The 144,179-nt window shown below is 36.7% G+C and overlaps 4 protein-coding genes across 23 annotated transcripts; all 4 read left to right on the forward strand.

Annotated features, from left to right (window-relative positions):
- The first annotated feature begins 11,128 nt into the window (after positions 1-11,128).
- Positions 11,129-39,877, forward strand: Paip1 (poly(A) binding protein interacting protein 1). 5 transcript variants are annotated; one of them, XM_005319660.4, is made up of 11 exons: positions 11,129-11,285; positions 12,637-12,806; positions 19,937-20,122; positions 23,646-23,758; positions 27,570-27,681; positions 30,448-30,573; positions 31,520-31,626; positions 32,130-32,247; positions 33,110-33,164; positions 36,920-37,013; positions 38,704-39,877. In XM_005319660.4, the coding sequence occupies exons 2-11, from the start codon at positions 12,708-12,710 to the stop codon at positions 38,795-38,797; spliced, it is 1,104 nt and encodes a 367-aa protein (XP_005319717.1). In that variant the 5' UTR covers positions 11,129-11,285; positions 12,637-12,707; the 3' UTR covers positions 38,798-39,877. The 5 variants fall into 5 exon arrangements, with proteins under 5 accessions (XP_005319717.1, XP_005319716.2, XP_005319715.2 ...); XM_005319659.4 differs by lacking the exon at positions 11,129-11,285 and adding an exon at positions 11,674-11,816; XM_005319658.4 differs by lacking the exon at positions 11,129-11,285 and adding an exon at positions 11,789-12,056.
- Positions 39,878-39,976: 99 nt separating this feature from the next.
- On the forward strand, positions 39,977-69,142 carry C1H5orf34 (chromosome 1 C5orf34 homolog). Of its 9 annotated transcripts, none has more exons than XM_021722523.3 (13): positions 39,980-47,391; positions 47,971-48,198; positions 48,357-48,446; positions 51,120-51,760; positions 53,642-53,740; positions 54,907-55,030; positions 58,780-58,871; positions 59,902-59,971; positions 60,705-60,875; positions 61,770-61,864; positions 62,955-63,053; positions 66,509-66,549; positions 67,554-67,931. In XM_021722523.3, exons 1-13 carry the CDS (start codon positions 47,359-47,361, stop codon positions 67,745-67,747), a joined length of 1,977 nt encoding a protein of 658 aa, XP_021578198.2. In that variant the 5' UTR covers positions 39,980-47,358; the 3' UTR covers positions 67,748-67,931. The 9 variants fall into 9 exon arrangements, with proteins under 9 accessions (XP_077872775.1, XP_077872751.1, XP_021578198.2 ...); XM_021722524.3 differs by having other exon boundaries at positions 39,980-45,323; XM_013356078.4 differs by having other exon boundaries at positions 39,980-44,532.
- Positions 69,143-69,259: 117 nt separating this feature from the next.
- Tmem267 (transmembrane protein 267) lies at positions 69,260-100,223 on the forward strand. Of its 8 annotated transcripts, XM_078016695.1 has the most exons (5): positions 69,260-70,044; positions 80,823-80,970; positions 86,852-86,920; positions 89,597-89,982; positions 96,579-100,223. In XM_078016695.1, exons 4-5 carry the CDS (start codon positions 89,668-89,670, stop codon positions 96,912-96,914), a joined length of 651 nt encoding a protein of 216 aa, XP_077872821.1. In that variant the 5' UTR covers positions 69,260-70,044; positions 80,823-80,970; positions 86,852-86,920; positions 89,597-89,667; the 3' UTR covers positions 96,915-100,223. The 8 variants fall into 8 exon arrangements, with proteins under 8 accessions (XP_077872821.1, XP_077872831.1, XP_077872817.1 ...); XM_078016705.1 differs by lacking the exon at positions 86,852-86,920; XM_078016691.1 differs by lacking the exon at positions 86,852-86,920 and having other exon boundaries at positions 89,828-89,982.
- Positions 100,224-114,396: 14,173 nt separating this feature from the next.
- Ccl28 (C-C motif chemokine ligand 28) lies at positions 114,397-133,091 on the forward strand. The gene is made up of 3 exons (XM_021722462.3): positions 114,397-114,475; positions 123,123-123,249; positions 128,804-133,091. Exons 1-3 carry the CDS (start codon positions 114,412-114,414, stop codon positions 128,976-128,978), a joined length of 366 nt encoding a protein of 121 aa, XP_021578137.3. The 5' UTR covers positions 114,397-114,411; the 3' UTR covers positions 128,979-133,091.
- Positions 133,092-144,179: the final 11,088 nt, after the last annotated feature.

Below are 144,179 nucleotides of genomic sequence, written 5' to 3' on the forward strand. Positions count from 1 at the left end.
TATGATTATATTACATAAGAACAAATTCAAAGATAATACACTGCTTATCAGTTTTGAAAATAGTGAAGAGTATGCATCTAACTTTAATAGTAAGCATGATTATTTGATTCTCTTCATTTGTATAACATAAGTTGGACTCCATTGCTTCAGGTGAAAATATTGTCATTTGGAAAGCTACGTTTTAGGTCATAAGCTCTTACATATAATTATGCAAATTAATCCATAAAGGGGGGACTCCCAAAATTGGTTTAAGTTCCAGAAGTTTGCTTGGAAGTTGCTTCTGAATCTTATACGCTAATTTTAAAAATTTGTAAAGATTTCATATTCCCCATAAAGTAGTAATGACCCTACCTGTTTTGCTATCTGCTCTTTCCTCTTTGGCTATTTGGACCTCTGAATGTTCATCTTAGACTAGAACCAGTCACATATATGCAAGTTTTTATTACAGACTTTTGTTATTTGATATTTCAATTTTAACTATATTTTGAAATTCAGATAATTCTCGAAATTTAAACCTTGAAAATTTAGGAGACTTTGTAGCCATACAAGCTTAAAAAGAATATTCAATAGAGTTCTAATGTATCAGAAGTAAAAAGGATGAAATCTTTAGACAAGTGTAATTTTCCATTAGGATCTACTTTGAAGCCTGAAAATCAGAAGTAAGCTCAATAGACAAAAATAAAAATGTAGACTGTGCCTGAGAAGATATGCTATCAAACACTGAACTCAAAGATGACTTGCTACAAAAACCCAGCATCTAGTTAAAACCAGGTCAGAGAATTGGTAGACTCGTATTATGTTTATTATGTTAAACAGTTGTCAGCAGTTTATTATTTCAAGCTTCACTTTTAACAGGACAGCAATTATTAGCTCCAATGAGATAGGATTCTTATAATACAATAATGTCTACCACAGCATACACTTGACAGGTATTAAAGGAACCATTATCAGGGATGAGGGATAGATCAGTGACATAGCCCTTGTCTAGTATGTGCTAGGTCCTGGGTTTATCTCCCTCACTACCAAAAGGGAGAGAGAGACAGAGAGAGGGTGGGGAAATAGAGAGGGAGATAAACATCTTTAATTCAATCTTAGCCCTTAGCTGTTTCTTAGGCAGGCCAACCAAGTATTTGATCTTAGAAAATAAATATTAACTGACTAAATGAACTAATGCTAATCAACATTAATTGGAAGAGGGTGAAGGAGAACTGACATTACACAGACAGAACAAGGTTAAATAATTGGCAATTTGTTTAAGCTATTTAAGTGAAACTAGAATGTATTTGAATTTATCATGATCATCTGAAAAACTAACTCTTGCCAGTTGTGATGGTGTGGGTCTGTAGTCCCCTTTGGGGACCTGGGAAAATGGTAAGGGATAAGAACTATGTTAGTATCCTAGGGCTTCTGTAATTACTATGAGGGAGATCAAAAGAGACCCCTTCCTAAAATATACTTCTTTAGCATATTTCAAGATGGTTAATTAGAGGGGCTGCAGGCAGAGGAATGGCTCTGAAAAGCTGTCCCTTGGTGGGGGGGTGGGCGATAGAGCAGATTTGAATCTGTAGAAGCATACAAAGGATGCAAACAGACTTTCTCTGAGAGCCCTCTCCCCGATTTGCCAAGAAAGATTTTTCACAAGAGAAAGGGGGGGTGGGGGCTGACACTAGCCCAAACAGTGATTACCCACAGGGAATCTTCTGATGACTGTTTATGAGATCTGCCTACCAAGACTTTTGGTCAGTGCATTTTCCTCCCAACCTTCTCTGACTTGCATCAATACCAGTTCAAAATGTTACTTAAGCTTCAACTGTCTGATCTTTAAGAAATCTCATACCTTGGGTGTGGCTCTCACATTAATAAATTATATGCTTTTTCCTATTAATCTGTCTATATCGCCAATTTATTTCATAGACTAAAATCATCAAAACTTTGGAAGAAAGAAAGAAAATTGAAAGTTTTCCTACAACCACAATTTGTGGGACTTAAAATAACAGAAATGTTGCTCTCACAGTTATAGAAGCCAGAATTCAAAATCAAGGTTTCAATACAGTGTATTCCTTCTGAAAATGCTCAGGGAGAAACCTTCCTGTGCCTCTCTCCTGGCTTGCAGCAGTTTTCAGCAATCTTTTGAATTCTTTGACATAAAGACACCTCTACTATCTGGTTGCCTTTTCACATTACCGCCTTCTGTGTACCTTCTCCAAATTTCGCTCTCCTTTCTCTAAAACAGTACCAGTCAGTGGACTTAAAGACCATCCTAATGCCAGGATGGTTTAATATCATGATCCTTAACTAATTACAACTGCAAAGATTATATTTCCAAACAGGAGTGGATATGAATTTGGGTTGGGAAACAGTATTCAAACCACTACAGGGGTACTGTGCGTTTAAAGGTATCACAATGTGCATTGTTGTTTGTTTGTTTTTGAAAATGGATGGATTTACCAATTCTTGAGTTCAAACAAAAAATTCAAATTATTTTGGGAAAATAAAAGGGAAAGTTATTGTGCATTAATAATTGAAAATATGTTCCTTAGTTACATACTATTTGCATTTTTTCTGGAGGGGTACCGGGATTGAATTTAGGGGTACTCAACCACTGAGCCACATCCCCAGACCTATTATGTATTTTTTTATTTAGAGACAGGGTCTCATTGAGTTGCTTAGTGCCTCGCTATTTGCTGAGGCTGAGTTTGAACTCGTGATCCTCCTGTCTCAGCCTCCCTAGCTGCTGGAATTACAGGCGTGTGCCACCATACCCAGCTCTATTTGCAGTCTTTAAAAACAATCTAATTGAAAATTTCCGTCAATTTTTATATATTTTATTCTTTTTGGGGGGAGGGGGTACAAGGGATTGAACTCAGGGACATTTAACACTGAGCCACATCCCCAGCCCTATTTTGTATTTTATTTAGAGACAGGGTCTCACCAAGTTGCTTAGCACCTTGCTTTTTCTGAGGTTGGTTTTGAACTTATGACACTGCTGCCTTAGCCTCCCCAAGCTTCTGGGATTACAGGCATGCTCCACCTCACCCAGAAATTTTTATATATTTTATTCTTATCATTATTATCATACTACCTGATTAAATATTATAAAATAGTTAACATTTTATAATATTTAACTTTTTAAAATGCATTTGATAATAACTCTAGATCAAATATTTTAACTGGTTTTGAAACATCATCACTTTGAAGGGCTTTTTTTAAGCTAGATTTTACCCATTTTACCCAAAGAAACAAATAAGAATCTCTCACTTACATTGGTTTCTGATGTACCATTCTGCTATACCCTCCTTCTTCTTGAACCAGCGTTCAGTTCTTTTACCACTTAAGTGTGCAAATGTTTCAAATGTTCCTTAACTCCGTCCTTTTAATTCTAATACTTTCTCCCTGATAGCCCAATGTTGCCTGTGCTATAACAACTGCCAAAGCTCAATGTTCAGCCCAGACCTCACTCCTGAGCTGCAGACGATTTTGAGCAACTGCCGACTGTTTTGGTCAACTATTTTGACCAACTGGTCATTGCCGATTGAGATTTCCACGTACATTTAAAGCCCAAAGAGAGAAAATTCCCTTCTGCTTTCTTCCTTCTAGCTCTAACAAAATGATTGCTGTTTCCTTGAAGATATGACACTTTTCTGTACTTCCCAGGCTTTTCTCATGCTTTTCCTCTCTGGAATATTTTTCCTGCCCTTTTTTTTTTTCGGTGTCAGCTCATTCTTCAAGTCTAGCTTCTATCTCATCTGCATTCCAGAAAACCTTGTTCAACCCTTAATTCTCAAGCTTAGCACAGTTCTTAGCACATAGCAAATGCTAAATGAAAGTTAGCTAGATAAATAAGAAGCAGCTTCTATGAAAGAAAAAATAGAATACTGGCTCTGGGTAAGTATCTTTGGGAAAGTTATTTAACTATAAAAATATGGAGACAATTTCACAGGTTATTATGAAAGAGAGAATAAAATTGTAGAAGGAATATAGCTCAGAGTCCACTAAGTCCTAGATATGTACAATTATTAGGATATTGCATGTTGTGATTATTTATTTAGACCCTGTGAAAGATGCAAAAGCAATTCAATGAAGGAAAGAAAAACTTTTCAATAAATGGCATTAAAGCAACCAGATATCTGTAGGCAAAAACAAAAGTGAACCTCAAGCCAGGTGTGGAGGCTCATGCCTATAATCACAGTGGCTTGGGAAGCTGAAGTATGAGGATTGCAAGTTCAAAACCAGGCACTTAGCAACTCAGTGAGACCGTGTCTAAATAAAATAAAATATTTAAAAAGGGCTGGTTATCTGTCGCAGTGGTTAAACCCCTCTTGGGTTCAATCCCCAGTACTACAAAAAAAAAAGAACCTCAACCTAAGTCTCACAGCTTCTGTAATCATTAACACATAATGGAGTGCAGAATTAAGTATGAAACCATAAAACTTTCTGAAAAATATAGGAGAAAATCTCCAGAACCTAAGATTAGTCTTAATACCAAAAGCATTATTTATAAAAGGAATAATTAATAAACTGAACTTTGTCAAAAAAAAAAAAACAAGGGATAGGGGAGTTGGGATGTAGCTCAGTGACGGAAGAAGTAAAGGATCTCTTCAGGGTCTCTTATAAAGGGGTACTAATCCCATTCATAAATTTCTGTGACCTAGTCATCCCTCAAAGGCTACATTTCCTAATACTATTGCCTTGGGGTTAGGATTTCATTGCATGTATTAAGGGGGAACAAACATTTAATCCATTGTACTCTGGATTATTATTGTCTATTTTTCTAATTCCTACTCTTAAGTGTAAGCTCCTTGAGGACTGGTATTTTGTTTTACTCATTGACAGGTCATCAACACCTAACAGAATGTCTGGCTTTTATCAAGCAGTCAACAAATACTTGGTAAGAGAAAGAAAAAAAAAATGTGAGCACTCTGTATGAGTTAAAGGAATTAGAAAGGAAGATCTAAGCCAATGACTGTGTGCCAACAAAAAGATCAGTGAATAGGCTGAGCCAAGGAGATAGAGAAACAGAACATGCCAGGGCAAAAGAAGTCTTGCTTGATATATTAAACATTGACATTCCTGTCTCTTCAGTGCCAAACTTGGACTTGGCACATCATCTGATTAATGAATATTTCCAGCTGTGACATTACCTCACTGCCGGACAGCAAACACTCAGTCCAATTAGTTGAATTGTGCAATTACTAGGATATTCCATTATTTGCTTAGAACTTCCTCTAAAATTTGCAACTCCTTTCCAATTTTTTAAATTTCTGACTCTTTTTATTTTAGTTGTTGATGGACCTTTATTTATTTATTAATTTATATGTGGTGCTGAGAATGGAACCCAGTGCTTCAAACATGCTAGGCAAGTGCTCTACCACTGAGCCACAACCTCAGCCCCTTATTTCTGACTCTTGATCCCCTTTTTCCTTCATCACCTGTCTTCCCCTTTCAACCTTCTCTATGTAGCCTCAACCATGAACAATTTCTCGGCCTCTTATGTTTTTATCCTTCTATCTCAACATAATGAAATCACATTTCCACTAATAGGCTTCTCAGTTCCTACATCAGGTTGTCATGAAATTGTTGTTCTATGAATGGCTAGTATCCACCCTCACCTGGGCCTCTGTACCACCCTGCAGATCTCCTATGACTAATCCGCTTTCTACTCAGCTTTCTCTCCCAGAGCAGCTTTTACAACCCTTGTCAATTTCCTCAAGCTGATATTTCCTTATTTTTTACTGAGGATGTGGAGACCATCTTTCTAAAATTTCCAGTGTTCTCCCGTCCTGCATCTGTTTCCATTTCTAGTGAAAAAACTTTTTCTCCAGCCAGTTATTCCTGATGTGTGTTCTTTGAATTTGTGATCTGCCACCACCCTCTAATACTTTATTCCCTCAATGTTTATCCTTTTCCCAGGTGCATTCCTTTGCCTCATTGTCTTTAGCTGACATACTGATGTTTATGCCATCCTTTAAAATTTTTTTTTCTAATAGCAAAGAAAAAAATTCTTCCGTAAACTTGTTTTGAAAACTCATGCTATAACTATTCCTCCCATTGTTTCAGTCAAGCTTATAGAAAGCTATCTACACTTATTATCTTCATTTCTTAATACTGACAATTGCTTGCAACTGAATCACTCACAAATCTGTTATTCCCATTGCTAATATCATTGGAATGCCTATTTATTAATTTATAGTGAGAAATATAACTCAAAGAGAATGGAATGTTTGCTTCAGTGTGATCTGTTATTCTAGAGGCAAAAAGAGCTTGTGAACTCTGGGCTGAGAACTGGGCTGCTCACTAACTATGTGATCTTAAGCAAGTTAATTAACCTGTTTGAACCTCAGTGTTTTTATATATAAAGTGGGATAAGTAATACTATCTACATTATAGAATTGTTTTGAAGTTTAGATAATTAAATGAGAATTCATGTGAAGTGTGTACTTGGAATCTAAATGCTAAATATAGCTATTACTTTTGTTATGTTCCTCTAAACATGCAAATTTGGACAGATAGTAAAATTATAATGAGAAGATTGCTTAGTGCATGTGCACTAGATTTCAGAGGTGGTGGTTTATCTAGTTGTTTAGTTACCTCAGATAGGAAACACCTGATGCAGGGACTGCAGCGCTCAATCTCAGGGAAGAGTGCACTTTCATGGACTCTTTAGAATCCTATTATTTGATACCTCTGCAACATTTGACACTCTTGTCTCTCTCTTTTCAGCTTTTTTTTTTTTTTTGTGTGTGTGTGTGTGTTTTTACTGGCTTTTCTCAGTTTTAGTTGTATGTAAACAAAGAAAACAGATTTCTGTCCTTCAAGCCTGTCATTAGATTTGGTGTTATCTCTTTCCTTCTGCCACTATATAATTTTTCTAAGACACCCATTTCTTCCGTTGGCGTTAGCCATCAAATTCCTAACGCAGGCAACACTCAGTTCTGAGTTCTAATACCATAACCTTAACTGTCCACTGAACAATTCTGCTTGGATGCTCCAGGTGTCAAATGAAATGTCCAAAATGGAATTAGAGTTCCTGTTTTCTTGAACCTGCTCTTTTCTGGTTCCTACTTCTGCTGAAGCACCAAGCCAGAATTCTGGGAGTCAGCCTTATCTCTAGCCTCTCGTTAATCTTTCACATACATTCTGTTAAGTTCATCCTAAATATTTACTGAATTTGGGGGAGTTCCACTACCACTTTAGTAGCATCTTCTACCCAGCACTTCTGCAACAGCCACCAAATGAGCCTTCCCACTTCCAGTATCTTATCTCACCTAATCTCATACTCCTGCATATCCTCAGCATAAAAGTAGACATGCAATCATTATTTGCCGAATGGAGAACATCTGAATGAATGGACTCCTATCTTCACAGAGTTTAAAATTCAGCTGAGAGATCAACGTTAAACAAGTGTCACTAGGTATTAGGGACATCTCAAGCAGCATTCCTGGCTATCTGAGACTCTGTGATAGCTTGGAGCCCTGCTCCAGATGGGAGTCTCAAGTGCCAACCAGCTGGGATTACATTTCATGAGAGGCTCAAGAAATTAAAAGAGCAAGATAATTTACACAGATGAGAACCATAAGAACAAACACATCAGCTAATTTTTCTCTCTTAATGATGCCTCCACTCACTCATAATGGTATATAAGTTACCATGATGATTTGAGTGGGAGGAGTGAACTGAATTAGCTAGGGAGATTTTAGGAGTGATAGAATAAGATGATATAAGTTTTATTTATATGCAGTAGATTTATCAACCTTTTATTTAAAGATAATTGTAGATTTACATGTATTTGGAAGAGATGATAGAGAAATCTTGTTCACCCCTCACCTAGTTTCTCCCAGTGGTAACATTTTGCATGACTATCACATCCAGGAAATCGACAATAACAAAATCCACCTACCTTAGTCTTAAATGCACTCCTATGCATGTATATTTAGGATCTATGTAATTTTGTCACATGTGCATATTTATGTGACCACTATCACATTAAAAAGAACAGAATAGTTTAATCATAAGGATTCCTATTATTTTAATGACCATATCTATTCCCCTCCAAAACCTATCTCCTCTCTGATCATGGCAACCTGTTCTGCATCTTTATCATTTTGTCATTTTAAGGCTATATAGTTGGTATTGTACAACAATATTTCTTTGATATTGGCTTTTTTCATTCTGCATAATTCCTTTGAGATCAAAGTTGTTGTACTGATAGTTGTTCCTTTTTCTTGCTGAGTAGTATTTTGGAGGTGAAAATGAAAGTACCACAGCATATTAATTCACTGAAGAACAACTGGGTTGTTTCCAGTTTTGGGCTATTATTAATAAAGGTGCTATAAACATTTGAATGAACGTTTTTGTGTGAACATAAATCTTCATTTCTCTGGGATAAATGCCTAGGAGTGCACTTGCTGAGTTGTATGGTAGTTATGTTATTTTTAGAAACCCTCAAACGGTTTCCTAGTGTGACTACACCATTATATATTTCTACCAGCAATATATAAATGCCTTACTTTCTTAACTATTTTTTATCTCTACAAGCATTCTTACATTCTTACATTATTTTTTGGTTTAGCCATTCTGGTAAGCAGGTAACGAAATGTCTTTGGGTTTTAATTTTATGTAATGGTTAATTATATTGAACATTTTTTTCATGAGTTTAAATGTCTTTGTATATTCTCTTTATTGAAATACCCATGAATATATTTTCCCCATTTTCTAACTGGATTGTACTTTACAGGTGAGTTTTCAGAGTTCTTTATGTACTCTAGATAACATGTCTTTTGTTGGATATGTGGTTTGCAAATATTCCTTCCATCGTGTTTGTGAAAAATTTCTTTTAGCTGGACTTGAAGGCTGCATTGTCTACTCCCATAAGGTCCAATAATGAAACTGAAGTCAAAGAATTTTGAAAACCAGTCTTTTTTATTGTCACTATATGGTGAACCAAGGAGAAGTGAGTTCTGTTATTACAGATAGACCAATTACTGGGCTAGGACCTAAAGGTATAGAGATGAAAAAGGTATCCTCTGCCCTCAGAAAGCTGATTTATTACAGAAGACAGTTAAACCAAATACTAACAATCTGGCATGGTAGGTGGCCCAAACAGAGTTTTCCAAGGGTACAACTAGCACAAGGGAAGGAATCTAAGATTAGGCAGCATGAGGAAGTCTTCCTGGAGAATGTTTTTCAAGCCTAGTTTAGGGAAATACATTTTTGTCGTGTTTCACACAGGTTCCTTTCCTGTATTACAACACATTTTCCAACCTCTCTGAAGTTAGTCCTCCTACACTCCTTTCACCATAAATTAATAAAAAAAGGTATGAATGTGGAGCTGTTTTTGATGATTCTCTTTAGGGAGTCCCATATGGCACCCATATTTTCATGTGTCTGCGTATGTGTGGCCTCTTGCCATTCTGCAATACCTAGTATCTGCCAGTTGCACAACAGTTCCCAGATGGATGTGAGCCCTTGTGATATCTTGATACCTTTTCTGTTAAAAAAAAGATATTAGAACATCTGCTTCACAGGGTATGAGGATTACATAAAATGATAAAGGTAAAACTCTTGAAACAGTGGCTGACACATAATGAAGTACTCAGTAAATACTAGTTGTTATCATCACAATGCTAAATCCATTTGTGTTATCCCCAAGTCCCAGTTTCACACATTATAATAGGGCTAAAAGTTACATATAACAAATAAGGAGGAGAAGGATATCTCTGAATTATCCGATTTATTTAACAAAAGGAGGATATAAAGATGCACTGACACCCCCATAAATGCAAAATATTCTTATGCTCACATAGGGAAGTCCTGGATGTTAGAAATGGTGCTATCCACCATCAATGTTTTGAGGGGAAACAAAAAGGTGTGAGTACAAACAAAAACCTAGGACAGAATTGGGACATCTACTTCAGTGGAACATCCAGGATAACTAATTTTCAGTTTTTGAGTATAGTTTCTGGGTCCTCTCTGTGTAATAATACAGAAATCCAGACAAGAAAGGACTGATGGCCATATACAAACATGTTTTTAAGATGTTAAGAGCATCACCTAACCTAATTTTTAAATTATAATCTTGGGCTGGGAATGTGGCTCAAGCGGTAGCAAGCTCGCCTGGCATATGTGCGGCCTGGGGTTCAATCCTCAGCACCACATACAAAGACGTTAAGTCCGCCAAAAACTAAAAAATAAATATTAAAAAAATTCTTTCTTTCCTCTATCTTTAAAAAAAATTGTAATCTTGTCTAACATGCAACATGAATCATTGATTCATGGTTTGCCTTGAATCAAAGCCATTCTTCTCATTTAGGTGAAGACATTAATGTTTTACAAGTGAGAAGAGAACATGGTTAAAAAGTTTCTGACCCTAATTGAAATGATTCTGATCATGAAAAACATTTTAAAAATTAAGTTCTGCTTAAATCACAGGACTAAAGTCAGAATTTGTGGAGATGGTTCAATCCAACAGTGAATGTTTTTCCTCCTTTTCTTTTCTTGCATTTATTCTTCATCTGGCAATAGTGCCATCAGACCTGACAAATATAACTCACACATAATTACTAGAACTGTGTTGTGCAAAGTGCTGTAGTCACTAGCCACATGAGGCTCTTGAACACTCTGAATGTGTCTAATCCAAAATAAGATATGCCTTATGTGTAAAATGCAAACTGAATTTTGAATAACATGCAAAATATCTCATTCATATTTTTACATTAATTACAGGCTGAAATAATACCATTCTGGACTATTGGGCTAAATAAACTACATTAAAACTAATTTCACTGGTTTCTTTTTACTTGTTTAATGTGGCTTCTACAATATTGATAATTACATAAGTGGCTTAGCATTTGTGACTTGCATATTTTTATTGGACAGCACTAGTAGAAGATGAAAAAGAGTGCTCTTACAGTGAAGATAGTGCATTCTTAAAATTTCTCAAGGGTAAGGGAAAAGGGAATAGATCGAAGCTTGGTCACAGTAGGTGTCACCTACTTGGATACATACCTACAGTTAATCCAAGGGGGAGGGCGTGTTTGATTGTGTTTGCTCCCCTCCCCGCAGCTAACGGAGCAGGTGGCAGAGCTTCTTCTAGGACCCCTTTCCCCACCAGTTCTCGGGCTCGGCTGGAGCCGGCCATCGAGCACACCTGCGCGCCCACCGAGGCGCGCATCCGCGAACCCTGCCGCCGGGTCCACGCCCCCTCCCCCCGTATTTTTATTTTCCTGGTATCAACCGTCAGTCTCGCACTGCTCTCCTGAGAACTACCGAGTTGTCGGCCCGCCTGGGTGAGCGTTCCCCACTTTCCCCCAGGCTGGCCCCGGGAGCCGACGCCCGAGCCCGAGCCCGAGCCCGAGCCCGAGCCCGAGCCCGGTCACGGGCACGCCAGCCCGTGGTCGAGACGCCGCCCGCCGGGCGGCCTGCTGGGCCGTGGATGCCCGCCATCCGCCGACAGGAGGAGCCGCGGCAGGCGGGCGGGTGTGCCCAGGGCCTCCGGGCCGCGGGGGGCCGCTGTGACCTGTCTTGGCCCCCGCCGCGTTGGGGGCGGGGTGCTGGGGTTTTGGGGAGAATCGTAGAGCGGAGGGTAGCCGAGGGGGGCGGGTGCTGTGGAGCGGCGGGTTCGGCCGGGGCTCAGCCTGCGGTCCGCTCCGCCCGAAGCGCGGAGGAGCCGGGCCCGCCGCCCAGTTCTTCCATGAGGCCTGAGTGAGGCGCAGCGGCGAGAGCCGGCCCGCGGCGCCTCCCCCCCGCATCCTATCCGGAGCGCAGCGGCCCCCGGAGGAGGAGGAGGAGCATGTCGGACGGTTTCGATCGGGCTCCAGGTGCTGGTCGGGGCCGGAGCCGGGGCCTGGGCCGCGGAGGGGGCGGGCCTGAGGGCGGCGGGTTCCCGAACGGAGCGGGGCCTGCGGAGCGGTCGCGGCACCAGCCGCCGCCGCAGCCCAAAGCCCCGGGCTTCCTGCAGCCGCCGCCGCTGCGCCAGCCCAGGACGGCCCCGCCGCCAGGGGCCCAGAGCGAGGCCCCCGCAGGCTCCCAGCGGCCTCCTCGGCCCGGGGTGCTCCCAGGTACGGAGCAGCTCTAGGCACCCTGTCTTCCGGGCCAACGCTTCCCCACGGCTCCCCGTGTGTGCCGAGGCCCGGCGCGTCACGTCCTCCGTTCCCCGGTTCCCCGAAAGCATTTCCGGAGGGGCCCGCTGGTTACGGGGTAGGAAGGGGCCCAGAACCGGGTTTGGAAGGTGGCTGCTGGAATCCTTTGTGCGCCCTGGCTGGGGGGAGGGGCCGGGTGCGCGGTCTCCGAGTTCTGGCGTCCCGGGAGGAAGTAAAAAATCGCCTCCCCCTCCCCAGCCCTAGAAGCGGGGCTGGGGCAAGCAACCACCCCCATTTTTAACCAACTCCTTGAAAAAGAGGGAGGGGAAAAGAAAAGCTCTCAAGCGTTCATTTGGGAGGCAGGTATGTTTATAAATGAGCTAAAGCAAGTCTATTGTTCCTTTTTGCAGGCTCTCTGTACATATCTTGGTGATCATCTTCAATTTTGTATTTAACTCTTAAAACTTGGTGCTTTCTTAGATGGTTTTTGTAGTACCAAGTTTTTATACAAAGGAGTGAATGCTTCTAACACCGTTTCCCCCCCCCTTTTCTTTCTCAGAACAAACAAGGCCCCTGAGAGCTCCACCTAGTTCACAGGATAAAATCCCACAGCAGAATTCAGAGTCAGCAATGGCTAAACCCCAGGTGGTAGTGGCTCCCGTATTAATGTCTAAACTGTCTGCGAACGCCCCTGAATTTTACCCATCAGGTTATTCGTCTAATTATACAGTGAGTACACCCGTTCCTACAACTCTGGGTTAATACTACTGGGATAATGTGATTATTACTTCATTATCAGAATATGCTGGTGCTTTCTAAACTCTACATAAAAACATTTTGTTATGAATTCATTGAATTCATGAATCGTTTCATGAGGGAATAACTAGTTGAAGAATATATTTTGTAGTTACCTTCAAGGCATTAGAGTGTAAGCTTGAGTAGGAATTTTTGTCTGTCTGGTTCACTGCTCTCCGGCATCTATGGAGTATCCATAAACTAATGATCATTATATCAAGGACATTTTCAATTTGAAAACTAAAACCTATTTCTAGACTTTAGAAACAGCCTTAGGTAGTGGCCAAGTAAGCCTGATTTTTAGTTTGATTTATAGCAAGGTAAGTAAATATTCATTGGGAGCTTTCGGGTAAATTAAACTGGTTTTGCTGTAAACTAATCATGAGGTAGTTTTGTTGAATGTTGAGAAATATTTATCTGGGCTCTTATTTCTAATTGTTAGGCCATAAGGTAAAATAGTATTTCTGGTGCTAGTTACTTATCATATGTAGAGATGTTATAAGGGGTGTGGATAAAGTGTTTACATAGGTATGGAGAACTTTTAAACTTTCAGTTTTATATTGTCAACAATATAACAATTCTTTTTTTTAGTTATAGATGGACACAATACCTTTATTTTTTTTACATGATGCTGAGAATCAAACCCAGTAAACATTTGAGGCAAGCACTATATCACTGAGCCCCAACCCCAGCCCCAACAATATAACAATTCTTAAAGTGGCTCATATTTTTCTTAGCAGCACAAAGCACAGTTGGGATATATAGAAAGGAATTTGTTGTGCTAGGTAAGCCCAGATGAGTAAATGCACAGGGGTTGATTGTAGGAAAGTGGGGGAGGGAATCATGGAAAATATGATTGATAATACTTTAGCTTTATTGAAGTATGACATAAGGGATACAGGGATCATCTCAAAGCTTCACAACCTTAACTAGTTTCCTAGTCAAGAAATGGAATGTTATCAACATCCTAAAAACTTTATTATTTTGATTTTAAATAGTTTTGCCTGTTTTCAAAGTTTATATAAATAAGGATGTACAGAATATATTGCTTTTTACTTTCCATCTACACCAGAATTAAATCATGCTATAATTTTTTTATTTTATTTTTTAGTGGTAGTTGGACCCAATACCTTTATTTTATTTATTTTTATGTGGTGCTGAGGATCAAACCTAGGACCTCGCATGTGCGAGGCGAGCGCTGTACCGCTGAGCCACAACCTCAACCTCAAATCATGTTATAATTTGACGTGGATTCTCAGAATTCTATTGCATGATCATATGGAGGTTCCATTTGTCTGTTGATGGACATTCTTCTACTTTGGGGCTAATCCTATTCATAAATAGGATTGCTATTACTGTCCGTATTCTGATGGTTGTATGCCTTTATTTTGCTTAGTATATACCAAGGAATAGAACTGCTAGGACTTAGAGTAGCCAGCTTTAGTAGAGACTGATAAATGGTTTTCCAAAGAGATCATTTCACTGTACAATGAGCAGCATGATTTCTAGTTGCTCCACTTCTGGTCAGCACTTGGTATTTTCTGTTGAGCCATTCTGATAGGTATGTAGTATCTAGTTGTAGTTTCAGTGTGTATTTTTCTTATAACTAATGATGGCACATCTTTTTTGTAACCTTTTTTCTTTTGTTATTAATGGGAACAGGTGTACTTCATAGAAACTCTTACACTGTATAGGAATACCTTTGGAGTTAGGAGAAATTGTAGACGTAAAATAAAAAACAATTGATTTGGGGTGAAAAAAGCCATCTGTTATGTAAAATAGAAATGAGAACAGCTAGGGTTCTTGCAAGAAAGTGGTATTTAGCTCAGAGAATAAAAGAATGATGGGGGAATTGTTGAGTAGTTGAATAGACTCTTAAGGGTATTTTTCTTCTAGTAGCCACTCAAACAGTTCCCCATTTGTTTTCTTCCATATTGACTTGGACTGTTTTATGATATGGAAGGGAAAGGTTTTGTTTTGTTTTTAATACCTTTATTTTATTTATTTATTATGTCGTTCTGAGGATTGAACCGGGCCTCACACTTGTTAGGCGAGTGCTCTACAGCTGAGCCACAACTCTAGCCCCAGGAACGATTTTTTTCACAATACTTAGTTCAAATGACTCCTGGGCTGTAGAGCAGAGTATTATGTTAGTCCACTTACCTTGAGTCACTGTCATCTTTTAGGTATTCTTTGCTATTTCTTTAGTAGATAAGCACCTTCTATGCTCAGTTTACCAGAACATGTTGTGAACTGAAGACTGTTAGTCTACAGGTGTATCTTCTTTGGCCCTTGGTGTGTGGTTTTAAGAAAAAAAAAAAAATTGAAAGTTGTTTTAATTAGTTCTTCACATTTAAATTAGCTGTTGCAAATTTGAATTTTTCTGATATCTTTTGAAATCATAAGATCTGGCCAAAGACAACTAGCATTCTGATAGAGCAAAAATTAGCTGTACCAGAATAGAGTCATAATTTGCTTCCTGGCTTACTTCATTTGTTTCTTTTTCTATTTTTTTTTTGGGGGGGGTGGGGTTATTGGGGATTGAACACAAGTGTACTTGACCACTGAGCCACATCCCCACCCCTATTTTGTATTTTATTTAGAGACAGGCCTCACTGAGTTTGTGCTTAGTGCCTCGCTTTTGCTGAGGCTGGTTTTGAACTCTTGAGCCTCCTGCCTCAGCCTCCCAAGCAGCTGGGATTACAGGCGGGTTCCATGGCTCCGGGCTTGCTTCATTCATTTTTAACCCATGCAGATTCCATAGACTTTGGGCTTGCTACCTTGCTCTGGTATATTCTCTAGCCTTACAGATTTACTCTAATGACTCCCTTTGGTTAAAGCTAAAAGTATTTCTCAATTTATTTGTCACACCAGAATCCTTGTTTTCCCCCGTTACTGTTAAGATCTTTTTGTGAGGGAAGGTTTTCCTTATATAATTCAAATGTAGCTACATTGGCTCACTCATTCAAGTAGTTAAGTACTAATGAGTCAAGCACTGCCTATACAGCAGCAAACAAAACGGATAAAAAATCCAGTCTTCCCAGAGCCTCTTTTCTAGTGGTCTGCCTCAGTTTCTAGAAAGTTCTTGAGTCTGTTTTTGTCGTATTCATGAAAATGTATTGTCTAGTATTCCTAGCCAGGTCTCTCTTAAGAGTACATTCTTTTTCTAACAGACTTTATGGTATTTGTTTGCTGTGTTTTTTAAGTTTTCCTAAACTGTTTTCTTTAGTCCTCCTTCTGATCCTCCTACTAGAATTTCCTGCCTTCTATTACATTGAGTTGCTGTATCCATCTATTCCTGGTTGTTGCTTCTTCTCAAACCAATATGCCTTGAATATTTGATCATGGTTTACTAAACAGTGCCAGAAATTCCCCATGGGAATTCATAAAGCATTTACGTTTCCCTCTTTTTTTTTTATTAAGGGTAGGCTTCTTCAAGCTACTGTCCACCTTTTTCCTTTCTTCTAGTAACATTTTCTAGAAATACTCACTCTAGACACTACTGTACTTCTCACTGACTGTGCAAACATCTGCAATTTGATCCTCCTAGGTATATTGCTACTATTTTTTGCAACAGTTAATGATGCTCTTCTGATTTTTTTTTTTGTCAATTGTCATTTTAATCCTCATCTTAGACCTTGAATACAATAAGACCCATGAACACAGTATGATCTGTTCAGTTTAAAATTCCTAGTGTGCCAGGTCCTATGCTAGGTGTCAGTGTTTGTTTTTTTTTCTTTTTAAACTAGTCTTTCAAAAGTTCCTTTTATAATGTTATAAAAACTAAATATTTAAGGTACTATTTTCTGGGTGGGTTTTTTTATTTGTTTGTTTGTTTGTATGACTTTTCATTCCCAAGATATTTCAACTATTATTCTCTCACAGATTTCAAACTACGAATTTATTCAGTAGCATTTAATGTTACGAGCATCACCATTCCTCACTTATCTCCTCCTTTGATTTCTGTGGCAGTTCCCCCCAACTTCTCCCTCAGATAGCAGTCTTGGAGGTCCTGTCATTTTCCCATTTTATTATCTCTTACAAATCCTGCCTGTTCCTAGAGTCTGACCATCACCTTTCTGTATGCTAATAATCTTAAAATCGAATTCTTCATCTGAACTCTGGACTTGTTTCCAATTGTTTGACTTCATAAGGATTTCACATTCAAACTCAAGTATAATTAACAGTTAATCTTTTGCAGATCTTTCCAACTAGCTGAGGCCAAGAAACTTGATGGTATATTAACTCACCTCTTTCCCTCACTCTTGCCCCAGTTCAGTCCAGCTAACCTAAGTAGTCTTGACTAGTTCACCATCTCATTCTCTTGGATTATAGTCTCTTCTCTTGACAGTGCATACCAAAGGCATACCATGAAAGGTGCATTTTCTAATTGATGTCCCTCCCAATATCCTCCATAGAATTCTAAGAAAAATAGAGCTTGAAAATATTCCTGAGCTTAAAAGTCATTTGGCTCAATATTGAAGACTGAAGTGTGTGCTTTGAAAAATCTGGTACTAAACAACTAATGCAGTATTTGAACATGTTGGAATGCCTATCTGTTCAGAATAATGTCTCTCTCTCTCTTTCTTTTTTTTTTTTTGCTTACAGTGGCAGGTTTTGGATCCAATCCTCTGTTCTGTTATATTCAGAGCAATTCTACTTTTCTTTTACTTATTGGACATCAAATTTTCTTAAAGGAGTTTGTTGACTTTATAAAAGTCAATGTTAAACTGCATTAACCCCAATGAGTGTCATTTTATAGAAACAGAAAATTAGTAGCTTTAGCTAGGATCTGCAGACTTGTTTTTTTTCCCTTCATTATCATTAATAATTATAAGATACTATAAGTCTGTAAAACTACTGTATATGGAAACTTAAACTAGTTTTTACTTACAAAGTTCACACATTGTACATAATTACCATTAACTATATTAGTGCATTCTTGTGCTTAACTGCTTTAATTACTTTATAATAAAAGTTCAGTATTTATAATGGGAACATTTCTTCACTCCAGAGTTAAGTATTAGTTTTTTTTTTTCCTTTTCAGAAATTCTCTGCCTATACAAATAAATCTTAAAAGAAAGTTATACTGAAATATGATTGGATTCTTGCTTTTCATTTAACATTCTATCTTGAAGATATTCCTAAGTTGATACATTTAAGTATATGTTTTCTTAAATGGTTATATAATAGTCCATTATATGGATATATTTAAGTAGTTGACCAATTTCTTGTTCATAGATTGTTAGATGGATTTCTTAGCAATGAACATCCTTCCAAATAATGTGAAAGTGGGTTTTAAGACTTTATTATTTAAAAAAAAAATTTTTTTGTAGTTGTAGATGGACAGCATGTCTTCATTTTATATTTTTATGTGGTGCTGATGATTGAACCCAGTGCCTTACATATGCGAGCAAGTGCTCTGCCACTGAACTACAGCCCCAGCCCAAGACTTTGTTATTTTTTAGTGTGGTATAGAGAATAAAAGTATAGATTTTGTACTTCTAACTAGCACTGTGACCATGCACAAATTTTTGTTGGTATGTGGCTCTACCTCACTCAAACCCTCCCAACTTTCCTTGTTTTTAGCATGGTCTTTAGATTCAGTCTCCTTAGTGGTGTCTGTGTTTTAGCCATTCTCTATTTCTCAAAGATATCATGCCAAGTACCACCTCTTTGGTGCCCGTATGCTTACTGTGGCCACTTTAGGGTGTCTTTCCTGATATTTGGTGTCATTGATTCTCCTCCCCCCCCCCCCGCCCCAAGTTTAAATGCCTGGCCATATTTTTCAGCTTCTGAATGTGTTTTCCATCATGAGAGGAGGGATTTGTGTGCTTTTATTGATGGGAGACATTATGTCATGGCCATATTCCTTGGCACTTAGTAGGTGCTCAGCCTCATACAATTTTGAATGAATGAATAACCAAAGAGACTTAACTGACACCTGTTTTTTCTTTAGGAATAGTAATGCTTATTGATTTTCTAGGGTTAAATCAGATACTGCATGCAAATCCCTTACTTATCTTTGTAAAAGCATTGAAAAGCTGTTAGTCTCTTTACTAAGTCTCTTTCCACCGTAGAGCTTCTTAGGGCATTTTTGACCATGTGTGGGTGTTTTTTTTAATGTATGCACTAATTTTAAAACTTAATCCCCTTTATAAAGTTACTGTATTTTGTATCTTTTTTTCATATAGTTTCTAATTTGTTTCTAGAGAAGAATTTCTTCAAGGAATATTATTATTTGACTATAACTGTTAAGTAAACTTTAAAATGCTTTGGAGGATATTCCAGGCATTGAGAGTGGGAATATTCTGGCCTGATAACTTTTATGGAACTCACCTGCTCAGCCCTACGGCCATTAATTATGATGTTGGCAACTTCCAAAGTGGTATTCCCAGTGATGGAAATTTTAGCTGGAAACTGTTGCTATTATCAAAATCAGTTAGAAACCTAGCTGTAGCAGCCAAAAAGTTTCTTGCCATTTATACCATGATGAAACTTATACTTACTTAAGCTAGTATGTGCACTTTCCTGTCTTTGGGGATTAATAGATAGGTGCAAACCTTACTAGGTTTTTTCTTTTCAATATAGATACGATCAAACATCTCATCTACAAGAATATAGAAAATAGTATAATGAATCTCCATGGCCTTAATAGTAAGCTACATATGTTTCTATATCCCTGGTCCATCCTTTTCCTCTTATTTTCAAGCAAATTCTAAACTTTATTTCATTGGTAAATAGACACTATTTTTATATTGCTGTTATAGTGAAATTGGTTCAAACTTTGTCAACCATCTTGTAAACCTACCAAGATAGAAAAGATGGTTCCCTGTCCAGCTAAATGGAGCCCTTCTATTGTTAAAATACTTAAGTTAGGCAAAGAAGAAGGATAGCCCAGTGGACTTAAGAATACAACAGTTTTTTTTTTTTTTTTTTAAATCGGGTGAGGGATGTTTACCAAAAATCCATGCTAGAGATACCCCAACTCAAAGCCATTGCATACTTGTTGTAGTTACAGGGATTAAAATGTTGGTTTTGTGTTTTTTAATTTTGGTTTGTAGGAATCCTACGAGGATGGTTGTGAGGATTATCCCACTCTATCAGAATATGTTCAGGATTTTTTGAATCATCTTACAGAACAGCCTGGCAGTTTTGAAACTGAAATTGAACAGTTTGCAGAGACCCTGAATGGCTGGGTTACAACAGATGATGCTTTGCAAGAACTTGTGGAACTCATCTACCAACAGGTAGGTTTGCTGATGGCCACAGGGTGACCTCCAGGTAGTTTCCTTCAAGCCCAAGGATAATGGCTACTCCTTGAGAGAAACTAGGTTCAAGTGTACTTGCCTCCACATTTGCTGGTTCTTGGAAACTTTTGAAGTCTAACTTGATAGAATTCCTATAATTAGAGATCCAAGACTAGAGCCAGGCTGGATTGCTAACTCACCTGGGTAGCCACAGCTCTGTACAGGCAACATTCATAGCTGTAACAAAGGGTCTATACATACAAGTAGTATGTAGAACAAGATTTGGGCACTTAGGAGGAAAACAACATAAGTATCACCTTCCCAACACCACTCTGTTTTGTAGGATCTGAAACTTAATACAAAAAGATGTATTTTTTTCCTAAGTGTCAAATTATGTAGCATTATTGTAGAAGGGGGGAAATGTTAGAACTTTTCTTGCCTCATAAGCATCTCTTGCAAATAGCCAGACTGAAAATGGTCTTCTCTTCAGTTTTAATGTTTCTACTTTTAAATTTAAGAATTTACATCTCAGTTCCTTAATTTGTAGAAAGTCCTGTCAGTTGGCTTTTTTTTGTTTTGTTTTGTTACACAGTGTTCAATTTTCATGTTAGCATCTTGATCATTGTCACATAACATTTTTTTAAGGGTGAAAGATGCAGTAGAGAACATTGCCTTTTTAAGACAACAGTGTCTTATGATTGGTGTGAGACTGACCCCAAACAGTAGGGCTTGAAAAGAAATATAAATTGTATTTTGTCTTTAAAATTATTGCCAAAAGAGCAACTAAATTTTGGAATGTATGGGAGAGTGGTCATAAAAGCAAGCTGATGATTATATCCTACCTAATAATGTTCTAAGTTATAGACTGTTATTGGACCATAAGATTATTTAGTAGCCAACTGTTAGCTTTTAAGAAGTGTCTGAGGGCTGGGGATGTGGCTCAAGCAGTAGTGCGCTCGCCTGGCATGCGTGCGGCCCGGGTTCGATCCTCAGCACCACGTACCAACAAAGATGTTGTGTCCACCGAGAACTAAAAAAAAATAAATATTAAAAATTGTTAAAAAAAAAAAAAAAGTGTCTGAGATTTAGGGAATCCGATTCATTATTTCTGCTTCTAAATGGATTGAAAAGAATTAAGAGATAAGAATATGAAATATGAGAACAAAAATACTACTTTTTGCTTTTCTTATTTCCCTATTGAATTTCAGCTATTCGTAGACTGCATAATTATAGTTCCTTAGGCCTGAATAGAGCGTCTGACAAGCTTCAACTGTTTGTCTCAAAACCAAATCTTCAAATAGTATAATTTGAAGTTTTAACATTTTGTGGTCAGTGGTATATTGACCTGATACACAGATTTTTCCAGTACCTTTTACGTTTAATTGAGGAAATTTATGAAAATTCATTCATCACAACTAACAGTAGATGACCTCATCAAAAATGGTATATTAAACATAGACATTCAACTTTTATTCCTCTGCAAACACCTCTAAAATGACAGTTTTACAAAAAAACAGAGGCCCATTAGGATAAAAAAGGAAAGTAGATAAAAGCCCAGTGGATGGGTGAGTGTTAATCGACTTGGTAGATCTAACATTGATTTCCAAACCAGTTGAGGATCACCCCAGTTTACTGTGCAGGATCTCTAAAAGACTAAGAAAATGTTGGAATGAGGCTAAAAAAGTATGAGTATCTTGAAAAATTAGACTTCCTAATCTTTTTCTACCTGATAGCCATTTTGAAGTTTCATTCTAACACTTCTTTAGAAGTTAACAGAGGGAGGCATTCTACCAAAAAAGGAATTAAGCAAAAGGTGACATGACATGACAATTGGGGATTGGGGAATTCTATGGGTAGGCTAAGTGAATTATCCAGATGATGTTGAAAGGAGAGTCCAAGACAGTAGCCACATGTACATCAGGTTTCATGCAGCCAAGCTTCACCAAGTAGTTTGGAAGACTATAGGAAAGATTTCCCTAGCAAGATGAGCCCACCTGTTGTGTTCAATGATATTGAGAATAAAATTATAACCTGGTGAATTTAGAGTTAATGAAAAATATAAAAAACAAAAAAGCGAATCTAGGGAAAACAAAATTCTGCAAAAAAGGAAATACTAATGTGATACATGGTTAAGCTATAAGTGCAAATACAACAAAAATCATGATAATGCCATACTGCTAAGTGAAAGGATTAAGAAATAATAGAATGGGGTGTTTTGAGCAGGGTGAAAGCTAAAAGCTCATCTTAAATGGTGGGAAACTAGTAAGAAATAAAACCTAAACTAAAAAACCAAATAACATGGAAATACAGAAGTTAAAACTTTTTCAGTTGAAAGAATTGAAAGCAGTTGTCTATAGGAGTTAATGGGGTACAGATGAGGAAGTAGCCTTTTAGAATTTAAAGTCTTTAAATCATATGTGATGACTTTTAAGAAGACACTAAAGAAAACACAAATAGGAAAAGTTTAAATTTCAAGTCTTCTGTTATACATATATCAGGAGAAATCATTTTTCTCCTTTGTGATATGTACATGATCACATGTAAGCAAGGAAATAGAAATAAAAAGAGTGCTTTGATTATTATATGCCAGGCAGTGCTAAGCACTTCACATGAAATTAATCCATTTAATTCTCAGTGGTTGTAAGTTATCACTCTTATCCTCACTGTATGCATATCTAAGCAGAGAAGTGAAGACTTGTCCAAGGTTACCACACCTAGTAAATGGACCCAACAGAAGGTTGGAGGACCATCAGGCCATTTGCTAGATCTGAAATTCCTGGTTGATAACCTTTTGAACTTGGCCATGTCTCATAACGTGTGTGTTTGTGTGTGTGTAACCTACCATTAGGTGGTAAACTGTTTTCTACTGTATTTTTTAAAACTGCAATTAAATGAGTGCTGCTTTGGCTACCTCACAATCTTTGATATTTAGTGTTTTTTCATTTTTTTCTTTGGTAGCTTAGCTGTTTTGATTTCCACTTTACCCCAATCATTTTTGAAATATTCTTTAACTTTTAGTTTCTTGTACCAGTTACTATTAATCACCTCTCTTTAGGAATCAAACTAAAACTCGGACAGTTTTAGTGATATTTAGGGTCATAAAGCAGAAGGCTTTGGACTTTTGTTCTGTTCTGCCATCCACCAAAGTCTCCTTTCCTGTCCTTGAGAAACACCACAGGTCAATAATTTTGCAGCTATGCAACCATGGTTGCGTACATGTCTGTTTTCTGTAAAAATGTATTAGCACCAAGAGATGGCTCATTGCTTTCTGGTAACCGTATATAAATGGAGGTGGTGGGGTGAACTTACCTAAAACATTTGTTTTTGTACTTGTGATTCTTGATGTTAAGTTTGGAAGGGAGAGTAAGCTTAATTTCCTTATGCCTGACAAAAAACTTACCTGGTTTTCCATATTATATGGTTATTTTTGTGAGCTCAAATGTTTTGTCTTCTTTAAAATATTGCTTGGTGTTTGCATTAATAGCAGTGTATCTCTGTCACACAAAACCTTTCTTTTTAAAAGGCTACGTCTATCCCAAATTTCTCTTATATGGGAGCTCGCCTGTGTAATTACCTGTCCCATCATCTGACGATAAGCCCACAGAGTGGCAACTTCCGCCAATTACTACTTCAAAGGTCAGTGTGAATATGAAATTAAAGGAAAACTACTTTAAATGTGCTAGATTTAAATTAAAAATTTAAAGGTAGCCTCTTTGCTAAAGATCATACATTATAGAAAGTTGCAAGGGAAAATAGGGTGGACCATTCTTATTTGCATAATATTAAAAGCTATCGTCTATTATATCATTTTCCCACCCATAATGATCTCTGCCATTGGTTTTGTATTTAGATGGGGCTTGTTTTCCAAGATCTTAAAAATGATCACTTATGTGTTTGAGGACTTTCGTAGTTTTGGTTTGAGAAAGGATCTGATTTTATTTAAATTAGAATAAAGTGACCAATTCAATTTTTTCCGTGGTTTATTTGAATTGCCACCTTCATCACACCACATTTTTAAATATGGGTTTTGAATTAAGACTTTTATTATATTTCACTTATCACTTATTCTGTTCCTTCTGATTACCATATAATAGCTATAAAATGGCTCTTCATATTTTAAATACCTGGTTAAGTTTTCCATTTTTGTAGTATCTAATATTTGTTTCCTCTAGAGAACTTTAGAATCGGTGTTTGGATTATAAAACCCTTGTGGGTATTTGTTATATCTGGGGGATAGTATTGAATTAATTAACTAATATAGGTAAAATTAATTTTCTTATTTGAGAAGTCTTTAATAGCAGATTGTCTTCAAGTATATTATACTTTGGTTTATTCTTTCTTTAAAGATAATTTAATGGGACTTAGTATGTAGCTCGGTGGTGGAACATGAGTTTAGCATGGGTCTCTGGGTTCAATATCGATCACCAAAAAACAAAACACAGCTTTCTAAATGTATGGTTAAATTGCAGTGGGACTGAATAAAGGTTCTAAAAGTGGCTGGATGGGGTGGTCATGCCTGTAATCCTGTGATTTGAGAGGCCAAGACGGGAGGGAGGATCTCAACTTCAAGGCCAGTCTCAAGGCCAATCTCGGCAACTTAGCAAGATCTTGTCTCAGAAAATAAAAAGGGCAGGCAATGGTAAATTGCCCGGGGATCAATCCCCAGTACCAACAACAAAAAATTCTGAAAGTAGACCTCAGAGATAATTAAGATTAAGCTTTTGATGAAGGCAGTACTTCAAATGCATATGTAAAAGATGAATTGCTGGTAGCCCAACTAGATAGCCATTCAGGGAAAAAAAAATGGGCTTCTGTCTTATTCCCTACACCAAATTAAATTCCAAATACATCGGACTCAAAAGTACCACAGTAAATACTAAGGGGAACATTTGACAATTAAAAATCTTGGGGTAGGAAAGCTCTTTCAAGTAAGATGTAATCATAGGTCCTAAAACAGATTAATAAATTTAGTTACATATAAATTGTTACCGGGGGAAAGCATTAATTTATATGAAGTAAAAATAGGAAACTTATAACACATGACATTTATTTGATATTAAAAGACCTATTAAGAAAAAGAAAAAGATTAGTATCTTAAAAAAGTTGAGATATTTGGAATGGTTCTGGATAGGTATAGTTCGGAAAAATATAAATGACAAAGTTATAGAAGAAAAAAATATAACCATGTTTAAAGAAATGCAAATTATAGCTTCTGGACAGATAGAAAGAAGGTTCTTCCCAAGAGTAGGATGCTAGAAAGCTTCCTTCATCATATTCCTCAGAGCTCTTCACTCCTGGCTGTACCTTTCAGTTACCCAGACATGTAAATAGACCTGAGACCCTGACCTCTCCTCTGGAGTACAGGGTAAAATTAGACTGAGATGGAAACTGGTGTTTTGGACTCTTTCTCCCTTGCCCCCCTCCTTTCTTTCTAAGCTAAGTAGTTCTACTATATAGCTGTTGTTGAGAACCATTTTTCTGGTTTGCTTTGAATACTTCTACAGTATTGTAGTACTGTCAAAGGTGATATTGTGTAGAAACGCTAATGATACAAGTGGATGATTCTTCACTTTGGTACATAGTTTGTTAGAGTAAAGATAGCTTCACCACCAACCTCTTGGTTGCTGTGATATTGGGGGCAACTTTGGTCTTTTTCCATTTTTACCTTTCTGAAATAAAAACAATGCTTTTATAATAAAAAATATTTAGCTTTAAGCATCTTAGGAACTTTCACCTAATAATTGACCTTGTACCAGGGACAGGGATTTAATTTGCTTTTGCACATATATCAGCATGTCCTAATGTACAATCTCATGGTCTTAGCATTTTACAAAATAAAAAGTTGGTTTCTTCAAAACTCTTACTGCAAAGTTGTAATACACAAAAAAGTAGCCAACATGGTGCTTGGAAAACTGTTAGCATTAATTGTTTTTCATTATTAACCAGAGCATTTCGTCTATAAGCATTCAGACTTTTCCGATGAGGAATTTAGTGTATGAGAGAAGCTAATATTTTAAAATATTTGGCTAAAACAGAAGTTACTGCTCAATTAATAATGGTTTGTAAGCATTGGAATTGATCACAGTGTGAACCTAGCATAGCTTATATGCCCAAGCAAGACAGGATTTCTTTGACTTTGCTTTAAAAAAAAAAAAAAAAAAAAGTCGGGGAGGCCAGGTGCGCCTTGGGAGGCTAAGACAGGATGATCTCCAGTACAAAGCCAGCCTCAGCAACAGTGAGGCGCTAAGCAGCTCAGTGAGACCCTGTCTCTAAATAAAATACAAAATAGGGGTGGGGATGTGACTCAGTGGCTGAGTGCCCCTGAGTTCAATCCCCAGTATTCCCCCCGCCCCTGCTCAATAAAGCAGGGGAAGGGGAGACAAACATAAATTGGCTATATGAAAGCCATTCAGTCTCCCTTTTTGGTAAAAGAACAGCTGTCAAAATCAATTTTATAAAACAAATGACTTATGTCTTTAACAGTGGTAAACTTTTAAAAATCCAATTCATTTTAGTATCAGTAACTAGTATTCATTCACTTGGAAAAGCAGTGACAGGCTTACCATGACCAATTAGATGCCTGTGGGAACTGGATGAAAAGCTCCAGGAACAGTACTTTTTGTTACCTGTGTAAGGCTATTTGACACCTTCATTTTCCATTGAAAATAAAGACCAAACCAATTGCTTTGTATTTTGTGATTTCAACCAAAGAGGTTTTTCTTCCTAGAATATTTCTCTGTGTATAATGGGAAGTAAAAAAAAAATTTAAAAAAAAAGTGAACTTAAAAATTCATTTTTTTTTAGCTTAATTAGAGTCCATCTGTATTTTGAAAGATCCACTACAAAGTTCTTATATTCAAAAAAGTAGAAAACTTGAGACAGTTTAAATAAAAGTAGTGCTTTCTTAACCGTAAGCCCCATGAGACATAAGATGAGGCTTCCCTTTTCCCTTTTGGCACCAGTATGCTCTGAACCTCATGGAACCTATAGTGCTTAAACGTATTACAAACTGCCAGGTATGATGGCACATACTTGTAACCATAGCAACTCAGAAGGCTGAGGCAGGATGATTGAAAATTTGAGGCCAGTTTCAGAAACTTAGACCCTATCTCAAAAATAGGTAAAAAGGATTGGGTATGTAGCTCCATGGCAAAGTGCCCCTGGGTTCAATTCCCAGTACTCTTCCCCCTCCCAAAACAAAAACAAAACAAACAAAAAATTTATCTGATAGTTTTATTTGTAATTTTTTAAAACTGGGAGAGGCTTAGTCTGAAAAGATACTATAAATGTCCTTACAATAGAAGGGAACACTTTTAGAGAAAATCGGGGCATTGGGTCATTGTCCTTGCCTCCGTTGTTGTGGACAACCAAATTGACAATGGTCATCTTGTTTGGCTACTTAAAAAGACAAAACAATGTGAGATCATTAAAGATATGTCTCTGTTAGATGTCGGACTGAATATGAAGTTAAAGATCAAGCTGCAAAAGGAGATGAAGTGACTCGAAAACGATTTCATGCATTTGTACTCTTTCTGGGAGAACTTTATCTTAACTTGGAGGTGAGATGATATATATATTTTTAAGGGTTAACAAGGCCTGAAAATATAAATTGATCTCAATAAGAATTTTTTGTTCATATTGTACTTTTACAACATCGAAAGTGAAATGAGGGGCTGGGATTGTGGCTCAGTGGTAGAGTGCTCGCCTAGCACGTGCATGGTGCTGGGTTTGTTCCTCAGCACCACATAACAATAAATATTAAAAAGTGAAATGAAAGGAGGGAGTGGGAAAGCAAATCATTTCAGTGCCTTCTCAATGGTAATGTCTATATTTTATTTTAAAGTATTTTTAGTTGTAGATAGAGTACCTTTATTTACTTATTTTTTATGTGGTGTTGAGGATCGAACCCAGGGCGAAGCAAGTGCTCTACCACTGAGCCACAACTCCAGCCCAATGTCTGTATTTTAAAGGAGCAACTGTAACATTTGTTTCTTATGGGCAGGATGTTGGAAAATAATTACTGAGCTTTTAAGTCCTTTCGTATTTTTAGGAAGCTGTAGTTGTTTACATGTGTGCTTGGACTTTTGAGAGAGGTCATACTCCTTGCATCATAAATATTAATATGCTTAGTGTGTTTACTTTAGACCACAGCTCAAAGTAGCTTACTCAGCAGAACAGCAAACTTCAATATCTTTTTTTTTGTGTGTATGTGTGGTACTGGTGATCAACCCAGAGCCTTGTGCATACCAGGCAGACATTTTACCACTGAACCACATCCCCAGCCCTGAACACAAGCTTTGATTGAAGAGGAGAGAATTTACACTTTTCACTCTGATTCACCCACAGTAGTTCTTTTTTAAATTTTTCTTAAGTTTTTAAGTAAAGATTAAATATTTATGGTTTATAACATGTTTTGATGTGTATATATGAACATATTGGAGAGTGACTAAATCAAGCTATTTAACATGAATTATGTATCTTTCTTACAGTAAGAACATTTCAAATCTACTCTTAGCAGTTTTTAAGTATGATATATTGTTAAATTAGTTACTATGTTGTAGGACAGATCTCTTGAACTTATTCTTTCTTTGTAACTGAAATTTTGTGCCATTTGATCAGTATCTCCTCAGTCCCCAGCCTCAAGAATAGTATTTTTCCCCCCTGTTTTTATGTTCATCTTCCATGTAAAAATGCAGTGGTAGCCAGGTGTGGTGGTGCATGCATATAATCCCAGCAACTTGGGAGGCTGAGGCAGGAGTATCACAAGTTCGAGGTTAGCCTCAGAAAACTTGGGCCCTAAGCAATGTAGCAATTTGAGACCCTATCAAAAAAATAAAAAGGGCTGGGGATGTGGCTCAACAAAAGTGAAATGAGGGGCTGGAGTTGTGTTACATATAGAGTAATTATAACTGTTCTGGGTTCAGTTTCCAGTGCCAAAAAAAATTGCATTTGTACAAAGCCTATAATTGAACAATTTTGTAAATTTAGGTGATATGCTTGGTTATATGCATGTTAGTAGACAAATGTTGAATCTTGCTATGTAATGGATTTATTTGTTTATTTTGGGGTATCAGGGATTGAATTCAGGGGCACTCAACCCTTGAGTCACATCTCTAGCCCTATTTTATATTTTCTTTAGAGTCAGGGTTTCACTGAGTTGCTTAGCACCTCACTTTTGCTGAGGCTGTCTTTGAACTCTCCATCCTCCTGCTTCAGTCTTGAGCCACTGGGATTATAGGTGTGCATTACTGCACCCGTCTGAATTTATTTTTTAATTGAATCCAAGAAACAGGTTTAGAGATTGTTAAATCCTTATTTGAGAGTTTAATGCAAACACCATAATATTTTAAACATAAGTAGACAAATGAATCTGCTATCAAATGTGTATCTCCTTCAGGATATCTAAAAGTCTCTGTCCAGTCCCTAATTTATTATCATTTTTTTTTAACCAAAAGAGGATTTAATTTTTTAAAAAATCTCATACCTTACTCTTTTTCAGTCTGATTTTTTAAAAATATTTTATTTTTTAGTTGTAGTTGAACACAATATCTTTATTTATTTTTATGTGGTGCTGAGGACCAAACCCAGGGCCTCGCCACGTGCTAGGCAAGCATTCTACAACTGAGCCACAATCCCAGCCCTCAGACTGATTTTTATATGAGCCAAAATAAGAGAATCTGTTTAAAATGTTCCTTACGAGTCATTTTTAAGTCTACCTTTGAGCATTTCCTATGTGGAAATAATGATGCTAGTTCTGTGAGGAGTATAGATATGGCATAGTAACTGCATCTAAAATTCTTATAGCAGATGAGATGGATATGTATACTGCTAATGCAAAACAGTATTCTAGAACAGAATAAAGAAATGGAATAAAATGTTTTGTGAGGGCTAGGGTTGTGGCTTAGTGGTAGAGTGCTCGCCTAGAATGTGCGAGGCCCTGGGTTCGATCCTCAGCACCACATAAAAATAAATAAAATAAAGGCATTTTGTCCAACTACAACTAAAAAATAATTAAAAAAAAAGTTTTGTTATCGATAAGTTGGTAGCTTAAATGAAAGCATGCTGTATAATCAGTAACATCAAATTTTCTTGGTCATATTTGTGATTAACGGGATTAAAATTTACCTGTTTTTCAATTTTATATAATAGAGGTCTTATTTACATATACAGTAATTATAATGAATTCTGTGGAGACAACTAGAGTGTGTTCCTCTGATTATTGTATTTAAGAGACTTATTTTGCCAACATGTAATTGTTAGACCATTTATGTATTCTATTATATTTGGGCATTGTTGCTTTTTTAATTTTATTTTTGTCCTGAAAGATCAAGGGAACAAATGGACAGGTTACAAGAGCAGATATACTTCAGGTTGGTCTTCGAGAATTGCTGAATGCCCTCTTCTCTAATCCAATGGATGACAACTTAATTTGTGCAGTAAAATTACTGAAGGTACTTTACTAAAATTTAACTGGTTTATGCATTTATAATGTAGAGAAGGGAATGTGTAGTACATAAATGAGTTCAAGATTGTTTTTAAAACTGAACTTTAACATTTTACTTTCTCCAATATGTTGGAAGAACCATACAAGATGCATTTCTTGTATAAATAAGAAGCATGATTTAAAAGTGGAAAATAGAAGTTCTTCACCCCATTCCCGTCTGTAAAGTCCCTTTCCTTCCCTTCTCATGTTTGTGTGCTCTAATAAAGATCTTATTCTTCTATGACTTTTTTTCCCACTTAATGAAAGATCTTAGGTCTTTCTGTGGCATACAGATTTACTGTGTGTTAAGTAATTCCCTATTATTCCATTATATTTATATACATGAATATTGGGTTACTTATAGTTTAACCATTGTAGCACCACTGGATATCTTTAATCATGTGTTTATGTGTGTATATATTTCTGTAGGTGAAATTCCTTCACATTTGGTGGGTCAGTGAACATGTGTACTTCATATTTACAAGTAACACCAAAGTTTCTTTTTAAATGATTGAATCAGAATGCACTTCCACCAATAGTGAACAAGTATACCTCTTTCTCTTCATGTTACAATGATAGATATAATAAGTTTTGGTTTTTGTCATAGATGAAGAATAAAAACAAAATCTCATTTTACGTTGCATTTTCCTGATCCGTAGTGCATTTAAGCATTCTTTCATGTTTATTAATCATTTGTTTATTAGTTTCTGTAAATTGTGTCTCTATATCCTCGATTTATTTTGTTGATGGAGTTTTTAAATCAAAACTTCTGTATTATACACTTAAAAAAGTGGCATGCTCATTAAAATGTAATAGCCTCTCTTTGATAATATAGGGAATAGAATATAATCACTGAAGTGAAACAAAAATTCTATCTATTAAATTTCTTAATTCACTAACTTCTGCTTTTTTAGTTGACAGGATCAGTTTTGGAAGATGCCTGGAAGGAAAAAGGAAAAACTGATATGGAAGAAATTATTCAGAGAATTGAAAATGTTGTCCTAGATGCAAACTGTAGCAGGTAGGAAAAGAAGTCAGTAGATTTCAGTTACCTTTTCTTTTTAATCTGCTATACGTCATCAAAGTAATAGAAATTTTACAGATTGATCTACACAAATAGTTTCTTGAAAGGCATATTTTACAAGTGGCTTCTCATTAGTCATTTTTGTTCTCTTAGGTTTAAAAAAAAATTAAGGTTTTCCAAAAATGAGTCTAGTGAAAAATAAAAAAAGACTTTAATTTATTTGCATAAAGAACTACTGTAAGCATAGTAAAGGACCAAATGTTTAAAGGGTAATTGTTGCCTTTAAGAACCAGATAGTCAGTTAGGTGGGACAAATTTCAAATCTCTGTTTTAAAAATAAAAACTAAAAATGACTTATATCTTTTTAGGAAATGTCTAGAAAATTATAAAGCATTGGGTATATGTAAATTTAGGGTATAAAGTTTTATGAGTCTGTATTTTAGAACCTGATAGCGCTTAATGGTGGATTCGTTAAACGCATTTTCCACTTCTGTCTGCAGAGATGTAAAACAGATGCTCTTGAAACTCGTTGAACTCCGGTCAAGTAACTGGGGTAGAGTCCATGCAACTTCAACATACAGAGAAGCAACACCTGAAAATGATCCTAACTACTTTATGGTATGTCAGTGTTTATATTTTAAATTTTGCTTACTGCTTGAATTCAGTTTTGGAAGTTAGTTATATAAAGCTAATCTAATAATTCAGTTCCTAATAATACTTTTCTCAAACTTAGAATCACATAGGAATCAGCAGGCTAGGTAAATAAAGAGAGGAAATCCTCCAGTGAAAAGAGGGTGGATTAGAGAAAAGTCTATCCAATGGAAAGGGAGATTGATTATGCTTAAGTCCAAGCCTTGAGATGGCAGGAGTTTTTCTAGAAAAACCAGCCAAAGTCCTGCATTTCAGATTTTATATGTTGTGGTAAAGTAAAATAAAGTGAAAATAGTTACAGGCTAATGGTGCCCTGTAGCTTCTGACATGACCAGACATAAAGCAGCTATGGAGAAATGTACCTACAACCCCAGTCTTAGAAATTCTTAAAAGCTGTGGTAGAGCAGGGGGAACCACAGCTAAAAATGAACTGACACAAAATCATAATGCATAATAGATTATTCACCAGGAATATGATGGACATTAGACTGCAGAGTTAGAACTATAAAGGCATAATAGAATAAAAATCTGAAAATTATACTTTCCTAGTGAAATGAAATGGCTGCTAAAAAGTGAAAGGTTTTTTGCTTATTCTTGCATTATCAAGTACAGATAGTTATATCAGCCATTCTGTACTAATTAATAGACTTTTAAAAACTCTGAAAATGGGGCTGGATTGTGGCTCAGTGGTAGAGCACTTGTCTAGCATGCATGAAGCACTGGGTTCGATTCCCAGCACCACATAAAAAATAGATAAATAAACAAATAAAATAAAGGTATTTTAAAAATTCTGAAAATGATTGTATATTTTTATCACTTTGCATCCTAGAATGAACCGACATTTTATACATCTGATGGTGTTCCTTTCACTGCAGCTGATCCAGGTATGTGGTCTGTCATATTTTTTGCCTTTTTTTTTTTTTTGGTAAAGTAATAAATTACAGAAAACCATTCCTCACCAGTACAAATTTGTAGCTTTTTGATGACTTCACTGTACTCTGAAATATTCTTTATATTTTATATTGACCACATGCCATTTCAAATGAAAATTTGTATAGTGTCTGGTCATTCTACTTTAACAATTAAGAATTAGAAGAATCCTTCAATTAAATGCAGCCGTTTTTATTTCATATTTCTCCTTAGTGTTTTGTTTTTATACTCTTAAACTTTAAGATATAGGGTGGAAGGGAAAGATGGTTCTATTTTACTACATAGTCACCAACTTAACACTATAGATATTAAGAATTACAGATTTTATTAATAGTGATTCAAAGTTAATTAAAATCTAAATCTGTATATACTTCTCCTTCCAGAAAAGGGTCATTTATAGAAAGATAATTTTAACAGTGATAGATGGAGCTGTAGGGTGAGCAAGAGAATTTTCTTTTATTTGGTTCAAACTATAAGCAGCAAGTATTTAGTCATATATGGTTGGGATTTTACTGTTTGCTCTGAATAGCAGGCATTGATTATAATGTTCCTCTTATCACAAAGAAGTTCTTATTTAGGGTGAGGAAGTGGAATTAAGTTACTTGCTAAATTGCTTTCCATCGTGATCATGCCATTTAATAGTCCTACCAGCAGCTCGTGAGGTTTCCTGCCCCTTATTCTTGGCAACGTTTGTTATCAGATTTTAATTTTTGTCAGATTGTATGAAATTCTATCCTGTCGTTTTATTTCCTGGCTAGTCATACTAAATTTATTTTTCTGTTGACCTTTTGATTTTCGCTTTTGACAATTTACTATTTGTATTTTTTTGCCGATATTTCTGTTCTAATTATTTTTCTTACTGATTTGTAATTCCTTATGTAGTTTAGAAAAAGATGATCTTGGCTGAGGGTTTCAGTTATCTTCTTATAGCATTTGCTTTCTATTTTGTTTATAATGTATGTCTTGTTTGTGCTTCTTGTGGTTTTTCTTAACCACTCTCAAATTCCATTTTTCTTTTAAAAGTCTTGCCTTGTTGCTTTTTATGTCTTTCATCTACCTGGCTACTATTTATATATGGGATATGGTAAGAATTAAATATTTTTGAAGTCTTGCTCACCAACAAGTATTTAGTCATCATCCTTCCTCTTTTAGTTAGAAGTCTCTCTGTTCTTCGCTGTGTACCTTGTTTGTTCATGTGGATCTTATGTACCCTTTCTACACCAATACCACACTCTTAATTATTCTTATTTTGCCGTAAGTCTGCCATGTCTGGTAATACAAATCTTGTTTCTTCACTTAATCTTCAGTTACCTAGATTCACATTGATTCTTTGTTCTTTGTCTAACCTGTTTGTCTGATTTATAGTGATTTTTCTCAAATTGAATTTTTTTTTTGCATTTTTTTCAAGTTACCTTGACCATGGAGTTTCAAATCCTTTTTCTCATTCTGTCTAAGCTTGTTTTTGTTTTCATATTTTTGTTTTATTTTCTTTTTAGTCTTACTCTGTTATTTGATTTTCACACACATTGTTGCCTTACATTATATTTTTATTGAAAGTTCATCCTTAATTGTCTTTGTTAAAATTTTTATTTGGAAATTATTTCAAATTCACAGAAAAGTAGCAAAAGTAAAAATTACACAAAAATATCCATCTACTCTTTACTCGGGCATACTTTTTTGTTAATAGTTTACTCAATTTACTTCATCATTTTTGTCCTCTTCACACTTTTTCCCTAAACTATTTTAAGTTATATATATTATGGCTTTATATGAATGCTTTAGTGATTTAACTGTCTTTTGTTTTTCTTTATTAAAACCTCTGTGGCTTAGAGTTTAGGAATCCAAAATGATTTTTACATAGGCTTCTGTCAGGAGCCACAGGGATATTACTGATATGGAACAAGTTAACTTTTTTGTTTGTCAGAGTTTTTTATATGGATAGTAGAAATTTGAGTTATAGGCTCATTGTTAAGAAATTGGTTTCCCCAGGAGTTCATGAGTGCTCTGTCCCCATTCCAAATCCAGACTAACATCCAAACTTCCTTGTTATCTATCTTTGCCACTGAATTATTTTCCCTGTTTCCATCTTTTGTTTAAGCTATTAACCCTTGGAGGGTTTTGGGTTTGAATGTGGAACATGAATTCATTTTCTTTTTCACATGGACTCAAGATCTTGTTTTCTCATCTTTCCAAGCTCCTTAGTCTGAGATTCGAATCATCTGTCACCTTCCCTGCTGTAGCAGCTGTATTAGCTATGGATGGCTTTCAGTTATTTTTCATAAGTCATCTGGTGGCTTGATTTTTTTTCTTTGTAATTGTATCCATAATATTTAAAAGAATGTCTGTCTTATCTAGTACCTCCAAGCATTGTAACAGAAAGGTTATGATTAAAATTGTCTCTAAGTTGCCACATTTGAAGTCAAAATATTACCAACCCTTGAAGCTAATGAGTTTTATAGAGACTGACAGCCTTGGAATAACATGGTATCCTCTCAAAACTTGAGGTGACTTCTGTTCATAAGAAACTAATTTGAAGGTAATTAGCTATAATAAATTAATCCATATTCAGAGGCAAAGACTCAACAGATTCACCTTAATCTAAAAAGGTACCAAGTAACTACCTGCCTGCAACAGCTGGTAGTTATGTTACCTCTAGCACCTTGGGAGACTCGGACTTAGTGAAACTTGGCAGAACTGAAACCTACACCAGGTAGCTTCCTTTTTGGGTTGGGGAAGGGAAAAGAAAATCGTCTACACTCAGAACCTTTGGTAGGTTAGCCTTATTGGATTGAACAAGTTGCCATTACCAGATAGCCAGAGAGCTTACTTTACTTTCTTGAGGAGGAGCAAAGAGGGAGCTGGAAGCTAGGAATATTTGATTGAAATTTTCCTGTGTGGAGGAAGGAATAATAAGAGTATGGAAGAAAGTGTTCTTCCAAAATAGTCATGTAGCCACTATTTTGTTTGAATGGGAAGCAGCATAGAGTGTGCAAATAGCGTACATCTTGACTATGGAATGTACTCTGATTTGGAAATCAAATGAATGTACTCTGATTTGATTTCCAAATTTAGAGGAGTATTGTATATAGTTAAGATTTATAAACATGCTGTGAGGCAAAAGCAAGTGTTTAGTAGTTAGCTTTTTCATCACTGTGACCAAAATACCTGACAAGAACAGTTTAAAGAAGGAAATTTTTCTTTGAGGATTGTGGTTTTAGAGAGGTCTCAGTCCATGTTTGGCCAATTCCATTGCTCTGGGCCCAAGAGAAATGAGGCAACACATCATGAGGGAAGGGCCCAGTAGAGGAAAGCTACTCAACTCGTGACAGGGTCAAGAAGCAGAAAAAGGGGCCACAGGGAAGATGTACCCTTCTGGAACATGCCCCCAGCAACCCACCTCCTCTAGGCATACCCCTCCTACCCACAGTTACCACACTCAGTCTGTCCATTCTCAAACTCTGATGGACTGATTGTTAGTTTTAGTAAGCTTATCAATTTACTTCTTAATTTTTCTGCATTAACAAGAGTTTGTAGTAGGGATATCCTATATCCAAACCATAACAGCAAGCCAATTAGAATGTTTTATGAAAGCTATTTTTCATATTCTGTCTGTTTAAATATCAGTCATAATGTTAAAAAGAATTTTTAGAGGTAGCTGGTCATTTCATGATTTATTTTTTTAGCATTTAGTTTTTTTCCTGTTTTATAGATTACCAAGAGAAATATCAAGAATTACTTGAAAGAGAGGACTTTTTTCCAGATTATGAAGAAAATGGAACAGATTTATCAGGGGGTGGTGATCCGTAAGTTCTCTTTAATTACTGATTTTCTTTGTGAAGTTTCTGTGGCTAAATTTTAGATGGAGATTAGACTAAAAAAATTATGAAAGAATAGCATTTTATTTTTTTATTTTTATTTTTTGAAAGAATAGCATTTTAAAAAATTTTTTTAGTTGTCAATGGACCTTTATTTTAATTATTTGAGGTGCTGATAATCAAGCCCAGTGCCTCACACGTTCTAGGCAAGTGCTCTACCATTGAGCCAAACCCCAGCTCAAGAATAGCATCTTGATTTGATAGTGTTAACAGTATACTGTATAGAGGTTCTTGTACACTAAAAATATTCAGAAATCATGTGGAACTCTCATAGACTGATTTTGGAAATCTATAGTTGAGAAGGAAAAACTTAAATGATAGTATGCTAGAGTGTGATTTTTTTTTTAAAGATTCTATTATACCTAGATTTTAAGAAGCTTTAATACTTAGTGTAAGGTCTGGGCAGATTCTTTGCCTGATTCTCCATCTGTAAGATAAGAATAATAGTACCTTCAACTAAATGAAAATTTAATATACTTGACAGCTTTCTGGCAATAGTAAAAGGCTCAAATCTTAGTTGTTTAAAGGATAGATGAAAAGTGAAGAAAACACATTACTATATAGAAATATTTGGGCTGACAGGGAGATATAAGTTATAGTTTTCATATCTGTTTCTTCACCTGCCACTTTCTCAGCTCAGTTAACAGTTCATGTATATTTTGACAAGCTACTTAGGTTTTTTTCTTCCGAAGCAGGAGGTGGTGGGTGGAGGGGATAAGTTTTGTTTGGCTTTAATATTTCTAATTTCTCATCTCATGTATGTTCTTGGTTTTAAAAAAAAAAATGAACTGCCTCCATTTTAGTGATGTTAATTATAAGTCATTTAGGATCTAGAAATATAATGTTGCTCTGTTTTTATACTGGTTTATTGTCAAAATACAAGGATTTAAGTATCCGGGCAGGACTAGGAAGGCTTAGTCCTGCTTGACATACCACTGGATGGTAAGGGAAATTCAGTAGGAATGAGTAGATTAAGTCCTTAATTGGCAGTTTATGTCCTCCTCTTCCCCCAAATACTTAAAAAGCAAGAGTTCCTTAAACTTCCTAATAAATGAGGGGAAAAATCTGCAATAGATGATCTAAAAAGTAACTTCCTATTATAGAAGTCTACTTCCAGGTAAGTAGAAGTGTGACTAACTAGTCATTTAGGAGTAACCATAGCAGGAATAACACTTTTTTGATGTTAAATAGATGTAACCATAGAAAGGATAGTATTTCCTGGTGTTAAGCAGACATGAAATATTAAAGCATCACCAAAGGTGACTGGCATATCTGAAATTATTTTCTAGTTAAAGCATACTTGTTTAATGATAAGGTGTAAGTTAATAATATAAACTTGGAGTTTAAGACTGATATATGTCAAGCCTTGGTTAACTTTTAGATCAATAAATATGAAAATATAACAATCTTCAATACAAGGAACTCGGAATTGGTGTAAAAGTTTACTTATCAAAATAAGCATTTGGTTTTCTGGGGACTGTCATTTTTAGGCAACTCTGAAATTAGGCTTGTTTTCTATCATAATTCAAACTAGGAAAATAGTCAAAATTTTTTTGTGGCTTTATATCTTTATAAATTGAAAAATATTAAACTTCTGAATCATCTTTGGCTTTTACAGATATTTGGATGATATTGATGATGAGATGGACCCAGAGATTGAAGAAGCTTATGAAAAATTTTGTTTGGAATCAGAGCGTAAGCGAAAACAGTAAAGTTAAATTTCAGCATATCAGTTTTATAAAACAGTTTAGGTATGGTGATTTAGCAGAACACAGGAAAGCAAGAAAATGTGTCACACTTATACCAAATTAAGGATGTTGAGTTATGTTACTAATGTATGCAACTTTAATTTTGTTTAACACTATCTGCCAAAATAAACTTTATTCCCTATAACTTAAAATGTGTATATATATAAAATAGTTTATTATGTACAGTTAATTCCACTGTTTTGGCTGCAATAAAATTGATTTTGAAATAAATGAAATGTTGAAAGTAAATTTTGCTAGCTGGTTAGATACTTTTAAGTTCTTGAGGGGAAAAGACTTAGCCTAGAAATACCTATTACTGCAAAAATGTAGCATTCTTTTCTGAGGTATGACTATTATAGATTTTATTTCAGTTTGACATATCTCATATTAATCACAATCATGAAAATCTTTAAGGGTCTTGGAATATATCAACAACTGATTTACATATGTAGATGTTATTGGATACCAAGGGCTTTAAAAGTGTCATTAATGGAAAAGAAACAAAACAAAAAAACCTTAGAACTCTCCAACTAAACCACCAAGACTCGCTCTTCACTGAGGATTTATTCTAATTCAAGAATTGTTCTTTTTTGTTTCACTTCACTAACTTCATTACCCTAAGACCTAGAACATTATTCTGCTTTTATTTATATGGCTTTCTCACTTTTATTTTGTAGCATGGATTGCATTCACTTTTTTTTTTTAATTAGAGAATTTTACTAGATATTTCACGTTTTCATCTGCTTTGTAATTGATATACCTTGAGGATCACTTTTCTAATACTTTTACTATAATGTGGTACCACCTCAACCCTATTTAAGTAGTATTTTTACTTAATGTCAAATCTTTTTTCAACTAACTGAAACTTGTATATATAAAAGGGTTGCTTGTAAATATGCATGTAAATAGTTCTGTTAATAACCCACTGTTTTACACTTGGTACATCTGTGTCTGCTAATACAGTTAGCTTTCTCACTTTTCTGCTTGTTTGTTCAGTCTGAATTAAAATTAGACTTTGAAAATAAATAGTTTTGTTTCTTCTAAGTTTTTAAGTGGTATTCTGGTATTTTAAAGAAATTGTTACTGAATTTGTTATAATTTACTAAAAGGTTTAAAATTAGAAAACTTAGGAAAGATTTAATTCAATGTCTTTGAACAAGAATTCTACCTTTTTGAGTAACAATTCTACCTGAAAAACTAGCAAATATACATTAAAGCTTTTAGATCCCTTGTTGTAAAGGGGGAGTATATATGTAGTTAGGGTTTGAGAAGTTGTAAGGGAATTTGTTTTTCAAAATGACTCTTATAACTTAGCTATTAGCATAATCTACAGCTCTTTAAAGATAGTCCCTGGTCTAATGTACTATAAGCACTAAGGAACACTTATTCTCTATACTTGCCTTAGCTCTATGAATAACCATCCAATATTTGTCCACTAGATTTTATTACCACCTATTGCTACTCATAGTAGCTACTAACAGGAGCAATATATGTTATATATATTCTGCTTAAAAAAACACCTAGGAGCTTGTCATGTACTCTGTAGTAGAGCAGTTTCCTAGGATGCCTAAGACCTGTGGTTTCATTGCCAGTTCCAGGGGGTAGATGTCCAAACTTGGTGTCTTGAAACAACCATTTTATTCTCATGAATTCTGTGGTTTAGGAACTTGGACAGAGTACAACATGGATGGCTTTTCTCTGTTGCATAATATCTTGGGACTTGGTAAGAAAACTAAAGGCTAGAAATAGCTCTAGCGGCTCATAATTATAATCAGTAAAAGTCATCTTCTCATGTGGCTGGTGGTTGGACTGAGAAACTTGAAGCCACAACTAGATGAACTATTGACTAGAGCCATCTACACTTTACACTTGGCTTGTCCATGTCACTAGGATTTTCTCATGGAATGTTGGCTAAATTCTGAAATTGGGTATTCCAAAACAAAACAGCATTGAGTAATCATGTAGCATTACTTCTACATTTTCTTGGTGCTAAGTGAGTTATTAAAGCCATATCAAAAGATCATCAAGGATTGCTTAAGTGTTTTAATGAAGGATTGGCCTTGAGTCAGCAATTACTGGCCATTAGAATGGCTATGTCTTTAGGATCACGTATGAATGTCTGTTGTCAGAATTATTAGTAAAAAAAAGTCTCCAGTGAGCAAAGACATGAGTGCCATTATGTGTCATAATGCTGTGTTCTGGAAACAAAGTACAAACATTGGTCTTTTAACTTGGCTTTCATGTCATCAACTCAGAATTGTTCATATCAGTGCCCTTTGGCCAACACTATCAGAAACCTAAACATGTTATGTGTGTTGCATTCAGAGAGAACATGTACCTTGGGGGCACTGTGAAGTATATATCAAAGGGTGTTGGAACATAAAATATAATTTGGGTTTTTGTTGGGCAATTTGGAGGAATGATATAAGACACTGGAAGGTCACTTTGGATTGGGTATTGTCAGAAAGCAAGGGTAGTGCTGTAAGTATTAAATCTTTAGGGAAGAGTGTGGATTAAGTTGTGCTTGTTTTTGAAAATTCAGTCCTTCAGCAAGAGAGGATGTTTGGTGTGAAAGTAACAAACCTGTTGGTGACAAAATCGGCTCAAACTGAAAAGAGAAAAGTACCTATACTGTTAGGTTGGAAGGACAAAGCCAGCTGCAAAGTTAACAGAAAACATTTTTTTCAGGGTCCTATAGCAGCTGTAAAATAGCATTATGATCTCCACTTTGTGTGACTACTGCTTTGTTAATAATGAAACCCTGAGAACTATTTCTGCCTGTCTGTTACTTGGGATATCCAGTTGCTTAACTTCTCTTGACTCATGACAGCACCCAAAATCCAGTTAATCTCCACTTCTAGTCTTTTTTTTTTTTGGTACTGGGGATTGAGCCCAGGGCTGCTTATCACTGTGCTACATCCCGAGTCGCTGTTTGTTTGTTTGTTTGAGACAGGGTCTCGCCAAACTGCTGAGGCTGGCCTAGACTTGTGATCCTCTCGCCTCAGCCTCCTGAGTCACTGGTATTACAGGCATGCACCACCCTGCCTGGCTTGCGCTTCTAGTCTTGCTGCAGAAACAAAATCCCACCCAAAACCTTCCCTTATAATGTCCTCAGAATCCTTCAGCAGAAATTAAAACCTTACCAAAGATGGCTTTGTCCTCTCCCTAATGGAATATACCATCTTCAGTTCCCCTGGTTTGTGCCTCTTTGCTTGCAAGTTAATAATTGATTTTTGCTGGATGATAGGCTTAAGCCTAGTGGTCTTTGTTTGACTAGACTTTAGCAGTTGTAAATAATTTAAGCTCACGTATGCTGTTGCCCTATTGTGTCAGCCTGGCAAAACACCAACCTTGGAGGAACCCAACAATGCTGTAAAGCATGTTTTCTGTAGGTTTGTACTACTGTAAATTCATGATCACCATCTTCATTTAGGTTCTCAGGGCTGCCAATCATCTGTTTTTAATTTCTGTTTAAGTGCTTCATACCCTTTCCACTCTTAACAACCCCTTCATCCTCTGATTACTTCTACTTGAGCTAACCCTGCATCATCTATTGAACATGTCACTCCAATGAAGAAAAGAGATTTGGCCCTGGTATTTCTCTCAAACTATAATTCTACGCCTACTTCATAGACTTCTCATCTCATTTTCTCCATTCCCTTGTCTCTTACTTGATCTTCAAATCCACTATGCCTTCTCCACTATACACAATGAGCATCACTATTGTCACCAGCAACCTCTACATCATTAAATTCAGTAAACAATTTTTTTATATATATTTTAGTTACTGATGGACCTTTATTTATTTATTTGCTTATATGTAGTGCTGAGAATTGAACCCAGGGCTTCACACATGCTAGGCCAAGTGCTCTACCACTGAGGCACAACCCCAGCCCCAGGAAACAATTTAGCTTGTCTTCTGGCAGTGCTGACACAAAAACTGAAAATCTCTAATTATCTAAGACTTAATAACTTGCTTTCTTTTTTATTATTTTCCTCCTCAATTTTTTTGTGGGCTTCTATTGACCTAATCTGTAAGTATTGTTGTTTCTCAAAGCTCAGTACTAACCACTCTGTTTTTCTCATATTACAATGTTCTAGGACTGTTCATTCTCTCCCGTAGCTGCAGTTAGTACCTATCAGCCAGTAACCTATAGATTTGTTTGTATCTCGATTCCAGACTTTCCACCAGGTAGACTTAGAAAATTGAAGTCATGCTATCCCTGAATTTATTCCACCCTCTCAATGGTGGCCCTGCAACCTTTCCACTTGCTCCAATCAGAAACCTTGGCATTATTTTGTACTCCCGACATCTATCCCTCAAGTTCCAGGTTCAATAATCCCCAAGAAGAGAGTGGAGTTCCTAAATATTTCTTGGAGCTGTGCTCTCTTTCCTTACTGCCTAGGTACTAAGTTCTATTTTCTCTCCTGATGCTTTTTCAAAAGCTTTCTAGTAACTTTGCCATATTGCTCTTGCATCCTACAATCTATTCTCTTAAGCAGTTACAGGTTCTTTCAGAAGTGCAAGTAGAATCATAAAATCCTTCTTTAGTAGAATTTCTATTCAAGAGGTTTTTAGACATTGAAAGAGGAAATGGTGGGGATGGAATATAACTAAGCACTGTATAGTGCCATTCTACATTTTATACTTCACAGAAGACAGATCAATTTGCATATCAGTCTTTTAGAAATGAAGGTGAATTTAGGAAGTTAGATGTCTTCCCATCAGTCGGTTTTGCCACCTTTGCTTAAATTAAAGTCCTTGCAATAAACAAGTATACTTCAATAAAGCTGTTTTAAAACAAAAATCTGGGCCAGAAAAGACGTGCTCTTTTCCTAATAGTCCACAACTCAAATCATAGATCTGGCCCCTGCCCACTGAACACACTTCAGGCTTCTCTCTCCTTTAGACCTCTCTCCGCCCTAATGCTGCTTAAAGGGGCTTGCTTTCAGCCATACTATTTAAAGGCAAGTATAGTATGTTCTCGATACATTCTTGTTAATGGTAATTAGTAAATATAGTTGGAAGATATTTTCTGATGCTTTATGAGAAAGAGGCCAAGTTTTCTAAGTTTTTTTAAGTCAGCTTTACTGAGGGATATAATTGTCGTTTAGGTTATTTACATAAGGATCACTCCGCTGACACCACCCTGGTGGTTGGTCAGTGGTTGGCTGCACCGCCACAAGGCTCTTGCTTACCAACTTAAGTACAAGCAGCTCCCCTTCCGAGTCACGTATCGGAAGTGAAGGCCGAAGGGGCGCAGACCAGATATCCGTCTGAGAAACCCCACCCTCTCCCGCGCTTCCTGCCCCTCCCTTTGCAGGTAGCGACCCGGGGTGTGGCCCGGGACTTGGGGCGGGACATCCGGTTTTTCTTCTTCCGGAGACGTATAGCTGCTTCCCCCGCGCGGAGGTTCGAACCGCTGTAGTTTCCCCTTGTTCCTAGTTGTCGCCGCTGGCCCTGCCGCCCATCTCCCGCTGCTGGGATTTAACCACAAAACTTCTCAGCCAAAACCCTCTTCTGTGGCCCAAGGCCTCTGCAACTGATTGTTTTCCTTCACCAAGAATTTTTTTTAAATTCAAGAAGTATTCCTGAAGAAGCAGTCGTGGGCAGGCGCGGACGCTGTGCGGTTCAAGCTTTTTGACAAATTAAAACTCAAGAGACCTCCTTCCCACAACTTGCAGCTCAGAACTGCTGTGTGAGTGTGTCGTTTGTGGTTGTTTGAATGAGGCTTTTTGGCAACTAGATACTATGTTTTGATAAGTGAGTTGCCCAGTGATGTCAAGAACAGATTAGTTTGTTTTTTTTCTGTCCTTAAATTCTGACGTAATGTGCTGGGTGTGAGAACGCAAACGGTAATTAGACAGTGGAAATGAGGGTTGGAGCCAGATTATGGTTCTTGTGATATGTCAGGGACTTTGAGCACTACATTGTTTCTTGTGTATGCTTGATTATTTAAGCCTTGAAAAAAGGCAGTTATAGCCAGGCACGGTGGTTTATACTTGTAATCCAGAGGATGGGGCAGGAGGATCCCAAGTTCTAAGCCAACCTCAGCAATTTAGTGAGACCCTGCTTCAGAATAATAAAGTAAAAAGGACTGGGAATGCAGTTCAGTGGTAAAGCACCACTGAGTTAAATTTCCAGTACCAAAGATAATTAAAAGTAATTATGCATCAGTAAAGCTATTTTTTAAAATATTTATTTTTTAGTTATGGGTTGACACAATGTCTTTATTTTACTTAATGTGGTGCTGAGGATCCAACCCAGTACCTCACACATGCTAGGCAAGTGCTCTACCTCTGAGCTACAACCCCAGCTTTTTTTTTTTTTTTTTAACTTGGCCAATAATAGAAACTGTTTTATGCAATTTGGAATAAGAAAATAAGCACCATTTTTTTTCTTGAAACACCAGGGAGACATATCTGAGGGATGTGTGTGTATGTGTGTGTGAGAGAGATAGAAACATTACCATTTGTTACCATTTAACAGGTATGTAAACAAGGGATGTGAAGCAGTTAGTATGGCCTAACTTGTAGAAAGCTCCCTAAGACAGCAATATTAGAGATGGAATAGAGAGGGGAAAAAACCAGGGAAAAGGTCCTAGACTTCTGCAGAAGTTACGGAGAAAGTTGATTTAAAAAAAAAAAAGTGCGAGTGTAAAGAAAGCCAAGTTCAAGAGAGAGAATCAACAGGACTTGTTATAGGGGCATGTAAGAATTCAAATACATATTGCTAATCTACTTTTAAGTGCCATTAACTGAAACTGCAAACTTGAGGGGAGCAAGAATTTTTAAATGTGATTATTTATTCTTTAATCATTCACTGAATATTTATTGTACCATTGTTATTTGCCTAATACTGTTTTAGGTGTCAGAGATAGAATTGTCCTTGGAAATAGGAAAGGTCCCTGCCTATTTGAGTTTATATCCTAATGGGAAAGTGCAAAACAGTCACTTTTGATAGTAGTAAACTCTATGAAGAAAAAATATGAAGTAGGAAAGGAGGTGATTGGGAGCAACTTTAACTTAGTTGGTCAAGTTAGGCCTTTTTGGGAGTGACATTTATGTTGAGACCTTAAGGATGACAAAGAACTAATGATGTGATGAACCATGGAAAAGTCAGAAAGACCAGTACAAAGATTCTGAGATAGGAAAGAAATTATTTAAAGAATGTTAAAAGACCAATATGACTAAATGTCCTGAACAAGAAGGGGAAGGGAGTTAGGAGATAACATTTGGAGACAGAGAAAGAGGACAAGATTGTGTGGCCTTTTGTAGGCTACGCCTAGGAGTTTGAATTTTATTCCAAATGAGAGTGGAACGTATTAGTGAATTTTAAGCCCGCAGATGATAGATCTAATTTTTATTTCAAAAGATTGCTTTGACTACTGAATTTAGATTGGATTTAAGGGAAGAGATAAGAGTGAAAGTGAGATTAGGGAATATTATAGAAATCTGCTTATTTATTTATTTATTTTTAATACTAGGCAAGTGCTCTACCACTGAGCCTAGAAGTCTGCTTTGGGTAGGAATGATTAAGCTCCATTTTAGTCTATATTGAATTTGATTTATCTGTAGGACACATGGAAAGCAACCTACCAGGATAGCAAGCAGCTAGCTGAAAGTTCTGGAGGAAGATCAGAAGTTCTCTAGAGAACTAAAATAAATAGAATTGTGTGATTTCCTCAAAAGAGACCATATAGCTAAATACTTATGTTCAGACATAGTCCACAGAAGATTATGGGCTATATCACATGCAGTTTAAATGAGGTGAGGTTTAAAAAGTCAGGGTGAAGCTTAAAAGTAACATAAGTATAGTAAGAAATGAAATGGGGACTAAGGTCAGGGTTGAAGCATCCTTGATTTAGGGAATAAAGAAAAAAAAGGATTAAAGAGAGCAATAGAAGTAGAGAGAAACTCTTTACTTCTCTCTACTTCTCTCACATCCCAAACTGGAGTGTGAGGTGGTGGTAGTAGCGAAAGGGAAAATTTGGTGCAAAGGAAGGTTTACAGCATTTTCATAGATTAATCAGATCTCTAGTAGGATAAAGACTGAAGTCATTGGTATTAAGAAGACAGTGGTGACTATTGTGAAACAGTCTCAATAGAGAGGGAGAGGAGAAAGCTGGATTGTAATGAATCCAAGATTGATAAGAAAGAAAGTGGGCAATAAGAGTTTTACTACATTTGAGAAGTTTATGGATAGGAAATAGGGATAAAACAGGAAGGTCTTATTTATGGAAAGTTATTTTTTCTGACAAGTGAAACTTGATCACTGGAGAAATCAAGGGGATAATATGGAAGGGGAAGCAGGAAGTATTAGAAAAGGAATAAAAATATAAGATTTATTGAGCTCTTACAAGGCAACTTTTACCGTGCTAGACACCGTCATGTGTATTTTCTCATTTAATCCTCATAATCCTGTTACTACCCATTTTACAAATGAAACAATCTGGGGCTATAAGCTAGTAAATGTGGAGTATCAATGAAACCTAGTTCTCTAATTGCCCTTCCATTATACCAGTATGGAGAACACAAGTGAAGATAATCATTTCGAGGTAAGAAATCAAATTCAGGAAATGAGGATGAATGTAAGACATTAGAAGTTTAATTAGCTGATTCACTAGTGTCATGGAACTACTTTTTAAACTCCAGGCTAGGGACAAGAATCTGGGTAGTTGAATTTCTTTTTCAGTGGTTTAGGTCTAATAGTTCCTTGTGACTCAGCTTCTCAGTCTCATATACCTCAGATGATTCCCTGCATTCTTATTGCAACAGTGTAATTTGCTTGTTATTTGAAATTATATCCTGAGCTTATATATAGTTTACAAAAATTAAACCTCAGGAAAAGTAAAACTACAAAAACTGATGAAGACAGTTTTAACATTTGTGAGCTATCTTCTCCCTCTAGGTTATGTGTCTATGGAGTGAAGTCCTAGGAGCTAATCAAGGCATTTTGTTAATTATGTTAATTTTAGATCATTTAAAGTGTTTGTAGAAAGATCACTTTCCTTCTAGCAAAAGTAAATGCAGTGGCAGTGTTTTTCTTATGTTCTTAGAAAATGCATCTATTTACTTTGGTGGAACTTTTGTACATTAAGAGAACTATCTGCTATTGTGGTTTCCATTTCCTTCAGTCTCGCCTTGAAAGGACTTCTTACCCTGTTGTAATGGCAGCCGAAGTGCAAATGGTACTTTATGAAGATGATTCAGTGCAGGTCCAGTATGTTGATGGTTCCAAATTGCAGCTTTCTCCCTGTGGCTCTGAATTTTTATTTGAAAAGTCACCTCCTGTTTCAGCACACCCTTTAGAACAACCAGAAAGAATTCGTCAAAGGACACACTTTGTTATTAGCACTTACCGAGTAAGTAATGTCATAAAACTACTATTTTTAATACTAAAATATTGTTGAAGTGGGCTAGAATATGAAAGGTAATTAGTATTCTGGATTACTGTCATTCTAAACTGATTTTCAAATCTTTTTATATTTTTAAAGATTAAATCTGACATTTCTTTTTATAGGAGCAACTACAGCGAGCCCTAGATTTTCGAAACTCTTCAGCTTCTTGCCTTTTTTTATCTGAAAGCATCATACCTTCTGAAAGAAAAAAGGTAATTTTTCTTCAAACCTCATTTAAAAAAAAAATTGTAGTTGTAGATGGACAGAATACCTTTATTTTATTTGTTTATTTTTATGTGGTGCTGAGGATTGAACCCAGTGCCTCATGCATGCTAGGCAAGCACTCTACCACTGAGCCACAGCCCCAGTCCCTCAAACCTCATTTTTATAAATAAAGATTTGAGAATAGGTAATTAGAAACTGGTAGTTTAATGTTCAGTTTTTTGTTTGTTTGTTTGTATCCTCCCTAGGACACTTGGGAGTAGAAACAAGCTATAGAATGCAAAGGGCCTAATCTGTAGGAATATGTAATTACATGTGTAAAAATTTTATTCTTTTGCTTATATTTGAGTTTACATTTTGAGGAATAATAATAATAATAGCCATCATTTATTAAAGGTTTACTATATGTGCCAAGAACTAGGAATAATATTCTAAGTGGCAGAGTTAGGATTTGAAACTTCTTTAACTCTGAAGACTGTATTTACTGTATTTTTTTTTTTTTTTTTTTTGTACTGGGGATTGAACCCAGGGCCCTGGACATGATAGGCATAAGCATGGGCTCTACCATTGACCCATAACCCCAGACTATCTTTCTGCGACCTGTTTATGCTTTTATGATGCTTACTGCCTACTGAATAATTGTATTATTTTGTATTGTGGCAAAGGAGTGGTAAAAAGGTGTAAGCTTTAACTTAGTCTGGAGGGTTTTGTTTCCCCATTATCCTTTTTTTCAGTGCTGGAGATGTAATCTAGGCTTCCCTCATGCTAAGCAAGCATTTTGCCACTGAGTTATATCCCTGGCCCCTCATTGTATCTTTTAAGTAATTTTATTATGTAGCTTGCCACTGATTCTGCAATAGAATAATTAGATAGTCTAATTCTAAAAAAAAAGTTCCTGACCATTCTTACAAACCAGGTTTGCTATAAAATAAATACTGCCTTTATTTTATCATTGTAACATAGATGGCACTATAATTCAAGAGTCTTTTTTGACAATAGGTTTTTTAAAATTAAGTTTTTATATACATGGAAGCCGAAATGTCAAATTAATTAAACATTTAATTAAGATAGTATGCGCCACCTCTGTTTATATGTTAGATGAAAAAACACAACAGGCACAGTTATTTGTTATGAGTCTCTTTCCTATTTGTCAGGATCAATTTACCTTTAAGTAGTTAAAATTTTTTAAATTACTCTTTAAGCCACTGGGAATTTATTTTAGTTTATGGTATGCCATGTATCATCTGGCAGATACTTTATATATTATCTTATTTTTTAAGTCCATGTGATAACCTTCTAAGACACCATTTCCCCAAAAGCTATTTAGTAATTCCAGTACCATTTATTAAGTAAGCCTGTCTTTTCCCCTTTGATAATATATAAAAGCATACATTATCACTTGTAACAATTTAAAATATGAATGAGTCTGTTTTTGTATTTTCTGAATGGTTCTGGAAGTGACTTTTGTGCTAGTTCCATACCAGTTAAGCTCTGATTGCTTTTATTGTAAAATAGCACAGTGTAGGGCTGAGGTAGTAGTTCAGCATGCCACACGTCTGGGGGCCTGGGTTCAATCCTCAGCACCACATTAAAAAAATAAATAAACAAAGGTATTGTGTCCAACTACAACTAAAAAATAAATATATTTTTAAAAATATAGCACAGTGTAGATTCCTTCCTCATATTATTTTTCAGAGTAGACTTTTAGGGTGGGAGATATGCCAATCTACTTATCTCTAATTCAGTGTAACATTTTAAACCTAAATTTTGGGCGGGGGGAGACAGCCAGCATCTCATTGGGGGGGTTCTTCTGCCCAGAGGAGTCCAAGCCACTCTAAATCTTAATATCTCAAATAATTAACAAATAATAAAACACACTCAGAAATATATTTACAAAAGCGAAGCCTCTGATAGATCTAGTCCACATTGGTTCTTGAACTAGACAAAGACAAAATGGCTGTGGTGGTTTATTTAAGGGTGTACATCAAAGGCAGGGGTAAGGTTTCAAGAGTAGAGTCTTGTTTTGTGATGTCTTGTAGTCACCATGTTGATTGACATCTTGGCAGGTCACACCCATCTCAGGTGCTATGTGGGATCTTAGGCAGAGATTGAGGGAGAAGTTCACCTTATCAGGTGGTCAGTCCCTATGGGGAGTGCCCCAAGGAGTTCCCACTGCCAGACTTATCCCCTCAGGAGGCTACTATGCGCAACATAGTCCATGCACAGTCCACAGAATATCTGTGACACTAAATATGTTTAACACTAAATACAATCAAGGTACTTTTTTTTCTTCTTTCCTTTCATTTTGTGTGTATTTTCTACCTCTTTTACTAAGAGAGAATGTTAACTATCACATATTCTCTAGACAGCTATATATTAGGCTCTCCATTTTTTCAGTCTAAGTAGTAAAAATACAAACAAGCAATAAGAGCTTTCTCAATAACTTGATATTTAAATATCAAAAGTTGGGCTGAGATTGTGGCTCAGTGGCAGAACGATTGCCTCACGCGTGTGAGGCACTGGGTTTAATCCTTAGCACCACATAAAAATAAATAAAACAAAGATATTGTGTCTGTGTATAACTAAGAAAAAGGTTTTCAAAAAGTATTGAAAAATATGACTGTTAACAGAAATTACTCACCATGCCCTTTCTTTTAATGCAGTGCATCTTCACTGACATCTCTGAAGTCAGATGGCCCAGTCTCGATCCAGATGATAGCATGATATGTACAGAGAGTGGCACGGTGAAGATAACATCTTTAGATGGTCATGCATACCTTTGCCTGCCCAAATCTCAGCATGAATTTACAGTGCATTTTTTGTGTAAAGTTAGTCAAAAGCTAGATTCATCTGTAGTATTTTCAGAAAAAAATAATCAAGCCCCAAAAGGTGGACTAGTTGAAAAACACAGCAAAATCTTTACATATGGGACTTTATCAGGACAAAGACTGAAGAATAAAGAAAATGAGCTTTATTGCCAGGTCTTAAAATCCAAAGAAACTTTAGGGAAGACGAACTGTATAAATGGAAGTGAAGAAAGGGGAGAGCTGCCTTTTCCTGGTACAAATCACCCATATGTATACACATGGGTAAAGCAGTGCTGGTCTGTCGCCTCCTGTCCAGAGGAATGGAGATACCCTTTGTCTTTAGCACTTCATTTTCAAAATAAAATTAGCAACATGTCTAAAACTGCAGATATCACAAGTAGAATTTTAACTTCTGACGTTTCAGAGGAAAGAAGAAAAGAGGTTTCTGTTCTTCCCAGGACGTTGTTACTTAGCTGTTCTGCCCCACACCTGCACAGGTAATGGAAGAATGGTTTATTTGTCATAAAGCTTTTATGTCTTTACATAAGCATAATTTTCTTCCTAAATTATCTGGGAGTACTTAAAAGGAAAGTTAATTTAATTGACACAAATCTGCATTTATTTGTTTGTTTGTTTGGGAGTACTGGGGATTGAACTCAGGGGCACTTGACCACTGAGCCACATCCCCAGTCCTATTTTATATTTTACTTGGAGACAGGGTCACATTGAATTGCTTAGCACCTTGCTTGTTGCTAGGGCTGGTTTTGAACTTTGGATCTTTTGCCTCAGCCTCCTGAGCTGTTGGGATTACAGGCATGTGCCACCATGCCCAGCCACAAATCTTTGCTTTTAATAGATGGTAAATAATTTTCTTAGCAAAGGTATTATATCTAATTCTTATTCTATGTCCATGCCTTGAATGTTTTGGGGAGGCTTACTCTACACTGGATACTTTGGTAAGCACAGTGACTGGGGAAATGACTTAAGACCCAGCCACTGCTTTCTAGCCTCATAGAGTTTAGTGAAGGTTACTATCCCTAAAAGAATTAATTTGGGGGCTGGGATTGTAGCTCAGTGGTAGAGCTTTACCTAGCATGTGTGAGGCACTGGGTTTGATCCTTAGCACCACATAAAAATGAAACAAATACAATAAAGGAATGCTGTCCATCTATAACGACAAAAAAAATCTTTTTAAAAATTAATTAGATGTGGTAAGTGATGGGACAGGAATCTGTCCAGGGCTCTTAGAGTAAGCTAATACAAACAGCTTAAATGCCAGGCACTATTGTACTTTACCTAATTAATCCTCAAAGTACTCCCATGAGGTAAGTACTGGTACCATCTCCTTATTGTAGAGGAACTTGAGACCCAGAAATGTTAAATAACTTGAGTAAAGCCACATAGATAGTACTTATAGAATTGAAATTTGATCCCAGGTAGTCTATATAAGTACTCATTTGTTATTTAAAATAACTCATTTGTTATAACATTAAATAACAAATGAGTTATTATATAAATAACTCATTTGTTATTTAAAACAAAATAAGGGAATGACTCAGTCATGATTCCCTGGTTAAAATTGGAAAATCCAGGATTATGTTGCAAAAGAGATTTTATGCTTTTTTAATTACTTACACTGACTTTAGGTTGAAAACCATTATCCTTTTTCTTAACCATTATCCTTAATCGGTCTTCCGTGATCTAGTCTCTTCCTGTATCTATAATCTTCAGCTTTCTCACTATCTTACCCTTGTTTTCTGTACTCTTGCTAAACTGAACTTTTGCAATCTCTAGAATGTTCACTCAAGTTCTCTTTTACCACTACACTTGTTCTTTTCTCTGTCAGGAGCACTTTCCCTGAACTGGCTGACTTTGGCTCATTTTCCATGTCTCAGCCTAAACTTCACTTCTTTAAGGTAGTTGTCCAAAAGATCTTAGACAAGCTAGGTCATTGTACAAGCCCATAGCATTCAGTGATTCCCCTTTATACTCAACAATTACTATTTAACATTCCTGCCCAGGTGGAATCTCCACTGAGGGCAGGAACCATATCTGCTTTTTTTGAGTTCTTAGGTCCTAAGAGTATAATGCCTGTCCCACTATAAACATTTTAGGAAATCTTTGAATTCAGGCTAAATTTTAAAGATTAGTAAAACTGTTGATTTGTATATAATTGTGCTGAGATCTAATACTGATATAATTGAAAATAATGGAAAAAAGATTTGTTTTTAAACTTCATTAATATACTTTCATATTTTATTCTACTTTAATAAGTTAAGCAAGAAATTAATCTTGTTACAGTGGCACTATTTTGCTGACTTTTAAGACAATTATTTGGAGTAACCAGAATTAAATAGACTATATTTTACCCTCTACAGGTGGAATTTTTGTGATTCACTTGCACAGAGAGAGTCTGGTGAAGAATATTCCTATCCTGAACTAGTGAAAGTGGTTTGGTATAAGGGTGTCATATATAGGTAAGGAACCTGTGTTGGAGTTAGAACTATTTATTTACAGTGTCATAGATGGGATGGGACTATCTTTGCAGATAGACTTGCAAGAGGACACCGTTTTGCTGGGCAGACTGTACTCCTGTGTTTCATCTTGCATTTTTATAAGTCTCAGAACTAATGTTATTGGTTCACATGGGTCTTGTGACCCACTCACAAAAACCATGTTTACGAGATGTTTGCAGCAATTCCAAATCCATTCAGGAGTGAATTTTGTTAGTGAATGTCATATTCATATCAGTTATTTAGGATACTCCTTCTAAGCATCAGAAAACCTAGTTGTCTGAATTAGCCATATCACAAGGTTGCCTATTGAACATGGAATTATAGAAGGCGATAGCAAATTAAAGATTCAAAGCAAATATTCACTGAGTAACTGCTCTGTACCAGCACTAGTCCATGATATCCTACCCAGTGATTCTCCTTTATACTCAACAATTACTATTTAACCTCTCTGATGACTTACAGTATTACTATTGGCCAGATGGACAGTTTGACTTCCATGAATAATGTTGGAAGAGCAAAGGTAAATAATTTTTTTTGGTGAGCATGGTCTCTCCATTTCTTACGTAAAGATCCACCCACTTCGGACAACATATTTTTCATATATGTTCCAATAAAATTAACTTTTAACTTCAGTTTTTAAATAGTATATGACCAATACTTCGATTGTACCTGGCTGCTCTGGGTATAACTGGTCATCTATAAGGGACAGCTTCCTGCACAGTTAGTATATTTCAACCATCAGGTATTGGTTATGCTAGTTCTTTACTAAAGTTTATTTTCAGGTCCTGAAAGTGTCGTATTGAACTTCTATGCAGTAGACATAGCTTGGTGACTATTTATGTACCAGCCTCAATGACTGGCATTGGGGATGCTGTGAGAATGAGGCAAGATACCTGAATTCCAGAAACTCTGAGTTTAGTTGTTGAAGTAAATACATAAACAACTTCTGTGTGTTCTATTTATCTTTTGCAAAAAAGTTGATTCATATGGTTGGGTTCAGAATATAAAATGATCCACTTCTCTATATAAGCAAAAAAGTACTTCTTTGCTTAGTCCCTTTTTTGATGACTCCTTTCAGATATGTTTTAATCTCAATTAGAAAAACAATTATTATTTCTCTTCCTTAGGCTTACTCATAAAAATGTGAACTCAATAGAGATTTATCCTGGAGATGGATCTGTTTTCAAATCAGAGGGAGCCTATTTTGGGAACTATTTTACATATTATCCTAGACCAGAAGGATCAGAAGAGGTAAGCAAACTATGAGAGAGTTTTGGTATAAATCAGAATATATATAGAAACGTTTTTATGTAACACTGCTTCCAACTCTTCATTCTAGAAAATTAATATAATCTTACTATCAGCATTGGCACCTGGTTAGTTATAACCACCTTATTTTTATTATATTCTAACCCACTATTCTTCAATACCTTAAGCAATTTGTGTTTAAATCAGAAGCTAAATTTCCTCTGTTGTATAATTTAATCAATAGAAAATGCTGAAATCAGTAACTTTAAGTCAGTATACTATGGTGAATGAATAAATTTGTTCATTATAAAGCAGATTTCCCACCCACTTCCCACCCACTATGTAATTGTTTAAGACCTCTTAATTCATCTTTACATACAACTAGATGGTTGAATAATATTGTTCTGTTTTTGAAAACACTGAAACATAACATGTTACTGACCATATGAATAATAATGTGGGTATTTGTTGATGAGTGTTAAATTGTTTCCTGCCAGTCTGACAGTTGATGTCCACCTTATTATAGCAATTACCATAATATCACATTATTTTGTTTTATAGGTAGGAATAGAATAAAATGCTTTGCCCCAGAGTGGAGTATTTAAGTAATAAAATCATCAGAGTCAGTAGGGAGATGTGTTTTAACTATGGAAAATTTCTAATGTGTACAAAAGTAGAGAGCAAATATAATGAATTCTTATGTTACCATTATCCAACTTGTTCATCTATACTTCCCACTATCTGCCCCAAATTCCCTGTTTTATTTTTTAAGTAAACCCCCAAAATAATTTCATTCGTAAATGTTTCATATTATATTTGAGCAGCTCCTCTACAGAGGTCTGTTTCTAGGAGAGTGTTCATTCATTCAATAAACATCAACACTTACCCTTTGGTAGGCACACTGGTAAGCGCACTGGTTAAGATGAAAGAGTTCTTGCCCTCAACAGTTCTTAATCTAGTAGAGAGACAAATGAGGAAATGAGATGAACGTATGAACTAATAATGCATATGTATATGTAAGTACGTGAATGTGTTGTGTCCGATCAAGTCAACAGGCAAATAAGTTGAGTATGCATAGTCTTACTGCTGACTGCTGTATGTTAGGGGATGTGCAATATTGCAAGATAAATGTAGAACATCTTCATGGAGTTTCAGTTTTACTCAAAGCTGTCAGGGGGAGAGTGATGATTTTTTTTTAATGAGGCAAATGTAATGTTCTTTAGAAGCATGAGCTTTTGGGATAAAAACACCCAATTTCCAAACAAGATTTTCTTTTGTGGTGGACTGCTTTGGGCTTTATTCTCAGAGCTCTGTTCAACACATCCATTCTTTAACTGCTTTGATGAAAAGCTTTAAAAACAATTGACTCTTTTTGGGGGATAAAATTGTTTTGCTTCTTGCTTTAATACATACTCCGAAAAAATTAATTCCAGGTAAATTAAAAAGAGCTAAATGTAAGAAAGCAAGCTTTATAATTGTTAGAAGAAAACATAGAAGAATAATGTTTGTAATCTTTGCATATGAGGGGCCTTAAGGTACAAATACAGAAAAACAGAAAGCATAAAAGAAAAGAAATTTGAGAAGATTTTCAAATTTGTATTAAATTTTAAATATGTAAAATCGCATAAGTCAGATAATATGGAAAAGATAAATGAATAAAATATTCTAATTCCACACTACATTAGCAGTAAAAAGACCAAAAAGCAAAAACAAAAACCCCCACACCAAAGCCCCTGATAAAAAAATGAGGAAAGTTTAAGAATCATTTAAGCTTTAGAAAAGGCAATATAAATGAAAAACCCTTAATACTTGAAAGCATGTCTAGCTTTACTACTTATGTCAAATTACTTAAATACAAATTATAACAACAATGATATGCCATTTTTCACTTATCAAATTGTCTAAAACTAAATTGGTAGCATCACTGTCCTAAAAGGTTTGGTAAAAGGGTGCTTCTCATAGTGTTAGTTGGAGTATAAATTGGTTCAGCCTTCATGAGGACAACTTGATAACATCAAGTAAAATTGATCAGAAATTCTGTTTTAAAAAGTTATAGCCTGGCCATCATTTTAGTTAGTAAGAAAGAGACCTGCAATTATCTGTCTGACTTAGAAACCAATCTGCTTTCCCTGATAGTAAAGAGGATAAGCTATACTCTCTTGTGGTTCAAATTAGATCTCTATTGCTACTTAGCCCTCAGCCCAGTTTTCTCATCTAGAAACCAGGTATTAGTAATTTTTATTTCAGAATTAAGGAATAAATGAAATAATCCATATGAAGTATATAGCGTAGTACTTGTCATACAGCGTCTGCTCCACACAAGTTAGCCACTTCTGACTATTGTGACATAGCTTTAAGCCCTGTTGGGATTACCTAAAAAGAAATCAGGAAGTCAAAAAGAAAGCCTTGAGACAAGCACTAGGAAACACTAGCAGGTCTAAGAAAGAGAAAATGCAGAAGGAATAACAAAATAATAATTGTTTTTTCCTTTTAATTTTAAGAACCTGCAGGGCTGGGCTGGACATGTGGCACAGTGGTAGAGTTCTTGCCTCCCATTCATGATGCCCTGGGTTCAATCTCCAGCACCACCCAAAAAAAAAAAAAACTATGTAAATAATATTGTCTTCCACCAACTATAGCAAAAGGTCTTCCATTAATAAAATTTAACAAAATGATATATTCATCCAATTAAAATAGTTATTTTTAAAACCTATATAGCCTTTTCTCTTCCGGTAAAAGAGTGGCTTATGAGATAAAGTTTCTGCTAATATGTAGGAAAATTAGTTTTGTTACATTAGTTTATGTATAGCCAAGATTTAAATTGGACAGTAAGTTATAGGCTATTAGAATGTATTGAGTGGTGCTATGGTTTAGATAGTAGGAGACTCCTAAAAGTTCATATGTGAGATAATACAAGAACATTCAGGGGTGAAATAATTGGGTTATGAGAGCCATAACCCAATCAGTGAATTAATCCCCTAATGGGGATTACCTGAGTGGTAACTGAGGCAGGTAGGGTGTGGCTGGAGGAGGTGTACATTAGGGGTGTGTCTTTGGGGTAAACATTTTATATCTGGCAAGTGGAGTCTCTCTCTGCTTCCTGATCAACTTGTAAGCTGCTTCCCTCCACCACTCTTTCACCATGATGTTCAACCTCACCTAGAGCCCCGAGGAATGGAGTCAGCTATCTATGGACTAAGACCTCTGAAACCAAAAATAAACTTCTCCTGAATATTGTTCTTGTCAGGTTTTTTTGGATCACAGCAGCAAAAAAAAAAAAAAGAAAAGAAAAGAAAAGAAAAAAAAACTGACTAAAAAGAGTGTATATGTGGAATTCTATACTTTAAAAAAATTGGACAATGGAAAGGCATCATAGAAAACCTTTGAAATATACAGGTATTATAGTGTTAGACTATTAAAATAAATGCTGCCTTCTTACTATGTAAAAACATTTTCAATAAAAAGGTAATAAAGGCAAATAATAATAATAATAATAATCATTATTGGTATGAAGATTGAGCCCAGGGGCACTTAAACACTGAGCCATATCCTCAGCCCTTTTTTTATATTTTATTTAGAGACAGGGTCTCCCTGAGTTGCTTAAGAGCCTCACTAAGTTGTTGAGACTGGTTTTGAATTTGTGATCCTTTTGCCTCAGCCTCCTGAGCCACTGAGATTACAGACATGTACCACCATGCCTGGCTGGCAAAATATGTTATTAATGAGATTTTTCATTTTAAACTAATTTTCAGAGAGAAGAGAAAACTTACTCAGTAAATAACCTTCCTCCAGATAGACCAGGAAATCCGTTCTCTGTATGTTCTCTGATTAAGCAGGCCACCAGGTAATTTCTTCACATTCTGTTGAACCAAGTGTTGTACATCTGTAAACCTTGATACATTTTCCTTTGGTTAAAGATGAGAATAATTGGCAGGTAAAATAAAAGTATATGTCTTTGGTAAAATGTGTTAACTTTCCTATTCTCATAATTTATTTTTTTTTTAATTTTTTATTTTTGTAAAGATGGACACAATATCTTTATTTATTTATTTTTATGTGGTGCTAAGGATTGAACCCTGTGCCTCACACGTGTGAGGCAAGCACTCTACCACTGGGCTACAGCCCCAGCCCTTATTCTCATAATTTATAAAATAAGGTAATCTATATTATTACAAGAATACTTCTGGCTTTAAAACTATAGGGAAACATTCATATATGGTGACCAAGTGCTTAGAGGAAATAAGCGCCTTTACTGTAGGTCAGTGTGGCATCATTATTATTCTTCAAGTTGGGGTTTTTATGATATATTTGAAAAACTTCCTAGTTCTTTGTTATCCTCAAATTAATAGAGATTTATGAGAGTATATTACAGATGAAGTACACTTACTTTTAACATTCTCTTAATTTGTGACACCCAGAATAATGAAAATGAATTATTGAATTAAATCATTTATTTTTATAAATTTACGTCTATAAGCAATTTTCAAAATAGATTTAAAGGAGCAGAATTTGTAATTTGTTATCCTAGAAATAGTTGACTTACTTACCCATCATTTTTAGATTATGCTAAACCTTTCAGACCTGTAAATCTATCACCTCTTAATTAAAGGAACACCTTTTAATTCTCTCCATGGAGTCATTTTATTGATAAAAATTGAAGGAATAGCCTTAACTAGGAAAGATTAGTATAGAGGAAAACAACAGTAGTTACTTTCTAGGGGATTAAGGATTTCTAGAAAAAAAGAATTAAAAACCTGTTTCAGTGGAAATCATTTGCTTGTCATCTAAAATATTACATGGCATGTGGATGGGTTACTAGAATGGGAAGATGTCATTATTTGCAAATGTTTAAGGAATTTTTTTCACGTTCACAGAATTCTCCAACATTGTGCCAAGACGAGACTTTCTTTAAGTCATAACTATTGCATATGCTGCTGGAAAATGGTATATTAAAGTTATTTCAAAATCAAGATTTTAAAAAATGGTTTTATGATTTATATCACACTTCTAAGATCAAACTGTTTTCAAACAAGTTGTGAGAGAAATTTCTTGTAACATTAATATTGGTTTATTCAATATTATTCAAAAAATACCCACCTAATTGACAAACATTGAAAAATCAAACTTTTAATTATTTGTGTGCAGGGGCTGGTGGAGGCGCTGGGGATTGATCCTAGGGCCTTGAGCATGTTAAGCATGCACTCTGTCTCTGAGCCAAGCCCCTAGCCAGTTTGTTTTTGCTATTAATGGAGGGAAAGGGACTGGGAATTGATGGCATTTGAAACATAGTATAAATCATGTGATGTGTATTTTACATTTATTATACTATAAAAATAAATTCTTTAATTCTGATTTGGAGGAAATGATTCTCAGACATTTCTTTTTTTATCCATACTCACTGGATTGTAAACCTCTATGTTGCCATATTTCCTAATTTTTGTCTATTTTTTATGTAGAGGAGAACAATAGTTTTATAAAGATGTTAAAACTTAATCTACTTGTGAAATAAGACTATTTTGGGTATCCTCTTCTGGAAAAGTTAAAATATACTTAAGAATTCTACAGTATTAAACTTCTGAATCAGAATGGGAAATTGCCTCAGAATTCATTAGTATTAATTTAAATCTTGTTAATGGATAACTTTAATTTCCTGCTTTTTAAATTTACTTGGTTTTAGAAATCTGGAATAAATGATAGCAATATATTGCCTTTGCTTTTGCAAGAATCATTCATACCCAACATGGGAAGATTTCTTGCCTACTCTGATGACAAAGTACATGCTATCTTTGTAGATGGCATTACTGTAACCCTAAATTGGAATTTCAGCTCTTCTGTTGAAAAAAGACAGGTAAGTATCCTTCAGATTGAAATCTACATGTTTTGTTTTGTTTTTGTTTTCGTACTGGGGATTGAACCCAGAGGTGCTTTACCAATGAGCCATATCCCCAACCCCTTTTATTTTTCATTTTGAGACAGGGTCTAACTAAGTTGTTTAGGGCCTCACTACATTGCTGAAGCTGCCTGCCCTCAAATGTGTGATCCTCTGGCCTCAGCCTCCTATGTTACTAGGATTACAGGAATGTGCCACTGTACTGTACCCAGCTGAAATCTACTTTTTTTGTGTAGAGTTAAGATTTATTGAAGCATCTTTAACTGACATAAAAATTGAACATATTTATGGGGCACTGTGTGGTGTTTTGATACATGTTTTTATTATATAATGTTCAGATCAGGATAAACATTTTTCCTTAGACGTTTATTATTTCTTTGTGGTGAAAACATTCAAAATTCTGTCTTTTTGCTTTTTTTTGAAATATACGTTATCCTTAACTATAGTTTCTTATCTATAGTTTGGAAGATAATTTTTATTGTTGTTTACCCATGGAATATAGAACAAAGAAAACAAAATCACATTATCTCAAATTTTTTAGGTATCAAATCTGTCAAGAGACTTTACTGATTTCATTGGATTTCTTTGCAAGTCAGAACAGTGTGGCAAAATTAGTCATTTTTATAAAGATAACTCATTATAGCACAAGTATTTTTATTCTCTTAATAATTATGTGAGTGGTGACTGATACCCATTGTTGTGTAAAATATAATGTTTAAATTGTCAAAATAAAATTTTCATTATTCAATCTACTTATTTTCTTAAACTGATAATTAAGTTAGAAGAGGTTGTTTATGTTTTTGTTTTCAGTTTTAGAGTGATAAAATTTACCTTTCCTCCTTGCTTTTTAAGGTGAATCAAGGTCTCAAGTTAGGTTGGTGTAAGTTAACTTTTCCTGATGGACAAGATGAGTTAATTGAAATTGAACACCCTGGACCATATGAAAGGTACTGAAAAAGCAATTTTAAAAATTATTTTTGGCTGGGAATGTGGTAAAGGACTTGCCTAGTACTCATGAGACCCTGGGTTTGCTCCCTGGCACTGAAAAAAAATATTTTCATGTTTTAAGTGACAGAAAGGAAGCATATAAACATTATTTAAATGTTCTATACATTTTTAGTTTTTCCATATGGAGAATATGAAGTAATTTCATCAGGCTTCAGTGTTCAGCTCTGCTGACATTTAGCATAACTGACTAAGTTCTGCTTTAATTACACTTCCTTGTATTTAAGTTATTTTTTTTAAATATATAACAGATATAACTGACTTGCTATGGTGATTGGACTATGGTCAACTGTGCTAACCAATTCTGATCTCCTAACCAATATGAAATAAGATTTGCAATCATGATTAACAAAAAGTATGTATATTCTATAAAGTAAAGTTTAAACGAGCTGATAATGATTCTGAAAATTGGGAAGATTCTTGAAATCAGTTTTTATGAATATACTTTTTGAGTTTTTGTGATTTGTTATTATGATAATTCTACTTGTGGTAGTCTTGACATTTTAGCAATTTTACTTGACAGTGTTAACAAAAGAATTGCTTTTTTACCTCTTGAATTCATTTTCTATTCGACTTTATTGAACTCAATATTTGTTTTATATATTCAGTTATAATTATGTGTGTGTTCATGCGCATATGTACATATTAATGGTGTCTTCTGTTTAAATTTAGTAAGCAAATGCTCATATAGTCTTATGTGTAGATATATTTTCATGATAAAATTTAAGGAAAATCAATTTACTTTGAAATACCAAAAGGAAAATTTGAATACTTGAATTTGAGCTTTAAGTGAAATTCAAATATTATCTTCATTTTGACTTAAATGTTATCTTTGTTATGACTGAAATCATTTTATTTTTTATGTAAAATAGAAAAGGCTTGCCTTTTTGTCTAATGAGGAAGATTTAGAAAATTAATTTTGTATTTGTCCTTTTTTCCAAATTGTTTTAATGATTTTTCCATTTTTTGTATACTTGTGTAGAACGCATAAAAGTTCATTTTCAAGTATTTATTTTAACGTGTTCATTCTAGATATGTGACAACAGTAACGTCTTGGTGCAGAAGACTTACCCAGATTAGTCCAAGAGAGATGCTCACACATCCTTCAGCTTTTATTCCTGAAGAAAATTGGTATTTATATTTCTTTTAATCTCTCTAGAAGAGCCAACTAATATTTAGAAATTAAAGTATCAAGTAGTAACCCCTGAAACTGTTGTTCTCAAGAAAACTTATTAGTTTTAAATATATTTTACTCCTATAATGCTTTTGATACTTTAAACTTGAAAATTATTTCAAATCTGATATATTAATTTATTATATTTCATCATATTTCATCTGAGGAACAGAAAACTTTACATTGAAAATTTCAAAATGAAAGGCTTTTACATATGATAACTTCAAAAGTTCATGGAAGATGTAAAGGGGATTAGTATTAATGGGAATAAAATGTTGACTAACAAGCTTTCAGCAAAAGTTGATTTTTAAATAATTTCTGTCATATTAATTACTTGCCCCAAATTAATTAGCAAATAACAAATCAAGTATTTCAGTCCCTTCTATGTGCCTTTCAGTTTGCAGAGGACTAGGACCAGGCTGTAAAGGAATATTTAGAAAAGATATTGTAGGAAGCAAGCAAGGGCAGAGGCAAAAAGAATCTTTTGGCCTATGGAGATAGTGAGAAGATAGTTTTTATGGAGCAGATGATTTCTGCTAGGGTATAGGATGAATTTTTATGGATCTTGTTGTAAATAGAGTTCAAATGTGACATAAATACAAGTTCCTAAACTGGAAAACGACAGGAAGAAGTCATTCAGCAGATTCATATCAGTGAGGGTATAATCTGAATATACTGGGAAAGGATACCAAAAACAATTTAGGAACCTAAGTTACTTCTTGGAACAAATCAAATCAAATCAGTAGGTATTATTTGAAAATCTCAAGTATGTAAGGATTTACCTTTCCAGATGCATCCTTCAGCTAATGCTGAAAAGTTGCTTGAGTAATTAATAAAAAACAGTTTAGGGGCTGGGGTTGTGGCTCAGCAGTAGAGTGCTCGCCAAGCACATGTGAGGCCCTGGGTTTGATCCTCAGCAACACATAAAAATAAATAAAATAAAGGTATTGTGTCTAACTAAAAAATAAATATTTAAAAAAAACAATTTAGAAGAAAAGGAAATTATCCATGGCTATAAAAGTGATCACTTCACCACAGCTAGCATTTGTAAAATGCAGACTTCTTATATAAAAGCTGAAAAAGAATAGCTGTCAAGAAATACTATAAAGTGAAAGTGCACATTGTTTATGGAAGCTGTGGGTGGAAGGATGGAAGCAGCAGCAGAGAGATAAGATAAAGGAATTAAGGAGTAGCTCTATCCCCTTGCAAAGGATAAGACATTTCCACTGTGATTTGTTTTCTTGTCAGAGTTGGCTGAAGGAAAAAGAGATTATATAGTGAACAGCTGCCTAAATCATATTTCAGTTTTTTCTGCCTCACCATTATTAGCTTATTAATTGGACATTTTAATATGGATGTTAGTAAAAAAAAAGAGTGCAGAATATATTTCATAAGAAGTTGGTTCATCATGTGAGCAATCGAATTAAAGATTGTTATGGTTGCTTATGCCAGAAAAAAAAATTGTATTATGCTAAAGGTGATTTGCAATGATGATAAGTCTGCAGGCTTTGGAGTAAGTTATATCCAAGTTCTTTTCCACAGATGCTTAAAATGATCAAAGATCTCTCTCATTTACATCCATAAACTAGTATACAAGAAAAAGAAAAGATTGCAAGCTGGCAAGAAGGTACATATGACCCATTGTAGTAAAGCCAATAAAGCCACATTCCCTTTTTTAGTACTGGGAATCCAGAGATACTTCACTGCTGAGCCATATCCCCAGCCCTTTGTTTTTTTTTTTTTTTTGTTTGTTTGTTTGTTTGTTTTTTTGAGACAGGGTCTTGCTAAGTTGCTAAGGATGGCCTCAAAATTGTGATCCTCCTGCTGCAGCTTCCCAAGTTGCTGGATGTTATGGTTTAAATTAGGTGTTCAGCAAAAGCTCCTGTATGAGTCAATGAAAGAAAGTTTAGAGGTAAAATGATTGGGTTATGGGAATATTAACCTAATCAATTCATTAATCCCCTGACAAGGGATTGAGTGGTGACTGTAGGGAGGTAGGGTGTGACTGGAGGTGGGTCAATGGGAGTGTGCCTTTGGGGTATATATTTTGAGAGCTGAGCTTAGTCTCTGTCTCTGCTTATTGGTGGCCATATCCTGACTTGGTGTCCTCTACCACATCCTTCTGCCATGATGTTTTCTTCACCTCAGTCCTGAGGAATGGAGCTGGCTATCTATGGACTGAAACCTCTGGAACCATGAGCCCCCAAATAAACTGTACTCCTCTAATTGTTTTTGTCAGGTCTTTTGGTCACAGCTGCGAAAAAGCTGACTAAAAAACTGGGATTATAGGTGTGTGCTGCTGCACCCAGCTAAAATAGCCTTTTCAAGTAACTTGAATAAAAACATGTTTTTAGACTAATGTCCTCACTAATTTTTTATAGAAAGTAAAGTTTACATCATTTGTAATTGTATGCTACTGCTCACATATCATTCTAGCTTCATAAGGTAAAAGAACACACATGTATGGGGTTCTGCTAGTTTTATACATTCAAACCTATACTTCATACTCATTGTCTATTTTTCATACATGGTAAGAGCTAAATGAAATAAGTTAATAGTCTATTCCAGAAGAAATTTAAAGATTCATGTTTTAATGTCTAATTTAACTGTGTAAAAATTTGGGACCTCCCAAACCATCTAATTTTAAGAGTTCTCTATAAACGAGGCCTTTCTAAAATTAATCATTATACCAATGAAAAGTACAGAAAAATTTTAAGAGATCTTTTTTTTTCTGAGAGACAATCTAGGTAGGAAGATCAAAAAGTTAAATATTCAAGAGAAGACATTACAATTAAGTATATGATTAACATAAATGCTGTAAAAATTCAGTGAGAGGTCACATCTTTCCTAGAAGGGATGGGATTTAATAGGTTATTAAAGTTCAGGTATACTTTAGAGAGAAAGAGTAGAAGGTATTCTGGGTTAGTACGAAGAATTAGTAGGAAAACCTGTAACCTTAAAATATCAATACTTGATTACAAAATCTTTGGAGACTTATTCATTGTCCTTTAGAAACATTCAGTAAATATTAGTTAAGTCAACTTGCTGCTAAGTAAAGCTAATATAAAGAGAATTCTTAACATTTTTAGAAAAAAAAGTCAAGTATGCTTATTGAAATTTCATAAATAAAAAAGAATCAGCATGCCAGGTATGGTAGTGTACATGCATAATTCCAGTGACTCTGGAGACTGAGACAGGAGGATTGCAAGGTCAAAGCTAGCCTCAGTGATTTAGCAAGGCCCTAAGCAACTTAGACCTTGTCTCAAAACAAAAAGAGGGGCTTGGGATGTGACTCAGCGGTTAAGTGCTCCTGGGTTCAATACCTGGTACCAAAAAAAAAAAAATCAGCATGAACTTACTTTTTTCCTGTTTTTTCTTTCTTTCTTTTTTTTTTTTTTTTTTTTTTGCACAGGTCTGTTGCTTCTGAACTTGAAAAGATACAGAAGTTTAACTGTATCCTTTAAAAAGAATGTACTGTCCTGCTGGGCATGGTGGTGCATGCCTGTAATCCCAGCTGTTTTGGGAGGCTGAGGCAAGAGGATCTTGAGTTCAAAGCCAGCCCCAGCAAAAGCCAGGCGCTAAGCAATTCAGTGAAACCCTGTCTTTAAATAAAATACAAAATAGGGCTGGGATATGGCTCAGTGGCCAAGTGCCCCTGAGTTAGTCCCCGATATCCACCCCCACCCCCAAAAAGAATGTACTATACTGCAGAATTAATCCCCTTCAATTCTAGACTTAATTCATGGATATAATTTATGAAATATTAATCCATACTTTATATATTGTAGAGCTTTATTGAGTCAGCAAATATTTAAGATGTTTTCTTATTTATGGAAGGTACATCATGTTAACACTTTTCTTTGGATTTAACTTTAATAAGGAACAGTGAACTAGGGTAAAGGTGTTCTTTGGGGACTTTATCACTTATATTATTCTAAATTATTAAAATTATTAAGTACCTACTTCTGACTTCTTTTATGAAACCTTTCATTCTGTACATTCTCACCCCACTTATTTAAACTTGTTTTCTCTTGTGATTTTTGAATGTTACTGAAATAATAAAGTAGTTCTGGAACAGAGGAAAGGCCTTTTTTTAGTTTAGATTTCTTTTACTTAGAAAATAAAGACACTACACAGATTGCTTATAATCCTGTCATTGCTATTCTTGTTCCATTTTTATAACACTTAAGAACATGAAACGTTACTGAGATTTTCATTCATTTCCTCCTTATCACCAAGCCTCAATACAAACACACATATAAATATTCCCTCTCCTTTATAATGTGTTTCATCATGTATAAGGGGTAGTTTTAATTTCTGAAGTCCCTACTTTATTATGAATCCAAGTAATCTTATTGAGAAATAATATTTTGATACGAAAGCCAGGCTTTCTGAAAATAAAAATATTTATGTAATTTTTAAAATGTGGGGAAAAGCTCCTTAATTAAGTAACTCAGTGCTACTGGAGAATAGTGGTATCCTAAACCAGATTTCTAACAAGAAAAATGAACAGTCTTCTGATTATTATAAACCAAGATCTTCAGAAACCTTGCTAGAAGAATTTAATGAAAAGAAAGTATCAGTCGCATTGGAAAAAACTTCCAAAATTCTTCAGGATATTGATTGTCTTTTATCAAACTCTAAAAAGTGAAAAATGGAATTATTATTAAATCTTGAGGATGTTGTTTCAAATGACTGGTACAAAATTATTAGTAAGCCAAGAAATTGCATGTATTACTTCTACATGACTATGAGAATTGACAATTAACTTTGGTTGTATTTTACCTAATTTGCAAAATTTTTAAATACATACAATAAATTTTATTAATAAAGAACTATTTTGAACTCTTTCATTTAATGTCAGATTTATGAAACTTTTGTAAAATTATGAATTTTTTGCTGTTTTTAATCTTGTGTCATATTCACTATTTTTTGTATCCAGTAACTCCTATTTACTTTCTACTCCCAAAGAACTATTAAAAGATAACTAAATCTAAACAAAACAAAACAACAAGCAAGCAAGCCTAGGCAATATTGCAAGCTAAGGATCAAGTACTTCAGCCAAGACTGTTTTATTTAAACTGTCTCATGAATTGGATTTCATTTCATAAATTTCACAGAAAGATTTATGCTGCAAAATGTGTGGAATTAACAGAAATGTCCTCACCAAAAGTGCTTATAGTAGCCTTGCCTATGGAAAGAACAAAAACTCATATCTAAAAAGAATGTAAGATTATACTACCAGACAACCAGAAATGTTCTAATTTTCTATTTAAAAAGATCAGGCTGGGGCTGGAAATATAGCTCAGTTGGTAAAATGCTTGCATCGAATGCACAAGGCCCTGAGTTCAATTCAAAAATAAAATAATAGCACCACAAAATAAATAATCAGATTCCTCATATCTAAAGATAAAGCAACAAAGGAAAACAATGAAGAGAAAAGAATTACTAGATTTGTAGTGATCATGTCAATGAGTTGAAGGGGCACAAGATTCTCTTTTTAGCTCCTCACTCTGGGCTTCTTCATATTTTAGGTATTAGCAAAAATATTTCTTCAAAGAAGCCTCCCTAACTACTTGACAGGTTACTCTTCTCTCAACTCTAATATCCACCCTGTTTACTTCCTGTAAGTGCCTACCACAATCTGCCCAGCTTGTTTGCTTCAGTATGGCCAATATCCACTACTAGAATATCCTTCATAAAGTAATTTTGTAGCCTTGTTACCATAGTGCCTGGCACACACAGCACTCAGTATATGTTGTGTAAATGGATCAGTGTCTTTAGGTAGTAAATTGACTAGAGAGAGACAGAAAACCAACAATTTGTTCTGCTTTGGTTCACAGGAAGTCATCTATGTTGTCCCTCAGCTCCAGAAACCCAAGACTATTATGAAACAACTGTATTCAGACAGAAAGTGTGCCCTTACCATGGCTAAAAGCACTCAAATTATAGACTGTGACAAGCAATGAAAAGTTCTGTGGTTGAGAAACTGAGATTCTGTGGACAGCCTAGGTATTTGCTTGAGATTAAACATTCCTTCAACTAAGTTATTTATTCCACTGCTGCCCTTCCTTTCCATTTGACACTTGTTTTGAGAAACGATAAGAAAGGTGAAAAATGTCCCTCTGTAAGAGGTGTTTTCTTTGGGGCTGGTCCTTTTTCTAAGGTAGATGTTTCCGTGATGAAGGCAGTACCCAAAACTGCGAAGCAGGGAGATGGGAAGCACCTGGTCGCAGTCCCTGCAAACAAACTGGTGAATCCAGTTAGTTTCAAGCAGCCCTGTTTGCAGTTTTTTTTTTTTTCCTAAACATTTTAGTAGTCATGCTTAAATGTTCTAGCTACGTCACTGTCCAAAAGTCTAGCTTCCAACATCCACCAGCATAGTAGCAAAGATTTATCGACAACACCCCAAGGTGGCGGTAAAGCGCTACTGAGGAACGTCAGGTCTGAGCAGGCTTGGGATCCCACCGCCTCTTGAAAAACTCCACGACAACCCAGGAGGACCAATGAAAGAAGCTGGAAGTATCTCTACATCTTGGAGACCCACAACGGACTGCGCGTCCCACATTAGGTGAAGCCACTTCTCGGTCCCCAGCTTCCCAGCCTCCACTTGGGTGCGTCGTGGGGAGGTTAGCGGTTAAGACTTGAAACCACTTAAGCGGAGAACGAATCCTGAGGTTTGACAGAAGGAAACCAAGAACGCACTTTCCACCTCCTACCCTGTCGTCCAAAGGTCTCTTTTAGGGAGGTTTGTGATTTGTTCAAGGCACCCACAGGCTCAACCATCGTGCACCGGAGTATCGCTTCCTCTCCGCTCCGAAAAGGGCCGGTTTCCCGGCGTCCTCTGGGCGGACGTTGAAGCTAGGGCTGCTCTGGCCGGCAACCGGCGTCTCAATGGTGCCGACCCAGGGGTGGGTCCGCTACGCGCTGCAGCTGCGAGAACTGAGGGTGGGTATGGCTGCTGCTAGGGGTCGGACGGGAGGGGACAGAATGGACGCGAAACTGCGCCCTGAGGGAAGCCAGAGGCTGGGCCCGTCCGACGCTGAAACCTGGCAGGTCCTGGTTGAAGGGGCGGGGAGGGAAGGCACTCCGGGTGTGCCTGACCGCGGGCCGGCGCTGTCTGGTGGCCCAGTGGTCTGCGCGGAGCCCCAACTCTTCCCTCCGGCTTCGGCACCTTCTGGATCCCGTAGACACCCAACCTTTCCAGGACTCTGCGCCCTTGGCGTTGGCCTGGCCCTGGGCAGGGTGCGGGAGTCTTGCAGAAGGAGCCCACTACCTTCTTTAACTGGTAGTAGAGACCTTCGAGCCTTGGGTTCAGTGATGTTTGATATGGTCCCTTCCAAGAGACCCCAGGACTTCCTATCCCATTTTTTAAATTGACATTCTAAAAATCATTGCATCACACCAACCTCAGAAAAACGTGACTGGGAATTTGCTGAACATGTTGAAATTAAGAACTGTATGTTTTATTTGTAGCGATCATAGAAACTAAAAATTTTATGTGCCGAGATCTCATGGCTATAAAGTTTCAGTAAATGTGGGCAAGATTTCTGCTTTCTCCCTTTACCAATTATGTGCATTAGATTTGGCACCTGCTTTTGGTGTTTTAGCATTAAAGAAATGAAGTTTCACAGCAACTGCAGGGTAGTGAAGAAGACTTATTTGTAAAGTGTGATAAAGGAAGTTTTTTGGATTTTTGACTACTTTTACGTTTTGTAAATTTATGATATTGGTGGGACTCAGGAAGATTGAATCAGAAGATGAGATTTACTTTGAATTTTTTTCTTATTTTGTTTGGGCAGAAATAATGTTTAAGAGATGAGTAGCAAACAAAACACGATAGCTTATACTTCAAGAGACCAACTAATTATGTGTGTGTAGAGTTAAGGAAGAAGGGGGGTTACTATTCTGTCCTTTGAATGCCCAGTAGTTAATGGCATTTGCTGTAATGGGACTGTTGTTGGGCCACTGGAGAAAGTGTCTTCTGCAAGTTACAGAGAAGAATTTATGGTATGGGTGTCTGGCTATTGTAGTAAAGAGATCAATCTAAATATCTTTGTAGGCAGAGGACTAATTGGGGATGTCCCTCAATGGTAGAGTGCTTACCTGGTAGGCATAAGCCCCTGGGTTCAATTCCCCAGCACCACATTCACACCCTGTTGCAGAAATCTGGAAGGAATACTCACAACCTAAGGATTGCTTATGTGTTCACCTCTTGTATTAGTATAATGAAACATTTGTTCAACAACTTAAGCACATTAGATTTTATGCATGACAAGTTTAAAAGAAAATTATTATAATTGTTGCCCTTCAGGAACATTCCCAACAAAAGTAAAGGAGTAAAATAAACATAAAGCTTCGAAGTTTAGGAAGTTCAGGGGTTCATTTTATTTGTAGTGGGATGAGTAGAAAGTGGAAATGAAAGAAAACGGATTAAGAAAAATGAGCACACTTAGGTTCTATATTAGTTTATTTTTCTTTGCTGTAACAAAATCCTTCAGGTAGCTAACTTTAGGAAGAAAAGAGATTTATTTTACTTACAGTTTCAGAGGTTCAAGAATTTGGTGTCTGCTACTCAATTCTGGTAAGAGGCCTCTTGGCTGCATCCATTCCTGGCAGATGCAGCACCGAGTAGGAGCAAGCAATCAGGATATAGGAAGCCAGAGAGCTGGGGTGGAGCCAGCTGAGGTTTTTATTAACAAAACTTTCAGGGAAACTACCAAAGATTCTACAAGAACTACTTTAATCCCTTTCAAGAGCTGGGCCTGCAGACACCTAAGGATCTCCCATGAGGTCCCATCTCTTAAAGATCCAACCACCTCCTTAATATCCTCACCTTGGGAACCATGCCTCCCAACACATCAGCCTTTGGGGAACGTTCACCCCTTTATAGACTGTAGCAATGTTCTAATCAGAAACAATAGATAGAGGAATTATAATAATTACATCCAGCTTTCTCATATTTAGAATCTAAGCCAGAGATGTTAAATATATGCACCAATAGTTGGAGTGGAATAGTTGCCAGAAGTATGTGTTCCTGGAACAGGTCTATCTTAAAAACAGACTGTTCTAGGGACCTGTATTTCACTGTTATAGGTATCTAGTGCTACAAAAAAAAAATTATCATCTCATTCTTTCTATGAATCAGGACTTAAGAAAGACTGTTGGGTCTCCTGAAGTTGTCCTCTTATTGGTGGTGGGGACTGTAAGCCTCTGAGGGCTTGACAGGCTGAGGGATCTGCTTCCAAGGTCACTCAGGAGCTTCTTATCCCCCTATCATCAAGCAATCTATTTGATACTTTCCAGTTATAAAACACATTTTTACTGCCCTATTATGTGTATATAGTCCTATTCATAAATTTTGATACAGTTATTTGTAATCAGTAAGTTTTCCTATTTACCATCACTTTAAATTTGCATCTTTTAAATATATGAAGTAATTGGTTTTTACTTGTGACTATTGTTAGCTGTCCACTCCTTTTAAAATCTGAACTAATGAAAAATCCAGGGTAATAGTTAAATATTGTGCTCATAAAAAATAGTTTCATGAGTGAAAGAAGATGCAATACAGTGGATTATAGAGACATAATGAATTTTCAGTTAAATAGATATTAACCATTTATTTTTGTCTGCCTTCTGGGGTGAGACTACAGGTTCTTGAAAGAGGTATTATTCCTGCAGCTGCTGTGACTCTCTGGCTTGGCCATTAATTCAAACTTTCTGTGTCTCAGTTCCTATCCAGCTAAGTGAACAATAGCGTTTATCTTTGGTTCAAGGGGATATTTTTATAAATTTTATATGCTTTAAATCTTTAAACACATTAACTTCTTTATGCATTGAAGGGTCAAATGTTTGTTTATTTTCTAAAGTAGAGACAATGATTAACAATCATAATTTTGGGCATTATACATCCTGAGGTTTATAGAAGGGATTCGCAATCTTTTAATGGAAGTACCTTTTACATTTTGTTCATATGTTTTAGTTGAAAGTACCAGAAGAATCTATAAAATATAACCCAATTTTAGTGCTTTAGAAAATATTTTTTATTGTTGTAAATAACTAAGAATTTAAGGATTGTTGTAGGCTCCATTATCATTAATAAAATAGTTTTTCTCTACATAAGGAACCTAAGTTTATTTCATGCAAAGATAGAGAAGTCTTAGTACAGACTTTTTTTTTTTGGTGGGGGGTACTGGGTATTGAACCCAGGGGTGCTTAACCACTGAACCACATCCCTAGTTCTTTTTTGTATTTGATTTAAGGATAGGGTCTTGCTGAGTTGCTTAGGGCCTTCTTAAGTTGCTGAGGCTGACTTTGAACTTGTAATCTTCCTGCCTCAGCCTCGTGAGTCACTGGATTACAGGTATGGGCCACTGCTCCCAGCAGTGCAGATTTTTTATGTATCAACTAATATTCAACAATGAACAAGTTTTTTGTATTTTACGAAGCCTGGTTCAGTGGCATATGCCCATAATCCCAGCGGTTCGAGAGGCTGAGGCAGGAGGATTGTGGGTTCAAAGCCAGCCTCAGCAACAATGAGGCACTGAACAACTCAGTGAGACCCTGTCTCTAAGTCAAATACAAAATAGGCCTAAAGATATGGGTCAGTGGTCGAGTGCCCCCTGAGTTCAATTCCCAGTCCCCACCTCCACCAAATTTTTAACTTATGAGATTGTACATAGTTTTTTGTTTGTTTGTTTGTTTGTTTTAGTTTATGATGGAACTTTATTTCATTTATTTATATCAAACCAGTGCTTCACACATGCTAGGCAGGTACTCTATCTCTGAGCTACAACTCCAGCCCTGTACATAGTTTTATTATTATGACTAATATTATATATTTTACTCTTTTTATTAGTACATATTTACAATGTCATAAATATATTTCAATTTTTTATTATACTTTTAAGAGGCTGACTTTCTGGCTTTAAGTTTTAGCTTTACTAGTTTTATGGCTATAATAGTAAGACATTGAAAATTTTTAGAAAATGCTGGTCTCCAAATAAACCCACCCTTATGCTATTGCATAAGACAGTCTCTTGTGGTCTCTTACACGGATGTTTCGCCGGACCCTTACAATGGGATCACAAATATGATAATTAATTTTTTCCTTTTTTTATTTTCTAAAAATTTTCAATGTCTTACTATAGCAAAGAGAGATAGAGCCCTGAGAACTGCTTGAGCAGAGCTTATATACTTTTCTTGGAGAGGGCAGGGAGAGAAGTTTCATTTTATAGTTTGGCAGTTGGGGACAGCTCTTTCTGGGAACAAGATTAGTAGACAGTCCATAGTTGGGGACAGCACATTCTGGGAACAAGATTAGCAAACAGTTCTTAAGATTTCAACAGTGTTTTGTTAAGCATATAGAGAAATGGAGTGACAAGAACTTGGCTATAATAATAAGACATTGAAAAATTTTAGAAAATAAAAAAAGGAAAAAATTAATTATCATATTTGTGATCCCATCACTGAGAAACAAACCAAATGAACAACATCCTGAATTTAGTACATGTAAGTGCTATAGTTTGGATCAGGAGTGTTCCCAAAAACCATCTATTAAAGGCTTGGTTGCCAGGCCTATTGAGAGATGGTGAGAACCTTTAGGAAATGGGACCTATTAAAGGAGGTCATTGGGAGGAGTTTGTTTGAAGGTGATACTGGCACCCTGGCCCCTTCCTCCTCTTTCTTTTTGCTTACTGACTACCAGAAAGTAAATAAGCCTCCTTCACTGTGTACTACCACCACAGTGTCCTTTGTTGCCACAGGCCAAAAGCAACAGGGCCAAATGACTGTGGACTAAACCATGAGCCAAAATAAACTTTCTTTTTATTAAGTTGATTTTCTCAGGTAGTTTGTTGTAATGTTGAAAAGCTAATATAATATGTATGTATTTTAAAATAAAACTAATATTTTATCTACTATTTTATAGGCTGTCTTCTTTTAAAATGTAACATCTATTACCCATTTTTCTATGTACACAAATATGGGCATAATGTTTTTTTTTTTTTGATGTTGTTGGCTTATTCTTTCTTTTTTTCTTTTTCTTTCTTTGTACTGGGAATTGAATTCAGGGATGTTTTACCACCGAGCAACACCCCCAGCCCATTTTATTTTATTTATTTTGAGACAGGGTTTTGCTAAGTTGCTGAGACTTTCCTCAAACTTGCCATCCTTTTGCCTTAGTCTTTGAGTTGCTGGGATTACCAGTGTGCACTACTGTGCCTGGTGGGAATAAGTATTATTTTAAAAATATTTTATACCTTTATTTAATTTATTTATTTTATGTGGTGCTGAGGATTGAACCCAGGGCCTTGCATGTGCAAGGCGAGCACTCTACTGTTGAGTCATAACCCCAGCACCAAAGGAATAAGTATTTTTTTAATAGCTTTAATATGTGGAATTTATTCAGAAGTTATGTATTTTGGAAATGTATATTGTTTTTAACTTTTCCTGCAAATAATACTATGTTTAACTTCTTTGTATAGCTCTTTGCATTAATCTATTTTTTTTATGACAAAGACCTAGAATTGGAAATGCTAAGTCAAAAGTGTTTGCTTGTTTTTATTGGTTTTTGATATGTAATCAAATCATCTACTAGAAGGGATTTTTTTTAAATATTTTTTTTAGTTGTAGATGGACACGATACCTTTATTTTATTCGTTTATCCATATGTGGTGCTGAGGATTGAACCCAGGGCCTCACACATGGGAGGCAAGTGCTTCACCACTGAGCCACAACCCTGAGTATATATTCTTGCTAGTAATCTGTGAGAGCGATCATTTCCTCCACTACTACCAAAACAAGAGTATTAGTAATCTTTTGTCAATTTTATGTTGACAGATTTTATGTTGAATCACATTAAGATGAAGGTGAAATATTTTGATAATTTTTTTTACTTTTTGACCATTTGTATTTCTTATTTTTCTAAATTGCCTGTTTATATACATAGCCCATGTTATTATTTAGATACTTATTTTTCTTACATGAAATCCATGGGACAAAATGTAGCCTGCATCAGCCTCTCACCAACTTCAGGATTTTTTTTTAAGAGTCATTTATTTTATTTTAAAAAATTAATTAATTAATTTTAATTAGATATATATGTCAGCAGAATACATTTTGATTCATTTTATACAATTGCAGCACAACTTTTCATTTCTTTGGTTGTATGCAGTATAGCATTGCACCATAATTTGCAGTCCTACATGTACCTAGGGTAATGATGTCCATCTCATTCCACCATCTTTCCTGCCCCCATGTCCCAATCCCTCCCCTTTGCTCAATCAAAGTTCTTCCATTTTCCCCAATCCCCCCCCCCACATTATGGATCAGCATCCATTTATCAGAGAGAACATTCAGCCTATGGTTTTTTGGAATTGGCTTACTTTGCTTAGCATGATATTCTCCAACTCCATCCATTTACCTGCAGATGTCGTAATTTTATTCTCCTTTAATGCTGAGTAATATTCCATTGTGTTTATATGCCACAGTTTCTTTACCCATTCGTCTGTTGAAGGGCATCTAGGTTGGTTCCACAGTTTTGCTATTATTAATTGAGCTGCTATAAACATTGATGTGACTGCATCACTGTAGTATGCTGATTTTAAGTCCTTTGGGTATAGATCCAGGAGTGGGATAGCTGGGTCAAATGTGGTTCTATTGCAAGTTTATAAAGAATCTGCATAGTGCTTTCCAGATTGGTTGCACCAATTTGCAGTCCCACCAGCAATGTAGGAGTGTACCTTTTTCCCCACATCCTCACCAACACTTATTGTTGTTTGTATTCATAATAGCTGCCATTCTGACTGGTGTGAGATGAAATCTTAGAGTAGTTTTAATTTTCATTTTTCTAATTACTAGAGATTTTGAACATTTTTCATACGTTTGTTGATTGATTATATATCTTCTTTTTTTATTGGTTGTTCACAACATTACAAAGCTCTTGACATATCATATTTCATACATTAGATTGAAGTGGGTTATGAACTCCCAATTTTTACCCCAAATGCAGATTGCAGAGTCACGTGGGTTACACATCCACAATTTTACATAATGCTCTGTTAGTAACTGTTGTATTCTGCTACCTTTTCTATCCCCTACTATCCCCCCTCCCCTTCCCTCACATCTTCTCTCTCTACCTCATCTACTGTAATTCATTTCTCTCCTTGTTTATTTTCCCATTCCCCTCACAACCTCTTATATGTAATTTTGTATAGCAATGAGGGTCTCCCTTCATTTCCATGCAATTTCCCTTTTCTCTCCCTTTCCCTCTCATCTCATGTCTCTGTTTAATGTTAATCTTTTCTTCCTGCTCTTCCTCCCTGCTCTGTTCATAGTTGCTCTCATTATATCAAAGAAGACATTTGGTATTTGTTTTTTAGGGATTGGCTAGCTTCACTAAGCATAATCTGCTCTAGTGCCATCCATTTCCCTGCAAATTCCATGATTTTGTCATTTTTTAGTGCTGCATAATACTCCATGGTGTATAAATGCCACATTTGTTAATCCATTCATCTATTGAATGGCATCTGGGTTGGTTCTACAGTCTAGATATTGTGAATTGTGCTGCTATGAACATTGATGTGGCAGTATCCCTGTAGTATGCTCTTTTAAGGTCTTCAGGGAATAGTCCAAGAAGGGCAATAGCTAGGTCAAATTGGTGGTTCCATTCCCAGATTTCCCAGGAATCTCCATACTGCTTTCCATATTGGCCGCACCAATTTGCATTCCCACTAGCAATGTACAAGTGTACCCTTTTCTCCACATCCTCACCAGCACTTGTTGTTGTTTGACTTCAGAATGGCTGCCAATCTTACTGGAGTGAGATGGTATCTTAGGGTGGTTTTGATTTGCATTTCTCTGACTGCTAGAGATGGTGAGCATTTTTTCATGTACTTGTTGATTGATTCTATATCTTCCTCTGAGAAGTGTCTGTTCAGGTCCTTGGCCCATTTGTTGATTGGGTTATTTGTTATCTTATTGTCTTAATTTTTTGAGTTCTTTGTATACTCTGGATATTAGAGCTCTATCTGAAGTATGAGGAGTAAAAATTTGTTCCCATGATGTAGGCTCCCTATTTACCTCTCTTATTGTTTCTCTTGCTGAGAAAAAACTTTTTAGTTTAAGTAAGTCCCATTTGTTGATTCTTGTTATTAACTCTTGTGCTATGGGTGTCCTATTAAGGAATTTGGAGCCCGACCCCACAATATGTAGATCGGAGCCAACTTTTTCTTCTATCAGACGCATAGTCTCTGATTTGATATCCAGCTCCTTGATCCATTTTGAGTTAACTTTTGTGCATGGTGAGAGAAAAGGATTCAGTTTCATTTTGTTGCATATGGATTTCCAGTTTTCCCAACACCATTTGTTGAAGATGCTATCCTTCCTCCATTGCATGCTTTTAGCCCCTTTATCAAATATAAGATAGTTGTAACCTTGTGGATTAGTCTCTGTGTCCTCTATTCTATACCTTTGGTCCACCCGCCTGTTTTGGTACCAGTACCATGCTGGTTTTGTCACTATTGCTCTGTAATATAGTTTGAAATCTGGTATCGCTATACCGCCTGATTCACACTTCCTGCTTAGAATTGCTTTTGCTATTCTGGGTCTTTTATTTTTCCATATGAATTTCATGATTGCTTTATCTATTTCTATAAGAAATGCTGTTGGGATTTTGATTGGCATTGCATTAAACCTATAGAGAACTTTTGGTAATATCGCCATTTTGATAATGTTAGTTCTGCCTATCCATGAACAGGGTATATTTTTCCATCTTCTAAGGTCTTCTTCTATCTCTCTCTTTAGGGTTCTGTAGTTTTCATTGTATAAATCTTTCACCTCTTTTGTTAGGTTGATTCCCAAGTATTTTATTTTATTTTTTTTGAGGATATTGTGAATGGAGTGTTTTTCCTCATTTCCGTTTCAGAAGTTTTGTCGCTGATATACAGAAATGCCTTGATTTATGCGTGTTGATTTTATATTCTGCTACTTTGCTGAATTCATTTATTAGTTCTAGTAGTTTCTTTGTAGACCCTTTTGGGTCTTCTAGGTATAGAATCATGGTCTCCGCAAATAGTGATAATTTAAGTTCTTTTTCTATTTTTATGCCTTTAATTTCTTTTGTCTGTCTAATTGCTCTGGCCAGTGTTTCGAGAACTATATTGAATAGAAGTGGTGATAGAGGGCATCCTTGTCTTGTTCCAGATTTTAGAGGGAATGCCTTCAATTTTTCTCCATTCAGAATGATGCTAGCCTGAGGCTTAGCATAGATAGCTTTTACGATGTCGAGGTAAGTTCCTGTTATCCCTAGTTTTTCTAATGTTTTGAACATAAAGGGATGCTGTACTTTGTTGAATGCTTTTTCTGCATCTATCGAGATGGTCATATGGTTCTTATCTTTAAGTCTGTTGATGTGGTGAATAACATTTATTGATTTTCGTATATTGAACCATCCTTGCATCCCAGGGATGAATCCTACTTGATCATGGTGCACAATTTTTTTGATGTGTTTTTGTATTCAATTTGCCAGAATTTTATTGAGGATTTTTGCATCGAGGTTCATTAGAGATATTGGTCTGTAGTTTTCTTTCTTTGAGGTGTCTTTGTCTGGTTTCAGAATCAGGGTTATGTTGGCCTCATAGAATTAGTTTAGAAGAGCTCCCTCTTTTTGTATTTCCTGAAATAACTTGAAAGTGTTGGTATTAATTCTTCTTTAAAGGTTTTGTAAAACTCCGCTGTATACCCATCCGGGCCTGGGCTTTTCTTAGTTGGTAGTCTTTTGATTGCTTCTTCAATTTCATCCATTGATATTGGTCTGTTCAAATTGTGTGTATCCTCCTGACTCAGTCTGGGCCAATCATATGACTTAAGAAATTTATTGATGTCTTCACTATCTTCTATTTTATTGGAATATAGGTTTTCAAAATAATTTCTAATTGTCTTCTGTATTTCTGTAGCATCTGTTGTGATATTGCCTTTTTCATCCCGTATGTTAGTAATTTGAGTTCTCTCTCTTCTTCTCTTTGTTAGCATGGCTAAAGGTCTGTCGATCTTATTTATTTTTTCAAAGAACCAACTTTTAGTTTTGTTAATTTTTTCAATACTTTCTTTTGTTTCAATTTCATTGATTTCCACTCTGATTTTAATTATTTCTTGCCTTCTTCTACATTTGCTGTTGTTTTGCTCTTCCTTTTCTAGGGCTTTGAGATGAAGTGTGAGCTTATTTATTTGTTGTTTTTTTCTTTTTTTGAGGAATGACCTCTAGGCGATGAATTTCCCTCTTAAAACTGCTTTCATTGTGTCCCATAGATTCCGATATGTTGTGTCTGTATTTTCATTTATCTCTAAGAATTTTTTTATTTCCTCCTTTATGTCTTCTGTAACCCATTGATCATTCAGTAACATATTGTTCATTTTTCATGTGATGTAGGATTTTTCCTTCCTTCTTTTATCATTGATTTCCAGTTTCATTCCATTATGATCAGATAAAATGCATGGTATTATCTCCACCCCTTTATATTTACTGAGGGTTGCCCTATGGCATAATATATGGTCTATTTTTGAGAAGGATCCATGTGCTGCTGAGAAAAAAGTATATCCACTTGATGATGGTTGATATATTCTATATATATCAGTTAAATCTAGGTTATTGATTGTGGTATTGAGTTCTATGGTTTCTTTCTTTTTTTTTTTAAAGAGAATTTTAATATTTATTTATTTATTTTTAGTTTTCGGCGGGCACAACATCTTTGTATGTGGTGCTGAGGATCGAACCCGGGCCGCACGCATGCCAGGCGAGCGCGCTACCACTTGAGCCACATCCCCAGCCCTCTATGGTTTCTTTATTCAACTTTTGTTTGGAGGATCTGTCCAATGGTGAGAGAAGTGTGTTGAAGTCACCCATAATAATTGTGTTGTGTTCTATTTGATTCTTGAACTTGAGGAGAATTTGTTTTATGAATGTTGCAGCACCATTATTTGGTGCAAAAATATTGATAATTGTTATGTCTTGTTGGTGAATGGTTCCTTTTAACAGTATATAATGTCCTTCCTTATCCCTTTTGATTAACTTAGTCTTGAAGTCGATTTTATTCGATATGAGGATGGCCACCCCTGCTTGCTTACCAGGACCATGTGCGTGGTATATTTTTTCCCATCCTTTCACCTTCAGCCTGTGTATGTCTTTTCCAATCAGATGTGTCTCCTGGAGGCAGCATATTGTTGGATTTGTTTTTTAATTCATGTTACCAGCCTATGTCGCTTTATTGGAGAGTTTAAGCCATTAACATTTAGAGTTACTATTGATATATGGTTTGTACTTCCAGCCATGTTTGATTATTTACCCTTTTTTTTAAAAAATTTAGTTTGTTTTTCCATGATTATCTTTCCCCCCGCCCTCTGTCTTTACCGAGGCACTTCCCACTGATGGTTTTGGTTATTGTGTTTCATTTCTTCCTCTTGTAGTGTTTTGCTCAAGATGCTTTGCAATGCTGGTTTTCTGGATGAAAATTCTTTTAACTTTTGTTTATCATGAAAGATTTTTATTTCGTTGTCATATCTGAAGCTTAATTTTGCTGGATACAGAATTCTTGGTTGGCATCCATTGTCTTTCAGTGTTTGAAATACATTGTTCCATGACCTTCTTGCTTTCAGCATCTGTGATGAAAAATCCATTGTTAACCTTATTGGTTTACCCCTGAATGTAATCTGCCTCCTTTCTCTTGTAGCTTTTAATATTTTCTCTTTGTTCTGTATATTGGATATCTTCATAACAATGTGTCTTGGCGTTGGTCTACTGTGATTTTGTGTGCTCGGTGTCCTGTATGCATCTTCAATTTGTATATCTGTTTCCTTTTTTATTTCTGGAAAGTTTTCTGTAATTATTTCATTCAGCAGGTTACTCATTCCCTTGGTTTGAATCTCTATCCCTTCCTCTATCCTGATGACTCTTAAGTTTGGTTTTTTTATATTATCCCATATCTCTTGGATGTTTTTCTTGTGATTTTTTACCTGCCTTTCTGAGTTGGCTAGACTTCATTATATATTTTGTCTTCATTATCTGATGTTCTGGCTTCTACTTGCTCCACTCTGTTAGTGATACTCTCATTTGAGTTTTTAATTTGGTTTATCGTTTCCTTCATTTCTAGAATTAGTGTTTGATTTTTTTAATAATCTCTATCTCCTGATAAAGATGCTTAACTTCTTCTTTTATCTGTTTATGTAATTCGTTTTCAATGTGTTCTTTCACTGTTTGAATTTGCTGTCTCATATCCTCTTTAAGGTTCCATTCCATCTGTCTAAGGTGTTCCTTGAGTTCTTTATATGACCATTTTTCTGATGACTCTAGGTCCTCCTGAATATTTAGGCTGTCCTGCATTGTTTGTACTCCTTTTCTTCCTTGCTTTTTCATGCTGCTCATGTTACTTCTTGTTCTGTTTGACTGCTGAGTTACTGTTTACTCCTATAAATTTATTTGATGCTTGGGAGGAAAGGTATTAGAAGGGAAGGGAAGAAGTCACTAAAGAGAATAAGAGTAAGCAGGTAAAATTCAAGGAAGGGGGAATAAGAAAATTGAAAAGAAAAGAAAAGACAAAAGAAGAAAAAAATAGGAAATAAAAAAGAAAAACATTTTTTTTAAAAAAAAATAATAAAAAAATTAAAATTAAAATTAGAAGAAAAAAAATTTAAAAAAAATTTTAAAAATTAAAAAACAACAAGAAAGAAAAGTGAAAATGAAAAAAAAACCCAAATCAAAAAAAAAAAGAAGAAAAAAAAACTAATAAATGCATCTTAGAGTTTGATTAGCTTTTCTTCCAGTAGGTGGAGCTGTGCCCACTGGGCCAAGCTTCTCTTGTCAATACGCAGGAACCAATCACTGTGCAGTAGCTCCTCCTCCCAGACTGGGCCAGTCTCCAATCCTGAGTGCCTAGGGCCTCTTCTTGTGTCTAGTCACTTCCCCACTTTTCCTCTAGCCAGGCCCCTCTCACCGGTGACGCTCACCACAATACTGGGTACACGCCAGGTCTGCTGCTCCCGGGACCCCTGTTTTCATGAACGACTGTGCACACTCTCCCTGTTTGCCATTCTCTCAGACCCTAAGTTTGTAGAGCTTGGGGCTGAGAATCCTCAGCGAATTTTACTTGCCCTCTGGTAGTCACGCCCCCGGTAGCTGGTGCAAGAGATCTCAGGTGTCAGCACTGGTGGGAGCAGTAGCCAGGAGTTCCGCACCGCGGGTCCCGCGCCACTTCTGGGTCCCGCGCCACTTCTGGGTCCCTCTGTCTGGTATCGTGCTCACGGGAGAGCTGAGAGGGGCCCTACGGGAGAGTTGGGAAGGGCCCTTAGGTTTCCCCTATGTGTGGAGAGGGAAGGCTAGGGGATTACACACCTGTAGCCGCAGGTTTCAATGAAGTTATCTCGTCTGCCGCAGTCTGGTGACATCAGTTCTCTGCCATGGTGGTATCTCTTGCAAATGGCGACAGTTCATTTCCCTTTGCCGGGTGACCAATGCAACGGGTGGGTCCTTACTGTCTCTCCCAAGCCCTGTTTCAAACCTGTGGCCCCTACTTATGAAGGCTGGGTTGGCATTTACCTCCGTAGGATCAGAAGGGCTGACCAGTTATTTCAGCCGGATGGATTAGTGCTGAGTCACAGCTGTTTGTCTGCGGGAAGCAGGCGAACGGGAGCTTGAATTCAGCCGATCCAGGCTCAGTGTGTGTTTTGAGAGGCCCAGACTGTTCGCCCCAGATTCATGTCAGCTCAGCATTGCCTATTGATCCTGAGCAAACAGAATTTAGACTGTTTACAACTCCCTATGCCCGCACAGCTGAAGAGGTCAGAGACTTGATCTCTCCGAGCCCGCAGCCATATTCTTATATATCTTCTTCTGAAAAGTGTCTGTTCAGCTCCTTAGCCCATTTATTGATTAGATTGTTTGGTTTTTGGTGTTTAGTTTTTTGAGTTCTTTATATATCCTGGAGATTAATGCTCTAACTACAAAGCTATAGTAACAAAAACGGCATGGTATTGGCACCAAAATAGACATGTAAACCAATCGTACAGAATATAAGACACTGAGACAAACCCACATAAATACAGTTATCTCATACTAGACAAAGGTGCTAAAAACATACATAGGAGAAAAGATAGCCTCTTCAACAAATGGTGCTGGGAGAACTGGAAATCCATATGCAGCAAAATGAAACTAAACCCCTATCTCTGACCATGCACAAAATAAACTCAAAAGTGGATCAAGGACCTAGGAATTACACCAGAGACCCTGCGCCTAATAGAGGAAAGAGTAAGCCCAAATCTTCATCATATCGGATTAGGCCCCAACTTTCTTAACAAGATTCTTAAAGTTCAAGAAATAAAATCAAGAATTAATAAATGGGATGGATTTACTGAAAAGCTGCTTCTCAGCAAAAGAAACAAGGAGGTGAAGAGAGAGCCTACGTTTGGGGAGCAAATTTTTGCCACATGCACCAACTCCAGTTTTAATGCTATGGGGGATCTGCAGGAAAGGCTGACACTTTGACCGTGGAGCTGTGTAGGCCCAGGTTTTGGAGACCCTAAAAAAGAAGATCGGATGGGAGCTGAAGGAACTGCAGTTCCAGCTGCTTCCCCACGCCAACAAGTAAGCTCAGATCAGCAACAAGATGTTCATGTTCCACAGTGTGACCTGCACCAACCTTCAAACTAAAAAATATGACTACTCCTTTCAGGTGTCAGGCATAGTGTCTCCTGTGGCCCTCACTACCCAGAACTATACAAGGAAGGGAAATATAAGTTCATCTGAGTTGACATAATACAAAGCCACCAGAACTCTAGTCAATTGATTTTTGTATTTATGTGTGAATTTGTTTTTATTGGTTTGGGAAATGTCACTATGGGGTATGACCTTTCTGTACCAGGAATGCTCATTCTAATCATCCTGAGACGGATTTTGGAACTTTTTTTCTTTTTATTGGCACTGCTCTTGCCACCAGCAGCCTCTTCAGGCCCACTGCTGACCCGTTCCTCCTAAGAAGAGAATTTCCGCCTTTTCTTGGAGATGCTCCTGCTGCCTGCCTCTTTTGGATCACTACCTGTTTCCTCCTTGGACGAAGATTTCTTCCTTTTGGGAAGACTTGTGCTGCCAGCTGCCTCTGCAAGAAAATTGCTATTTTTCATCCTTTAGTAAAGTTGGGTAGTTTTCTTCATATACATTTCCTGTTTAGTTTATTCCTTGATATTTGGACTTGTTTTTATTGTAAATATTTATGTTCCCATTATTTCTTATGATTATTTCTGGACTATTGAAAATCATTTTAGTATTTATCTTGAATTTTCCATGTTTTTTCAACTTATATTCCAACAGTTTTTAATTGGTCCTCCTGGAGGGCAGTCATTTCACCTGCAAACTAATGTAATTATCTTTTTTTCTGATAATGTAATAATGTTTTTTTTTCTTATCCCCCCCATTGCCTTGATTAAAGTTGCCAGAACAGTGTTATAACAGCTATGCTGTTTTTAACTTTTAAGGTAATATTTCTAGTTTTTCATCATTTTGGTTTCTAAACTAAGTGGTCTTAACATTTTTGGTAAACCAGCAGTTCTCAATGTTTAGTGAACATAGAAATTATCTAGAATATATACTTGCTTAAAATGCAAATTCCCAGGAATGGATGTTAAATTTTACTGAATGCCTTTCAATTAACCATATATAATACCTTGTACATTACAGGTACAGTATATGATAATTTTTCATTTGTTGATTCAACAAATATTTAGCACCTAGTATAGGCTGAGGATATGGAGGTAAACAAAGTAGACAGAGTCCTTATTCTCTCTTTTCTTTTCAGAAATAATTTTACAGCATAAACACTTGAAAGACAAGTCTTTTGAGTCCAAAGGTATTACTTGTACACTGTTTATATTTACATTTTTTGAGCTAATTAGGCTACTGCATTCTCTCTCTCTCTCTCTCTCTCTCTCTCTCTCTCTCTCTCTCTCCCTCTCCCTCTCCCTCTCCCTCTCCCTCTCCCTCTCCCTCTCCCTCTCCCTCTCCCTTTCCCTTTCCCTCCCTCTCTCCCTCCCTCTCTCTCTCTCTAAGGATTAAATCCAGGGGTGCTTAATCACTGAGCTAAATCCCCAGCTCTTATTATTTTTGGTATTGAGACTGGGTCTCACCAAGTTGCTGAGGCTGACTTTGAACTTGGGATCCTCCTACCTTAGCCTACTGGGCCTCTGGGATTATAGGTATGCACTACCATGCTCCACAGTTGTACCTTTTTTTGACTGCTTGATTAAATTTATGTTTTACTGCTTTATTGATAGGTAAACGTCCTCTGACCTTATATATAACTTATGTAATTTTGTATAATGTTACTATGATGTGAATTTTTTATCCTTTTTAGTTCTACTTAATCATTTTTGCCTTGAATTATGTTTGATATTAATATTACCACTGTTGCTTTATTTTGTTTTGTTTTTTCAGACATGTTTTTTTTCTCATTTCTATATGTAAATATTATTAAGATTTTTCATTTGAGATTTTCTCATATGATTAATAACAGTGGCTGTTTCCTTTTATTCTAGTCTAATTATGTTTGCCTCTTTATAGAGAAATTTAACAAATTAACATTTGTCCAAGTATTTATAGTTGATATCTTTGGTTCCTATTGCTTTTGGAGGGAGCTGGAAAAGGAGTAAGGTTTTCTTTTCTTGTTTTTTCTTTTCATTTTGTATTGATCAAGTTTTCTTTATTTCTCTTGCACAGAGATTCAGAACATCTATTTTTCAACCCCGTCGTCCCCTAAAATCATACACAGGTGTTATAAATTCTAAGGTAAAACTCTTAAAATTCTGATTGTCACAAAAGTAACAGTCCTACAGTCATGATCCTTTTCTCTCAGAGCTCTACAAATGTTTCTCCATAATATCCTGGCACTTAGGGCACTTAGAAACATTCTGTTTCTTTTGCAGGTGGCTTTTTTGTTTTGACAGAATTTCTGAGGATTTTTTTCTTTTTCTTTCATTACTCAAATCTTTTGTCTTTTTATTTTCTCCCTATACTTTGGAAAAATTATTTGAATGTGCTGTTATTAACTTATTCTGGTTTTTTTGGAAACATTCATTGTACTGTTCATTGCTCCTGTTGACTTTTTAATTGGTCAGGTTTTTCATTTTTCATAATTTCTTATTTTCAGATTGTTCCTTTTTCATGAAAACCTGCAGCTTTTCATTATCAATATATTTTGTTGGCATATATCTAGCTTTCATGCAATTAACTATTTATTTATTTATATGTTTAAAATGGTATACTATGGACATTTAATCAATCTCTCTCTCTCTCTCTCTCTCTCTCTCTCTCTCTCTCTCTCTCTGTTTATTTAATTTATATGTGGTGCTGAGAATCAAACCCAGTGCCTCACACATGCTAGGCAAAGCGTTTTACCACTGAGCCACATCCCCAGCCCAATTCTATATATTTAAAATATATAGTTTGAAACATTTTGACATCTGCATTAAACTATGAGCCCAGAAACTTCACCCCAATCAAGATGAGTGTACACGTCTCTCCCAAAGTTTCCTTTTGCTTCTTTTTAATCCTTGTATTCATGTCCCCAGGAAACAACTAACCTGCATTTGTCACTATGAATCAGCTCACATTTTCTAGAATTTTATGTAAATGGAATCATACTATGTGCTCTTTTAAAAACATATTTCTAAATGAAAATTTTAAACATACAGAAAAGTAGAGAAAGTAGCAGAATAATGAACTACACTACACCCATTCCCTAGATTTAACAATTATAATGTTTGCTTCATTTATTTTTTAAATTAATAGATTTTAAAATTCATAAATTAATATATTTTAAAATTAATGACTTATTTTTAAATTACTAGGACTTTATAAACCTAAATAGCAGCTTTTAATTGACAGAAAAAATTAAGCAGACATTGCAGAAAGTTCCAATATACTCCCTTTTCTACTGTACACATTTTGGTACATTTGTTATAACTAAAGAACCAACATTGGTACATTATTAATGACTAAAGTCCTTAATTTTCTTTAGGGTTCATCCTTTAGGTTATATCGTTTTGTGGGGTTTAACTACATAATTTTGTTTTGGCTTCTTTCACTTACTATAATTATTTTGAGATTCAATTCTGTTTTATGTATATCACATTTCTTTTTATTCCATATTTCATTAAGTTGTTTACTTGTTGATGAACATTTGTGTTGTTTCTAGTTTGGAACTAATGCAGATAAGATTGGTATGAACATTCATTTATAAGTCTTTCATTTCCCTTGAGAGAATGCCTAGATGTGGAATGACTGGGCCATATGGTAGAAATGTGTCATTTTTTGAGAGTTTGGAAAAAATTTTTCAAGGTGATGGTACCATTTTTTCCCCCCACTATCAGTGTTTGAGAGTTCTGGGTGATTCATACCTGTAATACTAGCTACTCAGAGGCTGAGGCAGGATGATCACAAGTTAGAGACCAGTCTGGGCAACTTGGTGAGATCCTGTCTCAAAAAATAAAAAGGGCTGGGGATATAGTTCAGTAGCAGAATGTCCCTGGATTCCATCCCTAGTACCTCCAAATAATAATAACAACAATGACTATTATTATTATTATTATTATTATTATTATTATTAATAGAATGGTAAACTGTAAGAACTAGGGAAGTTCTGAGAAACCTGCAATTGGACCTAAGGACTTGATGTTCTCATAATTCTCTTAGCTTTTTCTCTTTTTGTTTCTTCGGGATTTTATTTTCCTGTGCTGCTTCATGTATTGGAGTCTGTGGCCCCCAAGAAGAGGAATTTTTCCCACCAGCTTTACTTAGGAAAATTCTGAAGTGAAGTCTGATAGGCCCAGCTTGGGTAACCCTCATCTTTACATTGTCACTCTTTTAAAGGAGATAAGGAACTCAATTGATAAACTCTGGAATTTAGGTATAATGATACACAGTTTTCCCAAAAGGAGGGGACTCTGTTGTCAAAAGAAGTATGGGAAGTAGTTATTAAGTACTCAGACACAGTGCATGTCCAAGATGTCATAACATTCTCAGAAACAGAACTATTTGATGACTCCAAGGTAATAGATTACAGTCAGTGGGCTTTGTGAAATTCTCCTTGTTATATACTACCATTTAAACTATTGTTCCCAGGGCTGGGGCTGGGGCTGGGGCTCAGTGGTAGAGCACTCACCTAGCATGTGTGAGGCCCTGGGTTTAATCCTCAGTACCACAAAAAAATAAATAAACAGAATAAAGGTATTGTGTCCATTTACAACTAAACAAAATATTTTAAAATAAATAAAAAATAAACTGTTGTTCCTGTGAAACTAATCTATTATACTTGGGCCACATGACATATTGTATACAACATGTAAGAAATGCTAGTTTTTACCACTTGGTTTTTATATTTGTGAAGTTATGCTGATATTCTGTTTAAATATTATATGACAGTCTGTAGTCTTCATTAATATTTGTCTCTGCTTTTTATTTTAGGGTACTAGAAATGAAAACAAGAATATACTGTTTGTTCCTAATGGCTTTTAGTATATATTAACATATTGTTTATGATGGCATCTGAGACTGAGAAGACTCATGCTTTATTGCAGTCTTGTAGCACTGAGTCTCTTATTTCTAGCCTTGGTCTGGGGATATTTTGCTTAGTAGCTGACAAACTTCTTCAGTTTTCCATAATCCAACAAAATGACTGGCTTCGTGCCCTCTCAGATAATGCAGTACATTGTGTGATCGGCATGTGGTCATGGGCAATAGTCATTGGAATCAAGAAGAAGACTGACTTTGGAGAAATCATTTTGGCTGGATTTTTAGCCTCTGTTATTGATGTGGACCACTTTCTTCTAGCTAGATCTCTGTCTTTAAAGGTAAGAAGCATGTTTAATTTTTCTGGCCTTTTCCTTTAATTTATTTTGTACTTTACAGATTTCTTCATAGCATGAAAACTAAAGAGCTAGAGAGCGTATTTTAAAATGTCTAGAGCTAGAGTCTTATTTTACAGTAAGAAAACCCATTCATTCAGCTTTTTTGAGTACTTAGTACTTCCCTAAAGATGCACACAGGCATGTTGATAATCAGATTATTTGCTACTACAAAGTGCCATGGATGCACACAGAGTAAGGATCCTCTAATTATACCTGAGAAGTTCAGTGTTAGCTTACAAGGGATGTAATAGCAAACTAATTAACAGGAATCATTTTCTGTTCTTTTTGCATCAGTGACCTTTCTTTAGGACTACACTTAAATTTTTCCCCTTATTCTTCATGTTTTACAGTTAATGTGCAGCTCCTAAATGCGCCATGGAAGTTGAATAGTTTATGGTGGTTCTCAGTCCTGGAGAATGACTTGAATGGATTCATTCCTTCAGTCCCTCTTGGGACCAAAGGCATGCATATCAATGAACTGTCTAAAATACAGTGGAGGATAATATTATCTAATAATGTCTAGTGGAGATAATGTTGTCTAAATGTCATATTTGCCTATCCTTGGCATGTTTATGACCTATAAACTTTCAGGAAACAAATATAGACTCATAAAGCAAGAACTTTGCTTCAGAAGCCACTGACCTAGAACAGTACCTGGATCACCTAGTAGGTGTTGAGTAAATATTTGTAGAATGAATGAGAAAGTATTACTCTTCCTATTATGTATCAAATACCAGCTATTTCTCAGAAGTTGTCTAACTTACTTATAAACTTACTCAGTAAGGAATTCAGTAATTATCAATTAAAAACAAACTTTAACTTATTTTTTTTTGCTCTAAGTAGAGGCAGCATAACATTTTTGCTTAAAATTGGAATCAGAAGATTTGAGTTTGAATCCTTGTTGTGTGAAGTTAGCAGAGCACTTTTGTTCTTTAAGTTTTCATTCCTTCATTTATAAAATGTAAATTATACTATTATTTACCTCATGGGGTTGTTGTGAGGGATAAATGAGCGTGTTGAATGTCATGGCCTGGTAAACAGCCAATAATAAATGTTAGCAGAGATAGGGATAAGCTATGAAGCTTTATAGAAAATGTAATTCATAAACACATTCTTCTGGAACTTATCCTGTTTTAATTTTGAAAAACATTTAAGTTTAATAAATATATTTTAAAAGTTCATTTAGAAGTACTAGTTTGGGGCTGGGGTTATGGCTCAGCAGTAGAGTGCTCACCTAGCACGTGCCAAGCTCTGGGTTTGATCCTTAGCACCACATAAAAAATAAATAAATAAAATAAAGGTATTGTGTCCAACTACAACTAAAAAATAAATATTTTTTTATAAAAACAAGTACTGGTTTCATGAATTCATGAGATACAGAGTCAAATCCAGTACCAAATCCCAGCTTTGCTATTAACTGCACAACATGGAAGAAGTTCTTGCCTTTTCAAGTCTCCATGTCCTCTAAAATACCACCTAACTCATAGGGTGGTTATGAGGATTAAAAACGATTATGCACAAAACCTATAGCATAGTATTACATTGGTCTATTGAATGAAGTTTTAGAATTTTTTTTTCACATTCATTGTCAGGTGGCACATGATTATCAGCAATAAATATCAAAACTCAGTAAGTATTCATGACAGTGATCTATTTTTGCCTCAATGATAGGCCATTTTCTTCCTTTTCTATTCATGAGAATCTACATTGACATTTCAGAAATCAGACAAGCAACAAGAATATATTGAGGTTGTTTTAATCATCTTTTTATATTCATAAATAAAAATGTGAAAAATCAGTACCCCTCAGCACAGATCCAGAGCATAACCATGAATCATCTCGGTGTCAGGTTATTGGTTTTTGAAATACTTACTGTAAGCTGCTTGACCCCACCCTGCCAGTGAAAACCATGTGCTTCCTGTTAAATGTCTTATCGGTCTTTTCAACAATGCCATGATTAATCTTTTACTAACAAGGATTAAAAACTTACCTTTTCTTATTATAGTGCATGAAAGTGCTCTGTGGTGGAAGGAAATGAATTGATTTAGATGTGAAGTTTTCTATAGAAGTTCTCTTAAACCCATCAGAAACTGTGTTGTTCATCTGAACTTTATTCAGAAATAAGGTTCTGATAATGATCATGTGTGGTTTTCTGTACAGTATACTTTATTTTCACATCAGAAAGATTACAGCTTATCTACTTGAAATAATCCTGCTACCATAAAATCTATCATTTTCCTACGTATATTGCTTTTAATGAAAGTTTTAGAACACTGTTCAAATTTAGTTAGCTGATTATCTATTCAAAAGTCTTTCTGTCTGGTTCTCAAAGCATAAAAGAAAAGATGTACCTCTAACAGTACACACACACACACACACACACACACACACACACACACACACACACGTTGTTCACTCTTGTGCTCTTTGTAATTGCAGAGTACTAGAAAGAATGATATAACTACAACAAGATCTTTACTATTTTATTCCTCAAACTTTATTTTGGTTTACACTTTTCGAAATCTCTTTAGTTGGGAATATAATTCATCTATTTTTGTTATATTACTTTTACTGATAGGGAGTTAAGGTTATAAAGTTTTTCTAATTGTACTTTAAATGTATTCCATGGTTTCTAATTTGAAGTTTTTTTGTGTGATTAGTTTTGAAAAACCTTGTAATTCTGTTTGTATTCTCCTTTTTTTAAAAGAATTGTTCAATAAAAAATTTAAGTTTTAATTAATAGGATGATGTACAAATTGTATAGCATAACATTACATTGGTCCTTATTTTTGAATTTAAAAAAATTCAAAGTGTATGGCCCTTTTTCTTATATAATTATTTAATATTTTTAATCATTTGTGCATTTCTTTTTGAAATTTGTTTTCTTTGTATTCAATATGTGATTGGTTTCTTCAAATGTTTCATGAACACTTGAAGAAGAATGTGTATTTCTCTGTTTTCAGAGTATATAATTCTGTAAGATAAATTTTATTGACTATATGGCTTGTGTCTTCTCTGCCTTTCCTTATTCCTCTCTTGATCTCTCTTGGATGGCACTATATATAAGCCTCTTTATTTATTAGAGTGTTTCTGTGTTGCCTATGTCTTTAAAAAATTGTCGCTTTATTATTTGGTATATAGATATTCATTAGTTATATTTTCATGGTGAAATGTAGATTTTAGAAGCTTTTTAAAAATATTATTTTAATTGTAGGTGGACACAACACCTTTATTTTACTTATTCATTTTTATATGGTGCTGAGGATTGAATCCAGTGTTTCACACATGTTAGGCAAGCCCTCTACCAATGAGCTACAACCCCAGCCCTTTAGTGGCTTTTTAAAGATAATTTATTGCTTTTTACTCAAATTATGATTGTCTGATATCAGTATCACCACCCCTATTTCTTATTTGTCTGCTTTGCTTTTGCCCTTTTGTTTTGGGCCTTTCTGAATTTTATTTTATTTTTTCCATTAATATACAGCATATCATTGGATTTGGTTTTGCCAAATTGAAGGTCTTTTTCATTTAATGAGTGAGATAAACCCATTCATATTTATAAACATTATTGATAGCTTTAGTCTAAAATTGGCCATTATTTTGTTCAATTATGTGTATTATATTTGGTATATTCCTATCTCTATGATGTACTTTCTTTGTCATTTTATTTTTAAAATTTCTTTTGTTCTTTAGGAAGGCTTATATTTATATTCTAGTATTATTTCTGTTCATATATCTTTTTAATACTTATAGGCTTCTACTTTCTTAATTAACCTTTAACTATCTTGTTTGTTAATTGTTAATAGTATCTTTTAATTCTCAGCTATCAGCTAAACAACAATCTTAGAGCTCACTTTACTTTTTTCTTTCCCTCCTCTTCTCCTCCTATTTTTTTGGTTGCTTTATTTCTTCTAAGAACGAACAATATCTATATATTATTTTTATACTCTTGTCCTCACTTTTAAGTCTTTTATTTACACTTAAAAATATTAAATGTTCATCATTAGTTTGCTCAGGTTTTCTTAGTCATTTCTTATTTGGGTGACGCTTATAGATTCCTCAGAAAGATTACATTTTTTGTGATTTCTTCCTTATTTAAAACAATTGCTAATAGAAAAATACTACATATTAAAATTGTTGCTAATATCACACTATTATTATAGCCTTGGTGTTTAAAGGCAGCTTGGTTAAATATAAAATCCTTGGCTCACATTTTCTTTCCCTGAGCATTTTGAAAATACTGTTCTTTTGTTATCTTACTTTGTTTTGCTGTCATTGTTAAGTCCAATGCCATTGTAATAACTCTTGCTTTTCTGTTATTTAGTCATTTTGCTTAGAGGCCTTAAAATTTTTTCCTTTACATTAATAGTTTTACCAAATGTATTGTGGATATATAACTACAAAGGTAGAGACAAAGGTGGAATAATAATACAGAAATGTTATATATTCTAATGAAATAGAAGTAAAATAACCTAAAATATGGAGGAGAAGGGGGAGTAAGACGAGTTTGGAATGAATTCTGATGTTTGAAGAATGCTAGCTTTACTAGATTCCTAGTTAAAGGTGATCTGATTTGACAGTGTGACAAGATACAGTCTCTTAAGAGGATAACTTTTTTTTTTAATGTGATTTTTTTTTTTTGAACAGGGAACCAATTTTTTGTTTTCTTCTCATTCCTTTATCCCTTCACCACTGTTTTAGCTATTTCGCTATTGTGACTAAAAGGACCCAACCAGAACAACTGTAAAGTAGGAAAAGTTTATTTGAGGGCTCATGGTTTCAGGGGTCTCAATCCATAGTACGCTGTATTCCTTAGGGCTCAAGTCAAGACAAGACTAATATAGAGGAAGAGTGTGGCAGAGGGAAGAGTCTCAGATGATGATCTGGAAACAGAGGCAGAGATTCCACTCTCCAGATACAAAATATAGATCCCATAGCTACACCCCCAATGAGTCATTTCCTCCAGCCACACCCCACCTGCCTCCAGCTACCACCAGTTAATCCCATCAAGGATTAATTCACTGATTGGGTTAAGGTTATGGTCCAATCATTTCTCCTCTAAACCTTCTTGCATTGTCTCACAGGTCACCTTTTGGGGGCCACCTCACATCCAAACCATAACAGCCACCCAGTTTCCAAAGAGCACCCTTCCCCTTCCCTTCTTTTTTACTCTCTTCCCCAGAGTCCATGCTTTTCAAAGCCTTGAATCAAGTACACTGGTAAATCCTTTCCCTGTAGTCACCAGGCCCCTTTTTAGTATTTTCACTCTTAGATTGAATTTCTCTTTCTCATGGTGCTTTTGTGTCAGTCTTAGGTTTCCTTTCTCTCAATACAGTTTTTTTTCTGGCTGTGGTGGGGTGAGAGGACTTGAGAGACCATTGATTTGGTGTTTATTTTAATACTTAACAGATACCTTGGAGCTGGAGCATTCTCTGACTTCTAGCTATGCTGAGAGTTTGGGCTTTGTATACTTTTCCTTGTCTTTCTTGTTCTGTAGGTTTTTGGAGAATGTGTGGGGAGACACAGACCTATAAGATCATTGCTATCCTCAACTTTCTTTTTGCTAGGAGACACCTAACTGCAAATTGACCTTTAAAGTGGATAGGAACAAAATCTTACAGATCGTTCAGGGTTAAGCCTGAAATTTTCATTTGTTCAAATATTGATTATATTTTTTGCAATGATTTTAAAATTTTATTGATGTTTATTTAACTCCACTTTAGAATACTTGTTTAAAATAATGTGCTCTTTCTAAATATGGTAAGTAAATTTTGAAGGTATTCTGGCTAATACAGAATGGTTATAATAAAAGCATTCTCCTTTTTTGCCTTCATTACATAAGGAATATTTTATTTGGTCATGAGATTTTGTTGTTGTTATTGTTGCTCTTAGAGTCCCAGGCAAATTGTTAAAAATTCAAATTATAGGAGGTAGGGATGACAGAGAGGATAATTAATGGGTGCAGGGGTGCATTTGCATAGGAAGAATAACTTCTAATGCTCTGTAGCATAGTAGGGTAACTATGGTTGACAAAAATTAACTTTATATTTCAAGATAGCTAATAGAAAGAATTTTGAATTTTTCCAGCACAAAGAAATGACAAATGTTTACAGTGGTGTCTATGCCCCTTACCTCAATCTGATCGTCACATATCACATGCATATATTAAAATGTCATACTACACCCTATTAATATGTACAGTTATTATGTGCCAATCAATCAAAAGCTTAAATTAAAAAAAAATCAGAACTACACAAACCATACATTTAGGATATAAACTATGTTTATATGTTGACTTTTCTAAGCAAATAATAGAAAACTTAAAAAATTAATCACTGTGTCCTGAGGCCTTGATTTCATTTTTAATGCAAAGGATACCCTGCTCATGCTTTTATCTTCTTTGCTTTATATAAATGTGGCATATTTATTCTGAGGTGGCATTCTTTCCTTACATTTTCTTTGCATATGTTAAGATTCAGAAGCAGCTAGAAAGTGTTGTTTTGCCAAGAAGGAAACGATACTTCCTGCTTCCCCCACAGGCAGCTTTGAGTCTTCCACGAAGACCTTTCTTTCACTGCTCTACTGTGATACTCGTTGTGGTTCTGATCCTGAAGCTTACTATGCACCTTTTCAAGCTCAAAGATTCATGGTGTTTTCTTCCTTGGATGTTATTCATATCCTGGACGTCGCACCATATTCGAGATGGAATTCGTCACGGCCTGTGGATGTGCCCTTTTGGAAAAACTTCTCCTTTGCCATTCTGGCTTTATGTGATAACCACATCATCTTTACCTCATATCTGTTCATTTGCTATGTATTTAACAGGAACCAGACAAGTGATGTCTTCAAAACATGGAATTCATATTGATGTCTGATGTAACTACATGGCTCATAGAGAAGTAAATGGTTCAGATGATGATAATGAAGGGTAGCCAACATTAAAGTGAATTTTTAAAACACAGATACTTATATTGTTTAATTTTTATAATTTTTGAGTACTTCTTGATCAGAAAGTTATCTATAATTTTCTTAAAAATTTTATTTATAGTGGTTGGGTATGGTGGCACACACCTATAATCCCAGCAACTTAAAGGCTAAGGCAGGAGTATCACAAGTTCCTCAATTTGGCAAGACCCTTTCTCAAAAAAAATAAAAGGGTTGAAGTATATAGCTCAGTGGTAGTACAATTCCTAATACCAAAAAAAATTTGTTCTATATCTCATATATGTCACTCTAGTGCAATACTAGACTCTTTCTTATGCCATGATATGTTTTTATTGCTGCTTGTGTTTCTGTGGCTTTATTAGTAGTTTTGTTAGATTAACATCCAGTTAGTTGTCTGGGATTATACTTGTAAATTAGTCCATTTCCTGATAAAAAGCTTAAATTTTAGGATGACAATTTTATGGAAAGTTAACCATATTTGGGTCTACTTTTTCTTGAAATGTTGAAACAATGAGGTGACCAAAATAAATGAGATTGTGAATAAGGTGCATAGTGAGGGCTGACATGTATTTGTTCCACATATATCAATTCTGACAGAAACTTAACTTTTAAAATACTTTATGAGTTATGATTACTGGCAAAATCTGATTCAGAGCCCTCGTAAGACATCATAACATTCATAAAAGACAGTGACTCACATTAGACCTAGGTTATGATTTCAGAAATCTATTTAAGATATAGTTATAACATGTTAACTGTAGTTACATTTACTGAATTAGAATTTTTTAGTATCTTCACTCAAGAATCTCATGTCAGTGTTTTAAAAAACATAACCAAATTTAAAAAGATGTTTGTTAACAAATAACATTAACAAAATGCTGGTACATATCATTTTAAAGGTAAACTCCTGATTGTGCCATTAAAATGGTTTTAGTTGCTATCACTTTGTCTATACCCTGTTCTAAAATATTGTACTAATTAAATCATCTTTTTAAAATCTGCCTGATATTTCAGGGATACAACTTTTTTTTTCTAAACAAAGTAGTTTTAGAAAATTTGCTTTTTCCTTTGTTCTTTCAGATGGATCTTCTTCTAGAATGATTAGTATGTATTACAGGAGGAAAATTTAGTTGCTATAGACTTTATATTTGCACAATTTCATGTTACTTTGATATTAAAGTCAGTATCCCAGAGGAAACCTTCTTTTCTTTGTGACCTATGTGCTATCTGTTATCTTCAGATTTTCTTACAGATTTGTGAATTATAATGCTAGCAATGTTGTGCCTTATTCTCCAAGAAAGCAATGCCTTATCCAAAGCAGAGTTTTATTATCTGTTAAGTTAAAGAGAACTCTCTATAAATTGTTAGAGAGGTTCAAGATCCTCAGAGAAGTAACCATTTTTCTTACTGTTAAATTTGTTGCAATATGTTATGTTTTACAGTCTATTAGATCTTATCATCTGTTATTTATTATTTTTTAAGAGTAATGATTATGTATATTTGTGTGGTATAGTAGTGTACATTATATAATGGGGAAAATTTGTTTAGAGATTTTTAAAAAGCATTTGATTTAAGAAATTCATGGAAATAAAGTCTTATCTGTGTAACATGTTCTAAATTACAAAACCCTACTTTTTTCTTTAATTATATTAAACAAAAAAAAATTAAAGGGCCTTATTTAAGAATTTCATGTTGGCATTTGGGGGATTGTACAACTTTTTGTTAATTAGAATGGGAATTCACTTTGACCGTCAATCACTCTTTGCTTAAATAGTAACTGGAAACCTCACGTGTGGGTCTACCTCAGTTTTTACCCCTACTGTCAGAAACATCCCTCTTCCTTTAAATGGTCCCTGAAGCTATGATTGGAGCCTCCAGGAAACCAGCAATCATCTCCACATGTCACCACTTTGCTCTTGCTCCTAATGAAAGAATTTGTTTCAATGCAACATCACATGTTGTATTGTATTTCGTTTGCCTGCTTGTTTTCCCATCCTCCACACATTGTCTGTTCACTTACTGTCTGTCTCTCTGGGCTGTTCGACTGATCTGACTTCCCAGACTGCTATTTTCTTGAGCTATGTTATTCCTTCCGGCTTTGTAGAAACTGCTTCCACTGAAAATTTTCTGCTCATCCCCAAGTGTTGCCAACAGGTAACAGCTTAGAGTCTTCACAGAGGCCTGGGGAAGGAGCTCTGACCAAGAAGATAACTAAGGTGAGCCTTAGAGAAAAGAGAGCAGACAGGACAAACTCGCCATGGACCTGCACTGATGAGATGAACTGGGTTCAAAGGAGTTGGCTGCAACATTAAACTAAGAAAACAGCAAAGAAATTACGCAACACACAGACATGAGTGTCTCAGATCGAGTGTGGGACTGCTCTGCTACCTTAAGAGTCAGCTTCCAGGCTGGAAGGTGCTGGAAAAAGAAAGCATGCACATAGAATCTCTTTATTTTTATAGGGGGCTGGGGACACACAAAGGAGTTTTGAGAGAATATTCCTCCGCCAAACAAGGCAGGGGATAAGGTTTCTAAGGGGGGTTGTCCAATCCCATTGGGTAATGCCCAAGTCCTGGGCTAGAGCAAAATTCTTTGCCCAGCAAAGGAGGTCAGTTGCTTTGCACAGTGCATGGTGTTCAATGCCAGACCAAACACCCTTCTTACTCAAGGCTGAGAGAGGATGCTCAGCTCATGGGCAGGGTGGTCTCCCACATTAAAGGTTTATATTTTCAACTTACCTAAAGCCGAAGTCAGGCCTATAGATATATGTGGGAGAACACACTTTTTATACTAAGAGTTTCCGTTGTTGGACTTTGTTTCCCAGAGCTACTGAAGGATGATTGAGGTCATTTAGTCTTGTGTTCTGCCTTGAAATTGGACAAGCCCAGTGATTAGCAACCATACTTTTACAACTTTCAAGAGAATTTCTAGTACTTTTGCTTTTTATATCCGGTTGCAAAGAAAATAGAACAGTTTTTTTTTCCTTTCACATTGTCAGTATGCATAAAGTCTGCATATACAAAGTCCAATTTATGATATAATAGCTATAAGGCTCTCAGGCACCTTGCACAACTTTGTGGCAACCAAGAAAACATCAGGATGGCAGAATAGGTGATGCCCAAACCTCTGAGTATGAAATTCTGTAAAAACTTTTAGATACCATTGCCATATTTTAAATACTGTAAGCATAAATAATGACATATCTTATGCTGTATATTAAATTATCCTTTAAAAGCAAACTATTTCATTTGATTGCACCAGCTAATATCTAAATGTCTAGAAAATTAGAAATTAGAAATCCGCAACATCTTTTGATTTGTTGAGGGGAGAAGCAACTCTTACTCCTCCATGGTTGGTTCAGGAGCCATGCTGAGGAGTTGAGAACTGTGCTGGTTTCTTCCCTGCTGTGTCCAGCTGAATTTGACTAGAAATGTACAGAACCAAAAATAGTTGTGCTTATGTATCATTTGGCAGGCAGTGTCCAATGCTTTGTATATTTTGTGCCTCTTCTAGATGTCATTACACATTAACAAAGAACAAAGAATAGGATCTTTACCAATGTGCCAGTGCATCCAGCCAAATAATGTCATGTTATTTGATCCCTGTTGTACTGACTGCAAAATATATTATACATACAGCCAGTCAGTAATAGCATATGTAATAAATGTGCAGACAGATTTCCATTTGTTTTCCTGTGGTCCTTCTCTGTGACCAAATCATAATCTTAATAATGAGAAAATATTGAACTGTTATTGATTCTAAAGATAGAACCCTTAAGGAATTCATTAATTACTAATTTCCTCTATGTGATGCATTTTCTCTCTTTTATGTGTTGAAAGACATACTGAATTTAATTCTAATGCAATCTGCAATGTGAGAGGTTGATTTTTATGCAGTTTTATAATGAACTTAGAGATATTTTGTGACAAGGTTATTTTTAACTCTTCATTTACACCAAGAAATGTTTATTTCTGATTATTGCAAATGATTTCAAGTATTGTAATGGTTATGTTTTCAAAATAATCTATATAAATTGGAAATCTTAAGACATTCACTCTAACTAAAATGCAAAATAAAACAGTGAGGCTTGTTTGTTTATCTTCTGCTTAGAAAATTTTAAAAAGATTTATAATACCCAGTATTAACAGGAACTATCAAGAAATGGGCATTATTGGTAGAACAATAAATTTACATTTTATTGTAAATTTTATTGTAGAATTTTGTAGCATATTTTAAAAGTGCAAGCTATTTTACCCAAAAATTACAATTTTGGGAATTTATTTCCAGAAACTAAGCAGGTATGTATGTATACAAAGGAAAGGGATTTGTTGGTTACTCAAGATGGCAAAAATAAGCTGGATGCTGTGATGCTCACCAGTAACCCTAGCTACTTGGGAGACTGAGGCAGGAGGATCACAAGTTCAAAGCCAGCCTGGGCTACTTAGTAAAATCCTATCTTAAAATAAAAAGGAGTAGCAGAGCACTTACCTAGCATGTGTGAGGCTTTGAGTTCAATCCCCAGTACTGAAAAAAAGAAAAGAAAAAAGATGGCAAAAACAAAACTGAAAACCACCTAAGAGTCTTTGACTGGAGGATCAGTAACCTGATGCATTATACAGACATAGAGTACAAATGCCTAGTATTAAATAGACGAGGTAGATTCATGTGAAAATATATGTCTATATGAAATATTTTTTAAAAGCCAGTAATAGAACTGCATGATTCCAGTTTTGTAAAATAGGCATACATAGGTGGATATGTGTAGAAAACAATTTTGAGCTGGCTAGGTGGTAGAGTGCTTGGCTAGCATGCATAAGGCCCTGGGTTCAATTTCCAGCAACACACACACACACACACACACACACACACACACATACACACACACAAATTGAAACATTAACTACTAAGTAGTTGAAAATGATCATCTCTGGAGTTGAGGGTCATGAGAAATTTCTGCTTTTACTCTCTATATTGCGTCATGTTTTAAATGAGCATATATGCTTTTTAAATATTTATTTTTAGTTGTAGTTGGACACAATAACTTTATTTCACTTAAATTTATTTTTATGTGGTGCTGAGGATCGAAGCCAGGGTCTCTCACGTATGAGGTGAGCACTCTACCGCTGAGCCACAACCCCAGCCTGTATGCATGCTTTTATACTGAAGCATTTTCTGTCATAAATGAAATTCTTAGGCAGGCTTGGTATGACATCAGCACCAGACTCTCTGTCCCTCAGACTCTGGTGCTCATTGTCCTGGTGGGGCAGGGAGCTGCCAATAAACTACTCTGTTCCCACATAGATTCTGCACCTCAATTGGGTCCACATATACCTACCTCTATTATTTATCATTTCATCAGATTCTAGCAATATATCAAGGTCCAGACCCAAACCAAGAGGTTCACAGCAAATTCACTGATCTGAGAAACTCAATTTCCAGAATTAATTTACACTTTGAATAAATTCAAAGCATTGCCATCTGCATCCCCTTGGCATTTCTTTACTCCCTGGTAATAATGATATTAGCATTTTACCCTTTGAACAGGAGTTGCAAGGAGTTATTTGACCTAACACACCCAGCAGCACCAGTTAATATTGTTGCGTCAATATCTGGACTTCCCAATCCCATTGACCCCCTAAATGCCTAAACAGGAGAATGTGAGTTACAGCTCCAGCACATGTGATCCTCCTCAAAGAAAGCACCCATCTATAGTCACACACCCATACTCATTAGTATTCATTTGACTTAATTTGAGCACCATGCAATTTACCAGATCAGTGATATTGATACCATGTATATAAAATAGAGGCAGAGAGAAAGTTGACTCTATTATCTGATGATAAATGAAGTCTAAAATACCGGGTAGTGGTTACGTAACAGAGTATTCACGTGTAACATAGCTTAATGTCAGTGCTAAAAGTATTTTGGAGATGATAGAAGGGTCCATTGTATGTGCAGAGGCCCTGTTTGTCTTGGAGAGCCATGTGTAAATACTGCTGGTCCCTCCTCCTGGTATTCCACAGTTGATTGCCAGTATCTCTAACAATAGTCTCTCAGTGTTGGGCCGGTTCCCCAGTAAACAGACTCTGATGTTTCCATAGATCCTAAACTGATTGGCACAGGCTGCTCTTGTCCAATCCAGTCTCCTCAAAAGTGACTTGGACCCCAGGCCCTTCCTTCTGGAAAAGGCCCTACCATTCCAAGGCTATCACACTTTGTACACTCTCTGCAAAACAGTGGGAAAAATCTGTTGCCTATGTGTATGTATCCTTGATAATATCTTCATCTCAAGGTTCTTAATCACTTTCTGCAAAGCTTCATTTTCTAGGCCAGGTGACATATACACAAATTCCAGGGATTGGGAGGGAGAGATCTTTGGATTCAGATTGATGGCAGAATTTCAGGTCCTCATGCTCTTACAGAACCTTGCCATCCTCCATCTGTATCTCCTCCTTTTTAACTTGGCCAACGCTTGGATTGTAGCCTTGTGAGATCCTGAGCAGATGATCCACTGAGTCATACCTGGCTCTAGACCCATGGAAACTATGATATAATAAATGTGTGTTGTTTAAGTTACTAAGTTTGTGCTAATTTGTTATACGGCAATGAATTGTTACTACAATTGGTAAAAATTCAAGTCATAAAGATGTTTATGCAGTGAAAAGATTTTTCTACCATGCCAGACCATCACCTTCCTCACAACAATCAATAACAAGAACTTGTACTAATTAGAGCAAATAAAATAAAGAGAGAAAAAACTTGTGCTTCATCATTCCAGAGATCTGATATTCCATCAAAAGCATTTATATCCATCTGCTTGTTGTATATATGTATTTCACATATAAATATACACATACACATGGGCAATCAATTTTTCCCATTGTTTTACAAGTTGTTCTTTTCACTTAAAGACGAGTAATCTGTCAATAGTTTTTTTTTTTTTTTAATGGTCATGTTGTAGTCCATTGTGAGAATGTAACTATTTATTTCTTCTGTGTTGGTAAGTATTCAAGTAGTTTTTAATATTTTCTGTTAATGCTATAATGAGATTCTTATACTTGAATCTTTGCATACGTGTATCTGCATCTGTAGTATAAATTCCAGCAGTGAAACTCAAAGTATATCTTCATTTTAAAAGGATAGATATTGCCAAATTTACCTCCAAAGAATTTGCATCAATTTACATTCCTACTAACTGTGTGTGAGTAATACATGTATACACCATGTATTATGAAATGCTTTGATCTTTGCCACTTGGATGGGTAAAAGTTATTTTACTTTTACTTGTTTTTATTTGTACTTAAATTAATTTTAATAATGTTGTCCATTTAAAAAATATTCATAAGTGCTTATTATTTCTGTGAACTACATATTTTTCTAATGAATCATTGGCCTCTTTCCTATTGACATATAAGATATTCTTATATAATAATCTTTTGTCCATTTTCTTACAAAAGCCCCCCACATACACACACCTTTGCCATTTGTCTTTTATTGAGTTTTATTTTTTCAGTGATGATACAGGAGCAAAAAGGGGGGTGATCCCCTTCTGCACATCATGGTCTACACCCCTATATTAAATGACAGGTTAACAAGAGAAAAAGCATAACAAATTTATTTGATCATGGTTTTTTATGACACAAGAACCTTCACATTGAAGACCTCAGAGACATGGTGTGAATTAGTCACTTTTATGCTTAGGTTCAGTAAATCATGGAGAAATATAATTGGACAGAAAGAGTCTGATCATGATAATAGAGTGAGAGGAGAAATACAGCCAGGCCTCTCTGTTCAGATCCTTCTTGACCTGTCTGTGTAGCATTCCTTCCTCTCTAGTGTGGGATAGAACCCTTGCTGGAATCGGGTCTTAAGATCTACTATCAGACAAAGTAGGCCAGAATCTCTTCAATGGCCAGCTTCAAGACAGAAGGGCAACGGAAGACGAGTAGTATTTGTAGGTTATGGCTGTCTCGGGTGAGGAGTTGGTTTTCATGACTTACCACAGGGAGGAGTTGTTCTAGATCCATGGCTTGCCTTATGGGAGACTATGGGGCAAGAGACAGGGGGGCAGGAAAAGGTCTGGAACTTAGCTTTGGGGACTACTCCTGAGCCCTTTACTTTGAGATCGTTTTCTGAGTCTGAACAATAGAATTTGACTTTTTTGTGTGGTCAAATATTTTATTCTTTCCTTGATGGCTTCTGAGTCTTATTTTATGCTAGAAAGTAAAATGTTTCCACATTCCCTTTGAGTAGTTAATTCTTTTTTTTTCTTAAAGAGAGAGTGAGAGAGGGAGAGAGAGAGAGAATTTTAATACTTATTTTTTAGTTATCGGCGGACACAACATCTTTGTTTTGTATGTGGTGCTGGAGATCGAACCCGGGCCGCACGCATGCCAGGTGAGCGCCATACCGCTTGAGCCACATCCCCAGCCCCTGAGTAGTTAATTCTTTAAATATTTCATCCATCAGAATTTAAAGCTTTAAGCTTTTATCTTTTTCCATGTAGGTACCCACTTGTTTCAAAATCATTTGATGAAATATCCACAGTTTTTCCTAATATGATATGATAACTTAACATTATATTTACATAAACATCTTCTGGATTTATGCATCAGTGGCACCCAATTGTAGTTACAGAAGACTTGGAATGGATTTTAGCATGCAGAAAAATTAGTTGCTCCTCAATGTTCTCTTTTGTCAGATTTTCATGGGGATGTTCTTTTTATTTCTGTGAGCTGGAAGAACCATCCTCCTCTGATTTCCATTACTGACTGACCTTATTATGCAAGTCACCTAACTTCTGTGTCTCAGCATCCTAACAAAATGAATTGTGATATCAGAGTAAATTTGGGTTTTTCATGTATCTGAATCCTGAAAAAAAAAGTTGGAGTGTAAGTTAGAAGGAAACTATATTGTTAACCAGGAATAAGAAATTCTGTGCTTAGGGAAATTCCCTGCCTTAGCTCCAGGTTCAAACTTCGTTCCTACTGATTAGTACTACATTCTTTCCTCTCTGTTTACTTTGGCATTCCTGATGCCCAACCCCATGGCACATTTAATTACAGAATGTAAACCATAAAACACTGCACTGAAAGGCACCTCGCTCATGCTCCTAAAAGCCATCTCAGCCAGAAAAGTTTCCATCTTATTTCTAAAGAATACAGATTTCTGAGATGTATCACACACATGTGCACACACACGCACACACATTCACACTTTCTGCCCTTGACCCTATTTCAAACTTATAAATTCTCTGGTGATATATATTTTTATAAATAATCCTCTTGCAATGTAATTTTTTTTTAAAAAATTCAGTATGATGTAGAAAACAACTCCTTATGAAAAATGAAAGTTGAAAGTATCATTAGCAAGAGTATCAGTTGTAGCACTTTATGATCACACCCACAAGATTTTATTCATGTAATGGAGGACTACTTATTTGGGATATTTATTATTCATGCAACCCACACTAACCATCTACTATTTGCTGAGCACTGAGATAGGTATTGGGTGTAATGATGAATGCAGGATACAGATCTTGCCTTCACTGAGCCCAGTCAATTGGAAGAAAGAAGCATGCCCAAAGATATTTATAGTATTAAAGATAAGTTAGCATATATATTAAAATGTGATTTGCAACAAATAAAAAACTCAGCAGACTGCTTGCACAGAACAGGTAATCAATAAATATATATTTAATGATTAAACCCATTTTTCCTGAAAAAAAAAATAAAAACCCCAACAACCTTATTTGTATGGGCCTGTCTTTTGAGAATTTACATTTCTAAGAATTTTTTGAAGAGAATATTGAGATGAGGGGACAAAGTGTATAGGAATCATTATCATGGCATAATAATAACAACAACAACAACAACAACAACAACCAGTATAGCTGAGTAGTTCAATGGGAGAGCACCAGTTCAGCATGCATGAGGCCCTGAGTCAGATTTGTGACCCTGCAATGAATGAATGAATGAATAAAACAATAGTAATAACCACCAGAAAAGGAAAAAAACCAAGCTACATAAATATTCAACGATTAGGAGAATCAAGAAAATAAACAATGACAAAACCATGTGATTGAATACTATGAAACCATTGAAAGAGAAAAATACACAGACATAGGTATGGAGAATTAGTCCTGATCTACCAATTGAAAAAAAAGTCACAAAACAAGAAGTGTTATGTGACTATTTTTCTAAGGATAAAATATACTTACAAATAAAAAAATTTTGAAATGGTTTATATCCAAATGTAAAGAGTTGACATTTGATTAAGGCATGCACCACCATGGTGGGAGAGGAGAGGGCTTTTTTTGTGTTGTTGTTGTTATTGTTTAGTAGGAACAAAAGTTTCCAAAACCTTAACGTGTTGCTGTTACAGTAACAATGTTTCAATAGACATTTTTGTTTTTTTGCAAACAGAAAAGCAACACTTTCTATGCAGTTGGGCCTGAGCTGTCCCACATGACACTGATAGGAGGGGTCTTCTGCTCTCAAGGTCCAGCCAGAAGGCTTTAAAAGCAGTGTCAGGTAGCAGAGGATGGGAAGCAGGGAGACACTGAGAGTCATGGGAGCTGTGCCTCAAAGAAGAGGGGCTTTTCTAGTTGGGATGGTAAAGGCTGGAAAGATTATCCAGCAAACTGAAGGTCAGAGTCCTGGGAAGAGCAGCAAGATCAGGGATGCTGTGGATAATCACACATTTGTGCACTGCGCAAAAGTACCTGCCTAGGAAAGAGTAGGGGTTGAAATGCAAGCTGGCCTTTGCTTGCCAAGTCGTACATCTCAGCTGCATCTTCCCTAAGGAAGGAATCAAGCCCTCTCCACCCTCCTGCCGTTTATTATTAGAGGATAAGAATCTTTTGTTTCTATAAGCACATTTTGCCTGTTAAACTGGGGGTTCTGAGGCTCTGACCACGCAGAAAGGGACACCTTTTCCTATTTATAGAAGGTGCCCTGAGGGCTGTCAAGGCCACTGTCCAACAAAGTCCTTCAATCCTGATTTGAGTCTCCCTGAGGATGGAAGAGCCCCTGCCTGTGCTCTTCAGAGCCATTTCAAAGTGTGAGACATGGTTTATATAGTAAGAGCTATCGCTGCAGGACACATTAAACATATTGGAGGAAAAAAATCAGGTAACTTTTTCAGCTTAACAGCCTGAGAATATGTCAAAAGCCCTTCAAATCACCATTTCCTTTAACTTAACAATACTGCTTTTCAAAACTGATCCTAAAGAATAAGCATAAAATTTAAATTATATATGTCCTTCATTGCAGAAGTTATCTATAAAGCTGAAAATTTTCCACAATCTTAATGTTTGGTGTTAAAAACAGTTGGTTCAGTAAAGCACAATACCTCTATATTTGGTATTATGAAATACTGAAGCGGGGCAAGAGTTAAAAGTCGTGTTTTAGAGCTGGTTCATTCCTGACTAGGTGAAATGCCCAACACACTGGGCTTCCTTAGATTGGCAACATCCACAAGTGATGCTTTGGTTTGCTGAAGTGTCTGCCGTCCCTGTAGACAGGTTCCATGTCCCTTTTGTTCAACCTTTGTCCCCAGTGTCTAGCACAGTGTTTTGCATATAGTAAACTTTTATCCATGTTTATTCAATGAGTGAGTGACTAGATGTGCCCAGAAAGATGGCTGTAGAATATATACCAACAGATGGAGAAAGCTTATTATTATTATTATTATTTTAGTTGTAGATGGACACAATATCTTTATTTTATTAATGTATTTATTTTATGTGGTGCTTAGGATCAAACCCAGGACCTCATGCGTGGAGGCAAGTGCTCTTCCATTGAGCTTTATAACCCCAGCCTGAGAAAGTTCATTTTTCACATTTCATAACCCACTTGAATCAAAGAGTGAAATATGATATGTCAAGAACTATGTAATGTTTTGAACAACCAACAACAAAAATTTAAAAAAATAGGCCTAGGGATGTGGCTCAGAAAAAAAATTAAAAAAATAAAAATTTTTACTTCTTTACACTTTTTTAAAAGTTCTAAATTTTCTACAATGAAATATAATTTTATATTCAGGAAATAACAGCATACTCTTTTCTTAAATTGTAATTCAGCAGCCTGCCATAAATCATTGTTATGGTTTGGATACGAGGTATCCCCTAAAAGCTCACATGTGAGACCTTGCAAGAAGGTTCAGAGCTCAGTTGGTAGAGTGTTTGCCTCACATGCACAAGGCCCTGGGTTCAATCCCCAGCAACACACACACACACACACACACACACAAGGTTCAGAAGAGAAATGATTGGTTTGGGTTGTGAAGTCTTAACCTCATCAGTGGATTAACCCCCTAATAGGGATTGACTGAGTGCCAACTTAAGTGGAAGGGTGTGGCTGGAGGAGGTGGGAATTGGGGGCATGGCTTTGCGGTAGATATTTGTATCTGGCAAGTGAAGACCTCTCTCTCTGCTTTCTGATCCCTGTGTAAGCTGCTTCCCTCTGCCACATTATTCTACCATGTTGTTCCTGCCTCACCTCAAGCTGCAAGGAATGGAGTTCGCTGTATATGGATTGAGACCTCTGAAACCATTAGCCCCCAAATACACCTTTCCTCCTTTACAGTTGTGCTGGTTGTGTCCTTTAGTCACAGCAGCAAGTAGCCAACTAAAACAAACACTTATAATCTAGTTTTTTAATGTGATACCTTTGTTTGACTCTGTCCTGCTTTAACGAATTCACTAACTATAAACTAGAACTTAAATATCACAAAAGTTAAAAGTTCTTTGTTCTCAGTACCAAAGGATTTACGGAAGGGGTTTATTAAATTGACATCATCTTAGGACATTTAAATGGTATGAGCTTGCAAACGGTGCATACATATACGAGTTGTCTTTCCTCATTTTAAAATGTAAATAACTACAACAAATTTATTCAGAAATGTTACAAATAAAAAATATGGCCAAGTAGGCAAATACAAGCAAAAAGAACCATAGAATAAAAGGTAGAAATCAACTTCAAAACATTAAAGAGACAAATATTCAAAGCTAAAATTCACAATAAAATAACATAGGCACCTATGAAACAGTATGATGGGAACATTCATAAAGCAGAGAACAAGGCATATACTAGTTTTCAAGACAGATGGTCAAGGAAGTTTTAGTGCCTTACTTTTTATTTTGTGAAAGCTACTGTTTAGAAATCTTCTTCATCCTCCTAATTCAAACAGATCATTTTACCCAAATTATGGATGGCAGCAGATATTTTTATGAAAGGCTGAAGTCTCTGTATATACATATGTCTAGAGATACACATATAGAGATACATAAGTATATATAGATATAAATCCGTACATACATATCCATAGGTATTAAATTGACATAATAGTGTGCATATTTGTGGAGTACAGTGTGATGGTTCTATACTCATCTACACTGTATCAAATCAAAATAATTGGCATATCCATCACCTCAAACATTTATCATTTCTTTGGGTTAGGAATGTTCAAAACCCTTTCTCACTAGCTATTTTGAGACATAGAATTAATTGTCATCAATCATAGTCACTCTTCTGTGCTCTGTGACATCCTACCCAACTGCACCCCTATACCTGTTAGCCATCCTCTCTCCAGCCCCACTTTCCCCTATCCTTCCCAGGCTCTGGTAACCGCTATTCTACTCTCCACTTCTATGAAGTCAACTTTTTAGCTTCCACGTGGTATTTGTGGTATTTGTCTTTCTATGTCTGATTTACTTCACGAAACCTAATGTCCTCCAGGATCATGCACATCATTTTACTTCTCTTTAAACTATTTGATTTTTTTCCTGGTAAAGAAAAAAATATTTCCAAAAGATTGTTACATCCAGATGTTCTTAGGGACACTTCACAATGTAAATTATGAAGCCATATAAATAGTTTTAGGTTGTCCTCAAAGTGTTTCCTTCTGTGTCTCTGTCCCCTAACTCTGCTCTAGGCCCTAATGTCACATATTTCCCAGTCTTCTTCTCATTTGTTTTTATAGAAGCCCTAATACCAGTTAAAGATATTTAAATAATCCCAGCAACCTAGGATTCTGAGGCAGGAGGATCGAAAATCAACTTAATGAGACCCTGTCTCAAAATAAAAAATAAAACGGGCTGGGGATGTGACTCAGTGGTAAAGCACCTCTGGGTTTAATCCTTGGTATCAATAATAATAATAAATTTAAATAATGGAAGTTCTGAATCAACCAGCTATAGTTTGGTTGTGGTCTGAATATCCTCCAAAGATCCACTGTTATTAAAGTCTTGGTCTCTGGGGTGCTGCTGGTTGTAAAGTGGCAGAAATTTGGGAGGTGGGTCCTAAATGTAAGTACCTAGGTTATTGGAGGTGTGCCCTGAAAAGGAGCTGTGGGATGCCAGTCTCTCCTCCATTTCTTGAATGGTGATATACGCTTCCTCCACACACACACACACACACACACACACACACACACACACACACACAAACACACCCCTCCACCATAATGTTTCACAGTTGAGACCTGAAATAACAATGCCATGCCCTTGAACCTCCAAAACTCTTTACAAGTTAACTGTCTCAGGTATTTTGTTGTACTAACACAAAGCTGCCTAATATATGCCAGCCCTTTGGGGGCTCTTTCCTACTTAATGCTGGTCCATGCCTGCCTAGTGAGTACCCTTCTCACACACAGACATGTGTACCCCATAATCATAGCTTGTACCACATTCTCTCCAGACAAAAATCCCACGTTCAATTTTCCCCTCACCTTCATTAAAACTAATCTGCTCAGTATTCCTTTCATTCATATCTTGGTTCATAGGGTTATTTCATGGCTTAAAAACTTCTGCTTTGGGCTGTCAGTTTTTCTTTTTAACAAGAGGGTGACAATATCTGCCCCAAGGCTGTGATTCTAGTGATAGTAATCTCATGTATCTACATTGCTATGCCCAACTGCCCTCCAGTAGCCCCTATTCACCATCTCACTCCAAAGCCCTCAGGAAGTAGTGTGTGTGTGTGTGTGTGTGTGTGTGTGTGTGTGTGAGAGAGAGAGAGAGAGAGAGAGAAATGCTGGTGACTCAAAAGCAGCCCCTATACTACACATATTCCTCGATTCTGTCCCCAATGCCTTCTTCCCAGCAGGGCCACAGTGGCATTTCATAGCAGAAGAAACACACAACAACGAGAGAGAAGTCAATCGATCAAATAAAGAAGCAAATGAGAGGTATACCCTGGAGTGCAGAGGGTCTGTCTAATCCTAGGCTCATAAGGTTTCCAGTTTCCTTGTCAGTTCCCTATTAAATCTGTGTAAATTTTGTCCTGTTGGATTAATAGTGACTCCTATTATCCAATAATCACCTTTAATTTCATTCTAAAGCAGCAGTGCCCAATGTAGATATGTAATCTACATGTGTGATTTAAAATATTCTGGGTTTATTCTCCTGATTTTTATTTTATTTTGATGGAATCCTCCCATTTCTTCTCTCTCTCTCTCTTACCAATTTTAGACTAGCTTCTGCATATCAGAGAAAACATTCGACCTTTGACTCTCTGAGTCTGACTTACTTCACTTAGCATGATAGTCTCCAGTTCCATCCATTTACTAGCAAATGACATAATTTCATTCAAGAAAAGAAATGAGAGGATTCCATCAAAATAAAATAAAAATCAGGAGAATAGAAGAAGGAGATTGAAGGAGAGAGAGGATGGACAAAATAAGGGAAAAAGAGTGGAATGAATCTGATCTAACTTTCCAATGTACATATATGAATATACTGCAATGAATCTCATCATTATGTATATCCACAAGATGCTAATATTTTAAAAAAGATTAAATAGATTTAGTGAAGTAGAAGAAAGGGAATAGCAAGAGGGAGAAGGGGGAGGTTAAGGGTAATCTCCTTAATTGTACCAAACTATACTTCATTTATAACTATATCAAAATCTCAATGTTATATATAACTATTATGAACTGAATAAATAAATAAAAGTCATAAAAAAATAAAATATTCTGGGTTTAGATTGCATATATAGTTGTCTTAGTCCATTTTGTGCTGCCATGACAGAACACCTAAGACTGGGTAATTTAATGAACAGAATTTCTTCGGTAGCATTATAGAGCTGGGTAGTGCCAAGTCAAGGTGTTGACAGATTCAGCCTCTCTTTCCCAGATGGTGCCTTATTGCTTCATCCTTTGGAGAGGAGCGATGCTGTGTCCTCACACGACAGAAGAGATCCAACCCATCCTCTTTCTTGGGGTGTTTTTCCATTCAGAAGACTCTACCCTCATGACCTAAACGCCTCCCAACCTCTCAACACTGTTGCAATGAGGACTAAGTTTCCACATGAGTTTCAGAAGGAACAAAAATATCAGAACCATTGCAGTAATTTTAAAATGTAAAGAAGAAACCGGTGAATTGATTTTAAAAATATATTTTATTTAACCCAATATGTCCAAAAATATTACATGTAGTCAATATACAAATTATTAATGAGATAATTTATCTTATTTTTACATATTCAGTCTTTTAAATCTGATAGGTACTTTACACCTATGATACATCTGAATTTGAGTTAGCCACATTTCAGGGGCTCAAGAGCCATAGGTCAACTAGTGGAACAGCACAGTTCTAGAGGAAGCATGGTATAACTTCCAAGGTCATCCAGACTGACCTGCTACTTATAGAAAAGTATTATATTTCCTGGGATTATACAACTAAGTAGTAGATGAGGCAGTGTTAGAACATGAGGCTTGATGAAGCTGATACGCAGGAAAGCTGGTCTAGAACCATGATCCTATGCTGCCTTGAGGCTCTTTTCTACATGTGCTGTCCTGTACCTGCCTCAGCCTTCTCAGAAATCAGCTAGAAGCTTCACTGGAAACAAACTGGCTGTGAACCAAGACAGAGGGAGGCAGAATTTTCCCATATCTTTCCACAGAGATAACTTTTTTATGACTTGTTACCCTTGTCCCCAGAAACTCCTGGTCTCAAGCTACTAAAAACCAATTCCTTGTAGGCAAGTGGTTCTCAACAGAAGTGTCCATCAGAATCAGCTATCGAGATTTTTATAAAATTCAAATGGCTGGTACCCTACCTCAGAATCTGATTTATAGGTGTACGCATGGGAAGGGCACTCACGTAGATTGCTAATTTTTTTTTAATGGTTCCCAAATGATTCTGATGCATATTCACAATTTACAGGGATCTTGCCAAATGCCAGATGGCCACTAATGTCCTCTGACCCCCAGGCAATGTGAACACACATTAAGTTGGGAGCTTGACAATTCAGGCAGGCACCTAGTCGTGTAAGAAAAGAAACATGGCAACAGATGCCCTGAGCACCTCCCAGGGCGGGGCTACCTGGTTTACCGGCTCTTTCTCTGCACCTGAGGACACCTTTAGCTTTATTTCCTGATCTCACAGCCTCTCCTACGGTGCTGTCCCAGCCAGTGGATCAGGGAGAAATGCAGCAGACAGGACTCACCCTCATGACCTTGGCTGTCTGTGTCGCTCTTAGAAACTCTGAAGGTGAGTGGCGGCCCCCAGCCACTTGGGTCTCTTGTGAGAGGTGGGTGCCTCCCAAAGTGGAAATGGAAGGAGTGAGGTGAGGCAGGTGTCTCTGTCTCTTCAGGCAGGAATTTTTCAATGATTTCTGATCATCTATGAGAGAATGGCATAGGTTTAAAATCTAGATCTCCAAGAAATTTCAGGAAGAAACCTCATTTTAACATGAATATAAGGAATCTGCCACCTGGAGGATGACTCCTTCCCTGTGGGTACAGCTTAGAGCTGGGGTTCCCTACCACAGTGTCTCAGGGAATATTTCTAGTTAGAGATTGAAGTGAAGACACAACTGTTCTTCGGTCTTCCTCTTTGCCCCAACCTGAAAAACTGCCTGAGTACAAGTGTTCCTAGAGGAAAAGACAGATTGAATTGACTCCGTCAGGGTTAGGTAAGCTGTTCATTTCCTGAGCCAAGTCAGCCCTGTGGATACTAAAAACTGAAACTTCACTCCCAGCCAGTGGATCAGGGAGAAATGCAGCAGACAGGACTCACCCTCATGACCTTGAGGGGAATGAGGGAGGCTCTGCCTTAAAAAGGGGAAGAAGGAGGAAGGAAATTGAACCATGCAAATTACATCAAAGAGAATTTAAGTTGCGAGTTGCTAGCATAAATATGGGAATTGTAACTGCCTTTGGACTAGGGTAGCATTCACTACCTTATTTAGGAAACCCTAAGTATATTGGAACTTGATACTTAGCCGATGTCTCTTTTCCAGTTGTCTTTTCTTAAACTTTACCCTGAACAGATTCTCTGAATCTACAGCAGAGGTGGAATATAAATTGTGTTTGGTCTGCTTTTTATAAAGCTGAGACAACATTTTAAAACAGATTTCACATGCATGCACAAGTATATGCACACACACATAATAAATTTAGAGTTTCTCCTTAAAAATCAGATAAGGGCTGTAGCTCAGTGGTAGGGCATTTGCCTAGCATGAACAGGGCTCTGGGTTCCAACCCTAGCACAGGAAAAAAAAGAAAAGAAAAAGAAAGAAAATATCAGATCTGGGAACAATAGTTCCACATACTCTGGAAGAACAGTAAGAGGTTCTGTCCTTTTCCCCCCTGAATACCTCTGTCCCTCTCCTCCATGTCACATTAACTGCCTGGTCCCTGTGGGCCTTTGTTTAGGGTCTTCAATATAATTCATCAACATGCCAGGCTTAAATAAATACACAGAGAAAATAACCTGGATACTCTCTTGATTTCTATCAATGTATTTTATCAAAATGAACAAAAGTTTGTCATTTTGTTTCCATAACATTTTTTCAGAGGAATTGACCATTGAAATATTAGATCTTTCACGGTTTCTCAAAGGTCTATCTGAACAGGTTTTACTCCTAGTTTTGGCAACTCCACCAACTCCTTTTTTTTTTTCCCACTGAGGCTATGGAATGTAGATGTGCTCCATTCCAGCTTCCAGATCTCTTTCCAGCTGTCCCCACAGTGGCCTTCCCACAGGGAAGGGAGACAGGCCACAGCAGGCAGAGGGGAATGAGGGAGGCTCTGCCTTACCCAGAACCAAGCCTCACAAGGGCCTGAGTCCTGGTGGGGGTAGTGGGGGAGCAGGGAGCAGACATCAAGATGCAGATGTGTTTAAAGGTACAACAGGTGTTGACAGTGAGTTTCAGACTTGGTGCTTACCTAAGGCAGATTGGAACACAGGAAAATCACATTGTCTGAGAAGTGTCAACGTCTGCCTTTGAAATATATGTAATGCCAGGTTAAAATACAGATAGGTCTAAGAACAGTTGCAGAACTGAGAGAGGGAACACCACCGCCCTCCTTAGCAAACTTTCATTCAAGTGTGTGTGTGTGTGTGTGTGTGTGTGTGTGTACACGTGTGCACATGCCAGGTCCCCTGTTGGTGGCACTAAGTGATTCAGGTTCCAGGGAGAGGGTGGAAGACCAGGTAAGGAGGGGTAGCGGGACATGAGGGACACTCAGAAGCCCAGGGAAGGAGATTGGTGGCTGTGATAGTTATTGCAAGTTGGAAGTCAGGATAAGGAAATGACCTGTGTCGGTGTGGGACTTTGGAGAACACATTTTATTCTTTTAGGCAGAAAGCTGTTCCATGATCTTAATGGTGTCTTAAAAGACTATCTTATGATGCTTCTGTAATTGGCATTCCCAAAGTGTTCTGCACCAATCAATCAGGAAGCCATTGACTTTATTCATAATTAAAAGCCTTGTATTCTAGCCAAAGGGAGGGTACACTCCACATCTGCTGATGTGGTTGTTGGCCCTGAGAACTCAATACTGACTCCATAAACATGTTTATCATCCAATTCCAGTGGCCCTGAGCCAGATGATTTAAATCTACAATCTAGGTTTTATAGAACTGCCTGTTTTTCTTGTACATGAAGACAAAGTCTCCAATTTTGTCCAGCAGATGTAAGTTGGGCAATTTTGCTTCATTCAGTCCCGAATTGTCTTCCTACGAACAACCTACTTTCTCAAAGCTATTAGAATATCTCCTGAATCACATGGATACTTGCTTGAGGCTTGCTGCTGGCATCCTAAAAGAAAATCAAATCTCTGACTTGTCACAGACATTCACTAGGGAGGGTTACCATGAATATACATTTGTGCTTAATAGTTGTTTTGCGTAGTTCACTTCTCTAGCACTGCTTCCTCAGAGATCTGACAGGATCAGCTAATAATCTGCCTTCCTTCAGTTTCTCTCCAGTCATGCCCTACCATCTTGCATTTCCTGAATCCTATGTCATTGCTAGGTTAAGTGTCTCTATTTTTGCTCCAGAAGTCAATCGTATCTATAATATAGCTCTGGATGTTTTTTAAATGTCCTTTTCTATGTCTGGAAAAGCAGTGTGATGCAATAGAAACTTTCTCAAATATGAGTATGTATGGGCCCCCTTTAAGAGAAGCCTCCTCTTCATTCTCAATGTTGACTTTTGAATTATTTTACTTGATGTATAGCATAAAACCAGGTATAAGTCTCTTGTGCAATTATAAATCTCTTCTGCAGCTATAAAAGCAAAATTTATAATTTAAATCAAAACACAACTAAAAGGTGAGATTTCAATATAATGACAGTAGTTCGACACAACAGTTAGGGTATGGCTGAAATTGAAATCACTATTCCAAATGTGACTATGGCCCAATGCTTGGGGGCAGATTTTGAGCTTGAGTCCAATGTGTACCCCACCAGGTACCAAGCCAGAAGTGCTTGTTCTACCTTTTCCTTTTTCTATTTGAACCATGATGATGTAATTTGGCTGTCCCTTAGCATGAGTGCATTGTGAAGTTCACTGTTCTTTTTGGACTGGCCTATTTTATGGCACTTGTAACTACACCATCGTGAACATAAGGCAATCTTCAAATGTCCTCAAAGTGCACTCTTGAGCCAATCCTCCAGGAGATCCAGAGCATATCTGTTTAAAGATTATCATTGAGATGACATATTGAAAATTTGAAATTGCCAGAAAAGTTCTTGGATAGAGAGAATAGTTCTTTAGGGTCCCTACCAGAGGTTTATAAAACCCCATTTGAGAAGTGCTGGTGTATGGGAAAATTGTAGGCTTTTGATTCCAAAAGAGTAAGTTAGAATTTTACCCACATAGATTTGAGAAAGTACCTAATCTCTCTGAGCTCTAGTTTCCTTATCTGTAAAACAGGAAGAAAAATGCCTCTCTTACCTAGTCAGTCTCATGATTAAATGAGATAATGCGTACAAGTGTCTAGACATAAAAGGTTCTCAATGAATGTTAGTTCCCTCCCACAAGATTCTATTTCTTGCTAGTTTTTAAAATTAAGATAACCAAAAAAGTTTGGTTGGGGTGCATCTCAGTGGTAGAGCATATTCTTAACATGATCCAGGCCCTGGGTTCAATTCCCAGCACCAAAAGTAAAAATATAATTTTCCCATTTCTTGTCTACTATTTGTCTGCTGTTCTAAGTACTTGAATGTATAAACTCAGTCTTTATAACAGCCTCATGAGATAGGTGCTACTACCATCTCCATATTATAGATAAAAGAACAGAAACAGAATTAAATATGTAAGTTAACTCACTCAAGTTCAGCTAAAAATTGACAGAGCCAGGATTTAAACTTGGTTGTTTGCTTCTACATGCTTAAGTAGTATTCTGTAAAGCCTCTGAGGATGTCTTTGGCACAGAATTATCCAACCCTTTTAAATACCACCCCTTGACCCCTCTAGTGTCTATGCTGTAAGAATGAAGAGTGAAGAGGAGGTTTCTCTTTATCTTAAGTTAAAAGAAACCCTCCACCCATTCTCCATTTCCCGAACATTATTCCAGGGTTCCAGAAAGTATCTTGGAGGACTTCATTTGGGCATAGCCATTTCATACATCATGGATTGGTGAGGCCTACTGTCCACTCAGTGACAGCGGTGAGCACCTCTACAGTGGTGAGCACCTCTGTTGGCATCCACAGCATGATGTGGCTGCACTAAGGTATGAAGTCCACCAAAATGGGCAGATGTGTTTCCAATCAACTAATTCTGAACATTATGTGGATTTATTTATTGCCCTCTTAAAACTGCACCCATAACCGTGAGACACGGCCCTCAGCTGAGTAAATCCTTTCTCCAACAATGGCACGCACATTTCTTGACTGTGTTTCTGTGTGGCTGTGTTTTATGTGATGGTGCTTTTCACTCCACTATTAGGATCCCAGGGGCTGTCTCAACTGCAGCTCTGGGAATCACACTTTGAGTAACAAGATACTGTACAATACATCCAAATAAGAGAGGAAGCTGTGTTACCTCTCCACAGTAACAGAATTATTTTCTTAAAATCCAGAACCTAACTTTTGTATCATAAATGTGGTTGCGTGGTGCTTCGGTGTTGGTCTTAACAGGTTTGGAGCATGGAGACATCTTTAGAGCCCTCTAGTGACCAAAATAGGATCTCAGAACTAGAACAGGGACCAGAATTTCTGGCACAGCACTCACCCACTTAATAATGGAATTTTATGCTGGAAACAATAATGACAATATCCCAAACCAACAGAATCAATAGAAATAAAACCATAAGAGTCAGACAAACAGTAATGATTTTAATCAGATATGATTAATATTTAATATTTTTAGCTAAAAATATTAAATTGACAAACAATTTATCATATTGAGATGACTCCTAATTGTTTGAATATGGAAGGATGGTGTTATTGAAAACACTCTGCGATTTTAGAAAATCACCTTGCCCCCAAACTGAGAAACTTCTTTAAAAAATAAAATGTTTTAATTATATTAAAAGCCTTTAAAAATATAAAATGAAACATTAATATAAAACTATTTTATGTTTCTCAATTCAAGAAACACTTACTACTAAGCCAGGCACTGTGCTATGTGGTGGGATCCAAAGATGCCTTGTGGGGTAGTCAAGGCAGTCAGATGTAATACTTAACTGTATAGGAAAGCAGAGTGTGGTGGGACCACAGACTCAAATGGGAAAAGGAAAGATTGGAAGAAGATAAATGTAAGCTCAGTAGTCCAGAAGCCAACTCACATGCTCCTGAAAAGTAGTTGGAACAGGGATGGAGAGAAAACAGATCAAAGAAATGTCAAGGAATTTGTAGCTGGCTACATGGAGTGCAGGAGGAAGATGGAATGATCCATGGGTTTCTGACTTAGGTGGTACAGGGTGATTACATGAGATGAGAAAAGGAAAAGGGAAGTAGATTAAAAGGATAGGAGATGAAATCTTCAGTAAGGATGATTGTGGGATATCCAAGTACATTTTCAAGGCAGTTAGATATGTGGCAGAATATTTGAGTAGAGGTTGGCAAATGATTTGTAGATACTGACTAGTAGTGATTTAAAGTAATAGAACATGGGGTTAGAAATGATGGTGGAATGTGATGGACATTATTATCCAAAGTACATGTATGAAGATGCGAATTGGTGTAAACATACTTTGTATACAATCAGAGATATGAAAAATTGTGCTCTGTATGTGTAATAAGAATTGTACTGCATTCCGCTGTCATATATAAATAAAAAAAAATTAAAAATAAACCAAGAGAAGATGTAGAAAGAAAAGAGCATATGTTAGGGATGGAACTTTGAGAATGATAAGTATTTGGGACAGAGCCAAGGAGAAGGCGTTCAAGAGGCAGAGAAAATAATTTCTCAGTATTGGGAGAATTAGGAGAGACTAGTAAACAAGGTTTATGGAAATTTTCAAGGAAGGAATGGGTAACTGTCAAATGAAGTTGGAAAGTCCAGTAAGATAAGGCTAGAAGGCTGTCTTCTCATTATAAGCACCCCAGGACAGGTACAATGAGGGCAGAAAATAAATACCGCTGATATTTTACTAATGTGACAATCACTTCTTTTTTTTTTTTTCTGCAGTACTGGAGGTTAAACCCAGGAACTCTCAACCACTGAGTTACATTTCCAGCCCTTATTTTATTTTGAGACAGGGTCTCACTAAGTTGCTGAGGCTGGCCTTGAATCTGCAATCCTCCTACCTCAGATTCCTGAGTTGCTGGGATTACAGACATATGCCGTAATGCTCAGTTCATTTAGTCTTTAATGTTGTTCAAGTTAGTGGTTTTCCTTATTGACTTTCTGCCTACATGATTTATCCACTATTGAAAGTGGACTAAAATAAAGTTAATATGACCCTTTTATCAGTATGCAATGAACTTCTTTGTTGCAACAGTTTTTTACTTTTTTTGATAGACATTTAGACATTCTCTGCTATTTTTTATAGTAAACAGCTGTGCCCTTGTCTTTATAACTTGTGTGAATCTGTATTCCAGAAGTATAATTACATGAGCCAATAGGATTGCATCCTAAGCATTTAATTACAAATCTGTCTCCTCTACTACAGCCTCTTGAAAATAGGAACATATTATTTATTTTTGTATCACCCCAGCGACTAGTTTTTGCCTAAAACATTTTAATTGCTCAATAAACATTTGTCAAATAATAGATGAATAAGTGATTTAATGAATGGTAACCAAAAATTTTGATAACTAGAAAGTGACATAGATATTTTACATTTCGTAGCCAACTCCTTTTCTTCTCCCAAACTGTAAGTCGGCCAGATGTTTACCTGTGGATAAGACATAGAGAGAACCTGTTCTCCCAAGGACTCCCATTGCTTAGAGCTAACACTGAGAAGTTGTTGGGTGGAGGTTCCAACCTGGGAAACACATTCAGGATCCTGGCAGTGGAAGATGCAAGATGCAGTTGGGAGAGTAGACATTCTTTATTCAGAGCCAGCAGCAGCCCCCACACTCCAGCTTCAGTCCCATTTTTGCCCCAGTTTCATTTTGCTAATTTTCCATTTTGCTTCATTTTCCAGGTCCATTTAGCCCCCTGAGCCATTTCCATAGGCTTTTTTTTTTTTTTTTTTTTAATGCAGGCCAGACAAAGAAGGCACATTGCCAACTGGTTACATTAGTGGGTGTGTGCTCACAAGTAAATGTTTATGACCTTGAGTGTGTGTGTGTGTGTGTGTGTGTGTGTGTGTGTGTGTGTGTGTGTGTGTGTGTGTATATATATATACATACACATACTGAATCAAGGTGTTCATGACTTTGACTACACACTGAAAACATAGCCTGCTGAAATCCTCAACAAGGGAGCCTAAATATAGTCATCTTGGGCCTGCCCAATTAAAAGAGGTGTTTCTTTTAATCCCCAATTCAAGAACGAACTTCTGTCCTGTAAGAGGCTACCACCTGCAGTCACTTTTGACTGTAATTTATAATTTATTTTAGTCACTACCCAATTGGTAGAATGGGATGCATAGGAGAATACTGTGTTACATGGCATATAGGAGTTTGCAAATACATATTTTAGTTTGGGAATCATATTTCTTTTCATATTTATACTATAAATATCTTACATTTAGATGATAAAGTCTCCTTCTAGCCTCACCTTCTGCTCTACTCACTCTCCACTTTAATCCATCTTGCTTACAGCTACACTCTCCCTTTCTCAAACTTTGAATCCCCTTTTTACAAAAGCCAAGCCTCCTTATGCTGACATTCATAGCCTCAGTTATGTGGCCTCACCTCAGTGTCTTTTGAACCTCATCTCCCATCACTCACCTTTCTAGCTACTCAATTTAGGAAACATAGGCTATTTCAGTCCATACCCTAAATGTGCCTTGGGCTTTTCTGCCTCAGAACCCTTAACCACACATTTCCCTTAGTCTGCACAAGTCTCCCATTTTTCTCCACCCTTCCAAATCCTTTAACATTCAGCCACGCTCTTTCATCCTTCCCGTTTTGGAAACTCAGAATGTTCCAGGGATCCATGTGGCCTCTCTCTTCCAAACTGCATCGTGTGGGACACCATTAACTTCACTTTTTATCTCTGATCAAGTCAGCCTGCAACCCCTGTTGGCTACAGTTTTTTTCTTCTCCTTCACTCGATTTGTCCTTTTGCCTAAATTTATTTTTTTATCTCCTACAAATGCAGTTTAAGTTCCAGAAGCTAGAGCTGCATCCTGTCCCTGTTTGAGTTCATGAAGCCCTGTTTGCCCTTGCTTGAGAGGATTAATTAACTTGCTTGAGAGAATTAAAGACTGTATGGAATCTTTAAGATGAGGACTGTGTCAGGGTTCTGTGAACCGGAAGATGTGATATTTCCTTTCTTTTCTTCTTTTAGCCATACTTCCCATTGCTTCCAGCTGTTGCACTGAGGTTTCACATCACATTTCCAGAAGACTTCTGGAAAGGGTGAATTCATGTCGCATCCAGAGAGCTGATGGGGACTGTGACTTGGCAGCTGTCATGTGAGTGAAACCGTCAGCAGGGTTATCTTCATGCTGATTATTTTCCTGGCCAATTAACAATAGATTGAAAGGCTTTGCTTGATATGTTGCACTTAAATATCCTTCCAAACAAAGGAAGAGTAAATATTCTGTCCTTTTAGCGCCAGGCTCCCTGGAGTAAATGCACAGTCTTTCTGTACAGGAATGTCCTCAACCTTATACTGGAACTCCAGCTTAGCTCTTTCTGCTACAGTGCCGGGCTAGGGCTCAATGCCCTTTGTGGCCAGAAAATATTCACGGCTTTCCTCAGCAAAATGAGAGATTCTGAACAATAAAGCAAAACAGCAAACAAAAGGCAATTCTGTTATGTATCATGGCTTTAACTGTATCTGAGCTGCTGTTATTTTCACTCTCCAAATAAGGAGTGTACTTATAAGGTTCAGAAAGTAGTGTGGCAATGTATGTACCTGTCACAAGTGCTGCCATGTGCTCCAGTTACAAATGTCCTTTTCTATTTTTGTTTTGTTGTTTTTCTTTTTCTTTTCTTTAATGGTACTGTGAACCCAGGGCCTTGGGCATATTAGGCAGATACTCACCACTGAGCTACATCTCCAGCCTCTGCTCTGGTTTTTATTCTGGGGTAGGGCATTGGCTCATGTGAACCCGCCTCCTGCTCCTACCCTTCCTATCCCACCATGGCTCAATTATTAAAAACTTTAGATGTATCTGTACTTAACTTCAAAGCCTCTGAAGAGGCTTTGAAACCTGAACCACATTGGTATTTAGCAAATCTGAGTTCTGACAAGAATGCTTGGAGGAAGGCATACATTATATCGATGTCACATTCAGGAGAAAGCTTTGATTGGAGGGGCATGTTCACCTGACATCTTACAGCTAGGGAACGGCAGAAATGAGATGTGTACCCAGATCTCTTGGTTCAGAACACTACATATCTCCAAAGTCACTCAAAAAGAATAGTGGGACTAATCATAAATGATTCTCCCAAACTCCATTGCATTCAGGTGTGGGGCATCTCCCAGATACTCTAGATTTCACATCATCTGTGGCTTTAGGTAATGCTAGTGAGCCATTTGGTATCCCTTTCTTTGGACTATAAATATCTGCATTACTTATGCTTGAACTCCTGAGTCACTCAGGAACATCCTTATTTCATCAAGTCCAATAAATATTTATTGATCAGCAATTATGTACTAAGTATCATTCCATGTGCTGGGGATGCAACAGTGACACTGTGGGCTCTGCCCTCCTTGAGTCTCTGGGAGACAATATGTCCAGCTGGGTTCTGCAGACCATCTCCAATGATTTGAATAATCCATGGATTGCAGATATGTTTTTCCCCTTTTAGAGGAATCTATTCACTATCCAACTTTAAGAGACACTACTCGAAGACAAAGTTTCTTAACAGGTGAAGAGTTTGTAAAATATGTATTAATCACTTTTCTTCAGGTCACGGGGCTATGACCTCCTGGGAATTGTGTATAAACCTCTGAACATGAAGCATCTGGGCAGAAGATCCATAGGTTTTATTAGATTATTAATAGGATCTGAGATCTAATAAAGTTAAAAACTATACTTGGGATCAAAATTTGGGGAGGAGACAATTATTGGTACAAACTTTTAATAAGCATCAGTGTCTTTGTGGGAGAAGCCAGAGGACAGAGAACTCTCCAGCACTTTCTCAGTTCCACCATTACTTGGCTCCATCAGCTCAGATGATTTAGTCACTGGGAGTCAACATAACCTGGGGTAATCCTGGAAATAATGCATAGTAATGAGGTGCATTCTGAGAGGTGCTTCAAGTTCCCAACTTGTCTGAAAAAATCTCTTTAGTATTGCTTGGCCAAGATTCCCTCAGTCTTTAATCTTAATAGCTACTGTGGGTAATAGTAGGAGAGTGAAAAATTCATGGGTGACTCACAGTCCAGGCTCTAGTTAATTGGAATCATCTGGATGTTTTTGTAGGGTTCACACAGGAACTAAATCTGCCTGAGGTGCTGCTCTGGCTGCCCTCAGAAACACCATTTTCAGCTGCTCTCAATTTCACCTCCCTCTCTGGTATTCAGCATCTTGGACCAAAGGAGCTGTGAGGACTTTTACAAGGGACTCCAGAAAGGCTTAGAGGAAGTTCCCGTGGTTTTAAGACTAAAAGACTGGGACTTGCCAGAGCACCCCATTGGTAACAGAATTTTCAGAGATGTTTCCTTTGGGGGAAGCAGGTATCAGAGATCTGAAAGGCATAAGAGCAAAAATAACGTCAATCTCATTTTATAAGGAAAAGTAGAAAAGAAAGATGAGTCTACTTAAAAAATACTTTTTTTAGTTGCTGATAGACCTTATTTTATTTATTTGTTTGTGGTGCTGAGAATCGAACCCAGTGCCTCACACACGCTAGGCAAGCACTATACCACTGAGCTACAACCCCAGCCTGAGTCTACCTTTTTAAAAGAATTGGATTTTAATTCAAAGGAAACTATAAAGCCATTAACTAGATCTAAAAATATTTACTTTATTCAAGCAAAGATTTGTAAATTGACTTCTCTGTGCTGATAAGAAAGCTAGAAAAATAGAGCAGTTGGGACCAAGCCTCAAGTGAAATGAAATTTTGACTTATATACTTTTTAGTCATAAATTATAGAGCTTCTCTATTGTATTTTCTGAAATTCAACATAAGGATATTCTTGTTTTTCAATAATATACTCTAGAATATGTCATTACTTAACTAAAATATAGTCCCTTAACCTTGACTGTGTTCAAAGATTTCAAGGTTAGAGGCAAATGTTTAAGATACGGAAAAGACTGCTCATACTAGAAATATAAATCACAATTAATTAATATAAATTGATTTACAGTGAACTCACTAGGATTCTTTTCTTTTCTGCCTGGGAAGAGTTCATTTGTTTTCAAGTCTATAAATGATCATTGTAGCTTTTGATGCCTAAGAGAGCAGTTTGCTTGCTTAAATCCCTCTACAGAGACTTCATTAAAGAGCTTCAAGCTATTTCTGAACATAAATACAATGGAAATTGTTATCTCAGGCAGAGAGTTGAGGTTTCTTGATTTCTATAGAGGTTATCAGTTGGGAGAAATTTTTGGATAATTAAATAAAGGTATCTAGGTTTTTCAGAAGCGGTTGTGAAGGGCCATTGCATTTAGAGGAATGTGTCTAGAAATAAAGTTTAGGGCACAATCCTAGGTATACTCTCCATGGCAGGACTGGTCCATTGGACTGTTTCTAACTACACTTCAGTGAAGAAAAGAATCAGTGGATCAAGCTAATGGTTTCTTAGAGTCAAAACTCTTACCCTAGAAATTCTCAATGGGATGGGTAGGCACCTGTGCGGAAATGATGGAGTTAGGGGTATGGAATGTGGAATAGGCTGTCTCCTTTTCCAACATCACCCATTTCTTTTTGTCCTGATAGAAAGCACACAGGCTACAAATCGAGTTTTACCAGTTGTTACACTTCAGACTTCTAAGCATCACAGCATCTCAGATTTGGGAGCTGTGTTCTGGAAGCTTGATTCCCACCCCCCACCCCCGCCTTGAAATACAGGCAGGCCTTAAAAAGGATCCCACATGGGAGCTGCTACCTGTTTTCCCTCCACCTGTCTGCATGCCTCCTGCCTATCCCCTGCCCCCACTCTGTTTTCTCCTTCTACCCAAGTACCAAGCCTGCCACCTGAAGCTCAGCACATCTTACTTTATTCACAGAACTGAGTCCTAATTTTCTCATGTGTTACCAGAGATGTCAGTGAAGTCTTTACTCTGGTTCCTTCTGACACCACAGGGAAAGGTGTCAGTAAAAGTCTTTGGAAGGAGTAGGAGCTTCAACTAGTTTTCTTTTCTTTTCTTTTTTTTCCTTCACAGCAATGCTACAGCATCTTTTCTCCTATAATAGCAAATCAATTAATCATACTGAGAATCAGCTTTTCTTTGAAACTGTCAGTTAGGGAACATATTATCCTCTTAAGACGCCCCCCACAGGCTGGCTTCACATACTAATGCTCATTACACCTCTCCCCACTTTCCCGACCTTGTTTGAGAGTGCCACTTGGGGCATCTGGAGAAACAGCAGCCTATTCTCTAACTCCCACATTCCTCGCTCAATAACACGTCCAAGGGACTCAATTTATCAAGACACAGAAATATATACATGGGGGCTGGGGATGTGGCTCAAGCGGTAGCGCGCTCGCCCGGCATGGCTGCAGCCCTGGTTCGATCTTCAGCACCACATACAAACAAAGATGTTGTGTCTGCCGAAAACTAAAATGTAAATAAAATATTAAAAAAAAAAGATTACAGATCAGGGCTGAGAATATAGCTTAGTCAGTAGAGTGCTTATTAAAAACAAAGAAAAAAGAAATATACACATGTAGAGACAGCAGGATTTGTAACATTTCATCAGAGCTGCCTGGCACCTGATGGAGGATTAAAGGTTGCACTATTTTTTTTTTTTTGTAACAAGAACTTTAATTACCAGAAATTACAATTGCTGCCTGAGGGTTCTCCCACCTCAATCTCAAAATTTCATATAGAAAAATAAAAATGAACACAAATTCTGAGCTGTGATGTAGAACCATGCAACAGTGAAGTTTAACAAAGGCCTAAAATTTTTTAGTTGACTGTTTTGTTGAAAACAAAACCAGACTGTCTGTATTTTAAACAATTTTCACTTAATACACGAAGTGAGTGACAGGGTTCCTACTGTGAATAAGGTCTTTTCAGAAATACACCTGGGGGGTGGCTGGCTTGTGGTTCAGTGGTAGAATGCTTGCATAGTATGTGTGAGGAACTGGGTTCGATTCTCAGCATTGAATATAAATTAATAAATAAATAAAATAAAGGTGCACTAAATGAGCAAACACTTCTTCCTAAATAAAATTATTTCATTAATCTAAATAAATATATATATAATCTCTATATATATTTATATACTTATTTATATATATGTATATATTTATATATGAGGAACATGCCTGGACTGTTCCTCCCTGCAGGGCCAAAACTTCAGTAGGAGTCATGAGACCAGAACTCAAATCAAAGACAGTGAAATAAGTGCCACCAGAGAGGTAACTCTCACCATGAAGACTCACAGGGAAGAAATCAGGGTATACAGCTGAGTGGACCCAGGAAACCCTTGCAGAGAAGAACGTGTTTGAGATGGATGCTGAGAATGGGTTGGTTTTGTTGGGTGAAGCTTGGTCAGGGAAGAAAATTGTTTTCCCTAGGTTTTTCTGATTCTTTTTTCTCCTTTCCCCCTACTCCTGCTCCCCATCTTCTTCCTTCTCTTTATTTTTCCTTCTTTCTTTTCTCCTCCTCCTCTTCCTCGTTATCCTCACCCAATTCCTCCTCTTCTTCTTTTAAGGCTCCTTGCCGCTGTCTGAGGACCACAGACAGCAGTGTGCACACAGTCAGGATGTAAGCTTGTGGTCCTCGGTCTTAGGATCCAGTCCCTGAGATTACAGTCCCCCAAAGTGGGGGCTGCTTACGAGCCACTAACTGTTTGTCCATTTGTACTTTCTGTTAGTGATGACTTTTCTTCCCTTCTTGGCAGCCTTCACATCAAACGCAGGAGAATCTGCGTCAGCCCACACAATCACACCATTAAGCAGTGGATCAGAGCACAAGCAGCCAAGAAAAATGGCAAAGGCAAAGTCTGCCAGAAGAAACACCACCAGAGGAACCACAAAGTGGTGCACGGGGATAAACAGGAAGCACGTGGCCTCTGAACTCCTCATCAGAGAGTTTGCAGATGTTTCCACACAGGGAATTCCTCAAGGCGCTTGGCTGTGGTTGGTTATAAATTTATAATCTGAATTTTTCTTATGGAAAGCATACAATACAAAAAAAAAATGTTGTTCTTTTTGTAAATGAACCACTGCATGGTATGGAAAGGTAGCCAATAATACACTAACCAAAAAAAATGAAATGAAAATTTAACATTCATCTTCATATGACATGTGAAGAGGAGCATACAGATATAATTTCTACAACTTTTTTATTATAAAGTTTTCTTAACCTACAGAGTAGTTGAAAGAATGTACAAGGAACACCTGTATAACCTTCACCTAGATTAATCATTGTTAATATGTTACCACACTTGGTTTCTCTCTGTTCTTTCTTTGTGTATATATGAAATGTTATATATTATGTATGATAAGTATGTAACTTTTTGCTAAATCATTTAAAAAGAAGTTGCAAACATCATAACGCTTGTTTTAGTCCATATTCCTGTTACTATAATAAAATACTTGAGACCAGGTAATGTCTAAAGAATTTTAAAAAGTTTATTTGGCTTAGGATTCTGGAGACCAGGAATTCTGACAATACCTCTTAGTATCTGGAAGACTTTTTTGCTGCATTATACTCTAATTACCTCCCAAAGACCTCACCTGACATTTATCAGCACATAAATTTAGGCATCAAATTTCCAACACATGAACTTTTGGGGGACACATTTAAATCATAGCTATCCTCCACTCCTAATTTCTTTTTAATATTATAACTTGGCATCCACATGAATAAAGATATATCCTATTTTTTTAAACTAAATTATTAGTTTTAATATGAAAAATTAATAATTTCATCATATTTATGAATATGCACATGAATATATATATGCACATGAATATATATACATATATATACATACACATACATATGTATATATAAATATATTCCATATTCAAATTTCCCATGATCATTTAATGTAGTTTTTTTTTTTTTAAATCCAGGAATCAATTAAGCTTCAAAAGTTTCACATACTGCAATTAATTGTTGTTGTTATTATTATTATTGTCTTTCAATCTAAGGAAATCCCTCTTTTTTGTCCCCCTTTATTTCTTCATGGCATAGATTTTTTTTTTTTTTTTTTGGTACTGAGTGTTGAACCCAGGAGTGCTCCATCTCTGAGCTACATCCTCAGCCCTTTTTATTTTATTTTGAGACAGGATCTCACTAAATTGCTGAGGCTGACCCCAAACTTGTGACCTCTTGTCTCAGCCTCTTCTGGGATTACAGGTGTGTGCCACCACACCTGGATGGTATGAACTTTTAAAAAAGACTCTAGGCCAGCCTCTGTTTCATGTTCTGGGTTTATCTGGTTGCTTCCTTAAGATCAGGTTTGGATTTATAATTTTTGGTATAAGTTTCCTATGTGAATTTCTGTACTTATTATGTCATTTAGACTTTATAAACATTGGAGTTTGTTTTATAAATAGAAAAGTATATTCTGAATAGTACTGTGTGTGTGTGTGTGTGTGTGTATGTGTATGTAAGAGAGAGAGAGAGAGTCTGGAGATCAAACCCAGGGCATACAACACAAACGCCCTCCACTGAGTTACACTCCAGGCCTGAAGAGTACTTTAAAATGCCAGTTTGAGTAGCTATTGCCATTTGGATTGATAAATTCTGATGCTGGGGGGGCAGGAACTCTGCTTGACTCCCCAGTAGTCCACTGTTAGGAGTCCAGAGTTTCCTCCTGTGCAGTGATTTTTACACCTTAAGTCATTTCCCCCCTCCTCACTCACTTTTCCATGACCTTGAAAGTTGATTCCCATTGTGCCACTTCTTTTTTGGCAGGGAATTGTACTTATAGGCCAGTTGTCACAAACAGCCATTAGTGAGCTGGAGCTGCATCTTGTGTCCTGGGTGTCCTGGGCCTCCCTACTAACTGGCCCGGGGCAGTGGTATTACAGCAACCTTGCTCTCAACCCCATTATGCTTTTGACATGCTAAAATAATAATGTCGGTGATCCTGAGGAAAACAGTGCTAGATGTTCCTTTTTAATCTTGTATTACTATCATCCAATATCACAATTTCAGGGTCTAAAGGCTGAGGAAATCGATATTAAATTTTTAAAATTTAACAAAATGTAATAATATAAGAGGTAAGATCCATGCAGGTAGCGACCAAAGGAGGCAGATTTAAAAAGGCCGCCAAACTAGACTTTATTTGAGATATCACTTGAGTACAGGGGAAGGGTCTGAGGAGAAACCACGTGGGAGCTTGCAGGAAGGGAAGGGCTTGGGACAGGAAAAGGTATCTTTAGAGTCCCTTGTCCCACTGGAGTTGGGGGGGAGGGAGCTGGCTGAACTCCAGGATTGGCCAAGGGGTCCTGATGATTGACAGGTGTTGGTCTCCGCTGATTGTTTGTAGGCGCCTGATTGATTTTTCTTCCCATCTGGCTGCTTTGTTCTAAGTCACCACCACAAAGTTACAAAGAGTAACTTAAGTCACCAGTTTTAAATTAATCACAATAACCAACATCAAGGAAAAGAGAAAAAAAAAAAGGTGTCTAATCTTTTCAACCAACAATTGAAGTTATTTTCATTTGGTCTTGATTTCTAGTCCAGATCTATAAGTCTACACAATGTTGGGGTATCTATAAATAACAGTAGTTTAAATGATTAGATAAATAGGTAGGTAGGTAAGTAGGGAGATAAATAGATAATTTTTTCAATACTGGAAATTGAATCCAGAATCTCACACATGGTAGGCAAGTGCTCTACCACTCAGCTATATCCCCAACTCTTTTGTTTATTTTATTTTATTTTGAGACAAGTCTTGCTAAGTTGCCCAGGCCAGATGTAAACCTGTGATGCTCCTTCCTCAGGCTCCCAAGTATCCGGATCACAGGTGTGCACCACCATACTTAGTTTTTGGATATATTTAAAAAACAGATTGCTCTGGTTTGTATAAGTGTCCTCAAAAAGCCATATGTTGAGGTCTTTGTCTCCAATCTGCTATTGGGAGTGATGAAACCTTCAGTGCCTGAGTCCTAGTGGAAGGATATTAAGTCACTGGGGGCTGACCTATTGGAACTCCTGTCCCTTCATCCTTCTCTTTGCTTCCCTACCTCCAAGAGGAAAACAGCCTTCTCCACCATGCACTGTGGTGTGCTGCCTTATCACAGGCACAAAGCAATAGACCAACTGAGTATGGACTGGAAACTCCCCAAATCAGGCCAAAGTAAACCTTTCCTCCTTTTAAATTGATTTATCTCCAGTATTTGTTACAGAAACAGAAAACATGCTGATTTTATGTTGCAAATGACTGAACCTTTGTCTGAGGACTGTGTGCACAAGAGACTAGAATTTTAAAAATTCCAACTCACAGGTTAACATATATGCTTACTAAAACATTTTTGTGTCACTGTTACTGCATTATGTATTATTATTATGCTGAGTGAATACTGTTACTATCCTGAAATACTGTAATTACGATTAAATGACCCAGGTTAATACTGTAAGTTTTCTTTTTTAAAATTGCCTTCTTATTACACTGAATTAAAATTACATGTTTAACATTAATTACATTTTTATTAGGTGTGTCATGAAAAAAAAATCAAAGGGATAGAAGAATTTGTAACAAAAAAAAGCTTATTTCCACTCTATCATTCCTATTCCTAGACTTGATATTTTGAGGCAAATTGTTTTAACCCTTTTAAAAGTTTTAGTTTGTTTGATGGTTGGCTCCATCAATTCAGATGAAATGCTGAGAGTATCATTTATTTATCAAGGTTGGGCAATATTTATTGCCTACTTATTACTCCATGCTTCCCTTCCCCTCTTCCTCCTCATCTTAGTGCTTGATAGCTTAATGATTATTATTTGTAACTCTGAATATTTTACCTTCCTTCCATTCATTAGCCCATTGCCTCTTTGTGTAAGGTGTAGCTTATATCCTGTTCTCCTTTCCTTTTCTTGTAATCTTCGCACATTCCACCTTGTGCCGCATCAGCTCTACTTGTACCTTTATGTGGCTGAGGTTGCCAACTAACTGTATTATAATAATAAAGGCTTTCCCGCTTTGTTTAAAGCAGTGTTTCCCAACCCTGGAACTATTGGTATCTTGGCTGGATAATTGTTGTGGGAACTCTCTTATATACTGTAGATAAATTAGCAGTACATCTGGCCTCTACTTACTAGATGACATCTGAAAATATCTCCAGATATTGCCAAGTATTCCCTGGGTAAAGGGATCAAAATCACTTCTCTTCCTGGTGAAAGCTACTGGCCTAGAATCTAAGGTAGATTCTAAAATTGAAAGCCAGTGTTGTTGGAAAATTCTAAGATTAGTCCCCCCACACACACACCCAATTGCTTGCCCTGGTATACAAATGCTTTCAAACTTCAGTGTTGCAGTGAAGATATTTTGCAGATGTAATTAAGGTCACACATCTATTGCCCTTATAAGAAGATAATCTGGGCAGGAGTGATTTAATCACAGGAGCTTTATATCTGAGTCTTGAGGTCAGAGACAGGGAAGTTAGACAGATTCAAAGAACAAAAAGGATTCAACATGTCATTGCTAGCTTTAAAGATGGAGAAGACCATGTTGCAAGGAATGCAGGAGATCTTTAGTTGCTGAGGGCAGCTGACAGATAATAAGCAAACAGGAACCCCAGTCCTACAACCGTCGAGGAATTGAATCAGCTGACAGTAAGAATGAACCTGGAAAAGATTCTTCCACAGAACTTCCAGAAGGGAACACATCACAGTAAACATCTGAATTTTAGTCTTCCAAAATGCTAAGTAGGAAACCTAGTCACACTATGCCTGAGCTCTGACATACAGACTGAACTCATAGGTGGGCATTGTTTTAAGCCATTAAGATGGAGGTAGTTTGTTATGTAGCAACAGAAAATAAACACAACCAATAAATAGCACTCATGCCATCCTGACTATGTAAGAATTGTTCTCTGAGGGTCCAAGAGGTGTTAATATCTTTTCCTAATGAACCCTGTATATAATTCACTGTTCAGGTAACATAAATCTGGAGAAACAACAATTTCCTATACTCTTTGTGTGATTTAGCTGCATTGTTTCTTTCCCAGACATAGCCAGTCATCCAAGCTCTTTACATCTTTTGCTATTCTTTGTCAGCCACTCACTTGCAGTCTTAGAGCTTCCTCCTGAAAATTGTAGAGAAGTCTACATTTGTGCATTGGAAGCTATTCATCGTTCTAATATATTTAGGTAACAGAATTCTATCCACCATAGTAGTGTGGAGAGTCGTGCCCTTCAATTTGGCAATAGCTTGGCTAACAATGCAACCTCACAGCTTTCTCTTTCTGGTGGCTTCCTCTGAGTTATGGCCACCATTGGGAGAATTTTATATCTACTCCTTTTGATGGGAAGACTAGTGCGGCTTTCAATTGATTCTAAGTTGGGAAGGATCTTCTATTATGTAGAAATATGGATTCTCTGTGTAGTGCTATTAAATATCCACTAACTATTCTAGTCCAAATTGGGTCACCTAACCAGACAATCCCAAAATCCTTCCACTTAATTAGAAAATGTAAGAAGTGGGGAAAAGATTATATAAAGGGGGTATTAGTACCCTTTCCTGAAAGAGCACAGAACAACTAGAACTATGGCATGTATTTACAATTTATATAGCCAATTTGATGCTGTTTCAGCAAGACTAGCAAATTTTTTTTATAATTACAAAATCATTATTCCTTCTGGTATATTTGGGAACCCTCCAAGCTCATTCTATGCTATAGAACTGTGAATACGCTCTTTCTCATAATTCACTGACAGATAATCTGATTGACTGGCATATTGCATCCTCTATGTGTTGTTGTCATTCTACCTGTATATAAACTACCAAGACACCACTGCATCTCCTTCCTTCATCCAGAATTTTGCACATAGCAAGCACTCGATAGTTACTGATGAAATAAATACATGTAGGTGATGACCTCTCATTTGGCAGATTACAATGGAAACAAGATAGCCCAGAGCTGACAGAGATAGCCCATTCCTGAATAGACCAGCTTCTACTCAGGAATGAGAAGGCTACAGAGGGTTAAATCCTGCCAGGACTGGGCCTGGAAGAGCATGTTAAATAAGCCCAGTGCATAGGCTCCAGGGTTGGCAATTATTTCTTAATCTCAGAATTTTTGTGCCCATTTACCTTTTCCTTCCAGCTCTGACAACCTGTTTTTAAATTGAACTTAATCTCCAGTGCTGTTCATCTTTCTCTCAGGACATAATGATCTGTATCATTGAGTTAAAGAACTTTGTTTGCAGGGAGGTAGAGCAGAAGAAACAACTTCTGGCAGACTGACATTGCTAAACCTGGACCACAGTGAAGGCAAATGGTACAATCTGCAAGAAAACTGAGATTTGGGAAGAAAGCGCGGTCATTGCAACCTTGAGAATTATGAAGGGTGAGGGAAAGAGGTGACTCCCTGTTTGATTCTCTTCTTTCAGAGTTACTTTGGCCTGCCAAACGGTTGAAATTAAAGAGATGACAACAGAAAGTGTTTGTGAGGATGTGGGGCAATTGGAACTCTATGTGTGCTGGAGGAAATGTAAATTAGCAAAATCACTTTGGAAAATTCCCTAGCAGTATCTACTAAGTCATATACCTAGCTGTGACCCAGAAATTCCACACGTAAGTAATATCCAGTTACGTGAATACTTTCACTGAAACACATGTATAGGGATATTCATAGCAGCCATAAACTAAAAACAATCTAAGTATCCATCAGAGTAGACTGAATAAATTTAAAATGTTATAGTCTGTTAGGGTCTGTAAACAAGTCGGGATGGCGCCTGGCATTTTGCCAGAGGGAGTGGTTTGTGAAGTTTTGCCATCGAGCCATTAAGTGTGGAGATTCCTTATTGGTTGGCTGCTGTATCTAGTTTATGTTAATTAAGATAAGCTGTGTGGAATGTATATATACCCCTCCTGTCCTACAATAAATGGCTCCCACTCCTGCTGTATCAATGTACACAAGTTGTTCATCACCCCCCCCCCCGGTTATTTTGCTGTAGCCAGACTGCGGCAATAGTCATATAATAAAACCCCACTCATCAATGAGAAAGGATAGTCCACAACTCTTGTGACATTATGGATGTGGATATATTCCACAAGTATATAACAGAACAAGATCAGAAACAAAGAAAGCAGTATTAATTACCTATTGATACACAACAAATTACCCCCAAACATAGTGACTAGACATTCATTATCTTATGGCTTCTGTGGGTGAGGAATTTGTGAAAGACTTAGCTGGATAGTTCTGGCTTTAATTTTCTCAGAGTTTGTGGTCAGGATGTTGGCAGGCATTGTAGACATCTGAAGGCTTGATTGGGACCAGAGGTCCCTTTCTAAGATGCTCATTCACAAGGCTATTGGCAGGAAGCCGTTCCTTGCCATGTGGCTCTATCCATGAGCGGCCTGTGTCCTCATAACGTGGCATCTTGCTTCCCCCAGAAAAAGTGATCAAGAGAGAACAAGGAGGAAGACTCAGTGCTTTTATGACCTAGCCTTGGAAGTAAATTACCATCCATAGGTTCTGTTCTGTAGATCACACAGACCAACCCTGACACAGTGTGGAAGGAGACTATTAAGTGGCATGAATAACAGAAGTCAAAGATCATTGGAGTTTGGGAGGCTAGAACTGTTCATTATGGATCAATGTATGGATAAATGTAAAATACAAAACAAGCAAAACTAAACTGTGTTGTTATTAGTTAGGATAATGGTTACCCTGGAGAGAGGACAGTGTCTGGAAGGAGAGAAGAGAGGGACTTTTTGGCTGCTGAAAATATTCCACTTTTTGATATAGGCTTGGTACTGCATTTACCTTATAAAAAATCCATCGACCTGTAACTTATAACATGTTCCTCCTCTGTATGTATATATTAAGTTTGTTGTTGTCCTTTTGGTGCTAGGGATTGAACCCAGGGCCACTGAGTCACATCCCCAGACCTTTGTAATTATTATTTTAAGACAGGGTCTTGCTAACTTACTTAGGGCCTTGCTAAGTAGCTGAGGCTTGCCCCAAACTTGGGATCCTCCTTCCTCAGCCTCTGGAGCTGCTGGGATTCTAGGCACGAGCCCAACTTAATATATTCAGTTTTCACAAGTTAAACTGACCCAGTGTTCCTGTGGTCCAGGCAACATCATTGAGAAAAAGAAGGGAGCCCCTGAATTCATTCATCCATGAAATGATACCCCGGTAGCAATTTTCTTATTATTAACCTAAGGGTCATAACTTCTTGAATATATAGACAGCTTAATATACTCAGAAAAAGGAAGAATAATACAATTTAAATGTCTATGACATTGCTCCACTCCTGGATATATCATGCTAACCTCCGAGACACAATATAGACATATGACATTATATCTTGGCCTCTTTGGCCTCTAATGTTTGTTCCTGGTGGTGAACGACAATAACTGATGGATATACATTCATAAAGTCTGTATTCTTGGCTTAATGCTAAATCTATTATCTGCCAATTATAACACTCGCAGCTTTTGTCTCTCTAAATGGAGTACATACCTCATTGCTGGGCAAACACACATCCGTATCATTTGTTGATTGGCTCATCATTCATTTACTCTTTCAGCCACTTGACACGTATTTACTGAGCAGTTATGCCCAACCATTGTAACAGTCGCTGAGAATAGAGATTGATGACAGGATTCCTGCCTCCTCAAGTTGAGGGGCCATTTGGGGGAGTAGGGAGAGGAATGGCACAAACAGATCCTTTCAACAAACTGTGGGGAGAGCCATGGTGGGATGTCCTAGAATACAGGAGCACAGAAGGAGGCGTGGATCGGACGAAGAAGAGATGGTGCCTGAATCGCATCTGGAAGGCGTGGGTTTGGTTCATGGCTCAGTGGGTGTTGTCATAGGGGTAGGGAGGGGTCTATTCCACAGCCCTATGACTAGGCTCCATCACTACCTAATGAACACTCACATTTAGGTGCAGATCGAGGGGAGGACAGGATGTTAAAGCCAGATGGTGTCATGTCCTACTGTGTCTGTCACCCTTGGCATTACTCAAAGGAGACAGCCCTCAGGCTCCAGTGACTCATGCTTCATAGGACCATCTTCCGTTAAAGTTCAAAGTGCTTCGGGAGATTTACAAATGATAAATGCCCAATAAGTGTGTTTTGAACAACAGAATCTCATTGTTGCAATTTTAAAACGAGTTCTGAGGCTGCCTCTTGCTGACACAATATCAATTTTCCAGTTATCTCCTGGCCTACACTAGATTCTGTTGAGAGCGGCTATGGGTGTGCTTAAACCTCCAAGTCCTAGCTCTATGACACAGGGGTAGTCATATGATGAGGATGTAGGTAGAATTTATTAGGTTGTCCTTCCAGGAAAGAAAAGATTTTAAAGAGAGACTGATTCAACTGCTCCTTGCCCTTTTCCTTATGATTGAGCATTACAGATGAAGCTAGGGCAACTCTCTTACCCTAAAAATCTTAACAGAAATCTAAAGACCTCCACTTAGGAATTTGTGAGTTGCTCAATAAGCAGTTGTCTTCAGATTGTTTATTTGAAAAAAAAAAAAATCCCTGTTATTTTAGCCGCTATTATTAGGGCTTCTGTTCCATCCAACTGAATTTAATCTCAAATTGATATTGTCAGACATAAATTATTCCAATTTTATAAGTGAGAAAAACAGGGCAAGAGTACGGCTTCCTCAAACCTATCAACTGAGTAGTGACTGAACTAAAAAACTGCTTTTAATATCCAGGCTTTTTTCCACACAACCTTTTTTTTTTTTTTTAAAGAGGGAGAAAATCCTTTCAATTAGGAACCCCCTAAAATCCTTTCATCCCTTGATCTCTTTATCCAAAACATCTGTCTCCCACCCCATGCTGGCCCCTGATCTGTTCTATTCCAGCCTCACATTAGAGAACACTCTGGATCTTTACTGAGCCTACACATTTGCAAGATTTTTGTGTTCCCCTATGTAACTCAAAATGAACATCAATTTTATAAAAACAACTGTAAGGAAGTGTAATGTAACTCTCTTTTGGTACTTTTTGGGAAATAAAGGATTTTAAAAAGATTTTGTTGTGTGGCCATGTTTGCCGATGCCATAAGGACGTGTTTATGCTGGGAGGTGGCGTCGGGTTGGGGAAGACAACGGGGTTTTGTTGTGGTTTGAGTTTTCCGTTTTTCAAGCTGTCTTAGCTCTAACTTCCCAACCTGCAATGAACAATGCAACTTTAAAGGACATGTCCCACCCAACACAAGGCAGATGATTTCACATGCTAGAGCTTCCCTGTTGTTTTATCTTCTGAAGTCTCTTCTGAAATGTTGTCTTGTAACCATCCAAGCAGTGCTGTCAGGGACTTTTTTTTTTCCTTTGGTACTAGGAATTGAACCCAAGAGTGTTTAATCACTGAGCCACATCCAGACCCCTTTTTATTTTTTATTTTGAGACAAGATCTCACTAAGTTACTTAGTGCCTCATTAAATTGCTGAGGCTGGCCTTGAACTTGGGATCCTCCTGCCTCAGCCTCCATCCAGAGCTGCTGGAATGACTGGCGTACCACCATACCCAGCCTGTCATGGGTTTTAGATCAAGCAATTTATGTTAGAACAGACTTCTTAACCCGAGAAGCGTGGGATCCCTAAAGGCTTCAGGGAGACTCGTGAGTCCTTGAGGCTAAAGGCAAAATTTTCAAATGTATGTAAGTTTTATTTTTAATGGATTCTTAGTAGTCATTAAAATAAAACATGTTGATTGTAGGGGAATGGCCCTGCCATGGCATCTGGGTGAGTTTTGTGGATCTGCACAGCCACACAGACAAAGGTTTGAACAATAGCTTATCCAAGTGTTGGTAGCATGTTTTGTGACCCTACTGTGACACAAGATGAGGGGAAACCTGTGAGGGGCTGCTCTGAGGCCATTTTCCACTTGCTTTCCTAAGGTCTCCTGGGTTCTCGGGAAGCGTGGGGCTATCTGCTCTACTCAGCCGCTATATAGAAATGGCTCCACAGCAATGTGGCATCTCGCAACTCAAGTTGCAGTCATGTGCCCTGCCCCCTTTTCCATTGTTGTCCTTTTTGATGTTAGGACAGGCTCGTGGGAGCTGACATGTTTGGGTCTTCTTTCTCTTGCTCTCTATGTAGGCAACAAGCAGAATCTAAAAGTGACTCATAGAATCTTTACTAGACAAATCAGCTAGGACTTGGCCTTGGCCTTTCCTTGTCTCAAGTGTGCCTGACATTCATGACCTCCAAAAAGTTGAATATCACTGATGAAGATGATGAAAATGTCGTAGGAGGCAGGTCTGTGCCAATGCATAGCACACTTGACTTGAAGTCAGATACAACTGCAAATAACTTTTGGATATGCCACTCTTAACTCTTGTTTATCATAGAAATCAGGAAGTGGTCGGATTTGTGCTTCACATTGGAAGAACAAAGAAGCTAATTGCTTATAAACCTTAGGCCCCATTTGACTTTCCCAATAACTGTATGTCTAGACACACATATATCACTTCATGCTTGAGGTGCTTTGCAGCTCTGTCTGACCTGTACAACTGGAATGATCATTATGACCTCACAAGACTGGTGAGAGAATTAAGTGATACTTATTTGAGAAAGAAGTAGGAGCCTAGCATGTACTAGGCACCAGACACAGGCTTTAGATTCATTAACTGGTGTTTCAGCTATCTGTTGATGTTTGATATACCACCCCCCAAAACTTAGTGGTTTAAAACAGAAATAATTTCTCATTTCTCAAAATTTTCTAGGTTAGCTGGAGGCTTGTTTGGACATTTCTTATATTGGTCATACTTCAGGGAAGTCTTTTGGGATGAAAAAATCCCAAAAGGACTCTCTCCCGGGTTTGGTACGGTGGTGGGAATGACAGGAAAGCTGAGCTCACCACATGGTGGGGATGGTGGAGATGAGTGGGTTTTCTCTTTCTCTGTAGTATCAGGGTTTGTCCCTCTTCATGCTTTTCCGTGGTGACTCAGGGTTCCTGACACCAACGTGAAAGCTGCGAGGTCTTGTGACATGTTCAATTGATTAAAGCAAGTCACCAGATTTATGGGAAGGGTATATATAAGACAGTATGTACTATGAGGTAAGATTTATTGGAGGTCATTTTCAGAGACTGGCTAGCACATACATACACATTTGTTTTTGTATCAGGAGACTTTAAAACATTTATCAGGAGACATCAGTTTTCTTTCTCTTCTTTCTGGATACTAGGGTTTGGACCCAGGGGTGCTTTACTACTGAGATGGATCCCCAGACCTTTTTATTTTTTATTTTGAAACAGGGTTTCCCTAAGTTGCTAAGACTGGCCTTCAACTTGCCATCCTCCTGCCGCAGCCTCCCAAGTCACTCGGGATTAGAGGCATGTATCATTCTTTTCTTTTTCAAGAGGAGGGTTCTCACTATGTTGCTGAGGCTGGCCTTGAATTTCTGTATTCAAAAGATCCTTCTGCCTCAACCTTCTGAGTAGCCTAGACTACAGACACACACCACTAGGCCCAGCTCTACTTTTCTTTGTTTTAAGAACATACTTTCTCAATTCATTTCTGTTCTTGGTCTCCTGTTTCTGCTCTTTATCTCTCTTTTTTTTCTTAAAGATCAGCTTTAGGTATACTGGAAATTAATGAAACAGGAGGAATCTGGTAGCCATCTAGAGTTGTCTTCTGAAATGGCTCCCAATGATCTCTGCCTTCCAGCACTCAGGCCTTTGTGTCATTACCTTCCCTTGAGTGTAGGCTGAACCTAGTGACTTTCTCCTAACAAAGAAAATATAGCAAAATTGAGGGAATGCCAGTTCCAAGATCAGTTGGAGAACACCATGTTCTTACTGGCACTCCTTCTCAATAGTGCTCTCTTGTCTCCTTGGCCTACTTGCTGTTTTTGTTTTCTGGGGTTGCGCAGTACCATAAACTGGTTGGCTTAAACAACAGGAATTTATTGTCTCACAGTTCTGTCATCTAAAAGTCTTAAATCAAGGTGACAGTGGGCTTGGTTCCTTCTGAGGGCCATGAGGAAGAATCTGTTTTGTGCTTCTCCTCTAGCTTACAGAGATTTTCTAATAATCATTGCCATTCCTTGCCCTGTAGAAACATCAGCATGATCTCTGTCTTTATCTTCACATAACAGTGTCTCTATGTGCATGTCCATATTCAAATTCCCCCTTCTTATAAAAAAGATACTGATCATATTGAATTAGGGCCCACCCTAATGACCTTATCTTAATGACCCTATTTCCAAACAAGGCCAACTGCTGATACAATGGGGACTAGAATTGCAACCTATAAATTGGAACAACCTATAAATTGGTAACAGCCATAAAACTTGAGGGAGAGGCTCATGTAGCAAGGAACTGAGGATGGCTTTGACCAATAACCACTGAGGAGCTACAGTCTTAAATTTAATGGATCATAAAGAACCAAATCTAGCCAACAACCATGTGAGTGAGCTGGGAGTGGGCCCTTCCCCTTTTCAGTCTTCAGCTACAATTGACTGCAGCTCCAGCCAACACCGTGATGGTCACAGTGGAGAGCCCTTGGGCTGACATCTTGATTGAGCCTGGTGAAAAAGCCTCAAGCAGAAGACTCGGCTAAACCACGCGTGGATTACTAACCCGTAGAAATTATAAGATAATAAATGTGTACCGTTTCAAGCCATTTCAAGATAATTTATTATCCAACAATAGAAAATACAAAGAGAGAGTGTATTCAAGTATTCTGTCGTCTAGAAAGCCAAAAGTAGCAACAAACTCTGTAATTAGAGCACACACACACACACACATACCAGGAATTGGAGTCAGATGAGGAATCTTCTTTTAAACATATTAATAGAAAATATTGCCAGTTGAGAGAAACCTACAGATGTAAAGGACAAAGAGAAACCGAAGACAAAAAGGGGTTTAATTTCAAACACAGATATTCAAAGATTGGAAGAATCCTGAATGACATGAATTACTCTGAAGCCAAGTGATGAGAGTAATACTTGGGTTTAAAAGACTGACATTGGGCTAAGGGTAAAACTTAATGGTAGAGTGACCGTCCAGCATGTACAAGTTCCTGGGTTTGATCCCCAGTGCTGCTGATCAAATAAATGACATTATCTGGGGATACAGGGAAAGACAGAAATAAAAAGAATTGCTTGCTTCTTATTTGACATTTTTTAAAAATATCCCTTTTCTAGCCATGTTTATAAAAATGAAAAATTTGATACATTGCCATCTATCTAATATAAAAATCTAAACAATTACCTACTTTTTTTTCAGTCATATAGACTCAGTCTAAACGCTATCAAAAGTACCTCTTTCCTTACATTTAAGACATTCAAAGTCCAAATGAGAGCAAAATGTTAAAAATAACTGAAAGTAAATTTCATAATGGGGAGGAGGATCATAATTGGTAGGTATAATAATAATAATAATTACTACAGCAACAAATTTGACTAACATGAGAACCAGGTATTAGAATACTTCTAGACAAGGTTATTTTATTAAACCATATGGCGCCCTGAAAACAGTCCATTGAATTTTAACATTGAGCCTTTGAGTGAGTGTGCCCACAACCAGAAATAAATGTGTCTACTTTCTTCCTACCTCAACCCCAAATTGTAAATATTTTCCATCTAAACTAGAGCATTCCACTTAGCCAAGAGTTACACTAAATGGTGCTTTCACAGACTCCCCTAATAAATAGAGCTGCTTACTAATCATCCTTTTAGTTAGGATATTGGTCCAGATTCTGAAACAAAAAATAGCTCAAGCCAGACAGAAGTTATTCCTCTCTCACATAGAACTCCATGTTTAAGTAGCCCAGTGACGAATTGGTGGCACCACAATGCTGTCTACTGTTTCTATCCCATTACCTTGCCCACGTGGTCAAATGTGGCTCACCACCAAGTGCACTGCGACTATATCCCAGTCTGCAATGAGGGTGAAAAAGAGATCAGGATGTACTAGTTTCCTAGGCCTGTCATAACAAACTTCCACAAACTAAGTGACTTAAACAATAGAAATTTACTGTCTCACTATCTGAAATCAAGGTGTTGGCAAGTTTGGTAACTTCTGAGGACCACAAGGAAAAGATCTGTTCTAGGCCTCTGGACTTACAGATGACTGACTGCTGTCTTCTCCCAGTGTGTCTTTAAATCATCTTCCTTCTT

The sequence above is a fragment of the Ictidomys tridecemlineatus genome, chromosome 1 (assembly GCF_052094955.1).
Source record: "Ictidomys tridecemlineatus isolate mIctTri1 chromosome 1, mIctTri1.hap1, whole genome shotgun sequence".
In the NCBI taxonomy this organism is placed as follows: domain Eukaryota; kingdom Metazoa; phylum Chordata; class Mammalia; order Rodentia; family Sciuridae; genus Ictidomys; species Ictidomys tridecemlineatus.

What these genes read in the sequence shown, in the direction of transcription:
- Paip1 (XM_005319658.4), top strand. Translation starts at nt 11,789, where the DNA reads ATGTCGGACGGTTTCGATCGGGCTCCAGGTGCTGGTCGGGGCCGGAGC. An exon ending in CGCCAATTACTACTTCAAAG is followed by an intron (nt 23,759 to 27,569) that starts GTCAGTGTGAAT and finishes TGTCTCTGTTAG; the next exon opens with ATGTCGGACTGAATATGAAG. An exon ending in TTATCAGGGGGTGGTGATCC is followed by an intron (nt 37,014 to 38,703) that starts GTAAGTTCTCTT and finishes TGGCTTTTACAG; the next exon opens with ATATTTGGATGATATTGATG.
- C1H5orf34 (XM_078016616.1), top strand. Translation starts at nt 47,896, where the DNA reads ATGCATCTATTTACTTTGGTGGAACTTTTGTACATTAAGAGAACTATC. An exon ending in GCATATGCTGCTGGAAAATG is followed by an intron (nt 59,972 to 60,704) that starts GTATATTAAAGT and finishes ACTTGGTTTTAG; the next exon opens with AAATCTGGAATAAATGATAG. An exon ending in CACCCTGGACCATATGAAAG is followed by an intron (nt 61,865 to 62,954) that starts GTACTGAAAAAG and finishes TGTTCATTCTAG; the next exon opens with ATATGTGACAACAGTAACGT.
- Tmem267 (XM_078016691.1), top strand. Translation starts at nt 69,991, where the DNA reads ATGGTGCCGACCCAGGGGTGGGTCCGCTACGCGCTGCAGCTGCGAGAA. An exon ending in TGCAGCTGCGAGAACTGAGG is followed by an intron (nt 70,045 to 80,822) that starts GTGGGTATGGCT and finishes ATTTATTTTTAG; the next exon opens with TTTTCGGCGGGCACAACATC. An exon ending in CTAGATCTCTGTCTTTAAAG is followed by an intron (nt 89,983 to 96,578) that starts GTAAGAAGCATG and finishes CTTCCCCCACAG; the next exon opens with GCAGCTTTGAGTCTTCCACG.
- Ccl28 (XM_021722462.3), top strand. Translation starts at nt 114,412, where the DNA reads ATGCAGCAGACAGGACTCACCCTCATGACCTTGGCTGTCTGTGTCGCT. An exon ending in CGCTCTTAGAAACTCTGAAG is followed by an intron (nt 114,476 to 123,122) that starts GTGAGTGGCGGC and finishes TTCTTCTTTTAG; the next exon opens with CCATACTTCCCATTGCTTCC. An exon ending in TGTGACTTGGCAGCTGTCAT is followed by an intron (nt 123,250 to 128,803) that starts GTGAGTGAAACC and finishes CCTTCTTGGCAG; the next exon opens with CCTTCACATCAAACGCAGGA.